This window comes from Aythya ferina (assembly GCF_964211825.1).
Source record: "Aythya ferina genome assembly, chromosome: 23".
NCBI lineage: Eukaryota > Metazoa > Chordata > Aves > Anseriformes > Anatidae > Aythya > Aythya ferina.
Genome location: NC_140321.1, coordinates 7,045,405 through 7,170,393, shown reverse-complemented (window position 1 = coordinate 7,170,393; position 124,989 = coordinate 7,045,405). Strand labels below are relative to the sequence as shown.

The window sequence follows — 124,989 nt, the reverse complement described above, 5'->3', positions numbered from 1 at the left end:
CTGTCACCCCGGGCAGCCCCCCACAGCCAGGGACAGGGGACCTGGGACCCCGGGAGGAAATTCCCTGCTTCAGCCCCCGTGCCTCAGTTTCCCCCTGCAGATGGTTGATGCATTTCGGCACTTTGCACATCTGAGGGGGAGGGCGGGGGGCTGAGCCCCCCCACAAATGGAGACCCCCAGCAGGAAACAACCCCGCCAAAACCAGCCCCAGCGAGGGGCCAAGTGCCCTGGGAGTCGAGCACAGGCTTGGGACCAGCCCCAGCATCGCCCCCAGCCCCAGCCTCCCCCCGCAGTGGCAGGATCAGACCTGCCCATCTCTGGGGTCTCCAGCCTCTGGTGGGTGCCCCCTGCCCCATGTCCCCTCTGGGACATCTCCACGGGCGTCACCGCAGCTGCACCCAGGACCAAACCCTGGTGGGGGCTTTCTTTGGTGACCTCCGTGAGCACAGGGCAGGGCTGCTGTCCCCATGTCCTGCTGTCCCCATGTCCTTACTGTCCCCATGTCCTGCTGTCCCCCCGTCCTGCTGTCCCCACGCTGCCACCCCGGCAGATGCTGCTCCGGGGGAGCGGAGCGGATTCACTTTTCCGGCAGGAATTTGCTGGCTGGGGACCGAGGGGAAACCTGGGGGTTATTTTCTCAGTAAATCTCATTGTTCCTGTTTTCATTATTAAAACGAGCGCAAATGCACCGGGCACCCGCGGGGGCTAAATTTGGTCGCAGGGAAAAACAAAAATACTCCCCCCACCCCGGAGGAATTTGCATCTCGCTGCTGCTCGAAGGCAGCGCGCTGCTGAGGAGCTCGCGGGGGCATGAAGGCAAAACCGCAGCGCGGCGAGGCCGGGACGGCCACCTGCGGGACCCCAGCGCCGGGCCTGGGGGGGCCGCGGCCACGCTGTGGGACACGCGGTGGTACCTGTGGGGCTGCCCCCCCACCCTGTGCCACCAGCTCGGGGGGCAGCCTGGCTGGGGAGGGGTCCGGCTCAGCACTGGGCAGGGCTCGGGGCAGACCCAGGCTGGAGCCAGGTGCCTTGGATACCCCCCCCCAGCACCAGAGCCCCCCCAGCACCAGTCCTCTCTGATGCCTGCCCTGGCCCTGGCTCCTGCTCTGGGGCTGGCACAGCCTTGTGCAGCCCAGAGCGGCCGTCCCATGGTTTGGGGCACCCCCCGTGTGCCCCCCCCCACCAGCAGGTGTCCCATGCGTCACGCCGGGCGGGGGAAACCGAGTCACGGGCAGTGACGTGTCCCCCCCCATGGGAACGGTGCGTGGCTGGGGGCCGGGGGCTGGCTGGGGGTCTCTGCCCTGCTGTAGCAAACCCTGGCCCCCGCTCACCTGCCCCCAGCCCCGGCCCCCCCTTCCTGCCCCAACCCCCAGCGCCGTGGCCGTGCGCGGCCCCGCAGCCACCTCTGTGCCCCAAACCCCATGGAGGGGGGGGGCTGGGGGGAGCAGCAGCACCGCAGGGCTTCCCCCGAGCGCCCTGGAAAGCAGCTCCCCATCTGGCGGGGGAATCCTGGCTGGGGCTGGGAGGATGCTCAGCACCCATGGGAGCTGGGGACAGATGCTGGGTGTCAAGTCAGTGGCTGCTCCGGAGGGGGGGCAGTGGGGGGGGGGACACAAGCAGTCGGCTCCTTAATCTCGGGGAAGGAAGCAGGCTCTGGTTACCGAGCTGCCCTCGGTGTAAAAGGAGAGGAACAGGAAGAAAAGTCATTAACATAGCTCGGTGCCATCCAAAACCCTCCTGGTGCTCGCCCGCGCCCTTAACCCCCCTGCGCAGCCCCCGCCGCGACACCCGGCCCCGGAGCCTCCCGCGGGCCGGATCCTGCGCACCAGCACCCAGCGCCCTGCCCCGAGACCCCTGGGAGCACAAACCCTGGTTCAGCTCCGGGCCCTCTTCCTCCTCCTCCTCTTCCTCCTCCTCCTCACCGCCCGCCCTGGCCATGGGACTCGTCCCCAGCCTGCTCAGGGCAGCTCCCCCCGCGTCCCCGTGTGGGTGCCAGCACCCCCTGGGCACGGGGCAGGATGAGCCCATGGGGCTGAGCGGGTGTGCAAGGGGCCGGGGTGTGCACGGGGCGCACGGGGCCGCTGTGAGCGCGGCGGTGCAGGCTCACCGCTGTCTGCGTGCTCCAGCTCTGCCCCCCCCGCAGTGCCGGGCTCCCGCCGGTGCCGCGGGGCTGGGGGAGTCCGTTTCAGCCCCCACCCGCCTCCCCCTGACCCCTCGCCCGATTCCTGTAGCACCCGATTTGCTTCAGCGGGAGCCAGATCTTCCCTGAAAAGCCGCGGTTCCCTCCGGAGCGCTCGGGGGCCGCAGCCCCTGTCTGGCCGGCTTAGCGTGACGGCGGCGCGGGGGGCTCGGGGCGCAGCCCCCGGCCCCTCGTCTTCGCCGGGGCGTGATGAGCGCTGACCGGGCGGGGCGGGGGGGCCACGTGCGGCGTCTGACAGCGCGGGGCTGCGGTGCAGCGGGGGGCCGGCGGGCGGGCGGCCACGCAGTCGCCTCCGTGGCACCGCGGGACCGGGCGGCGCAGAGCCACAGACGGGGACCCGGCCACGGGACAGGGGTGCAGGGGTCCTGCGGGCCCGGTGGCACAGCTGCCGTGGGGGCACGGGGGTCTGGGCCCCTCCGGGATGGGGATGTGGCTGCTGCAGCCCAGAAGGGAGAGCAGTGGGGAACCCTGCCCCGCTCCTGCAGGTCCCATCCTGCCCCACCGGCCCCATCCTGCCCCAATCATACCCCAATCCTGCCCCACCGGCCCCATCCTGCCCCATTAGTCCCATCCATCCTCACTGGTCCCACTCCATCCCAGAGGGTCCCAGCCTGCCCCCCAGGACCCAGCCCAGCTCCGGAGGGCCTGATCCTGCCGTGGGGGGCAGCAGCCGGAGGCAGGGTGTCGGCGGGGGGGGGCTCGCCGCGTGCCTAACGGAGGAGCTGGGGGTTAAAAATAAGCGTCGGGGCCGTGCCAAGCGGAAGTGGAGGTGTCAGCGCCGGCTGCTCGGGGATGGGGACCGCACTCGGGTGTCCCGGCCCCCGCAGGGACCCTCCCGCGCAGCACCTGGGACCACAGGAAAGGGCCGGGATGGCGGTGCCGACAGCTGGGCCTCGCGGCGGGGACGGTGCCGGGATATGGGGACAGGGGGACGGTGCCCAGCGCACTGCAGGCAGGGCACGGAGTGGCCGTGGTGCGGCGGAGACGGGCACGGGAATGGGGGCAAAGCCCGGGTGGGCCCCCCGTGCACCCGCTGTGCCATCCGGGGGGGCTCCGGGAGATGCGAAGTGACAAATGAGGCCCCCGTGCCTGCACTGATGTGACACGGGGCTGACACCGCGGCCCCACCAGGGGCCGGCGCGCGGGAAGAAAATCCAATCAAATGTTAAAAATAGGTCAGGGGGAAGGAGCCGGAGCCGTTTTAATTTCAGCAGCTAGTTAAAAGCATCTGCCCGCGGCTGCAGCCTGCTCAGCGCGAGCCCAGGCAGCGACACAGGCACCGAAAACAAGGGGGGGGGCTCAGGGGGCAGGGGCTGGCGGCACCGGGCAGGGGGCCCAGCCCCAAATCCCACCTGCCCGGACCCCAGCAAATCCAGAGCCCCGGGGCTTGGCCTCGGACAAGGGTGGGTGTCTGCCTGCACAGATGAGGTGGGATTTGCCCCCAGACGCTGCTCACCCAGCCCAGAACTGCCCCGTGGCGGCTGCGGGGCTTTTGGGGGGACGCTGAGGGTCCCCGCAGGGATTTCCGCAGCTCCAGCCGATTGCTGGCAGGGGCGGTCGGGGCCCAGCTGCCCGTGACGGTGGCCCCGGGGTGGCCTCTTGGTGACGGTGGCAGCGCCGCCCGTCCCGGAGGGTCACGGGGAGTTGACGCGGACACGGGTGGCGCTGCCCCCGGTGGCTTTGGGGCTGCTGGGCAGCGGACCCCCGGGGCAGGTCGTGGCCACCGCATCCCCTCGGTCACGGCTCGAGCTCCCTGCCACCGCCGGGGACGAGCCTGCCGTGGGGCTGCTGCCGTGGTGCCCACCTCCGTGATGTCCCCGCAGCGGGCAGGGGCTGGGGTCTCCCTTTCTCCCCCTCTACCTCACCCCAGTGCCCCCCTCACCCCCCCAAATATCCCACCCTGGTGTCAACTGGGGACAAGGGGTGCCCAGGCACGGGGGGTGTGTGTGTGTCTGTATGGGGGGGGGGGGCTATTTTCCAGCAGCCCCCCCCGTGCTCGATCCAGGTGACCCCGAATTTAACCCCACTTACAGCGCCGGCAGACGCTGCCCCCAACGCAGATCGGTTGTGACAGCCGAGAAGTCCCCCCCGGCGGGCGCTGCCGAGGCGCTGGCCGCGGCGGGGGGGCGCGAGGCCCTTGTCAGGGCGCGTTGGCTCCGTCACCTCCCCGCAGCAAGATCGCGGGCCCCGCACGCTGGGCCGGGCCGGCTGCCGGCCCCCGGGGGCCCGGTGGCACTTGTCGCTCCGCAGCATCCGCGGCGGCGCTGGGCACATGGCAGCCGGGGCCGCCCCCCCGCCGTCATCTGAGGTCGCTGCCCCCCTCGTGCTGGGGAGCAGGGAGGGGGGTCCCCGCTGTAGAGATGATGATGAGGAGCTGAACCCTCTGTGTGATGAGGAAGGTCGGGGGGGACGCGCCACCTCCCCCCCGGGTGGCAGGGTTGGCCCCGGTGCGCACGGAGGGAGCTCCCCGGGGCTGCGGACGCCGTCCCCGAGGCCGGGAGGGGAGGCACGTGCGAGGGGCTCCGGGTGTCCAGGAGGAACATCTGCGAGGGGCAGGCAGCTGCCGGCACACCTGGGGCAGGGACGAGCTGTGATGGGGCCCAGCTGGACCCAAGGGGAGCGTGGCCATGGCCCCGTGGGGCTGGGGGGCCGCACACCCTGCGGTGGTGCGGGTACTGGGCACCCCGGGATGGGGCTGAGCTGAGAACCCAAAATGCAGCAGCCCTGGGGAAGACGGGCTGTGCGCCGTGCCCAGGTCATCCTGCATCCCCTGGGTTCCTCTTGACGTGGGCAAAGCCCCCGCGCTGGCCAGGGTCCCGTCCCTGGCTGGGCAGCCCCCCCATTTCTTATAAACGCCTCTGGTGGTGCTCCCCCGTGACACAGCAGCTCTGGGGCTTGTGGTTAAACCCCAGGGCTCTGGCTTTGACTCACACCGGATCCGTGGCAGAGAGGGGCCTTTCGGCGCCCACGGCTGGAAAGAAACGCTCACCCGGGCAGGAGCGCCGGGCGCTTCCTCGCAGCGCCGTTTCCTATAAACCCGAGGAGGGGACCCGGGGCCGGGCACCCTGCAGGGCTCCCACCTCCTGCCCCATGGCCGGGGGGCCCGGCGGCTGCTGCAGCCCCTGCGGTGGGTCGGGGGGCACCTGGGGCCCTGCTCCCGGGGTTGCCCAAGCCCTCAGTCCACCCCGTGCGCGGGGCTGATCCCAGGAGCTGACGGAGCCCTTGGGTCATCGGTGACAAATGTGACACCGAGGCGGCCGGCTGGAGGAGAGAGGATGCCGTGAGGGCAAGGTGTCAGCTCACCCCGCACTACATCCGCGTGGCCCCTCCATGGCGCAGGCCCCGTTACTGCCGCCCCCCCCGCCTGGAAGCAGCCCCCGGCGCCCCCGTGCCACCGGGACCCCGCTGCCACCAGCCCCTGGCAGGCGGAGCAGAGAACCGTAGCAGCACGGGTGGCTTCATTTTTCCCCTTACCGATAGAAATGCTGAGAAAAAAAAAACTGAAAGCCTGCTGGAAAAAGAAACCTTTCAACCGGCCCAAAATAAGAGGGGGTTTTTGGTGGGAAAATAAAGAAAGTTGCTGCATAGGAAACACAGAGCTGAGACCCACTGTGGGCCGGGGGGGGGGAGTCGGTGTGGGGTGGGCACGGCACGGAGCCACGCGAGTCCCACCAGGGCTGGGGGGAGAAAACCGGGGCTGGGGGGGGGCGCTGCCTGCCCGTGGGTCCGAGCAGGGGGTCAGGAGCCAGGGAACGAGACCCCCACCCACAACCCAACATGGGGTCTGTGCCCTCACCCCCCTGTGGGACCTCCCCGGCCGAGGTGGGCAGGGTCCGGGGAGGGGTGCGGGTGGAAGCGCTGCAGCCCCGGAGGGTGAGGGAGAGCCCCAAGCCACAGCCAGCTGTGGTTTGCAGCACCCTGCTGTGAGCTGCCAGGGCGGCAGCAGCTCTGGGGGGGGCAGAGGAAATGGGGCTGCCCCCCCCGCACCCCCTGCCCTGCGCCTGGGGAAACTGAGGCAGGGGGTGGCCGGGGTGCGGGCGGCACAGCGGGGCCCGGCTGCCCCGTGCCAAGGGGGGGGCTGGGGTTAAGGACAGCTCCTGCCCCAAGGGGTGCGGGGGGGACACACGCTCACGTCCCATGTGTGGCACCGGCAGCTTGGCCCCGCGGGCGGAGGCACGGCACAGCCACCGAGCAGGGCAGCGCCGGTGCCACCACCGAGGTTTGTGGTGTCCCCAGAGCGGAGCAGGAGGAGCAGCAGCCGGGGCAGCATCGCCTGCAGCAGCTCTGGGGCCTGCTGCGGGCTGGGGGCACGGCACAGCCCTGGGGAAGGGGGCTGCAGAGGGGAGGGGGTCGGGAAGGGGTCCGGGGACCCCTGGCCCCCCCCCAGGCTCGCGCCCTGACTCATCGGCAGCCGCCCCCAGAGGAATCGGCCGCGGGATGAGTAACCGCAGGGCTCGCGCCGTTTGAAATTTATCACGTGATTTCAAAAAAAGAGAGAGAGGAGCTGGGGGCAGAGTGGGCGGGGGGGGCAGCCCCTGCACCCCGCCGAGCCCCCGCCCGGCGCTGTCCCAGCACAAACCAGTGGGAGACTGGGGACTGAGGCGGGCTGTGGCAGCCAGCCCTGGGCATCCTCAGCGCGGCCCCGGGCAGGATCAGTCCTAGGGGGTGTGTGGGTGGGGGGCAGCCCCCCCGCTTGGCTCCTTTGGGGACCCTTCCTTGGAGCCGTGCATCCCTCCGGGAGCCGCCGCGGCGGCCTCGCTGCCCGGGCTTCCCGTGCCCGCTGGGGGCCGGATCCGTCCCGTCCCCGCAGGTGCTGCTCTTCCTTCCCCCGCCAGATGCAGAGATCGGCCCCTGATAACGCGCGGCGCAGCTGCTGCCGCTGGGGCGCAGGCGTTGCGGAGCCCGTATCTGCTTCACACCATCGCCGCAGCCCCGAGCTGCCTGCCTGCCGGGGCCACCTCTCGCCCCGCTGATGCCGAGCTGTGGGGAGCAGGGATGGAGCCTCCCCCCCCCCCCCCCCCCGCCTCCTGCCAAATTTTGCCCTGCCGAGCTCTGGGAGCAGCCACAACTCAGCGCACTGCTGGGCCCTACGGGAGCGGGGCCGGTGGGCTGGGCTTTCCCGAGATCAGCCAGGCTTTAGGGTGTGGTGGCCCCAAGCTTGGGCACCCTGCGGGGCACAGAATTGGCTGAGAGCCCCCCCACCATGGTCCAATCCCCCCCCCCCAACAGCACACGGGGAGGCTGCAGGCCTCACTGGGGCAGATTTGGGAGGGACGGAGCCCCCCGGTGCGCAGGGCAGCCCCTTCCTCCGAGCCTCGCCTTTGGGTGCGCAGCCACTTGGCTGCAGCTGGACCCCACGGCCCCCTCCCCACGGCTGCTGCCCCCCGGGACCACGACCCCCACCCCGGGCAGGGTTTGCAGGCACCGTTTGGCTGCTATCCAAGCTGGGGGCAAGCAGCAGAGGTGCGAGCGTGCCCGTCGGGGACTCTTGGCGACCTTCCCCCGGTGTCATGCCCGAGGGTGCCCCCCCCCCGCGCCCCGCGGTGCGCCCCCGCCCCAGCCGCGTTGCGCTCAGCGGCACCTCGCCGGCTGCCGGCTTCCGCTGCGGTCTGGGCCCCACCGCGCCGGGGCCTCGCAGCTCGCCCCTGAGCTGCGGGCGTTTCTCTCGCCCCCTCCGCCTGCCCCACACCGCAGGGCCGGGGCTGAGCAGAGCTGCTCGGAACGGGGGGTCCTGGTGGGGCTGGGGGCCCCCATGCCCGTTTTACCCTCCCCAAGGACCCGCGGTGACGCTCGGCACCGTCACAGGGAGCGGCTCTGGAGCAGAGGGGGCTTGGGGATGGTGTTTTGTGCCACCAGCACCTCGCACCCACCCACCCCGGCCCCACCACGCACCCAGAGCCCCCCCATGCACCCACAGCCCCCCAGGCCTGGAGCAGGATTTCCCCACTGCACGGGGACCCCGATGGCGCTGGCCCGGCCACAGCACCGCTGTCAGCGCTGTCCCCGCGGGGCTGGGGCTCGGCCGTGCCATCACCCCCGGGGTTCACGGCGGTTTTGTTTTGGTTTTGATTGTCCTATTTCTTTGTGCCTGCCACAGCAGTAAACCCGAAACATCCCGCCGTGCTGGGAACGGGGCCATCTTAGTAGGTTACTCGCAACGGGCACCCCGAACCCGGTCACCCCACGGGCACCAAGGCAGCGCGCCCCAATGCAGGACACCCGCAGCCCGTCCCCCTTGTCCCCGGGGACCAGCAGAGCGGTGGCAGCTTTGGCTCCCAGCAGTGTTTTGGGCACTGGGGAAGGGTTTTATTGGACTCGGCGGCGTTGCACAGAGCGCGGGTCCCCCTGCATGGGGACCCCGAGGGAGCAGGGGCCGAACCCCGGCCGAGCCCTCGGGTGCTGCGCATGGAGGTGTGCGCCGTGGCACGGGGGGGGCATGCAGCGCGGAGCACGGGGGGACGGTGCCGCAGACCCCCCCTCCCGACATCGGGGGCCTCTCGGCGGCTTTGAGGTAGATTGAACGTGGGGGGTGCGGGTGGGGGCCGGGGGCTGCGGGGCCGGAGGGGGCGGCCACACGGCCCCGCAGGGCCCAGGGGTGCCGGCGGCCGCAGAGCTCAGTGCAGTGGTGCGGGATGTCCATGCTGTGCCATGGGCCGTGGGGTTTGATTCTCAGCAGCATCGTTGTGGGGAGAAGGGAGAAATGGGGGCGGGGGGGGGGGATGCTTTTAATGTAAAAGACTGGAAAGATGCTTGAACTGGTGGGAAGAGGTGGGGGACCGAGAACAAGCAGCCTCCCACCCCCAACCAATTCTGACCCAGTGAGCCCCAGAAGGGGCAGCCCCTTCCCTTCACCTGCTTTCTGGGGGCCAGATCCAGGACCCGGTCCCTCAAATCCTCCCTGAGATCAAGCAGAGAAACCCATGGGTGCAGGTGGGTCCCCACCAGCAGCCCCCGGACCCAGCCCACAGCATCCTGGTCGGAGCATCCGAATTCTCCGTGGACGCAGGGACGGGGCAAGGGGGAGTGGGGAAAACCCACCTACACGCGAGGCCAGGAGGGGCCTGGGGCTCCTGTGGGGTCAGTCCCTCCGCAGCTACAGAATCCTTGGAGGTATTTCGGAGCCGTGTCACTCCTCGTGTTCTCATGCAGCATCCAAAGTCCGGGGAGGGGGCAGCCCGCGGCCGGGGGGGGTGCGGCGCGGGCAGGGGAGCTCAGATCTTGCTGTTCTCCAGGTGCGAGTCAATGTGCTTTATCAAAGCATCGTCCGGGTAGCCGATGGGGAAGGCCAGCTGGCACAGCGGGCAGCTCCGGATTTCCGAGTCCACCGTCTCCATCAGCAGCTGTGGGCACAGGGGCAGCCCTGAGCCCACCTCTGCAGGGCCCGGGTCTGATCCTCGCCCCCAGCCCCCTCCCACCATCGCGCTCCTCCGCCGGGCACAGGCCGGGGAGCCGCGGGGGGAACCGAGGCACGCTGCGAGACTGCCAGGAGGGGGGGTCCCGGCCCCCGCCTTCCCCCACCCACCACCCCGCACCCTGGGGTGGGCAGGGGTCCCCCTTACGTTGATCGAGGGCCAGGACTGGGCGTGCTCGCTCCTGGCATAGGCGGCAGCTGCCCGGTGCGCGGCGGTGTCGGGGATGGGGAAGCCGGCGCAGAAGGAGGCGCAGCGAACGGCCCCCACCTCAGGGCTGGGGGGGCTGGGGACCGCCCAGTCCTCTTCGTCCGACGACTGCTTCTCGAAGCGCACGTGCTCCTCGAAGGGCTCGCGGGCACTCAGGGGGGCCCCCGTGCCCCCCAGGTACACCTCGCCATAGGGCCGGTGCTTGGGGAGCGTCGAGGCTTCGGGCTGCAGCCAGAGCGAGCGGCTCTGCTGGTACAGGGCCACGTTGCTCACCTCCGAGTAGCTGCGGCGGCCCTGGAAGCCGGCCTTGATGTGGCGGCTGGAGGGCTTGGCGTAGCCCAGCTCCATCCTCTCGCCGGGCAGCCGGTGGGGGGACGCCGAGGCCGGGGAGGGGCAGGGCGGCGGCGCCGGGGAGCGGCGCTGCTGGGCGGGCGAGGGGCTGGAGGTGGGCACGGGCGAGCGGCGCTGCTGGGCCGGCGACTGGCAGGGCCCCGGGGCGGGCGAACGGCGCTGCTGGGCGGGCGACTGGCACTGGGGGGCCGGGGAGCGCCGCTGCAGCGCCGGGGACTGGCACTGAGGGGCCGGGGGGCGGCCGGGCGCGGGCGAGGGGCACTGCGGGGCAGGCGAGCGGCGCTGCTGGGCCGGCGAGTGGCACTGGGACAGCGGGGAGTGGCGCTGGCCTGCAAAGCACAACGGGAGGGGGGAGACACAAAAAATGCCCCCATCAGCTCGGCGGCACCCGCGTGCACCCCGGATGGATGGGGGGGGGCCTGGAGAGCAGCAGTGGGAGGGATGCTCCCGGGATGGATGCCCCCGAAGGGCTGCCCAGGAGCGCCGCAGAGCCCGGAGGATGAGGGCAGGCAGTGTGCTCTCCATTTTTTGCAGTGCCCCCGGCCCCTCTTACCGCCGTTGAGGCTCTTCTCCTGCAGCAGCGCGCGGAGGATTTGGCTCTGCAGGGAGCTGAGGTTCCTCAGGCGGCACAGCTCCTCCGTCAGCTCCGTGTAGGCCAGCGCCAGGTTCACCCTGCGGCAGGGACAGCGCGTCACCGAGGGCAGAGCGGCCCCGGCCCCCAGCACCCTCCCTGCTCCAGGCACCGTGGGCGCACCCAAAACGACCCCAAACCGGGCTCCTCGACCCAAAAAGTAAAAGTTGGAGCCGTGCCTTGCCGCCCAGGTGCCAGGAGGAGCAGGAGCGCAGGCACAAGGCGCTGCAGGGAGGTGGGCGCTGAGCTCACCGACAGCTTTCAGAGGCCCTGACAAAGTCATCAATTCTCCCCCAACTTGGGTGTCACTTTTAAAAAACATATTCTCCGGGGTGATGTGAAGGGAGAACCCATCTCCGGAGGTTCCCGCGGGGCTGTCAGGCTCGGCGCGCCCGCCGCGGCGCAGGGCGAGTTGAGCTGAGCCGTTGTGACACCCCCGGGACCCGGGAGGCGCCGCTCGTAACAGCAGCCGACAGGTCTGCCCCGCGCTGCCTCCCCTGCGATCTTATCACGGGCAGGAGAAGAAAAGGAAAAGAAAAGGAAAAGAAAAGATGAAGTTTCCCCAGCTCGGTCCCGTGTCACGGCCCCAGAGGCCCCACAGCCCTGCGGGGTGGCTCTGGGGGGGGGGGGCACAGGGGACGTTTCCCCAAACCCTCGGTGCTCGTGACCCGACTTCGAGCCCGGGCAGCGGCAGCTCGAAGCGGGGGCCCGGCTCCGGCTCTGGTGCTGGCTTTGGGCTGACCGGAGCACCCCCTGCCCCCGGGGCCACCCCGCTCCTCTCGAAGTCACGCTGCAGCGCAGGGAGGAAGTGTGAAAGCCGCAGCACTGGGGTGGGGGAGAGCACGGTGCCGGGGGAGCGGAGCGACGAGCAGCCCCCAGCCCCGCACCGAGCCCAGAGCCCGGCCAAAGCACCAGGGCGGGGGGCAACCGGCAGCCCCCAAGGGCCCCTCCCGGAGCCAGGGCAGCCACCAGGTTTTTGGAGAGGATCGGTGCAGCTCCCCCACGCCCTGAAAAATTGCTGTTTCAGGATAAAATGCGAGTTTTGATACGCAACTGCAGATAAGACGTGAGAACAAAACAGCTGCCGAAAACCCAGCCGCCCACAGGCCCCGAAGTGCCGGGGAGCGACGCTGCTCTGGCAGGAGCGGCCGGATCCCGCAGGGCTCCCGCTGGCCCAGGGGTGCCCCCCACCCCCTCCCCGCTGTCCCTTGGTGTCCCTGGGGGGCTGCCACGGCCAGGAGAGGGCCGGGGGCAGCGGTGGCGGAGGGGCCGGGCAGGATGGGGCAGGGCTGGGAGCACAGCCGCGGTCCTCAGGTGGTGGCTGGTGAAATATGGGGGAGGCCAGGGCTTAAGGGCCCCCCCTTCCCACCCCGATAAAGGCACACAACTTGCAGGGGCACCCACAGCTCACTCCAACCAAACCCAGCACCTATTTGTAGGGAGCAGCCCCCCCCCCAGCTGCACAGCCCCGGTCACCTTCTGGAGGAAGCTGGGGGACCGGGGGGGGGTTTGGGGTCGCAGCTGCCCCATGGGGACAGGACCCCGCATCCTGCCCAGTGCTGTGGTGGGGACATTTCGGGGGGGGCAGCGCTGCCAACCACATCACATCGCTCCCACCCGGCTGCAAGGTGCCCCCCAGTGCCCCCAGCCCCAGCCGGGCGTGGGGGGCTCCTCCCTGCCACTGGGGTCAGCGCAGGCCCCCGCTCGCTGGGGAGCTGGTGGGTGCAGGAGCAGGACACGGCCCCCCCCAGCCAGGCAGGGGGTGCTGAGCACAGGGGGGGGGGCCCTGTCCTCCACATGGGGCCTGCGGTTGCCTGGGGAGGGGGGAAGGGGTGACCTCGAGCAAGTTACGCCTGGTAAACAAGAAGGAGCCCTTAAATAAAAGCACAAACCACAGCCTTATCTGCTATCTGCGCGTGGGCAGGGGGTGGGCAAGGGGGGAGCGTGCACCGGGGCTGCTGGGGGCACGGCTGGGCACCAACCTTGCCCCCCCGCCACTGGGACGGGGTCCAAGGAGCTGGGAGAGGGGCGCGGGGACATCCCGGCACTGCCACCGAAGAGGGACAGATCCTGCTCCCCTCCTGCTTGCTCTGCACCCTGCTGGCCTGTGGGACATTGGGGACGGAGAGCGAGGCTGGGGAGGCTCCTTGCAGCAGCTGCAGGAGGCGTGGAGGCCGGCAGGCGTGGCAGCAGCACCCATGGGTGCTCAGGGTCAGACCGGGACCGAGCAGCGGCTGCTGGTCCTACGGGGGGGGCTGGTGTCAGCCTGCAGCCACCGGGCACGTCCCCAAGGTGCCACCGTGCCCCTGTGCACCGAGGGGATCCTGCTCAGCCCACCCCACGCTGCACAGGGAGCCGGCCCCTGAGATTCATTAAAACCCACAAAAGCCCATCAAAATTAATGTGGCAGCGGGGAAGCCGGCAGCACAGGAGGGCAGCGGGGATGTGCCCCCCACAGCCCGCACCCACCGCACCCCTTGCTCCCAGCACCTCCACTGCTGGAGATCTCCCATGGGACAGATCCCACAGAGCATCCCCAGGTTTTGGGGCACTGCCCAGCATCTCCCTGCCCCCCCAGATCCAGCCCCACACTGGAGGTGTCCCCGACCCCATCTGCGCCCAGCCCCGGCCCCTGGGGCTGCGCCAGCCTCTCTGCACCCAGATGGGAAAGGTGCAGGTGGGAGCGGCCAGGAGCTGGGAAGGGACAAAAAAAGGACAAAAATCAAGGAAAAAATAAAAGCTCGGTGCTTCCCTCCACGCTGCTGAGGTCACTGAAGACACTTCGCCGTGGCTGCAGCAGGAATTGGCTCAAAGTCTCCTTTCCCCCCGAAAAAGGAGCAGGCACAGTAGCGGCGATCGCGTGGCCGCCTCCACAACAAAAGCAAGCGCTGCCATCGAAGGCAGTGAGTCAAACCCCAACCCCTCCTGCCCTTGCGGGCGCACTACAGAGGCAGGCTGACTAATTTGGCAAAAGAAAGAAAGAAAAGTCACCCAAAGATGAAAAGCAGAGATAACGTGCCCTTCACGCTGAAAAAAAAGTGGTGGAAAGGAGCAGGTTACAAAAAAGAGCCTTATTTACAAGAAAAGACAACGCCGTGGAGGAAAAACTTATTCTCCATCCCAGCCCTGAGAAAGGGCTGAAGGGCCCCAAAAAGTGGGGTTTGCTCTGCTGCTGTCCCCGGGCAGAGGGCACGGAGCCTGCGGGGCCTCAGTTTCCCCACCCCAACTGCAGAGGGGCTGGGGATCACCAACAAGGAGCTGGGAGCTTTGCTTTGGGGAGGGCTGGGTGCTGGGTGGCAAGGGGGGGAGGACACCTGCCTCTGCCTCTCCCGGCCGTGGTGGGGCTGAGCTTTGCCAAAACCAAAGCGAATTAAAGGGAGGAAGCCTGGGGGGTGAAGGGCAGCTGCCGGGACGCGAGGCGGGGAGCTGGGGCTGCAGCAGCCCTCGGTCGGCCCCAGCCTCGGGGGGAAATCAGCGCGGATCAGGACAGCCCCGCTGCCACCGAGGCGCTGATTTACTCCAGGGAGACAACAAACGGCGACGGCATCCGTCACGGTGAGAAAAAGGAGGGGAAAAAAGCCCGGCACCTTCCCGTCCCCGTGCCCCACGAGTCCCACGCGTCAGCTTTTATCTGTCCACAGCTCGGCGCGGCCGGCCCCAGCACCTCGCCGCCCGCCCGGAGGAGACGCAGCGCTGCACGATGTGGGGGGCAAGGGAATGGAGCCCCCACCGCGTCCCGAGCATGGGGACGGGCGCCCGGGGCTGGAACGAGGAGGAGAGCGGCACAAAGGGGCTGCCTCCTAACAGAGCGGGCCGGGGGTGGCTGCTGCCGGGGGGGAGTGTGGTGCTCGGGGGGACATCGCCGCACCGTGCCCCGCGTTGGCCTGGCCCAGCCCGACAGCTCCCCTGGGCCTGCTCCAAACCTGGGGGGTTCTTGGACCAACCCCCCCCTGAGGCTGGGGGTTCCCGGTCCCTCTCCTGGAGCCAGGCGGTGCCCCTGGGGCTCAGCGCGGCAGCAAGGGGGAGGCCAAGCAGAGACCCCAAGCAGAGACCCCCCCCCCCCATTGCTGCTGGCACTGTGGCAGCTCCGCTCCCAGCTGCACTGAATTAAAATAAATCGCCAAAAACTGCTGGTGGGGGTCGTGCAGAGCTGGTGGCTGTGGGAGCAGCCCGGGCACGCTGCTGGTGCTGCCAGATGCATGGCACGGCACGGAGCAGAATGGCATGGCACGGAACAGAGCAGTATGACATGGAGCAGCATGGCACGGCATGGCACCACACGGCACGGAGCAGCACGGCACGGCTCGGCTCGGATCGGTACCACCCTGCCCTGCACAGAGCAGCACGGCTCGGAGCAGCACCGGAGCATCACATCACAGCCCAGCCCAGCCCAGCCCAGCCCAGCCCAGCCCGGCTCGGCTCAGCCCGGCCCGGCGCGGTGCCTGCGCGGCAGCAGCGCCCTCTGGAGGCGGCCCCCACTCCTCCCGCTCCCCCCCTCCCGGGCGCGGCGCCCCCCGCCCGCCCCCCCTGCAACGAGGCAGAGGAGCGGTGGGGCAGGGGCAGCCCCCCCAGTCCTGCGCCCAGGGAGGGCGATGGCGCAGCGGGTGCCCCCCCAGCACCCCCCTGTCCGTGCGCCCCCCCCCCCGTGCCCCCCATCCTCCCGGGGTCCCCCCCCCTGGTGCCCCCACCCCCCACGCACCCCAGGCACTTACTGGTCGTCGCCCATCTTCTTCACCCAGGCCATGTCCCGCTCCGACTGCTCCTGGGGACGGGGCACGGCCGTGAGCCCCCGGCCACCACCCCACGGCCCCTTGGCTGCCCCCTGCCCGCGCCGTTACCTGCTGGCGGGTGTCCTGCAGGTGCTTCAGCTCGGCCTGCAGCCGCTCGCACTCGGCCTTGAGGTGCTCCTCGCGGTGCTGTGCGCGCTGAGCCTCCTGCCGCGCAGCCTCCAGCTCGGCCTCCAGCCGGCCCGCGGCCTCCATCCCGCGGCTCGGCCAGCCCGCGGGGCGATCCAGCACTGCGGGCAGGGCACGGCTCAGCGCCACGGCCGCGGGGGGGCTCTGCCGGAGGGTGCCCCCCGGGAGAGGGGAGCCATGGGGTGCGTGCGGGGGGCTCACCGTGGCTCAGCGCGGGGTTGGGGTGCAGGGAGAGGAATGGCACCTCCTGGCCCGGCAGCGGGGCGCCGAGGCCGGGGAAGGCGCCGCCGTCGCGCTGCCGCAGCTGCTGCTCCAGGCTCCGGATGCGGCTCAGGTGCGTCTCCACCAGCGCCCGCTGCCGGGGGGGGGAGAGGGGTGAACCCCACCGCCCCCCAATTAATCCTGCCCCCGCGCCTCCTGCACACCCGGAGCTTGGCACCCCAAACCATCAGCCCCCAGCCCCGCGTCACCACATCCCTGCCAAGTCCCGGCGGTGACACCGACGGCAGCACCGAGGCCACCACAACTCGCCAGGGGGAGAAGCGATTTGCCCAGCGTGGGGAAGGGGCCCCCAGTGACTCCCCCGTGCCAGCGCCCCCGCCAGCCGCAGGCGCCCACCATCTCGCCCAGCTCCGACTCCAGGTCTGCCTTCTCCACGCACAGCTTCTCGTAGGCCTGGATCATCTCGTCCAGCTGCTCCTCACGCTCCTTGCTCTTCTGCAGCTGCGGGGCAGGGGCGGGGGTCAGCACACGGCCTGGGGACCCCCCACGATCCCCGGTGCCCCCGGCCCCGCTCACCTCGTGCTGGAACTGGTTGAGCTGCTGCTGCAGCGACGCCTTCTCGCTCTTGAGCAGCGACGTCTCCTTGGCCTCGTAGACAGAGAAGATGTGCTCCTCCCCGAACTCGCCGATCAGTGGGTACTGAGGCCGTGGGGCAGAGCCATCAGGGGGGCCCCCCAGCCCCCTGCCACCCCCCCAGCCCGTGGCTCCAGGGCCCTCACCTTGACCTCGTACATCTTGAGGCGCCGCTTGAGCGTGGAGTTCTCCCTCTCCAGCCCGGTGAGGCGGTTCTTGATGTCGTCGTAGGCGGTGATGAGGGCGAAGTGGGAGGCCGAGCACATCTCCCCCGAGAGGTCGGTGTTGGGGCTGTCCAGCCAGTCCTCGTCTGGCCCCAGCGCCTCCTGCGTCAGGATGCTGATGTCGTCCTCGAACATGGAGTCCATGGCGCCGCGCGAGTCCTGCCTGGGGGGACGCGAGCACCCCGGGGTGAGGCGGGGACAGAAGCGGCCGCAGCGGCTCAGGAGCCCTTGGAGCTGCAGGGCCACCAGGGACACAGGGCACGTGTCACCTCTCCTGCCCACAGAAAGGGGGGAGCAGCAGGGGAGCAGCCCCCCAAGATGCTGGGGAGGAGCAGGGGAGCCGGCACCAAGGAGCCGGGACGGCACAGAGCATCCCGGCGGAGCAGCCCCAGGGGGACGCGGTGACTTTCCCAACGTCCCCCAGGGAGCGAGTGCCAGAAATAGCGGCCGGTGCCGCCGACTCCCACCCCGCAACGCACGCGAGCTGCTTTCCGCCCTCCCACGCGGCACGGAGCCCGCGCGGTGCCCTATATACCGGCGCTGCCGCTCACCCCCAGGAGCTACCTGGCTCAGCACAGCCCCAGCGAGGCCTCATCCTGCCCGGCCCACTCACAGCCCCGGCACGGCAGGGTTTGTCCCCAGAACGACGGTCACAAAGCCACCTGCGAGCAGGGTGCTGGGGCCAAAGAGGCTCCCGAAAGGCTCTGCTGCCCGATGCCCTCCTGCACTCACCGGGGGCCAGGCTGCTGGCAGCGCTGTCCCCGCCGAGCTGGTCGCTATTTCGAGGCACGCAATTAACGGGAGCCCTGCGTGCGGTGGAGCAGCCACCCAGCCCGTGGGGAGCGAGGAGATCACACCCTGAGCCAGCCAGGAGGCAGCGGGGGCAGCTCGCCCCATCCCACCCGCAGGCAGCGGCGCAGCCTCATCCGGGAGCCGCGGCCACACAAATAATTCATGGCAGCAGGCAGGGAAGGAGGCGAGCTCTGCGGGGGGGCAGGCGGGGACAGCCGGGCCCCCCCCCCAGCCATGGCCAGAGCCTGGGGCCAGCCTGGTGCTCTCGCTGCCCCAGCCCTGGGTGCAGAAGCCCCGGTGCTCCCCGTGACCCCAGATCCTCAGAAGGTCTGGGGGGGCGAGGCAGCCCCTCGCTGGGATGAGGAGCATGAAACGCAGACAAAACCCCCAGCACCACAGCCCCTCCTCTGTCCCCACTCGCTGTGCTCAGGGCTCTAAATCCACCCCATGGGGCAGTGACAGAGGGGATGGGGCACCCCAAGATCCCCCCCCTGCTTGGGCAGGGAGGGCACCATCATCATTCCTCTGTGGGGAAACAGAGGACCCCCCAAAAGATGCAAAAGCCAAGGCTGGACTCCCCAAGCCCCTGGGGGCTCCCTCAAAGCAAGACCCAAGAGTCCTGGGGCTGGAGGATGCCCTGGGGGGCACCACACAGGGCAGGGGGACGCTGGAACCAAGCTTCCCAGCGGGGTACCAAGCCCGGTGCCTGGCCCTGCTGCTCCCTGCGCCGTGCCTCGGTTTCCCCAGGTGCACCAGGGCCGGACCCCTCCTGACACCTGCCTGGCAGCGGGCCCCGGGCGCGGGGCGATGCGGTGCGGGCTGGGCAGGGCTGCGGTGCAGGAGCCTCAGGTGCGGGCAGCGAGCTGCGGCCGGCGGGCGCTCGGCGGGTCGGCCACGAGAGGCTCAGTGCGAGGCGGTGGCGATGGCATCGGGCTCCATGGAGGCAGGAGGTCCCCGAGGCTCCGGGCGGCTTCGCTCCCTCCTGGCTGCCGGCAGCCGGCCCCTCCTGGAGGCCTGGGGACGTCGTTAAAGAGAGCGAAACCGGGGCTGCAGCCCCCCCGGCACGGTCACGGGAGCGGGCAGGGACGGGGCCAGCTCCGGCACCCGGCTCCCCAGGGCTGGGGGGCTGCGGGGGGGGCTGGCGGCCGTGCAGGTACGAGGGGGCGAGCGGGCAGGGGGCGCACCCCGGGAGAAGCGGCGAGCCCGGGGGTCCCGGAGCGGTGCCGGGGAGCGCCCCGGGGGCGCGGCGGGCACGAGGCCCCGGTGCGGCGGCGCGCACGTGCGTGTGCACGAGGCTGGGGGGGGGCACCCCCGCGACCCCAGGGTCTGCGGCTCTTCGGCGCCCCCGGCACGGCCCCGAGCCCCCCCCACCCGAGTCCCCCCGGCCGGGGCTGCCCGGGGAGCCCGCACGGCACCGGGGGGGGTGGCGGGGGGCGGCAGGGGGAACCGGGGGGGGTCGGGGCCAGGGATGGAGCCGGGGACAAAGGCGCAGGAGGGGTCGGGGCTGGGAACGGGGCGGGGATGGGGACAAAGACGGGGCCCGGGGGGGGCGAGCGAGGATGGCGGCGGGGCCGGGGAAGGGGCCGGGAACGGGAGGGGGCCGGGCCGGAGGAGGGGGCGGCAGCGGGGGCCGGGAACGGGCCCGAGGAGGCCGGGAGCCGCCGGGCAGCAGCGGGGCCGCGGCGAGCCCGGCCCGGGCGGGGGGAGCCCGGTTCCGGTTCCCTCCCCCGCTGCCCGCCCCCGGCCCAGGCCCCGCACTCACCGGGAGGGGCGGCGAGCACCGGGAGGCGCTGCGGCGGCGGCGGCGGCGGCGGCGCCCGCCGGGATGCGGCTCCTTCCCCCCGGCCCCGGTCGCGGTGTCGGTGCCGGTGTCGGTCCCGGTCCCGGTCCCGACCGCCCCCGCCGCAGCCCCGGCCCCGGCCGCCGCCGTTTCTTCCGCTCCGGAGCCACCGAGAAACCACGTGGGCACCGGGCGGCCGCCAGCGCCCTCCCCCCGGGCCGCGCCGGTACCGCCCCGGGCCGCGCCGGTGCCGCCCGCCGGGACGCGGCTCCGCTCCGGGGCCGCCCCCGCCCGGCCCGGCCGCGGTCCCGGTGCCGGTCCCGGAGCAGGGCAGTGCCCCCCCGGGGGCGGTGCGCCCCGGCCCCCGCCCGCTGCAGCCCCCCGGCTGCCCCCCCGAGCGGCGCCACGGGGACCGGAGCCCCCCCGGTACCGGAGCCCTGGGGCAGTGCCCGGGGCTGCCCCCGGCCCCCGTTGGGGCAGAGGGGCGGGGGGCCGGGGGGGGCTCCTTTCATCTCCCAGCACGGCCCCGTGGCGGTGGGGCCGAGGGCTGAGCAGAGCCGCAGCCACATGCTGTGGGGGCTGGGAGAACATTTTATTCCCTGAATTGTTCCCTCGGAGCCGCTTCCATTATGGAATTGCGTTTTTTTCACTTTGCTGCACATGGGTTATTAATAGCTGCTCTGCTTTTGCCGCTGCCGCTGCCTCCGAGGGCTCCCCCAGCGAGCTCAGCCCCGCTCTGGGGGCAAACCCCGGCAGCCCCCGGCTGGGGGAGCGGGGCCCGGTGCCAGGCTGGAAGCTGGGAGCAGCCGGACAGACCGATGGCACCATGAGGACAGACCCACGGCACCACACGGACGGACCCACGGCACTGCCGCCAGCCCCCCAGGCGTGCAAATCCCTGCCAAGGCCCTCGGGTGCGAGATGGAGCCCAGGAGCCGCATCCCAGCTCGCGGTTTGGGTGGCTCCGCTCCTGTTCAGGCGCTGGTGACGGAGGCGAGACGGAGACGTCAGCACGGGAACCATCCCCGGCCCCTCCATCTGCCTCCACCGTGCGACGGCTCGTGCTGGGGCTGGGGGCAGAGGCGTCGGGGCAGGGCAGCGGCGAGGACAACGCCGTGCTTTGGGCTGAGCTCAGTAGCCCTGTCCCCACCGAGAGCAGACGGCGGCGAAGCCCCTGGCAGAGGCGCTCCCGGGGGACCCCATCCTGCCCCCCCTGCGCAGCCCCCCTCCCGGCGCTATGTATAGCGCGGCTGCATCAGCGCCTGGATGCGGCTCGGCGGTGATTCAGCGGACGTCACTCGGCACCCGGGAGCTTCGCTCCTGGAGCAGGAGAGGGGTGGTTGGCAGCGGGGCCAGACCCCCGCTGCCCCGCATCAGCAGGTCCCGTGGGGAATGCCGGGGCAGCCCCAGGGCTGGAGCCAAAGCTGGGCACGGCGCTGGGCCTTCCCGAGCCAAAATCGCAGCGTTAGGCCCCGGAGGTTTTTGGAGACGGATGCGCTGCCGCTGCCTCCCCCTGCTCATGCTGCCCCGCAGCCAGGACAGGCATCGGGCTGCTAATGGGCTGCTGCGAGCAGAGCAGAGCCATTTCCATCTGAATTTCTGCCAGGAAGGCAGCGCGTCACGTCTGGTGCATGGCCGAGAGAGGAGGAACAGGGCCGGGGGGTGCCCCAGGAGAGCCCCGGTGAGCCCAGGAGCGGTCACCCTGCAAGGGGCAGCGGGAGCCACGGGGCTGGGCTGTGCCGCAAACAGGGCCCAGAAAAAAAAGGAGCACCAGCTCAGGCTCTGCTCATGCTCACAGATTGCTGCAAAGCGCTTTGAAGTGCAAATTAAGGTTTTCCATCAGGTTTGAAGTTAATTTTGATGCAAAGAAAACAGCGAGGCCTCAACCATGCGTGTGTGCAAAGGCGGCAGGTGCCGTGGGGGCTGCGCAGCCCTCACAGGCGGCAGCACAGGGGGCACAGCCTGAGCCCCCCCAGCCCCACGGAGGGGCTGCGTGCCCAAGCCATCGCCGTGTGTTAGGGAAGAGCCTCGCACAGCGCCTGGGCCGCTGCCCCTGGGACGAGCAGTAATTTGCCCATCGCTTTTTGCTCGCTCACAAGGGTCTAGCGCAGGGCTCTGGAACTCAATTTACACCGGCAGCCACAGCCACGCTGGCAGAAGCGCTATTTTAAGCAGCGAGGTTAGGCCAGCGCAGATGCATCATTGTGCAGAGAACCTAATCACTCTGCCACACGGCCACTTAGAGTGGAAAACCTCAGATCGTTTTCCACTTGGCTTATCTGTGCCCGTTGCGGAGCAGCACTTGTCTGAAAGAAGAGCACCAGGCATTCGAGAGGCCGACGCTGAGCTCATCTCCCTGCCACGCAGGGCTCCAGTGCTTTGGGGGCATCGCCCAGTTCTGGCCCCTCTGCATCCCCAGGAGAGCCCGGGGCCGTGGCAGGGTGGGTGGAGGAGGGTCCCCAAGTCCCCTGCGCACCCTGAGTCCCCTCATCCCCATGCTCCCATCTTCGTGCTTGGTCCAAAGGCGACGTTTGTGTTGTCACCCCGTGGAAGCTGTGACCTGGGGGGCCAGGATCTGCCTGGGAGGGCTCTGAGCTGCCCCAGAGCTGTGGTTCCGAGCACAAACCTCGCTAAGACGCGGCCACAAACCTTTGTGTCAAGCCATCACAGCTCGCACCAAGAAGGGCAGCAGCAGCAGACATTCACCATCACAGCTCTGTGGTTTCCGTGCCGCCCTCGGGCTCAGGTGAGGCCCCGTGGCTGTGCAGGGGGGCGCAGGGGCTGGGGGAGAGCCGCACCGCACGGCCGGGGGGCACAGAACCCCCCCGGGCCCTGCAGAGCCCAACCTGGCTCCGGGCACCTGCAGCTCGGCTTCCTCCAGCGCCCCGGGTACCCGACAGGAGGGGATTCACCAAATTCCCACTGCTGCGTGTTGAGCTCCTGCTCCGCTTGCAGCCAGAGCCTTGGGAACAACAGGGCTAAAAAACGGCTAAAAAATGGCTAAAAAATGGTGAAACGGGGAACGGCTCAGCCCAAAGCGCGGTGGCACCAGGGAGCGAGCGCCAGCTGCTGAAGCCACCAGGCCCTGAGCCCGCCGGGTGCCAGGCAGCATCCCCGTGCTGAAACGGGGCCAGGGCCCCGCTGTCACCCCCGGGAGCAGAAAGCCGAGCGCCTTCACCTCGCTCCTCTCCCAGCCCCGAGCAGGATTCGGGCATCTCCTGCCCACGGCTGCTCCCCGGGGCCTGGTACCCGTGGGGCGGATGGGGCCGAGCACCGGGAGGAGGCCGAGCACTGTCCCCGGGAGGCATCGCCCAGGGCCCCGCTCGCCCCCCGTGTGCTCGGTGGCACAGATGGCAGCCGCCACGCTGCCGCCACGCCGCTGTCACCCCCGGCTCCCCGCAGGAAGCACGCGGCCGCCGCACACCCACGCCGTCTCAGAGCACCGCGGGGGCCGCGGCTGGCGGGGGGGGGGGGGGGAGCAGCAGCGGCTCTGTCAAACGAAGCAGCAAAAAAGTAACGAAAACCAAAATAAAGCGGCTTTTATTTAGAAGGTAAATAAATCGGGCCTACCGGTTTGCTAGCGGCTGGGTCCTCCGCAGGCATCAGGTCCTCGCTGGGGGAAGCCTTCGCTCAGTGTGCCCGAGGGAACGGCAGAGCTCCGGTAACGGGAGCCCGGCTGGGCACCCCTCGAGGGCATCGTCCTCGTGCCAAGGCACCGGGGCAGGGCAAGGAGCTGGACACGGCCCCAGGCACGTCCCCACGCGGTGCTGGGGCAGCCCCCGGAGAGGAGCCACCGTGGAGGGCTCTACCTGCACGGCCGCAGCGAAAGCAGCTCTGCAGGAGCCCGAAGGGAGCCCGAAGGGAGCCCAAGGGGTGCTCGCGCTCCCCCCGAGCCAGCAGCTGCTCCCCTGAAGCGAACAAAACCCCCAGAGCCCCAACAAAGAGGACAGACACGGGTTTGTTTCCACTACTGTCTCAGTGTACTTTATTCTCCTGCTGTCTACAGCTGAACAGCCACACAGGACAGAAACAGGTAGCACTGAGGAATGATCAGATTTCTTCCCTCCACGCCCCCTCCCCAACTTCAGGAATGGCTTTCTTTTTTTTTTTTTTTTTTTTTTAAAAGGAAATCCCACCCCACCTCAAGAAACAAAATAAAAAGAAAAGGCATTACTCGAGACGTGGCCCAGGCCTCTCGCTACCCGTGCTCAGGAGCTGGCTGGCGCTCCCGGTCAGCGGAGCTCCTCCTCGCCTCAGCACCTGGGAGGTTTTATTATTATTTTTTTTTTTGTACACTGGTTCAAAGTCGGCACTTCGACTGCAATCTGAACCCAGCACTGAAAGGCACATATCTGATACCCTGTACAAGAGCTATTGTGGATGCTGCAGTGCAGATGGGCAACAAAAGCGGACTCCACTGCAGCGGGTCCAAGGATCAGACTGGGAAAAGGAAGTTGGGGAATAAAGCAGATTGCCACCTGCTTCCTGGAGAAAAAAAAAAAAAAAAAAGAAAAAAAGAAACACAAAGCAAAAGGAAACAAAATACTGGCTAAGGTTTTCTACTCTCCCTCCCACAAGCAGCTTTTAAAAATGTCCACGTTAAACTGCAGGTTCAAATGCTGGTAGTATCAACAGCTGCATTAATAAAAATGAAATGAAAAATAGTCAGAAGCCCTGCACCTCCTCCGTTTTTCTTGGCTTATTGCTGACAATCTAGGATAAGCAAGGGACTATTCCTCAAAAGCAAAAGTCTCATTTAAGAAGAAACGAGATTCTGATCCTTCATGTGAAAGTAAGACATCGCATGATTAGGGAAGTAGTAAGCAGCCAATTCATTTGAGTTGCCCATCAGACTGTTACTACTCTATTAAAAAAATCGCTAATGGGTTCCCCTTTTACTGGAAAGACCAAGAATACAAAAAGGAAGTTTTGGGGAATGTTTGACACCATTTTATTAATCTTCAACTGCAGTGGAAAAATATAACCTTTTACAAGTGCCGTCTTGTGTAAGCTCAAGTCAGTATATATATATTTTATATAAATTTCTTTTTTCCTTTTTTTTGTTTTTGAAGTGCAGCAAGAGACCAATACCACATTAGATTTGATCAAATAAAGAGCACAAAAGGCCAAGCAGTTTCCAAATGGCATTTTATCAGATTTTGTTTGAACATTGAATTTATCCTCATTTTGCAATCCAAAATATTACCTGAAGTTTTATTTTGTTTTTCAACTCTTTGGCACAATTTTTGTGGGTGTTCGGGCTGCTACAGTACAAGTCAGGAGAGATCTTTCCCTTTGCGTTCTCACTGCCAATTCGGAGCACTTAACGCTTATATTTTTGTTTGTGAGCCTGAAATCTTGTTTGACAATTTACTTCTATACCCTCTAACGCAAGAGTTTGCTTTTTTTTTTTTTAAATTTTTTTTTTCTTTTTTTCCCCCATTTCTACATTCACAGTTGAACAATATTAAGGAAGGAAAGGCGCTTTGATGAAACGAGATCATGAAAAGCGTCACTCAGAACGGGAGCTCTGAACATTCGTCAGTGTTTCCCTAAAATAAAAAGCCCTAAAGAGCGACTTTCCTTTTTTTTTTTCCTCTTCTTTTTTTTTTTTTTTTTTTTTTTTTTACATCTCTTATGCTGCATCAGTAGACTGAACTTCGGTTAGTTTATGAAATGCAACAGCTAACCCTTTTTTGGGAAAAGATAAACTGCAATGACTTGAAGTTGAGAATGTGGATACCGCCTCATTCACACACACTCACTCTTAGACTGAAAAATCCTTCACCCCTCCTTTTATCCCGTGCACCGACAGCATCGCGTGGCCAAGGTTGCCGCGGGCGGCTGGAGGCCCGGGCCCCATCTCTCCCAGCAGCCGGAGCCGACCTCGGGCAGAGCGCGCCCCGGCTGAGCCCCGCTTCCTCTCGCAGCCCGGCCGCTCCAGGGACGCCAGCCCGGGTCTGTCGAAGAGGCTGCCCCGTTCCCCAGCAGGAGCCGGTCGTCCCCTCTTCCCCAAGGTGGCCGAGGCCAGGCTTCCGACGCGAGTCAGTGCTCAGCTGGCTAAGGGCGCCGCTGCTGTTGCTGTGGCGGGATTTTCAATGTGGTGTGTTCCAAGCCTCACTCACTCATCCTCTCATTCCCAAACATTCAGCATCCGTGCACACTCCTCACTTCCGGGTTTTTTCAAAAGATTGGAGATTTCCAGTGGGGGTCTCAGGTGTCATCCCAATGGTAACAGATCTGCAAGCAGAAAGGGCTGGTCAAAAAAGCCACGCGCACAATCCCACGGCCAGGCGATACGAGACGCTAGTAGCGAGCAGAAAAAGCTGACTCCACAGAAAGAAAAGAGGAGTAACGGGGATATTATCAACATTCTCAGGGTGAGAAAGCTGTAAGAGGCTTATTCTCCCAAAGGCAGACACTGTCCTGCCCCTCAACAATCTGCTCCTTTCACGAGGAGCTTCAGGAGGACTGTGGAGCAAGCAGACTTCAACTCTGCTGCACTCGGAGGAGTTCAGGACTGTCCCAGCCCAGCAAGGACAGAGCATTCCCAATGCAAGAGCCCTCAAGTCTGCACCTGGTCTTGTCAAAGTTGAGCAGTTCACTCTGTTTTCCTGTTTGCATTTGTTCTGATACACAAGACCACAGATGGGGCTTGTTTACAGAACAATAAATTAAAAACAACCTTCTGTATAGAACGAGGCTTTTGTGGAGCATCTCTTTCAGCCTCAGGAGTTCAGCCAATTTCATAATTATGCAACATGAAAAAGAGGTGGGTGTAATCCCTTACCAAGCTTGATTCTTCAGTTTTCTCAGTTCTTTAGTCGCCCAGGTAGCAAGGGTTTTTGTTTTGTTCGTCTTGGATCTTCTTCCTTCAGTTAGCAGTTCATGTATCATGGGTCTAGCTTCTACTAATTTCAGTACATCTTTTCCAAACGCTGTACACAAATCCCTGCAGAAGCAAGAGAGGCTTTGAGGCTGAGTGCCACAAACAGATGTGCCAGTACCGCTCTGATCAGTTCTTGCTAGCTAAAAGGAATCTGACTCACAGCTAATGTCCTTTTTAAAATGCTGCATATGGTCACTAATTTCAGCAGTAGGAGAGCTGAACAGTCTTCTGAAATTGTGACTAACTGGAGACATTCAATCTCCTGTCCAAAGACTGATCTCCCCACCGTTTCCAGCAGCTCTCCCCCTAAACTCACCAGAAAAGATTAAGACTCTCTGGCTTGAGTTCTTCCATATCCAAGCAACTGAGGTGTTTTTTTTTTGTTGTTGTTTTTTTTGCCAAGATCATCCTTGAAACATCCCAGATCTGCATGCTACAGAAACTTCAACAACTTTCTCTCGTACCTACTGTTTTTTACCCTGCCAGTTAAGCACCTCACCCGTGTTACCCACTTCACAAGTTCAGCTAAATTTTTAAAGCTCAACTGAAAAAAAAAAAATATCCCAAACTGACATCAAATGCTTCAGACAGCCAGGAAAATGCAGCTTCAAACACTACGGCTGCCGCACAGAGACTTCTACCTAATGAGCGGGCTGTAAGTTTTCAAACGGGATCGGGATGCTCACCCTATCAGTCCAGCAGCACACGCCACTACTCCGTCTGTATGATCCTCATCTCCAGCAATATGGTCAATGTAAGACAGAATAAATTCTACTCTGGGCTGCACCAGCATCACATCCGCTGAAAGAGAACAGCTTCGTTACAGGGTGAAACACAGCTCATGTAAGAGGCAGACTGCTAAACAAGGGCTTCCAGCATATTCCCAGACAGCCAAAATCTGACCCCAGAACCACTCTGATACATGAAGAAAAACGCATGCCAGAGGAAGAAACCCCACAACGGAGGGCTCTAAGCCCACTCCCTGCTCGTGGCAGCGAGCATTCCCTCCCACGCAGAAGTGAATTAACAAGAATGTGCCTGTGGATGTGACAGCTACCGTGAAACAGCTTATCCAAACAGCTCCTCCTATCTCCCTCCGTCATTTCAGCCACAGAAAGACCACACCAGGACACAGTACTCACGATGCACATTTTCTTGGTCTCCTTTCAATCCTTGGATGATGCCAGTGTAAGCTTCCAGGCAGCCCTCCCGCAACTCATTCAGGTAATCCACCATATCATAGTCAGACTGAAAAGGCAACAGGAGAGCGTGTATGAGCAGAGCCCTTGATGAAGTGTGCACAGCCCTTAATTCGTTTATGATTTTAATGAACTGCAGAGCACACTGTTGGCTTACCTTATCAACCTGTGCTTGGGAAGCCTGCTGGAGGGTATTCAGTACAACGTCCAGGTACTTTTTAAATTCTCCTCCAATAGCAAGGGCAATATCACCAAACACCGAGAGAATCTGTGGCTTCACAGACCTATGAACGTTTTCATTCTGGAAGAGATTTCAGCACCATTACATTCAGCTGCACTTTTCTAAGAGGGGAGGAGCTAATAAGTTAAGCCATTTACTTGAAACGTAAATCCTTGTCCTCAATAAATTTGGATTCAATTCAAACTCTAAGAGACATAGTTGTCAAACACGGGATCTTCAGAGCATGCCTAACACTTCTGCTTCTCCCACCTCCCACTTTTCCTCTCAATGTGCAAGCCAACTGTTACTAACCAGCTAATGAGAAGGTAAACACTCACCCCCAAGTTCTCCAAGAGCAGCTGCATAACCTCGTCACAAAAAGGCAGGATGTTGGATTGCAGGGCTCTGCATAAGTCACCAACCAGGCCCACTGCAGCCAGACAAACCTGCAAATAGAACAGCGAGTCAAACACCCACCCAGTGAGTCAGTCTTCCACACTCTATCCGTACAGCTTCAACTGATTCAAGTGCTAAGTAGCAGTGAGAGTCTGCAACCACTGAAGTCACTGACAGGAACGACCCTCGCACAAAGCAGGGGCTCAGCAGCTGCTGTTACCACTTACAGAAAGCCCTGAAGAGCTGAGCACACAACCAACGGGAGGCAGGAGGTCCAGGTGCCAGCAAAGGGACAGGTTCTTGCTCTGAACCAACACTAGCAAATGCAGAGCCTAAATATCTGCCCCATAGCAGGAACCATGGCTTGACCTTCTAATGGGAATTCACAGCCAGTAGCAACCTCACCCTCATCGAGGCCAGCTAATATGCAGCCACTGGGAAAACCCAGGTGTAAAGCCAATTAAGGCCTTCTGCTGAATTAAGTAGAAGTTTGAACATGCAGACAGTAATTACAGAAAAATCTGTGGGTCTCCAATTTTTGTTTCATCACCAAAAGCTGTGGTGTTTCACAGATGCACACGTGCTGAACTCAACACCTGAGAGCAGATGAGAAATGTACAGGTTGCAAGCACAGGGCGACCTGGTTTGACCCACCTGGTACTCTGCGTAGTTCTTCAGTCCGATGCCAAGGAACGGTTTGAAAGCATCCATGTACTTCAGGAACTCTCCACCTAAGACTGTGCATGGAAAATATTCTTGTTAGAAAAAAGTCCCAGCCCACTACGTATACGATAGAACTCACCAAAAACATGAACTCAGCATATTCTACCCCAAAGCAATACCTGTATTTTCCACAGAAGTACAGCAAATCAATTCTCCACTAGATGTTAGACAAGAATTGAGCACTGGTGAAATACATCCGTCTGCACTGAAGTGATTCAGAGAGCCCAGCTGCTCGCAGGCTTTTGAAGATAAACCACCCATCCCTACCCCGTGCTAGGGAACGATGCTGGGCGCTCCCTGACCAAGGGGGACGCAGCAGCACCCTTCAGGCAGGGCTCTGCATGGGGGGTTCAGCACAGCAGGAGCACCACTGGCTGGAAACAGAGTCTTGTCACACTGCCTCTCTGCCACGCAGCTGGAACATTTCCCTTTGGAAACGGCTGCTCAACCTCTCCTCATGGCTGTGCATTGCCCGGTGTGTTTGTGTTACAGCCATGGATGGGGTGGGTGTTCAGCAGCACTGCTCCTGGAGCTCCAGACACCAGCTTTGACCACGAACCACGAAGCTCCAACTGCCCGGACTGCCACAACCCCAATTTTATTTAGCTCCACAAATCCTGACCTGCTCTAACGCTGCTCTTCGCCGGTGTGATTTCTTTTAAATAAGAACAATGACTGTAAATCAGCCATTGACAAAACATCCCAAAACAGCAACGGGTCTCAGGCAGCAGGCAAGTATGAATCACTGAGATAACGTTCAGCCGGCGCTGCAGCAGCATGAAGCCAGCAGGTTCCCATTGTGCTCAGCACCGCACAGGGTAGCGCGAGCTCTTTTTCCTGGCAAAATTTGCATTGTAACTACGTTATTAACGGAAAACGAGCTATTCATTCAAGAAACACAGTCTAGCATAATCAGGCAGTCTCAGGGCTTCAGTGACAGATGTGGTGAGCTGTGTGGTCAAAACGGTACCTCAAGCAAGGCAGGAACCAATGCTGTTTTTTTTTTGCCAGATAGTCAAAAAGAGAAGGAAGCGCACGGGCTCTGCCCAGCCCTGCTCCCCCCAGCGCAGCACCGACCTTCCACCAGGGTGCTGACTGCCATCAGGGCGTCCTCCTGCACGCCCCCCGAGCCGGCCGTGCTCTGGAACATCCTCAGCAGCGATGCCATCACCACGTCCGAGATCTGCAGCGCGTCCTGGTGCTGAACCTTCCGGAGCACGTTCTGGGCAGGAAAGGGGAGAGAGGCTGTGACTGCTTCCACAGGGGCTGGGCTGAATTATGCCCTCACATCTCCTGTGCTGACCCTGGACACTCAGAACCACACCGGGCTGCTAAAAACAAGGCTGCTGTTTGAACTTCACTGCTGCAAGAATATGCTTCGTCAGTGTGAGCGCAGAGTCCCATTCGTTTCGGCTGCACTCCATTTCCCAGCTACAGAACTACCAGAATTTCCCTTTCCTGCTGCACAGGCTGTTCTCCAGGCTTTCCTTTTGTAAGCTGGCATTAAATGCGACCTGCCCAAATCTGGCCCCACAAAAAAAGCCCTTCTTCCATCGCAGCAACCTGACAGTCTCTTATTGCCAATTAGAGGCTGCACGGAAGCTTTGCTTCTGCACCAAAGAATTAAACTTCAGAGATAATGCCTGTTAAACTGAGATGTAAGCTCAACTACTGCTAACTGCAGTCAAACCTCTCCTATCTGGGATAAGCAGAGAATAAATTAACATAGGAACAATGCAAAATGCATTAGTTTACACGAAGACGTTTAGCACTGAGGCATCTGAAAAGCAAAACTGTTTTCTGAAGAGAGCAGAGGCAGCCCAGAATGCCAGGGGAGCAGCCTGGGAGCACGGCAGCATGGCACAGCGAGCAGGGTTGGCTCCCCGGGTAAATACCTGAGCTTCTCCTCTGCTCTGCTCCCCCTACACAGTCCCGATCATCCCTTCTGGTGTCAGACTACAGAACACAATTTTGACTTGTCCTTATTTACAATAAAATTGCACTTCCTATGAAAAGATTGATCCCTTAACCTGCACAGGAGGATAATTATTTGACGCCTGATTCCTTTAAACTGAGTCACTGCAAAGAGGTTGAGTTTGTTCAAATAATAGGTCTTGATTTTCTTGTTGCTTTTAAATATTACCAAATGTTTTCCCCCTGTTGGATGTTCATAATGGTTTCTCTCTGCTGCTGGAAATACCACGTAACGAAACGGCACGTTTTACTAAGTTACACTGAAAAAATCCTCCTGCTAATTTTTCCTGAATGGAATTAAGGATCTGCTGCAGCTACTGTAAATACTTAAAGCTCAGATTTTGTGATAATGAAGAAAGCTGTGTCTGCAAATTAAAACTAGCAGCTTAATCCACGTGTGCTACCTGTACCAGCTTCCAGAAGGGAACAGGGGTGTCCTGAAAGACCTCAGTGACTGAGGTCTCCCCATTAAATCCCACCATTAGGGCAGATTGTTTCCATCTACCTTTTATTTGAAAAATTACCCTAAAAATCAGAGAGAATCAAAGCATCAGCTAATGCTAGAGTCTTGAAAACAATGCCCAGGAGATTTTATAACCTCACTTAAGAGGATGGAAGCTAAAACCCGTGGCCAAGCGAGGCAGGTTTTCACCCGCAGGTGAGGAAAAGGCTCAGCCTCCTCAGCGAGCAGAAATGAAAGACAAACTCCAGAGAATGGGAAACAAAACAGAACAAAGGAATAAATCTGAGCAGAGAGAGATGCGGAACTCTGCTTTTATTTCAGATTACATGCTACTCAGCTACATCTCCAGGAGAAAATCCTTTCTTCTGTGAGCCGCGCAGAGCTGTGCTGATGCTGAATCCACGTCTATTATGCAGTTCTAAAGCAGCACCTTGTAACTTTTAATAAGCTGGGCATGACAGCACAGCACAGCTCTTCCCGCAGCGCAAACAGGACGGCTTCGATATCAAACAGCCCGTATCTCAGGTGGACGGTCTGATCAACGTCCAGGGCAGTTTTAGAAAGAGGTGGCTGTTCTCAGCTGACTTGGTAAGAACAGGCAAGGAACTGAAATGTGCTACTGCTCCACGTCACGTGGGCTGTTCATTACCAGATGTTTAATTTCAAGGACACTTAGTGCATTTTAATTAGTGCCGTTTTAAATAAGAACACCAGCCACAAGAGGCAGATGAACAAATTAAAGCTGTTATGGAGATTTTTTTCTGCCTGTGCCAACCAGAGCAGTTGTTCAGTCCATAGCTGACATAAGAGCCAATCTGAACATACATACAGCCCTTAACATGCCACATACAAGGTACTTTCTATTTAAAAAAAAATATTTTCAACTTTGAGTCGTACTCTGCTGCAAGGGGTGAAGCCTTCTGAACCCTGCACCACCTCCCACAGGTCTGAACTCCCCGTTCAGAGATCAACACCGCAGCTAATTCTGCATCCCTGGGGGCTCAGGGTCACCCCCGAACCACCTCTTCCCAAAACCGCAAAGCAGGAAACAGGAACTTACCTGGAGAGTAGCACAGAGAAGAGACTGAAGATCATTGAACTGGATTCTGTCTGAAGTGCTCTGGATATGAGACTGAAAAAGAACAAACCCCGCATATAGAACGCCTTCTCCACAGGCCATGAAAATCCAGCAGATTTTGACAGCACTACGAGTTGCAGAGAATCAATTTTAAATATTTGCTTCTTCAAAATTTAAGATGAGCGGTGTGTTTGTAAGCTTAATATATCTACTATCTATAAAAACCAAGGACACGTTATACCATGATATATACAGTCAGCAACAACGCTCATTTTTCTATTCCAGACGAAGCCACACAGCAGGGCTTTAAGTATCACGGTCACCTACCTCCATCTGCAGAACTTGCTGAAGTCGTTCCATAATGACCAAAGTTGTCTTTTGGACAGCAGGGTAACAGTCCTTGGCACTATTTTTCACTATTTCCATCAGAGCTTCATATGCAGAGCTCCTCAAGTTATTCTGGTGTCCATCAGGCCTGTAACAGAAGGAATGTATTTGCAGCTCCCAGTGCTCAGGCTTGCTTAGAAACAGACTTTTTTTTAGTAAATTGGTAACAGCTAAATTTTAGTGTTGTGACAAGCTGAAGCAAATCGCATTTCTGTATTCCAAGACTTGAAAGTAAATGAAATTTCTGAAGCCATTTTCGGACCATATTTTTCATTTGCTATTAATGACTTCCAATATCTTCAGTCACAGACAGCAAGTTCAGGAGCAGAAATGCTTCAAACCCACATCTTCCAGTGTGCTGTTACCCTGCCTGGGAAGAAATGGTCTCAAGAGGTGAGAGGCATACATTGCTACCTCTCCGACATCCCTCTGAGACATCAGCGAGGGTGTTAAGCTTGAAATAAAGACAGGGAGATCTATGCTAAGATGGAATTCAAGCCTTGAGCGAGACACTACGCTTCTGGTTGGAAGAGAACGAGACAGGAAGAGTTTAGACATTAGAATTGTTCAGACAGGGACACCATTTAAGAAGTTATCCTGCAGCAAAAGGCTTCAACTGAGGATTGAACTGATTCAAGAATTGAACTGCAGAGCTGTTGAGATTCTTTATACAACCTTGAAGGCAGAATACGACTTCATTACCCTTATTTTTGCCTCCGCAGAACTGAGAAAATATTTTGCCGTGTCTATTTATATTTCAGCTTTGTTGGGAGAAGGACAGTACAAACCTAACTAAGCCCTCAACTCTTCTGGGAGTACCTGGTGCTAACGTAAACTGATTTAGCATGGCAGCAATAACCACGGCACAGATCAGTCATGGTAAACTAGTTACATCTTGCTGTGATCCTGATTATTCAATGGCCTTCTAGCCAACCTTTAAGTCTTACAGATACTGTACAAAGATCTGCACAGTCTTACACTGTGGTCCAAAACTTCAAAGGAAAACATGGAAGAGGCACTCCTGGGGGAAAGCCCAGGCCTCCTAGAAGCAGGTATGGACTGAGAAATTATTCTCTATTAACAGTGTTCTTCCTCTGGAAGAGTGTTCTATATTTCACATGAAGTCAGAAAGCCCCATCTAATAAAACATCATTCAGATCTAAGCTGCAAGAGAAAGATGACCAACAGCCTAAAGTTTTGTTTTGCTTAAAAAACAAAACAAACAAAAAAAAAGCATCTTTGTAGAGCTTAAACCAGCTGGGTTAACGTTACCTATCTGTGGTCTCCAGAAGTTTCTGAACTATAAGCTCAAATGAAGAGGATAAGCAGTAGGTTGCTGGTTCTTCCTGATCATCAGCTACATCTGCAGCTTCATAGGCAGCTTCAGCAAGACTAGTGAAGGCCTGAAACACAGAACAACCATTTCTATTACGTGAGTTTACTCTTGCAAGTCCAGAAACACACACCCCAACAGGTCTTACGGTAACAAAACAATCAGGTGCAGGATTAACAGTTCCCTCCGTGAGCTGGTAACGATTTAGTGCTCTGAACTTTGTTGCAAGGGTGACAAAGGTTTCGAAGACTCAAACGTAAGCATCACCGTGCGAGGCAGTCGCGCTGCCACAGGCACCTGCAGGGTGCTGCTGGTCCCAACAACTGAAGAGGCAGACTGCCTGACCTACACAGGCTACTAACACTCTACCCACTACCTGGCATTATCATCACAAGTTAAAAATCGTGGTTTAGACAAGGCTGCAGGCTGCTCAAATTCCCAACTGCAGAACAACCGTACCAGCTCTGAGACAGGTGGATTAAAAAAGCTGAAAGCTTCCTCATTTTCACTTCAATCTGAAGACGCATACTAGTCATCATCTTCAAAAGACAAAAGCCACAGCTACATGGACTTTTGCCAGGATCAGCAGATCAGGGAGAAGCTTCCACGCTGACTAAAAGTCTTCAAGCCTCTGGAATACTGACAGAATGAATCTTGTCATTTCTAGAACTTGTTTTGACGTGCAAATACTCATCTCCAGCTCAACTCCTATTTAGCAGCTCTGTTAAAAGGCAGTAAGGGACACATCCTCCTTATAGTGAAAGATCAGATATGCTACGTGGTAATACACATTCATTAAGCTGAAGTTAGCAACCCAACCCGAGGGATTGCAGCTCTGTAAGGGAACAGAAAAACCGTGCTCCTCAAATTAGTTTTGAAGCTGCTTCAGGTAACGGGAAACAAGGTATCTTGAATCTCCCTCAAGACTAAGCAGGCAATCCAGCTGCCCCCAAGAAAAAAAAGTCCCAGCACGCCTTCTGTAAGCACCCCTCAGACCTGTTATCAAGAACAGCTTCCACAGCATTTTCAAACTTAAGGTAACTTTACACTTAGTTTTAAAGGAGAAAATTGCTAATATTAACTATATTTCTTAAACAGACTGGAGATAACTTACAGTTAATAGCTGTGCTCGCTGGATGACCAAGTCATGAATCATCTCTGAAGCCCATTTAAGTGTGTGAGCATATCTATGTATGTGTTTGTGAGCTGTGCTCCCCCCACTTTTTTTTTTTTTTTTTTTTTTTTTTGTTTTTTTAGAAACTTCTCACACACCGAACAGCGAAGGGACAGCCTTACCCAACACACATTGGAGGCCACTCGGGGCTCAGCGCTCAGGCCCTCAATCAGACACTGCAGCAGTGGAGCGAGGTAAATGTCATTGATGGCAGCTTCAGGAAGCATCTCACAGATCCTGCCCACAGTCCATGCTGTTGTGTCTCGAACCACAACGCTGGGGTCCTTCATTAGTTCTATTAAAGTTGGCATTGCCTAGAACACAGATGCAGCCAGGAGAAAGGTGTGATCATATGCAATACAGGGAAATACGAACTGGCCACTGTTTCTAATTTTAATGTATTACCTATGGTAAAGATTAAAAGCAGACCTCCTGCTGCTTCTCCTCAGATTAAGAGGAGCATGCAAAGCATGTGTCCTCCAAGTAAATCCAAGTTTTCTGTTCTATGAGCCTCCAAGAAACACAGATAATCTTACCTGTATAACTAGTGGTTTGAGCTGGTTAGGCTCTGGTCCTTCCAAAATACACCCAAAAGCCATCACAGCTGCATCTCTGTATCGCCAATCTGGATTTTTGATGTGTTCTTTAATAAATGGCAGCACGTGAGGAACAATGTCATCTTCGCAGCAGGTCGCCAGGAGCATGAGGCAGACTCCTGCTGCTTTACAGGGGTTCCAGTCATCGTCGTCATCATTTTCATCCTAGGAGGAAAAGAGCACCCTGTCAGCCTGGGAGAACACCTCTCACCACTCCGAGGCAGTGGCACCCCGTTGGCTTTACTGCGAGTAACACTGCCCTGCAGCCAGGTGTTCATTCAGGTCTGGGAATGCTGGAGAAGCAGCCTGAGTTCCTTGGTTCCTTGCACCATTGGTGCCTTTCCATCCCAGTGTAAGACTCCCAGCTCCTTACTGACAGGCCTACAGCACCCTCACACATCTTCCAAAGTGCTTCTCTCTCCTCTAGGTGGAGATTTTGTGGTTTACTTTTTTTTATTTCTTTTTTTTAATCCATGCCATTGCCTTGCAGAGTGGCCACTGTTCCTGGATACAGTCAGTTAAACAGCTTCTTCCCCCCAGCTGTTAGCTCAGCCTAGTTCCTTTGAAGCTGTGTACCTGTGACTCTATTATCTGTTTTATCTTTCCTGGTTTAACAATCACTTCAGAACCTCCTGCAATTTAACTCTCCGCACCCAAGCGGACAGCAATAGAAGAACAGGGAAACAATTCTCTGGTTTCACTAGGAGCACCAACCACTTTCCCAGTTCATCACAGTAAGTAAATGAACTCCATGCTGTATAGCTTAATTAACGGTTTTATTTTATAATTAGACCTGCTGTAGCAAGTGATTCCATTAATTTTTATTAGACTGTGCAACAGAGTCCGTCCAAACAAGTCCCCATGAAGTGCTTAATAGCTACTAAATAAACATAGACCTCACAACTGAGAATGTAAAGCTCAGGAATTCCAGAAATTGGATCTCAAATGTTGCTCAGACTCTGTATTGGCTTTAATTTCACAAGGAATGCAGGTAACTATAAAACCTCTTCAGAAATCATAAATACAAAGGTGTCTTAACAGGATTCAGCAAAAAAGGACAGTCCCTGCAGTGTCCAGGTCTCAGCCCTAAGGAACAAGGTGTCATTATATCAGATGCCTCGTCACAGACCAAGGGCTGCTGCTACAGGTGCTCAGGGCAAACACATGGTTATAAACTGCCCAAGGGGACCTAAAGCACCTTTTGGACCAAGCCTGTCAAGAAGCCAGTTACCCAAGTGAGTGATCACCACTTTCACGTGCAGCAGGCATTGTGCAACTCACCTGTTTTGTTAATGTCTGTGTTAGAATTGGGACCAAATACTGTAATGCTCCCTTAGCGTAAAATTTGCTAGTGTGCTCCGGAGGCCTTCCTTGCTCCGCCGCCTAGAAAAAAGGTTACAGAAAGGTTCTCAGTGGCTATTTAGGCATGAAGTCTGAGTTATGAACTACAGTAGATACAGATTCCCTTTTGCGTGCTTTCCTCTCCTTCCCAACACAAAGTTACCATAACACACAGGAACCTCAAGGACACCCTGCACCAAGCCCAGTTAAATATTCAATAAGCAAGTTCAATTTGCTGTTCCATACGTGCGTTGTGCCCCTCCTCACATAGTGCAAATATAAATATTTTCGGTTTGTAGTGACGTATAATTAACAAGTGACCCCAAGTAGGAAAAGCGAGAGGTCTTGCTGCATACAGACTAAACCTACACGCTTACTTTCCTTTTATCCTTGCTATTTTGGGCAGGCAACACAAAATATATATTTAGCTACTTTTAAAGATGGATATGATTCATCTAGAGCCCTTCAAAGTTTGTTATTGATCTGTGCAACTAATTTATGCAAACAGCATCTGCATGCAGAACAATACCCCAAATTCATCTTCAGCCCACCCATTGTAAGGGATAATGATTACTTTTATTGCATCCCATAATTTTAAACTTAACGCATGAATAATGCATCATATAGAACGTGATCAATCTTCCTGCACACCAGGATAGGACTAAGTTGTCCATGCCTCTAACAGACCCTAGAAATCCTACACATCAGCACAGCAGCTACCAGGCCTCACACACAGCAGGTAATTCAAGAAACACTCTCCCCTCAAGATGGAACATATCTCAGCAATTCAAGATGCTAACTTCATGAGGCATCAGCTCAAAGATGCTACTAATGGTGGCCCCTGTGCAACCTCAACAACAAGCTTCACGATTACCTTGAACAGCAGAACAAAGCAGTCGTAGCTGAGCCCTGGCTAAGGCTAAGGCAGCTGCCAGCACCCAAGCTAGCAGCTAACAGCTAAGCTGGGTAGCACAGCACTGCTGAGGTCTGCAGCACACCCGATACCCACAGAGCCAACAAGCCTTGTGGGCTTTGTGCAGCCCCAGGTCTCAGCTTGTGTATCAGACATGCATCACGCAGCATCAGAGTGGTGCATGGTGTCTCATCATAGACCCAGAGCTGTCCCACGAGGGGCTCAGGTTGGCTCTCCTGCAGTAGCAGAAGCTTTGAAGAACAGGAGGGCTTCCCATGTGGTTTAAAAACATTCCCATACAGATGCTCACAGGCATTTGCCTCTTTTCAGTGGTCATTTCCAAGCTCACCTCTGATGCCTCTATAGCGAGGTCCATCTCCTCGTCGCAGACGTTGGACCAGAACTCTATTCCCTGCAGAGCCACCTCATCTATGTCACTTTTCATTGCTTCGATAGTTATCTTTAGAAACACAAAAGAAAGGAAGAGAAAAAAATGTTTCAGAACGTTATTTCTCCTCAAATATGCACCCTGATTCTGAGCCAAGTGGTGAAAGATTCTAGATCAAATCAAGACCATAAGAAAACTTTTCCTCTCAGATTAAGAAGAAAAGGAGTACGAGCAGAGATCAGACAATGACATATAAGAAACCTGAGTACTCACAGCAAAAAGAGCCGGACCCATGTATGTCTCCATATACTGATAATAAAGGGACATTATCTTCACCAAATTCTGTAAGGCAGCCACTCGTACCTGCCAGATTACAAAACAGATCAAAGATGTGACATTTCCCTGAGTGCTCTGATTAACAAACATAGCTGTAGCCTACCACAGGCTAACAACCCAGACCTGGTACTGATTTAGTTTACTCCGTACCTAATAGAGGTCTTTCACCATAAGCAACTTAAATTCTCTTGGTGGTTTACTATTTTTAAGTATAAAATTCACTGTGTTTGAGAATTTACATGTGCACCAGTCTTTTAATAGACTCGTTTATTTTATGTAACACTTTTTAATTCTTTATTATGATGCCAGAGATTCTAGTCATCTTCCCAAGACAGGAACAGGGTCAGATCAGGGCACTTTTTGTCCACCCACCTTCGCGTTGTATCATTTTCACTCACCCTTGTGTCTGGACATTGCGTTGCTTCACAGACTACTTGCATAATAAAGTGCCTTTCAGACTGGAGAAGAAATAAAAAAACATTAGAACTGTATTACAAATGCACTGAAGTCATTGCAAGCCTTCCTATGGCGAATGTATTTTGGGTCAGAGCTAGTACAAGCACTCAAAGAACACTTCTAAACATCAAGGAAAGGTGCAGGTTACTATTCACTGCAGTATTTTGATTCAGTTCTTCCTCAAAGTGGAATCCCAATCCACTTTAAAAGATGCTTAGCAGGCTGTCCAAAATAGAAAGATAAGGCAGAACTGAAGATACTACATGTTCTGAGACAGCAAAACAAAACAAAAAAGCTTACTGTTTCATCGACTACTTCAGCAACTGCTTCAAGAAAACTCAAAACTGAGTCAGGACATACATTTCTTGGGGCAGTACCTGGATGGTTTTGCATTGTAGTAGGAAGGAACAGACTTAGAGGCCCAGGCTATTTACAGCCCTGAAGCCCAACAGGAACAGTCTGCACCTGCACCTCAAATCCTGAAGGACTCCAGTGGATCCCCATCAACACCTGCTGAATAGTTGCCTATGAAAGGTTTTCACTGAAAGACCTTCTAAGCTGCAGGTTCAATATTAATTTGATCTTCCCCATACTCTCCCTGGTAGGGACCTAGAGAACACACTTAATCCAAAAAAGGGAAATTAAAAAACAAACACCCAACAGACGCCCCTCTTTTGAAGGCTCTTACAGGCCTTCCTCCCCCAGCCATTTCCAGAGGCAAAGTTGGACCTGGATTGCTGCCACACCACTTGAAAGAAAATGCTGATCCAAGCTTGGCCGCTTACAGCAGCATTACAGAGTAGAGTTTGATTTGGAAGCAGAGCATCTAATAGGCTAAACTCTAAGGTCAGTCCAAATTTATCCTAAAAAAGTCAACGATGCTTCCTTTCCATTGATGAGCCTCTCTGAAGACTCCCATGGCATTCCTGCACTACAGGAACACCCCGATTTCAGGAAACGAATCCAAGTCTCAGCTGTCGTTGAGTTATGCATCAAAACTCAGCGTGGTGCATGATTTCTCATCACAGACCGTGGATTCAGTCCTCGCATTTTAGGCCAAGAATTGCTCCTATTGCCCCCCTTACCTCTTTGTCAAAATTTGCTTTGGTGAATTCCAAAGAGTTCAGGAGTGCATTAGTAGCTGCTAGCTTCACATTGTTGCTGGGCTCTTCCTTTCTCATTCCCTGGATGATAGCTGTCAGGATCTCATTGGATTTGTCCTGAAGTTGCTCTGGGTCCTGGAAGAAGTGTTGATAGAATTACTTGCCAGCTGAACAACTTTCTCTGTATTTAAAGTATCAAAGTTGGATCCCAAATTCTACAAGCAGAAATTAAGACATTAAGGCCAGAAGTCTTTTGTTCCCTGTGACCACCAGAATTAAATACAGGAGATTCGTGCACCTGCACATCCTTACAGCTTCTGATACAGAAAAGAGAAGCCTGAACTGAGGAGGGAGATTCCAGGTATTTAAGTCATAAACTCCACTCTTGCAAATTATGGGCCAACAAGCTCCAGGCTACGTGACTCCAATCAGCAAGTTCAGGATGCTGACTTTTTACAGTCCCGTTACATCCTGGACAGAGCTCTATGGCAACGCTTGTGATCGACGCTGTTATTGGTAAAGCTGTCGGTCTTCTCTAGACATAGGATGAAGACATACAGCATGGGCCAGCAGCAAGGAGAGCTGGCTGCTCAGCATCAAGGCTTCAATATTCGAGGTGTGAACACAGACCAAAGGCGGTTTTTTCTTCAGTGTAAATTGACTACAAGATTTGTGTTGTTGTATCAGAACTTACCCAGCTGTAGATTCCCAAACTAGGGGGACACTCACAGTGTCACAACGGGACTGACGCCAGCTAAGTGCAGAGATCTTGGCTACAAAACACCCAGTCAGCAAGCCGGGGTCTCCAAAAATCCTAAGGCTAATGAGAGGTACCACCCAACCAACCTGCACTGAGTCCAGCAGGATCTCCTAACAGATCCCACCGGACCTGCAGCCCTCCTGTGAGCTGGCAGATTTCCTGATCTCTTTCACTCAGCCTCCAAGAAGCAACTGACCTCCACCCACCCTACTCCTGTCTCCCAGCACTTCGCTGTTTTTTCATTGTTCTGTGTCCCATCGGCCAGCACAAGCTGCCTGTTCAGCACGCTGACAAGCACACACCTTTTCGGGTGGCTTTCAAAACCCCACTCCCACTGCTCCTTCCCTATTCCTTACCCTGCCTGTTTCTGTCCCTACCTATCCGTGGTCATCTCTTACTGCTCCTCGCCTTGCCCGAGGGCGCTTCCCTCACCCCCTTTTCCCTGTCCTCCAGGAGAGGGGCACCTGCTGCAGACACCACGCGCCCCAGAGCTCCCTGCCTGCTCCCAAGGCAGCTGTGATGCCCTCGCTGTGTCCTCCTGCCCGCGGGCAGCCTGCCTGGGGCAGAGGCACAGGAACATCTGGAACCAAACCTGCTCACAAGTAAACCAGTCCCCTGCAGCCCAACACAAACACCGAACAGAAGATCTCTCGTTCTGCCTCCCCACGCTGAAGTTCACCAAGCAATGTGCTGGATCTGCATTCTCACAGGCATTCAGAGGCACCAAAGCGCAGCAGCCCGTTTTGTGTTTCAGCGGGAGCTCTGGCAGCACGCGGGGGCTTCGCACGCAGCTCAGAGCAGACACCTGATGATCTGTCGTGACACCATGAACCACGCTCATAAAACCTTGAGGCCTTTAGCAGACAGCGCCCCAGAGAGCGAGGTGTTGTTGCCTGTGCTCCTTTGTTATCAAAAAAGGAGACTCCTGGTGCAAGATGGAGCTACCACCCAAAGGAACCAGGCGCTCCCCGCTCACCTGAAGCGCTTCACCCACCCAGCCACAGGCTGAAGTTTCCTGCCAGCACCCCTCCCCACCTCACCACCACTGCCACACAGACTCCAGCCTGCACCTTACGAAAGGTGACCTGGATTTCTGCTGGGAAAGCAGGTCAGCTCTTTCAGACACCGTTCTGCATGTTTACTGCCTGTCACCGTTCGCTGAGATCCTCGGGACACGAACAGCCGCGAGGAGGCTGAGCAGCTTACCAGGGAGAGGTGTAAGGAACAGAAACCTGGAGGAGATGAGCTGGGAGGGGTTAGGGCAGCTCGGCGCACTTCGACATACTCACAATATCCTGGCAGATGTATCCGATGGCCTCCAGCGTGGACTCTTTCATGTGCTCTGTGCTGTGCTGGTTCGTTACGTTAGCCACCAACTGGGGAATGAGCTCGGGCCACTGGCTCATGGGGATCTCGGCGCAGGCGATGCCGGCCACGCACTGCGAGGCGGAGCTGGGCCGGTACGTCTCCGTGCCCAGCGTCTGCAGGACCTGTGGGAAGGCATCAGCAAAAGCACTCGGGTCAGCACCCAGGGTGATGGGCGCCGCAGAATGGGCCCCTTCCTCAGAAAAGCAGCTCACTCGCCTCATTTCTCCCCCTGACCACAGCCAGACCCCGTTTGAGATGAGCTTGGCCAGGGCTGCCCCTGCAGGAAGCGTGCTGCAGCTGCGATCGCACACGCTGCCACCACATCCTCTGCTCCCCACGTGCTGCACAGTGACGTGCCGAGCGCCCCTCCCCGCCTGCACCACGGGGAGAAGTTCCCAAAGCTGAGCAAATTGGGCTTAAAAACCCTCCCGAAACACCGCTTATGCCAAGACCATCCAAACATGACTAAATAACTTTATTTCTTTTTGCTTGCAGTCAACCAGAAGAGGAACTTCCTCGTACACCTCAGGAACTGTCAGGGAAACCCAAGGAGGGAGGGGCACGGATTTGTGTCAGACTCCTGGCACAGCTCAGCCTCCCCCAAACCCGCCCAACAAACACCCCAGTCCTCCCTTTTACTTTTTTACTTTCTCTACAATTCCTCCCCATCCCCAACCCTGGAGCAAGGGGAAGGCTCCTGGCTGAGGGCACTGAAGACCACACAGCCTCACCACGGGACGAGGACCAGGACCTGCCAACTCCCTACCAGCTAATTAACACGCACTAACTGGTCACTCAGCTCCTCCACACAGCGGTGGAAGTAACGGCAATCCTCACGGCTGAGGAGAGGGCCAACCGAGGGGAACTGTTAAGGGGAAGCACCCAACGTGACAGCACGGTAACACAGAGGGCTCTGTGTTAGTTTGACATAAAGGCAGCAATGAAGAGGCTTTGGAAGCTTTAATATGTGGCAATACGACAGCTCCTGGCGACAGGATAAGCCACGATCCCTTCTCTAGCATCAGTGCAAGTAACAGGCCACGTAATCAGTGCCCCAACCTCACTCTGCGGGAGGCAGGCTCAGAGCTGTCTGTTAAGGCAAGAGCAATGAGATCAGTGCAGAGCCCACAGAGCGCTGCGCACACCCGGGCACAACGCTGCTCCTGCAGACCTCAGCCATGTGTGCAAGGACTGGGGTCCTCTGGCAGAGCCCCCACCTGGGCACAGGTTTAACACCACCGCTCCCCACGTGGAACCTGCCTGCGTCCCTCTGACATGTCAAATCTGCCAGGCCCTGTGCTCGCACCCGTGGAGCGCCTCTAAGGCGTTCACGAGGGACTGGAACCCAGCTGAGGAAGCTGCTCCAGTACAGGAACAGAAAACAAAACCAACCCAGCTGAAGCCACGGGGCGGGGAGCCGTGCCCACCAGCTCCAGCCATTACGCCTGGCTGTTCAGCCCCCCTCTGTAGAAGCATTTCCATGCCACAACCTGAAGAGCAGCAGCCCCACACCCGTTTGGTTTTCACCCCAGTGCTTCCACAGCCTACATGGGCTATAAGCAACGGAGCACCAAAGCTGAGTCAAGTTACTGGTCCTGGGAAAAGGAGCAGCCACCAAGCGGAAGACTGAGGTGGAAAGGGATGGAGGAGACACTCATCACTCCTCCCCCCCAAAGAGAAACCAACGGGCTAAGACCAGAAACCCAAACAGGAGAGCAGGGAGATGCGGGACTCACATAGTTCTTGACCTCTCTGCGGGCGTTGGCGTCGATGGCGAGCCATCGCTGCTGGTACTGGGCCTTGATGTCGGGGTCCTTGGAGGTGAGGGAGTTCTTGATCTGCAGCCCGGCCGCCACCCGCGCCACCTGGCTGTTGCCGGGGTTGGCCAGCACTCTGGACAGTTCCACCAGGAAGGTTGGCTGCAGACGAGGAGGAGGAAGAGGAGAGGGAAGAGGAGGGTGCTGAGACCCAGCCCGAGCCCCCAGCACCCCCCAGCCACGAGCCCCCCGCCCGGGGTTACGCGCCCAGCTGCTGAGCAGAACCGCTGGGAGGAGGCGAGGTCAGGCCCTGACTTTGCTGGGTGCCATTGGCTCACCCGAGGGGCCACGGCCTGCATAAAGCATTCCTTCAATAACAACCCAGGTCTCAGGCCGAGCTGGGTGCCCCTGGGTGGGCATCAAACACGTGGCGAGGAGCCGCTCGCTGCCTCGCTTCGGGGCAAGCACCCAACCTGAAGCCTCAGCAGCAAAACCTCCGCGTCCTGCTGGCTGCACGAAGCCTTTGCTGCTAAGAAACCTCCCAGGAAAGGCTGGAGACAGCCCTGTGGTTCTCAAACCTGCTCCGTGCCAGGCAGGGACGCGGCTTTCCTGAGAGCATGGGGCAGGGAGCAGCACGCAGCCCATCGCCAGCTCTGGGTAAGGGGGCGCGGGGCACACAGGAGGGTTTCAGGACACCAAAACCAGCTCCTTTTGAAATTTAGCTCAACTTCCAGGAGTTCAACAGAAAAATAAGTTAACTCCACTATCTTGGGCTTCGCTTTTTGGGTGTTCAGCTGCTCCTCCTCACCCAGCTGCTGGGCTGTGCAGCGTTCCCAAGGTTTGAAATGCAGAATTTGGGAAGAGAAACACGTGGGGCAGCCTCAGCCGGGGAGTGCGGGGCAGGGGAAATGCTCGGAAACGTCAGAGCCCCCCAGTGCCCCACACCACGGCACCGCCTGCCCATCAGAAATGCTCCCGTTTTGTATCAGGCTGTGGGATATTGGGTAAAATCGGGGAACTGCCCCGAGGCAGGGTGAGAGCGCTGCTGCCTTGGGGAAGGGGCCAGCCCCAAGGCCCTGGGAGCTGAAGGGCCCTCGGATTTCCCTCTCAGATCATTCTCGTGGAGCTTTGGGAACAAATCCTGCTAAAAAAGGAAATCTGACGGGCCTCAGACCCAAACCGGCCCCCACGCGGCCACGGAAACACCGGTGGGGAGCCTGGGGGGTGGGCGCGGAGCCCCCCGTGGCCGGGTGGGGACAGGGCCAGGAGGGGCGCCCGGTGCCCGCGGCCCCGGAGCCGGGGGCGCCCCCAGGAGGGCCGGGAACGGGGCCCGGAGCCGGTGCTGCTCTGAGAGGGGGGGGTTGGGGGGGGTCCGTGCGGGTCCTGCCCCAGCCCCGCCGCTCCCGGTGCCCCCGGGGAACGCCCGAGGCCTGCGGGGCCCAGCCCCGGGGCCCTCCCGGTGCCGCACGTGCGGTGCCCGCTCCCCCCCCCGGCCCCATTTCCCCCCGGTTCCCCCCCCCCCTCCCCCCGTTCCGCCGCCGTTCCCCGCACATGGCCCCGGCCGCTCCCCGCCGCGGCGCCGCCATTGGCCGCGGGGGGGGGGGGGGAAGAGGAGGGGGGTGGGGGGGGGGGGCGCCGCCATTGGCCGGGCGCGGAGCGGGAGCGGGAGGGGAGGGGGGGGCGGAGGGGGGGGGGGAGCGGGGCCGCCGCGATGGCGGCAAGGCCTGGCCGGGCCGGGCCGGGCCGGGCGGGGCGGCCCCGGGGGGGTGGTGAGGGGGGGGGGGGGGGGGCTCGGGGGGGTCTCGGCGCTCACCAGGTTCTCGATCGCCGCCTGCTCCAGGAACTTCTGCGCCGCCTCCAGCTCCGAGCGGTCTGCGGGGAGGGGGGGGGGTGGGGGGGGAAGAAGCGGCCGTCACGCGGCGGCCGCACCGGGCCCGGCACGGCCCTGCCCGGCCCTGCCCGCGGGCCCGAGCGGCGCCCACGGCCCGGCCCTGCCCGGCCCGGCCCATCCCGGCCCCACCGCGGCTCCGCTCCCGGTCCCGTTTCCCCCCCCCCCCACCCCCCCTTCAGGGCCTCTCCTCCACCGCCCCCGCCCCGCCCGGCCCCGGCCCCGGCCCCGCGCCGCCACCGCGCCCCGAGGCCCCCTCGGCCGCCGCCGCCGCCCTACCCGGCGACACGGTCTTCTCCAGGATGGTGATGAGCTCCATGGCGGCGGCGTGGCGGCTCCGGCACCGGCGGGACGGGGCGGGGCGGGGCGGGGAGCGGCGGGCAGGGGGAAAGGAAGGGGAGGAGGGGAGGGGGGGAAACCGGGCGGCGAGAGGGGCCCGCCCCGGGCGGCGGCCGGGGCTGGGGGAGGGGGAGGGGCCCGCGCTCGGGGCCTCGGGGGAAGGGGGGGCGGGGGGGCGGCGGCGGCGGCGGCTCCGGCTGCTGCGGGCGGCGGCGGCGGCGGAGGGAGACAAGGGCCGCGCGAGCGGGGCGGGCGCGCGCGCGCACACCGAGCGGGGCGGGCGGCGGAGGGATACCAGGGCCGCTGCCCGCCGCCCCGCGCCGCGCCGCTGATTGGCCGGCGGCCGCCGGCGGCGCGCGCCCGGATTGGTCCGTTCGGGCCGAGGGGGCCGGGCGGCGGCGGGCGGCGGGGAGGGAAGGAAAGGAAGGGAAAGGAGGGGGCGGGGCTTCCGGCGGCGCGCGCGCGCGCTGATTGGGCGGCGCCGCATGGAGGGCGCCCCGGCGGCGGCAGCGCGGGTGGGGGGGGGGAAGGGGGGGGGCGGCCACGTGGGGGCGGCGGCGCGGGAGGGGGAGGGGGGAGGGGGAGGGGGCAGGGACCGGGGGGGGGGAACCGGGACCGGAGCCGGGCGGGGCCGCCCCGGGGCCGCCGCTTCCCGGCAGGGCCGGAAGTGCCGGGCCGGGCAGCGCCACGTGCGGGGGAGCCCCCCCCCCCACCCCCCGAGCAGCTTTTGGGCTGAAATCCGGTGAAATCGGGGCTCTGGCAGCTGCTCCCCCCGGGAGGGGCCGGGGCGCAGCCCCCACAGCCGGGGTGAGGCCCCGGGGTGACCCCGCTCCTGCCCCCATCGCCAGCAGCGGCCCCGGCCTCGGGGGGGGGCTGGGGTCGGTCCCTGCCCCCCCCCCCAGGGGAAGGGGCCGGAGTTGCCCCGGGGGGGGCTGAGGTTGGGGATGGGGAAAAAAATCCTTAAAAAGGGCTGAAGGGCGCTGGGGGGGGGCTGCACGGGGGGGGCTGCGGTCCCCAGCCCTGGGGGGCGCAGGGTCGGTGGGGGGGGGGTCAGAGGCTGGGCTGGGGGTCCTGGTGTCTTCCAGCCCGGGTGATTTGGGTACACCCCGAGCCTGGAGCGCCACAGAAACCTCCCGGCAGGTTTCTCCTCCGGCACCCAACGTCCAACGAAGAAAAAGTCCAAAAAAAAACTCAGCACAAAGTCCAACGGGGCTGAACGCTGCCAGGCTCAGTGCGGGCCCCCAGCAGGAGGTGGACACGGAGGTGGCAGCGGGGGGGATGCTGCATGCAGCAGGCGCAGCCCCTCTGCAGGAGCAGCATCGAAGCATCCTCACACCTGGGATCCCCGGCACCGTGTGGTTCATGTGCTGGACACACGGGATGCGTTTTCCTGGCAGACCTTTCCAGGTGCTGGAATCCAGTTTGTGCAGCCGGCAGGGATCAGTGAGCTGCACGGGGCCGAGCAGAGGCACTCACCTGCTCGTCCTGCCTTAGGTAGAACGATTTCCAAGTGTGTTCAGATTTGAGCGAGCCTCATTTTCTTTCCCAGTTTGGGTCCCTGTAAAAGAAAGGTCAATGAGCCCACACCATCAGCCAGATGAGGAGGATGGATGTGGAGCAATGAGAACGAAACGCCAGAGAGCAGCGTGGGCAGGGCCGGCGGGCAGCAACCAGGACAAAACCCAGCTCCTGGCGGGCTGCAAACATCCACGCGTGGGCAGAGCCACGGACGTGGTGTCGGGTGTTGTGACAGGAGCGTGTCACGGCATCCACACGGGAATTAGTGAGAGCGTCCCAGAGCGGGGTGAGAACACGGCAATTCCTTTAAATACCTCTCCCTTCGGTAGGCAGAGCAGGGCCTTGGTAAAGGCGTTTCCATGTACGTGGGTGTCCCTGCGAGGTACCGGGACGAGGGGCGATGCCCTCGTGTGCACCCCGGCTGCAGCTCGGCCACTTCCATCGCTTTCCTCATCCTCCATCCTCCTGCTATTGTGCTGACCCTGTCCCAAGGATCAGTTTTCTTCACTGGAGGCAAACCTTTCCTTTTTCTCCTAAGACGTTCTTATATAATATTTCATCTAAGTGGCCCCATCCCAGATCCTTCCGTGAAAACTAAAATGACTTTCTCTGCTCACAGAGGAGACGAGGCCCAGGCAGCTGCCCGAGACCATTCAGTTTGCTCACTGACCACAAGCTCGTTATTTTTGTCACTTTCCTTCAACTGCTTGCATGTCATTTGCATTGTTTAAAGTCAAAACAAAACCACCTCAACTTGCAGGCACAGTACTTCTCCCCTCATACATCACCGGTCACGCCAGAATCCCAGCTTTGCATGTTATTTTGTCAATGTGCAGGAAGCAGAAGAGAAACCAGCTTACTCTTCTGAAATTGCATTGGCTCTGCAGTGCTGACAGCAGGAAAAACCATCGGTAAACTTAGCAGAAGTGACTCAGGACAAAAAGGATCCCGGGCTGGCTCCGTGGCCACGCTAGCCCTGGGGATCCCGGCACCGCGGTACCGCTCAGGAGCGCTGCGCCTGTCCGGGCTCCCAGCCTCTGCCCAAACCTGGCTGTGCACTCCCTCAGCTTTTCAGGCATTTAGTAGAAATTCGCTAATTTAGTTTTTCCGCCTTTTACCTTCCAAATTCCGTCCCAGCTAGTTCCTGAGTGCTTAGGTACAACCTTGGATTTAGGTCCCTGGAAAGCTGCGACGCTCCCAGGCTTCAAACAGAACACAAGGGCAGGACAGGAATTTCACATTGACATTTTTATTAACGCCAACTGTTTTAATTTTTTTTTTTTTTTTAAACAATAGCACAAAAATGTTTCAGGGAAGCAGTCTGACAGTTAGTCTGATGACCTTCTGAAATACAGTTAAGCCACACCAAATACGAATTCCTGTTAAAGAAAAAAAAAAAATGGAGCTCAACCTTTGTATTAGAGGGTGCTGTGCCTGGTTAGTAGACCACGCTGCTTTGTGAAGTAAATGATGGCACACAGCTTAGACTTCATCATCACGCCAGTCATCACTAATTTAAGGCTTCTGAATCAAATTACCATCAACATCACAGAAAGGAACGAAAAGCTAGTGTTGCTACGGCCATGAGGAGATTGAACAAGCTGGATCTTTTAGACAAGTAACGGTGTCTTGAAGAGAAGAGCCCTGCCCTAACAGCAGCCAGGAGAACCAGTCACACAGTACTTATCTCCTCATTTGCATGCATTTCGAGGGTGCAATTTAGTAAGGAAAAAAAAATATTGCATGAATCGTTCTCTTATTTAATGTGGCTATGAAAGATGTTTCCTTACAACTCCATTATCTCTAAGAAGGACATCAGCGAGTGAAACCGAGGAGAAAACCGAAGAGCGACAGAACATTTTTCTTTTTGCTGAGAGGTAACACAAAAGGGAGGGAAACCTACTCCTTGGATTGGGGGGGACTGCGGGAACATCTCCCCAGCACCTCGCACAGGACGACGCGCAGCCCCTCCGGCACGCCAGCCACCTGCCCTACGCGGGACCTGTTCCACACAACGCCCTCAGAGGCATTGCCCCGTTGCTGCCCCAGGCTCTCCACAAAATTCCACTGACCTAGAAACCGCTGGTTTCTTCTTTTCGGGGGGGGGAGGGCTGGGGGAGGGTGTAAAAAACAGAACATCTGTCAATAAGGGTGTCGGGAGGGGGAGGGCGTTAAATATTTTAACCACTGACAAGGCTTGAGGAAGTTTCACAGTTTTGTTATGCTCTATTTTATTACTATCATATTTACAGATTTCTTTTTTTCTTTTTTCTCTTTTCGTTGAATTGCTGATAATTTTAATAGAATTTAATTCTTGGAGTGTGAGCAGGAACCAGTTAACTACATTCATTGTCCAATCCCCATCCGTTTGAGAAAAAGACTCCAAATTCTTGGCATATGAATCAGCTGTTGGGTAGCTCCTCCCTCTCCCCGCGATGAGGCAGCAGGACTGCAGCAGTGGCATGCACGGATTCACACCATGGCTGGGGGGGCCTTGCGCTGCAGAAAATATTGGTGGATGTTCTCGGCGTCCCGCTTCAGCCAGGCTGCGTTCAGCAGAATATTTTCACAGCACTGCTGGACAGTGCGTTCTGCCGACGGAGCGGGGTGGCTCTCAAAGAAGGCCTGTACAAAAAGCACACAACCGTCCGTGAGGGTGGAAACAGCCAGAGACAAGGTTATATTGTTAAGTCCCCAAATTCCCTGGTTTGTACAGAAACAAACTGTGCTTCTCTGTGCTCAGATCTGCTCCCACCAACTTCATAGACTGAAAAATCTGCAGAGCGCTTGCTGAGTTTGCAAGACGGTAATCCCAGGTACAGACTGGGAGCAGCACAACGCTCCCATCTCTCTGCTAGAGGAAAGCCACGGCAGCATTTCTACAAAGCAGCCCAAACGCTGCCTCCTGCCTGTCCTGACCTCGCTGCCGGGGTCAGCGAGCGGCACTTGAATGATGAATTCTGTCCCTCACGGGGAGGCAACAAACGAGCAGCAAACCAAGTGTGTATTTCTGGACACTTGGAAGAAGACGCTAACTGAAGCCTCGGGCCATTTTGCAAAAGCATTTGTCTAGAGATCAGATTTCTCAGGACTGTAAGGAGGCCTCTGTCCAAACTGCATTATGACCTCCAGGCACCAGCAGCTCTCAGGGTTTTGCTGGATGTTCTCAGGTTTCTTCCTCCAGAACCAACAGCATCGATCACCTGCAAATAGCTCGGGCTGCAGAAAGTGCACCAGAGGCTTCTGTGACTCTGCACTGTGCAACTGGTTAAAGGGTGGAACAAGCTGGCACAGCAGGGAGTCATCCTTCATCTTCAGCATACCTTCCCTGTTTCTAGCAGATCCCCTTACACTAACGTATGCCCCAGGGTGACACGGAGACTCAGGCACAGTAAGCACTGCAGTGAAAAAACTAGGTATACCACGTCTCAGGAAGTTCTTTTGGAAACTAGTAGTGATTTAGTTAGGGAAAGTTGCTCTGGTAGATGTTTTGCTAAGTGTTTTTTAAGAAAAAAATGAATTACAGTGCAAGGTTTCTCCATAAAATCACTTGTGCTACTAAATCTTTTCTAAGGGGAGGGATCACTACATGATAAAAGACAAAGCTTCTGGCTCAGAATGTCTTCGAAATAAGAATTCTTCCTGAATTTTCCTAATGGCAAAGTGATAATCAAGGGCCACATTTTTAAGTTTTCTCTTCCAAGGAGGAGTCCCTGTAAAACTGCAGGCAAAGAACAAATAAAACCCACACATGTCCTCAAAATGCTTCCAAGACCAGTGCCCACACTCCCAAGTCTGAGGGGATGCTCAAGTCCATAAGCGACATCACATCACCTTGGGCCACCACCTTCACAACAGGCTTTCTGCAGACACGAGTCTGTCTTGTGTCAAAGCCTTGCCCTTCATACACAGCACAAATGACGACAAAACTTGGAACCACAATATGGAATTTAGCTAATTTTTAACATGTTAATTCCTTTAAGAGTTGACTGGGTGCTAGTGCAGTCAGCACAACATGTGCTGTATCAGTCTGGGGAGGAACGAAGTGGTGGTGTAAGCCTCAGCTTCCTACAGAGGCAGTAACAACTATGGAATTTACCACAGTTACCTTTAAAGGCTATCTTTCAAGGAGTCTTAGAATCCACGCCACAAACTCTGCTGCATTTTATAAAAATTTAAATCAGTAAGACTAATGAAATGTAAATCATTAAAAGCTGCATTTTAGTCTGCGAAAATACTGACTTAAGACATTTCAACAGAATAACTCAAGCAAAAGGAACACGATTCAGGGACTACCCAACAGTCAGTGTCGTCAGAGGCAGAGCTTCTGTTCAGTTGAAAACCAAAAACCACACAGAACTCGTGGCTCTTCCATTAGGTGCTTACAGCCCAGAGCACGCCACGTCTGTCACAGATGAAGTTAATGATCTATTTAAATGAAATTCTTACCTTAACTTCTGCGGCCATTTTATCATTTGCAAATCCATCCACTGTTAGCTGAAGGAAAAAAAAATAAGCAAGGGTAGGCAGTTAACATTTCAAATATACCTTAGTTTTGGTCTGCTATATGGACAGGACTTTTCTCACAACCACACATACCTTTATTAGTCGGGATATCAAGAATCCACCTTGGTATCGATTATAAAGTTCCTCCCAGTTGTCCCTTACAAATTTCCAAGCAGCTTTTCTCCCCTGCTTGCTGCCTCCAGCTACTCCACCGATAACAGATACTGTGTCCTGGGGACGTACCTCTTCCTGAAGGGGAGAATGTGGACAAATACTCAGTATTGTTCCAACAAATACAGCATGTTGGCTTTATGCATTTCTACATTGAATATCCAGGATATTGTGGTTGTTTTGGTTTTTGTTTTGTTTTTTCTCCAAAGACTTTAAGATACGAATCAGACTTAATTGCTGAAACTGTTCTTCCTTCCCTTCATTATATGAGTACAGTGCTCTGTCACCAAGTGCTCTGAATGCACATATTCTCATGACATAAGGAAACAAAAGGTTTTTCCAATAACTTACTGAAAGTGCAAAGGTGAGAACTTTTTGAATCAGTTCTGGTTGGGAGATGGCTCCAAGGACTCGTTCAATGCGGTTCTTCTCCTCCTGCATGTCTGCTTGCTTGTGAAGCTTCAAAACCAGAGTGAACAATGTTAGCACATGGTATTAAAAGGTTTCCTCTCACCTAGCACTACCGAAGTTGCTGTACACACTACAGCTTCTCGATTAGTCTTCAGGCATAGTACATGGACAAATTGAACATGTTCATGAATAATCCTGCAGCTATCCACATTACAGACCTCATTACACATCCATCAGCAGAAAGTACCAATAGTAATAAACTGATCTTCACCGCTGTTTATATAAGGTCAAGTAGAGCCGTGCCTCTGAGCAATGAAAAATAATCCTAAAATGAGATGCAACAATCCACTAGGTGGCAATTTCACGCTACACAAGGACCAAGGAAAACCACAATCAAGTCCTAGCGTTCACATCATCAGTAAAACATCCGACTGGGCCTGTCTGCAGATAAACCACGTCTTACAACGAACTTGTAGGGTAGAATTTTAGCTTTTCGTTGCATAAGCTGGCAGTGCTAACAAAAGGGTGTGCACTCACCTTTAGCATGGTATCTAAAGTAGTACTATCTCCATGCTTCAAAATTGTTACATATACCTAAGAGAGAGCATAAACAAGGGAAGTCCCTCATAAATCACACTTTTAGAAATGCAAAGCAGAGCTGACAGTAGAGATGAAAGGGCTCTACAACAACAATCTGTTTCTACGTATTTAGGCTAGATTTCAGACAGGCAAACAGATCTGGAAAATACCTGCACCGACACCTTTTGTTTTAACACGGAATTTTAAAGACTCCTTGGCCTCTTCCTCAGTTTCAGCATAATTTGGGTAATTTCAACTACAGCAAAACAACAGAACAAGGAATCTTTGCACCATGCAATAGCTAGCAAGTATTTCATATATACCCAATCCATGTCCACCACAGCTGGACTTTGTGCTCTGCGAGGCCAAGATGACACCTGTAGTGCTCTTCAAGGATCCCTGCACAATTTCCCACATTGCTTTTAAGACTGGAGGATGTAAGGTGCTCATAAACAAATGAAAATTAACAGAAGTCAGCTCAGGTTCAGCACTGCACTTGAACAGTCTCCCAATCCCCAAAATCAACACCACCTAGAGGCCAGAGTTGTTCTGCATCAGTAAATGTGTGTCAAACATTGGAATCAAAATTTGTGATAACCTACAGGACTCCTCAGATCAGCTGAGAGAATTTGTTTTCCTTCCACATGGTCCTTAAATCGGCGTCTGGCTTCTTCTAATGTTGCCTTGTGCCCAGCTTTTCCTAGTTTGCCCAAGACCAGACCTCTGAGAAGGGCATCAAGATGACCTAATGAGTAGCAGGATAAAACACAATTATTTGGAGACAATTCAGCAATTAAATTAATGAATGTAATTCTTTAATTCCATGTAGACTGATCAGGGCAGAGCTGTATAATAATCCTTCCATGTGCTTGGGGATACCTAAAGAAACCAGGACTTTTCCCGCTCTCATCGGTGCCAATGGAAGAATGCATTGATGTTCCTACAGCAAGAGGGTCAGGAGAAGAAAATTCTGGAGCAAATACAACAGGTTATGCCTGTAACCTGAGCTAGGCTGGTAGTAATAACCATTTTAGACTACAACAGGACTAACTACAACAGGTAAACATGCACGTATGTGGCTTCCCATTCCTATGGTCTCATAAGCAGAGAATTTTTACTCAATCAGCGACCAGGTAGGGAAAAGTTTCACTATTTTAGCTTGCACTTGAGAAAAGAGGATTGTTTTGGGGTTTGGCTGTTTAAGTATAAAATTACCCCCAAATGCCTACTTCAGACCTTCCCCTTCCTTCCTTCTCTGCCCTTCCCAGAGTCTCAATGGCTTAGTCACGCAGAAGCATTTCAAAACCACTAATGGATTTCACATTGTAAGTTTTCCTACCCTCTCCAGGTTTGGGGTCCCATCCCAGTCTCTCCCCTATCGGTGAAAATACATCTTTCACGAACACCTGGATTTCCTCATAGAAGTCTGTGTGGGACAAGAGAGTTGAGAGAATCTCCAGGTTACAGCTGAGATCGCTCCACACGGTGTAATTGGGCTCATTGACAAAAGCTTCCATGACTTTTAGAACCTCTACAGTGCTAATGATTCCAGCTCGGGCCTGGGAGAGGAAAAGACACAGGTTAGTTTTACTTCCAAACAGAATTGAGATGTTTAATAGCTCATTGCCTTAACATTTTTTTTTTCTGTGTGCACAGCCTGCACACCAACTCTCCTGTGAGGCTCTGCCAAGGTGAGCTGACACTGGTGAGAGCACCTCAGCTGTGTGCTCAGGGCACACCATGCTTCTCACACAGGTAAAAGCACTTCACAAGGGGACAGCTGTGTAATTATAAGCACATTTTGCAAACAGGAAGCAGACAGCAAGATTAAGTGACTTAACAAAACTGCAGCAGTGCTGGCAAGAGATAACAAACCTACAGAGTTATTCTCAGCCAGATACTACACCCACCAAAATCTTATTTTATCTAAAAACTGTGAAGATTTAGAGGCTTCGTTTTTGTTCTTCATTAAATTGAGAGTGTAAAACTGCAGAAATCATTTTTGCTTCTTGCTACTCGTGAAACAGTACAAGTAGTACTGCCTTCCCACCCCTGCCAGCAAAATTTAATACTGCTTCAGAGCATCACGGAAACACTTCTGTGCTCAGTACAGTTGATGATACCTACAGTTAGCATCTCCAAACAGATTGCTTAATCTGGAACTGGATCAGTAACTTCCAGCACAGAAAAATAGGTGAAAATCAATTTTTATTATCAAAGCTATCTTCACATGATAAAAATATAATTAAAATGGACACCAGAACAGGAGTCTAATGCAGTATTCCTGTGTTATTTACTCATTTTTCTGTCCCACTGGTCTTGCAATATTTGGGAAGTGACCAAGGCTACAGTTTCAAACCCTCTAAGCCATGGTGAATGACAAGCTTTGAAGCTAGAGAGGTAGGGTATCAAAACCACATTTTTAAAGCTTCCACATATATATATTTGCTAACAAGCAAGAATAAGAAAGTGCAATTTGAAATACATAGTACAGTAGTTAATTGTTCAGAGCTACTACCATCTGCTTTTGGGGTAATAACTTGCTTTTAAACAGTAGAAATCCCCAACAGCCACCTCCTCCAGCTTTAACAAGCCCTACTGGGTAAAACGCATGGTGCTGATAAAGCCTTGGATTAAGTCTTTGAGGGGGTAATTAAAATATCCTTATTTTTAGGAGTTAAAAGAAAGCAAGTTCTCAAAACAATTAATTTTATAAGACTATAAAATAATACATCCCTACATATAAAATGGGAGTTATAGACAGACTGCTTCCACAGGATTTAAGTCTTGTAATACAAGTTAGAACTTGTTGAGCTAATTAATAGTTAAATGTATGCGGTAATCCCAAAGGCGCTTTGCCTCCAGAAATGGAGGCTGACAAGCACTGCTTTCTGCAGCTACTATAGCCCTCATTATTAGACAGAATAGCAAAGGTTGCTTACCAGAGAGAACAGATCATTCTGCAGGCCAAGTCTGTCCACAGGGGGTAGGGAGAGGTCTTTGATCGCTGGTATTAAGTTCTCCAGCATGTCAGGGCTATACTGGGTACGGTAAAACCCTACTGTTCCAAGGTTTAACTGAAACGTACCAAAAGAGTGAAAAATTAAAAGTAAGGAACAAAAAAATAATTTATTTTTGTGTGTGCGTGTGTTTTGTTTTTGGTTTTGTACCGTGAGACGTTTCTCAAAGTACTGCAGCTCTGAGAAGTCAGTCATTTAAACCAAATTTTAAAATAAAGGCTGGGGGGGAGGGAGAGGGCGCACTAAAATTTGAAATAAGGAATGCTCTCTAAGAGAGACAGAAGATGAGAGGGAGCTGGCGTGAGGAAGCAGAGGCTAGGAGCAAGGAGAGAAGATAAACTTCTATGGGTAACTCCTAACTGAAGTAAGGGTAGTGATGTACTGGGAAGATGAAATGCAGGAGACTGCTGGTGCTAGAATCTTATATTTTGTAACCTCACTCTCAACTTGCTCAATTCAAGAAAATGATTCTCTATCTGTAAGAAAGGAGAACAAGTACCTCTGCCCTGCATAAAAGCACGTCATGGGCAGCAAGTTTGATGGATTACATGCTACTACCTGCTGCTATTTCAGTGTAGGCAGTCAAGTATTTTGGTTGGTTGAACAGCAGTACCAGACATAAACCAGAAACATTGCTGAGCTCATCAGGAAGTCGCCCCTCTTTTTGCTGGTGCTACAATTTTGGTCAGTCCAATTGCCAGTCCTCAGGACAGTGGCACTAACTAAAAGCATCAGGCTGACAACCCTTGCAGGCAGCAGTCCTACAAATCCACCTTGGACTGAGCCGAACCGTTGCCTTCTCAGGCAGCAGTATCAAATTTGGGTCTTGTTTGGATGGGTGGGTTTTGGGGCTGTTCATTACATGTCCCTCTGTCACCAGGGGGAAGCAGATAGATATGGTGACAGAAGGGAACACACAGGTCTGACAGCTGCAATATTCCTGTTAGTTAAACGGAAAGGTTTGATTTAGAATGAAAAAGAGACTAACCCTTACTGTTATTTCATGGAGTCACCTCTCGGAGTACAGCTCCAGCTTAGAAACAATTATTCTTCAACCTCATTAGTTCATATGGCAATAATCCCAGTCAGCTGCTGTCTTTCAGTTTTTAAATTCTGTTTCTGACTGGTGTCTGCAACAGATCTCAACAGTGAATTTTTTCACTTGCAGATTTGTACTCGCCTGGTAATAGCCCATTGAAAACCTTCACACTTAATGAAAGATAAACAGGACTATTTTTGCTCAGGACGGACTTGAACTAAACTGTGGTTGCCATAGGATACTGAAAAAGCCACCGCACTTCAAATCAAAAGTTGCCTCTACTTAATGGTGCTCTGTTTTTCTGGGCTTGCACTCCTAAAATGTTCCAGTTTACATCGTCTGGACTACCCTTGGAAGCAAAACTTCCAAGAGAGAAAGGACCACACTAAGCAAGCATTACAGAGAGCAGCCAATATCCAACAGCAACACAGAAAGGTCCCTCCACAAGAAATACAAGATTGCAAGGAAAAAAAGAGAAGAGGAAATTGAAATGCAGGGGCACATTACAGCGACAACCCAGCTTATTGCTAGGAATGTGTTCTCTGCCGTTGTGACAACTCACCTTCACCCACTGGTCTGGTTTAACATCTTTCAAAACCAAGGTCAGCTCTGGTTTGTCCATCAATATTTGCATTTTGGCACAGGTGGGGTCATCACTTGTACAAATACTTATGGGGACCATCCACATCGGAAAATCCTCCCCTAGAAGAGGAAACCAAAAAAAGGAAGGCCTAAGGAAAAAGGGTATGCAAACACTGAGAAAATCTGCCTGATGCTCAAACAAGTTTCAGCAGCAGTTTAAGCAAGTCTGCTTAAATTTAAATTAACAAAAACCTGAAGGAAAAGAGCAGTCCTAGACTCCAAAGCCAAAAATCTGAATCACCTTTGAAGCCAAACGCCTTAATTTCCATAAGCAGAGGAGGTAGGCAGAATTTGTGTCTTAGAATAGAGCTGACTTCCATATGAGGCATTTTTATTTATTCACGACTATAAAACCAGCAGCTTACAGAGCTCCTGAGATAGCAGCATTGGCCTTTCACTGGACATCAGTTTCAGGCATTCATCAAAAGCATCTGAACACTCTGCTCCTGCTCCTAGCACTCATCTTACCAGTATATGGTCCACTGGCACAGAATTTCTTCTGGACTAACTTCAACACTTTGTCCTCTTCTTGCTAAAAATAAAAGAAAGTACTAATAATAACGACAACAACAACAAATCAGATCTCAAAAGAGTTGCAGCTTATTTCAATATTCATGGAACGAAAGGAGGAAGGCATTACCAGCACATCTAATCTCAGCTTCTGTGTATCGCTCTTTATTTCTGTGTACTTTTAAACTTGGAGAAACTTTCATTCTCTTCCACAAATAGAAGCTAACCACAAGAATTCATTCCAGTTTATTAATCACTGTTATTGTTAAAACATACATACCCTAACCCTCAATTGATTTTTTTTTGGTCAGACTTTTGTCTGACCTCAGTTTTTAGCCACTAATCCTCAGTCTGCAATCTGGTAGAGTAAGCATAATCAAACTGGAGCGAGAAGCAAACTGTGCTGCAAGGGGACCTAAGTCAAATATTCCCTTCCTCCCCCCTTTTCACACACAAAGAGCAAACGGGCTATGTCAGCAAACTCCCAGCACGTGATCTAGAGCGCTTGCGGATAAACTCCATTATCACTTTCCACTGGGTTCCTCCAGTGAGCCGCTCTCCCCTCCCTTCAGAATCAGCTCTGTCACTAAACAGCAATTCACTGCGATGTCTCCTGGTCCAAGATCATTATTATTATTTTTTAAGTGACTGGATACTGCCGAATTCGAACTTAAACATATCTAAACACAGACTTTGATCTGGAGTACTGAAAAAACAGAGTTATTACATGGGGAATTGCTAGACAATTTACCTGTTCAGCTTCCACATAAATGAGCGGAAATCCCATTTGTTTGGTCCATGTATTCATCACAGCAGCAATAGGTTTACCACTAGCTTTTTCCAGGCTTTCCCAGAGGTCCTCTGCAGAAGAAAAAAGTCTGACTGAGGTCTCCCAGAGCCCTGCCGTGTCAGACACGACTACAGACACTACACGGGCACCGGAGGGTGGCAGGCTACGTTATGACTCCAGTTTGCCCTTCATGTTTTTGACTGCCTTTTTGTCAAATTGTAACTGATGATGGGCAAGAAAAAGGTAATAGCTTAAACCATTCACAGATGAGGAGAGGGAAGAAGAAAACGTCATTACAACTACAAAATGTCATCAATACACACTGAATATTCAAAGTGATAAACAGAAGCATCTTTCCACAGGTTTTTCACATACTATGCCAAAGAGCCAACTGAACAACATGGGCTGTTAAAGGCTGACAGAGCACGATGTTCCACCTCCGCATTTGTGACTGAGGCACAAAAAAGGTCTAAGTAAAGAAAGCACTGTGAGATGTTAGACCAGACTTTGAACTGTTCAATCACATACGCAATCGATACTGCAAAACAAAGCTTGCAAAAGGCTGAAGCTTACACAGCAAACCACGATACACTACTTCTAAATTAAATCTTCACTCAGATATATGCTTGGCAGTGGTAAATGCACGTCCTTCAGATTACCTCATCCACACACTCCTGAGATACAGAACCCCTACAGGATGCTGAATTCTGGCTGTGCAGGTGACACAGTGTATAAAGCTGGAAACAAGCCAATTACTTCCTTGCATTTCAGTTATCTCAAGTTGGAAAACCAGCTTTGTAAGAATCCATCAATTTAGCAATAAAAAATTTGTCTCCAGAAATCAGTTTTCTTAAGCATGTAATAATCATCAGTTACCTGTAGCTGCATTCTTCTGCAGGAACTTTGTTAAATATAAATTCATTCCTTTCCGAAAGTCCTGGGAACACACAATTGAATAGGTAATGGCACCAGAATGTCCTCTCTACCTCCCTCCGCACTGCATTTATATTCAAGAACCAGCCAAACAATCCTAGGATCAGTGTGCACATCTAACTCCCACCTAAACTATGCTACTAGAAAGAATACCTTAAAACATTTTTATTAGCCAACTTTTAGTACTGAAATAGTGGGGAAAATACAGAAATAGAACTCTTATTTCTCCTAGCTAAATTCAAATACAGCCCAGAAACCACACTGGCGAAAATCCTTCAAAATATAAAATACATACATTTAATAGTATAATTTTATTTTTTTTTTTTACTGTAAAAAGATTTGGCAAGCTACACTTAGTTTTTTGACAACAATCTTTTTACCTCATCACCAATGTAGTCATGTAGCATTCGGATTACAGACGCTCCCTTGCTGTAAGAAATAGCATCGAATATTTCATCCACTTCGGATGGATGGCCAACACTAACCTGTGGTAAACAGGATAATTAACAGTGAGAACAATTTTAACTGCCACAAGATTTTGATTTTGCTTGTTTTATTGCTTAAGGAGCTGACTTTTCTCTTTGAAGAAAGCACACGTATATCCATCCCCAATTTGTCTTAGTGGAATCTGCACCCACTTTGCCATCTCAAGTCAGTAGAGCAGGAACACTCCTGAAGAAGCCATCATCGAACCCTCAAACCTCACTTTCGAAATATTAGAAATACTAACAAAGGAAAAGCCACAAAGCGTAAATGCAACTTCAGATTTTCCTTTGCATTATGAATGACTGCACAGTTCTCTTTTCTCAATAGGAAAAAAAACTCACATCCAGCTGACAAGAAAAAAGGGAGATGACTAGAACAAAGAAAAAATCTTACTTCAATAGGATGGCTGTTGTCTAAGGCATCAAGCTCTTGAGCTCGCGTGTAATCAGCAGAAACAAATTGAGTCCAGATATCGTACTCTGGGAAGCAGTGATCTACACATAGGTACTCAATCCAGGAGGCAAATCCTTCATTCAGCCAGAGATGGGTCCACCATTCCTGGAAAGACGAGAAGGCAGAATAAAATAAAATTAACAACAGAATTCCAGGAACATCACTTAATCAATAAGAGACTTGCAGAAAAGGTAAGCTGTTAACAGCCTAGTGTAGCATAAATCAGAAAAGGTAATACACATAAACACAAATTCCTCCCTATAAAGAAGCCCGCAGCCCAAGCATAGTGGTTAGCGGAGTCTTCCCCTGCCTGAAGTCCTAGGAATTCTGCATGGAGAGCATGGAGGTACAAGTGAAACTCCCAGACTAGACTAGAGGTCAGAGCAGAGCCACTGAGGGAGTTGTCATGAATGACTACTACGAATGTTATCTAGGTTAGGAAGCTGAGTCAGTGATATGCAAGGCCACGGTTCCACAAAGCAGCAGAACTGTGGCCAACACGAGAGTGTTGTCTTCAAGCTGAATAAGATCAGCTGCAGAGAACTAATTTGTTGTTTGTTGCTAACAAACATGCTTACATACAGTAGAAAACCTGGAGTCTAGAAGTGTTCCAGACTATGGAAACCTGAAATCTACTGAATAGCTAAAAGTGGTTTCACCCAGCCAAGGATGGGCTTCATTTAAAATGTGCATGTTACATTGATGTTTATTTTTTTTCCCTTCATTTCTAATATCTAACTGAAGCAGGAGAGATAAGGAAACAAGCTACGGATAGCAAGGATGAAAACACCCTTTTCATAACCACACTTACCATCGTATAAACCTAAGTGTGGTGCTTAATTCAGAAGAGCGTGGCTGTGACGATATGGACCCTTCAGTAAATAAACCAAGCAGGACGCAGAATCAGCCCAGTAAGCTGTTCCACAAAGCACTACTGCTTCTGTGATGAACGAGACATTTACCCCAGGGAGAGTGAAATTTCAATAAGGAAAGCTGTTACTGGAACTCTAGGCAGATAAGCCCAGCTTTATTTTAAGAGCGAAGACTATCTGGTTTTCTTTTACATTTCTGACTGCATCCATTTCCAGGTCAAGGTTCTAATACAAAGGTTGGTGCCAAAGGATTACTGCAACCGCAGAACAGATTCCCAAGTGATGTTTGGACATCTAAATCTTTTCGCCCCCATTTTTGTCCCTCGTCTCACATGCAACCCAAGTGCTCAAGAACCTACTTCTTCCCCTGAAAGTCTTCTGATCTCATTTATATTTGCTACAGAGGAACTGGTACATTGTGCTGCCCAGTAAGACCTGGTACTGGCAAACTAAACCAGTGACGCTGAGGCTGGTGCAAGCATCTCAGGTTATAGAGGAGAAAGGGCTGACTTTCCAGAAACTTGGAAGTAACTCTGAAATCTGTTTTCACTTTTCACAGCTGCACCACAGAAGAGAACTTGCTCTGCACTGCTCTCACATGGAAGCTACCTGTGCTATCACAAACAAGAACACGGCTGACAAGATTTTAAGAGGCACAGCACTGTGAGAAGGTTTGAGAACCTCTGCTGAGCGTTAATATTTATATTGGTGGTTTTCTTCCACCCACTCACACTTCATTTAAGCAGCCTGAAAGCCAGAACAGTGCAGATTCGGGGCTCCAGAGGCGATGTTCTTTTTTTGCCAAACACTCTGGTTTCTAGCAATACAAGAAGCTTCCTAACCTGTGAAATATTTGGATTCAAACATCTATTTGTGGGGATTGGGGATAAGGAGTGTCAGATCTAATTAACAGAGTAAGCTGAAGCTTTGTTAACAGCAGAAACTCTGACAGATACAGCTTTCAGTTTTTAGCACTAAATGGAGCTTATTTACAGATTTCAGTCTTGCTGCTTCACATAATGCTTCTGTTCCCACTAAAATTACTTAAACATCAAACCATTCAGACAGCTGGCTTCCCATATACCTGAAATAATTCACGTAAGTTACTACTGAGCACCTTCTCAGCTAGTGGACTAGAGTGATTTGCAATGCTGAGCTGGCACTGATGTGCCTTGGTATGAAAGCCTGACGAGTGAATCATGCCTACCTGAAAGGAAAACTGGATTACTGCCTCTGAGTAATCTGACTAGCCAAAATCATTTGCATGGAACACCGGCACAACTCTAACTAGAACAGTACTCAAACAACTGAACAACGTTTCAAACAGAGAAAGTCTAAAAATAGTTTTAAAGAACACAGTGGTGAAGAAGAGAGTGATAATAAAGCACTAGTTATAAATTAAAAAAAAATAATAACATGACATGCCCAAGATGTTATTAAGGGACACTTTAAATAGCACATGATATGAAGCACGTTTCAAAGAAAACTAGAAGAACTTGTAACTGTTAGGTACCATAGTCACAAGGTTTCCAAACCACTGATGAGCAAGTTCATGTCCTACAACCAGAGCAACCCACTGGCGAGATGAAGAACAGGAATTTTTGGGGTCAATGAGCAATGCAGTCTCCCTGTATTTAAAAGAGAGAGATAACTGAACAGAGTGGCACACGCCTAGAGAAGAAAAACACAATCACAAGTAGGTTAAATTACCTAAGCAAGCTAAAAAGTGATCAGTACAACTGGAAAAAACAAGAGCTATTTCAGTTTAGACACTTTTTTTTTTTTTGTTAAATTCCACGGTTATTGGAATGCTTTGGAGCAATAGTTCCTCATGGCATGCAAGAAGACAAGTGCAAAAACCCAAGCAGGACCAAGAAAGTTTACCCTTTATTTATGCAAGAGCTCACCTACGTAATCTAGCAAGGGGGGATTTGGGGAGGAGAGGGCAAATCTCACCTTAACTGTAACTCCCTGTGCACTGCAAGCTGTACGCACAGCAAACCTCCTCTGCCTCCCCCAGCCCCAGGGGAACTCCAGCTCCTCCAAGTGCCCGGCCGGCCGTGCTGCACACGTGCACGGGATTCTCCACGTGCAGCTCACACACGCACGTGCCCCTAGGTCGGGCACACGGCCTTGCACTAGCACCCCCGTCGCGGTCAGGACACGGTGGGTCAGCCAGAAAAAGGATTCTGGACCGCTGAGACTCAGAGGGGAAAAACGGGCACCTCAAAACACAGGCGGTGCCTGCGGGTTAGGCCGACCTTCTGTCCCCAAAGGGATAAAGCAAGCGTGCCAAGCCGAGTACAAGGGGGGGAAAATTAACAGCAAAATTAAGAAAGGCTTCCAAAAATTCTGCTCATTCAAGACAAATATTTTTTTTTTTTCCCCACAGGGAGTAAAGTATCAGGTTTCATCCAAATTGCAACTAGAAGTTGATTTTAAACCGAGGTTCAAATTTCCATCACATTTTTTTTTGAGGTCAAATCAACAGTTTTGCAGAAGAAATTCAACTGATTTCAGATTTAAGTCCAAAGCTTACAAGTCCAATCTTGCACAAAATGAAGGAAATCAGTCTAGCAATGAGCACAGATAATGTAAGAGTATCGAGCAAAGGTACAAAAACTTGATCAGATGAACATAAAAAAACTGAAAAGGAAGGCAAGTTAGTATTTTTGATTTACATGGTTATAATGTGGTTGCTAAATTTACCAACTTGCCTACGACATAAAGCAAGAAACCCTTCCAGCTGTGTCAGTAAGTACATAACTTTTATGGGGGAAAAAAGCAGCCAAGAAAGTTCTCTTGTGGAACAGGCAGTGCTGCCAGACAGTTAAAAATCCTCACACCCTTGGACAGTAGTCACATAGCTCACTCTTGCCTTCCTAAGATTTGTATAATAATGCACGCTGCTGCAGAAGTCAAAATTACCCAAACTGAAGCAAGATCTGGAGGTATTTACTCAGTCTTATTTGGGATGATAGCAGCTCCCTAAAACTAATCCAGTTACTTCCAAGAATTAGTGAACAAAGAGGGGGAAAGACAGTATTTTAACAGCATACCTATAAGTAACAAGGCCCCAGTTCTCCATGGCACCTTTATAAAATAAATACAAAGGTTTATTGATATTGATACACACCTCTTCCTAAATGTTTATAATTCAAATAAAATACAGTTCATCAATAAAGTGAGTTACTTTACCAGCAGCAAAATCTGCAATAGCTATGAGATCAATTTTAGGAAGAGGGTAAGGAACATTGAAGTAGTCCTTATAAAAAGGCAGAGTTTTAGCAGCAACCTGTAAGAGATAAGAGGAGAAACTTAGTAAATATTACGTGAACTTGGAACAATTGGTGTAACTTGAAAATTTCTTTATGGCTGAAAGTAGCCTAAGAAAACAGCAGACACAAGCTTTCCTCCAGAAGCTCAATTCCCAGCTTCCAGAGCACGGTGGTTTGGAAACTCCCCTTCCCTTCTCCTCCCAGGCTGCAGCCTACCGTCAGCACTTCTCCTTGTCTGCGGATGGAAGCCTACACTATCAAATCAAAACAACTCCAGTAAAATGCATACTTTTGTCATTAAAGACACGAGTTTGTCCACAGGTAACATTTCGTTTACCATCGGGGCCAGTCTCCTGGAGCTATTGAAGCAAAAACACCCCCAGAAGCTTTGTGCACATTTACGTGGCCGAGCAGAGGACAGAGGCACGTGCAGCCTGTTGGAGGTCGCGACAGCAGTGAGGGAATCACCCGGGGCACATTTACCTCTAATGCAAACTTTCCTTGTTCTGCTTTGCCAACCGGAGTGTAAACACGCACTAAGACGCCATCCAGGGACCTGGTCTCTACGAAGTCGTATTCGCCCACCACAAATGCCACCAGGTACGTCGACATTATAGGGGTGCGAGCAAACTTCACCTCCACCAGGTTTTCATCGTCCGGGTACGGCTTGCGGTCAATGACGTTCTGCAACAAGAGAGAATCAGGTTAGGCTCATGGCACCGAGACTGCACCACGCAACACATCCAACTAACTATTGCGTCATTAAGAGCCACACATTTAACAGGGAAGATCTCTGATTATAAAATACAGATCATACCACAGGTCCCCCGCCTAGCTATGAAAAGCCCCATCATATACGGGGGCGTGCTTTTATTATACATCCATATATATAAGCACACACATACTATATTCTATTACTGGAAAGGCAGCTGAACATGCAAGTTATCAGCTGCTGTTCTCCAAGGAGGATATTACCCAGTTCCAAATAAGGCACAAGACTTTTACTAAAATACCAAACAAAAACCTGTAACCACGTGGTCAGTGGGCAAAGCTAGACTTTACAGGTAACTATGAAGGTTAGTGTTACTGGAACTTAAAAATTATATATATTTAAAAATCTACTTTATAACTCATTTGCCCTTCTCCAGAAACACTTTCCAGAAATATTTGTACCATATTTAAACTAGCAGCCTGAAAATGCCCACTTGTATTTGTGACAGAAGCACTTTTACTTGCACATTTTACCCTAGTTCTGCTCAGAAATTCTCTAGGGCAGAAAACATGCTTATTTATCTCAAGTTATAGCAGCTATATAAACATGCAAAGGCTTATTTTTTTTCCAGTCACTCTTAATCAAGCAGCACGTGGCCTGACATATGCTAAGACTTTAAAAAGAAACACATCGCTGTGGTTTGCATGGTGTTTCAATTTTGTGTTAGCATCTGAAATAACAGTATCTTTTTAAGAATTATCTCAATTTAGAGCTGCTTAGTAATAGCTAGCGAGATAGACTATATTCCTAATTCCCAAAATATATTATTACCTTTCCAACAGTCAGCTGCCTTTACTATAGCTTTATTTAAAATACAGTTTGCATTAAGAACTTACCATATTTGACAAAGCTACTCTGTCTTTAGGAACCACCAATGAAATATCAAATGTTGCCTTAATAGCAGGCTCATCCCAGCAAGGGAAGGCTCTGCGAGCATCAGTAGCCTGAAGGAAACAAGAACATTAACCAAATAAATCACGAGATACTGTTGCAGTAAGAACACACAAAAATTCAGCATATTTTACAGGCAAGAAGTTGGATGCTTGATGGCTAGTCACTGGCGCAGTGTCCTCACTGCTACCCCTTGACCCCTGCATTAGAGCACTTTGTTACTACTGTGATAGCTTATTTCCTTTTTTTCTTCTTCTTCCTTTTTTTTTTTTTTAATGCTCTCTGTGCTCTGATGGAATTCTACAGTCTGAGTAAAATTTAGCAGAGTCATGACAGGAGCAAAGCTCAGTCATGTGAAAGCAGAGAGGGCACCCAGGCGTTCACAGCCAGTGCACACAAGACCACCTATTTATATTCTACCACTATACTGCACCCAAAAAATGTTCCATTGGTATTAGGTAAGTACTCTGGAGTTTTTATGTAACCAGGCAGATGAAATTACAACACGGTATAAAATTCTATCATTATGACCAGGGTTTACATAACGTTTGAGGCATTATCTGGCTCACATTTATGGATGTCACTAAGATGCTGAGATTAAATCTGAGTGTTCCATTGAAAATTAATATATTTCACAAAGGCAGGTTATAGAGATGTGTTTGACCACTTCTAAATAAATAGATGCAATGTTTGAAAACATCTATTTTATATATACAGTGCATCACACATCAGCGTGATCCCTGGCTGGGGAAGTTGCCAGATCCGGAACGTACTGACCTTCAAGGCACAATGTAAAGGATACCTTTAGCTTTAACCATCCACACTCAGAGCAGGAAGCAAAAAACGATTTTTGAAGTTTGCCCAGAGGGTAGAGCTAACGCTAGGAAACGAGGCCTTTGCTGCTTTTAAGAACAAATCCTATATTAAGAATGACATTCTCTGAAAACAAAAATATAGCCCGTACCTCAAACTGAGTGACAGCAGCATAGCGTGTGTCTCCAGTAGGGGTAGTATATTTACTTCGGTAAAAACCTTTCATTTTATCATTCAGCTCCCCTACAAAGTCTATCTTTAGCGTTCCCGTCCCTGAAACAGAAACAGATGGGACATTGTTATTTGCACGTGCCAAACAGCACTTTTATTTGGTCTGGACCTGCAGGCCAGGCTGCTCAGCTGGCCCACTGCCCCTCTCAAGTAAGACATCCCTTAACTCATCTCCACCCATGACTTTTTTGCCAGCTTCCCTCAAACCTTTCACCCTCCTTACGTAAAAATAAGCTCCAGCAGAGCTAAGCATCATAAACAATGCAGGCAAAGCCAGCCCCATGGTGGTGTCTTGGCACTCAACGGGGTCAAATTCCTGTAAGGTTCCTGCAGTGCTCATTCTCATCCTCTAAATGCAACACAGCAAACCAGACACCTACCTTAAGCCATTTGAAAAGTCTGATCCTGCAACTCTTACCTCTGAGTAGAGTTTACAAAAAATATCGGATAGCTACTAAGTGGTAATAGCATCCTCTGAAATCTACTGCGGAGGCCAAAGTGGAGCACTGGCTGCCTTCAAGCCTCTAAGTCAATTAGTCTCGGGATTTATTCTGCCCTCGATGTCTCAGAGTAAAAGGGGAAACCTGATCTTGACCAGAAAGGCAGCATGCCAATATCACACAGAGTGAAACATTAACATTTTATCACCCCTGAATCTTTACATTTGTATTTGAAAAGATTTAAATAAAACTGCTTTATTCAAACTGAGGAGCTAAGTTGCAGTCCACAAACTCTGTAGAGCAAAAACCAGTACTTTCAAAAGATTTAGTGCATTCATGCCTAGGAACACTGCGGTAATTCAGATTAGCTCTTTCTCAGTAAGAAGAGAACAGATCACCAGTAGGTGACATAAATAGCTCGTGAGCCTAGCGCCCAGGAGCAGGTAAATAGAGTCACTTCAGGTGTTAGAAGCAAGCACCACCACTAACCATTAATGATTTTAATATCCAAGGAACCTTGCAGGAAAGATTTCCTATGTCAGGAGCTAACCTGCACTGCCCACTCCGGTGCTATCCATGCACTGAGTAGCCAGCTATAAGCAAAACTTCTGTTCTAGACAGACAGAAGTACAGCAATTTTTTATGCCACTTACTTGAAATACATTATTCCTAGTAGAAAAGGGAAGCCCAACTTTGAAACACTTTCAGAATGAACTTCAATCTACTTTTACGACTGACATTTCATTTAAGAGCGCCCCTCTTTCAGCCTCCTGCTGACTTTACAGTGGGCAGAGTCCCGAGGGAGCACCGTGCTCCCAGGCAGTGACTGAAGGGAGGGCAGAGCTACGGCTCCAGCTTCTCAGGGTGCAACTCCTTAAATATGTGGTCGAAGGCCAGAGCACCTAAATACCTCTTACCTTTCTGAAGGGTACTGGGAAAGGAGAGGGTAACCTTCTCATCCTCATTTTGATAGTTGAACCCTGTGGCGTGTACCTCTGAAACAGAGAAACAGACTTGGTTTGAAATGAGACCCAGTGGTGGTTTTGTGACTTCTGAGCATTAAAATGAACCCAATCAGCTGCACCCAACAACACGCTGCAGTTAGTGGCCAAATCAATGAAGATTTTGAATAATCTAGAATGATAATTTCAAGCAGCCAAAGAAATGCCACCCAGTGCTGGAGCTGCACCTCACGTTACCTTGCTTCAGACAACTAAATTTAGCACTTCAGAGCACGAAGCCACAGCCTCAAACCACCACCTCCGAGGCACATCCTGCCTTCCAAACACTGCCTCCTACCTGGCAGAGGGATGTCTGCTGCTGTGAGTGCTGAAATTTGTGCTGCCCGATTGCAGTAAGAGCAGTATCCTGCACGACACCAAGAAAGCTGGAAACAGCTACTACAGCCCTGCAGCAGGATTCTTGCTAATTATTCTGAACAGGATGCTCCTGATTTAAGTAATTTGTGGATCTCAGTTTGAAAAGCACACCAACAGCCACAGCAAGGTGTTTTCGTTTGGTTTTAACCACTAAGAGAAACTCAGTGTTGATTCTACTTAAAAATTGTCTTCAGAACCACGGACCTACCTTGGAGTTTGTATACCATTCAGCAAGGGCATCCAAAATCAACTGAAATATTAAGCAGTATGGCATTTACACAGCATTTGGATCTATTTGTAGATGCAAACATCTGAACTATGAGGCCAAGCTGGGTAGTTGGGGGAGGGAATCATTATACGGGAATCGAACTGTCCTGCAGCGCAGAGTTAGCAGAGCCAAGAGAGAATACCTCGTGCTGCTGCCACCTTCCTAACTCACCAAGTGCCATCACTGCATCCCAAGCGATGTACAACCAGGCTCCTTCAACCAGAAACCTAAAACAGCTGCAGAGGGGCCTTGCTGTGCTCTAAAACAGCAGAATATAAATGAAAGGTTCAAAGATACACCAACTATTCAGCGCTAATTTAATCCACAGCGAAAGAACCATAGAAAACCATCAGCAATACTTTCTGTAGTTGGAGAGAACTGCTTCTAACAAAGATGTAATTGCAGTAAAAGGCCGTCTGAATTCCTACCACTGGTGAATACAAAAGCTCCTGAAGAGAACAACACAATTTTGGCAGCCGGCTAACTCCGGAGAGTTTGGCACTGCAAGGTTGCAAGTTAATCACTAGCACATTAGTGCACAGTCTGGACCAAGTCGCATGAGAAAATAAAAAGCTGCTGGTGCTCGATGCTTTTGGAAAAAATGAATAAAGAGCAGACCCAGCAGCTCTCCCTAACTCAGGGCACTACGTATCAAATTTTACAACAGCATTTTAAACGAATTACAGTCCTACAAAGTACTTCCTGAAATCGCATGGTAACTAGACGGATACATCAATTAATGATCCCAATTTCTGCATTACATACCCATAAACGTGGATCCGAGCCAAAGGTTTTAACCAAAGTCAAACGTACAAGTATTACAAAGCAAAGACAAAGCCGAACGGAAATGATGGAATTATAAATATCAGAAATCCAGCTGCCTGTAAGAAATGTTGCCCTACACAGGCAGGTTTGTTGCCCCCCCCGTCACTGGTAATCGAAGGCATGTTGGCTTAATGAACCTGTACTCATCAGCTGAGCTGCTGTGACTGCGCCGCGTGCTCTCTTTGCCTACTCTACCTGCAAATTAAACACTTCAGCTTAAAGCATCTGCACGCTGACACGTCATATGCCATCCTTCTGCATTAGCGCTGAGCTATGCCGATGCCGTTCCTGAGAACGCTCTCAAGTGCTGTCACATCTTTTCGCAGGTCTCAAACTAGTGGTTGTAAAATCCTTCACAGGAGCCAGCAATATTCTCACCTATCTGATATTCACAAACTCTGCCAGCGCAGCCCAGACGTCTTTAAATAACCTACCATTAAAATTTCTGTGTCACATCAAGCTCCTCTCCAGAAGAAAGGATGAAAACAGGCTTTTCTACAGCAAAGAAAGGTGTCACAACTGGCTTAACAAACCCAGTCTGCTGCAGGCAGGGACAGCAGCCTCATGTTCCCCACCTGGCCCCAGCTGCATGCAACCACTGCAACTAGCAAGGTGATCTGTCTCCGGGCTGCCTTTTTTTTTTTCCTTTTTCCCTTCCTCCTTGTAGAGTTTTCAGTTTTCAGGCAGAGCAGACTCCTCACCCACGTGGCTGTTCTGCAGAAGGAAGGTGAATGCCAACAGAAGGACGAGCCTCGTCGCCCCTTCCTGCAGCAGCACGGTTTTGGAGCACCTCACACTGGGGTGGGACAGCAGTGAGCCCAGGCCACGGGGATGCATTGCTCAGATACACTTGGGCCACACTGCTTAGCTCGTGATAAGCACTAGTGATCTGTGGTTGTCATCTGAAAAAGTCAGGTGAGGCTCTGGTGTAAGCACACCGCTTTAAGCACTAGCATCCAGGCACGTCCCTGCAATCCTATGAAGGAAACAAAATAAAACAGGTTCTGGCCTTAAAACCTTCTAAAAGATGAAGTACAAATCGAAGTTCACACGATTATTTCTGCTAAAAAACAAGATTACAGTTGCTTGTAGTCTTCTATACAAAATTGCCAATTACTACTCCGTAAGCATCTCTGAATTTAAGGAACTGCTTCAGATCTCCCAGCATCTGAAGAATTATCCAAGCTGAGCAAAGACAACGCAATACGCTGCTCACGACTCCACCAAAATTCCACAGCTCCCTGATGGAGATTCATGGGGAGCTCGAACTGCATAACGTCCAGTAGGGATGAAACTCTGTCCCTTAAAATTTAACTTTAGAAGCAGCCTGCTCGGGTGTGCCCTTTTGCTTCTTCACCCAGCGAGCAAAGTCAGCCATTTGGACTAAGGCAGGACAGCACGCCTGCACCTAGCCGCTAGGACTGCACTGTAAACATTTGCCTACAAATGCTGAAAGCTAGCTTCTTGAAAAACAAAAATAATTGCTTGTTATGACTAGCGGGAGAAGCCAAACTTAACTTCAGCAGAAGAAAACTCCATCTCCTTGAGTGGCTTTGTTCCATTACAACATAACTGGCACAAACGGCAAACGCACATCCTTCAGTGACCATCAGTGCGCTCAGTTTTGTAACAAAACAGGGAGTTTTTCCATTCCAAAGTACTGCACGATCAATCTCTTGGTTTATTCTTCACTAACATTCAACCTTGGATCACGTAGCAAAAAATTTTCACTTTGACTTTAAATCTTCAGCAATTGTTCCTCAGCTTCCTGTCAAGTTTTGGGAAATAACCTGATTTCCTGGCAAATCTACATTAAAATTCCAAAGACCAAGCTCTACCCTCTGCTGTATTCGTCTCCAGAAGAATGGCTAGGAAGAGAAGGAAAGCACGGCCCACAGCTCCAGTTAGGAGCTGCACAAACCAGTGCACTCCAAACTACCAAGAATCATTAGCAGAATAAACCATTCTGCATGAAAATCAAGAGATCAGCTCCAGCAACGAAGGGCGGGTGTCTGGTGAACAAGGTCTCTCCTTCACACAGCTGCTTGTCAGAACATAACCACGTTGAAAGAAGCGAGCTGACCGATTGCCTTCTCTTCCCCCCTGAGGTGCAGAAGCAAACGGGGCAACAACTTCCCACCAGAGCTGTAAGGAGGAAGCCTCAGCAACGTTAACTCGCTTTCAAATATTCTATACAGGCAATATGAAACAGCACCTGAGTAACCAAATCCAACTGATCTGGCTGATTTCTGCTGCCTCACTGGACTACATTTCGTATTCTGTTTTTGAGACCAGTTATAAAATTACCATCCAAAAGCTGTGCACAATAGGAGCATTAGTAAGGCTGACTCGATCTGTATCAACAGGTGCCAGCAAACAGTCTGCCAACTTCATGCAATTTTACTTCCAAAGCCATTATACGAGTTGGCAGCTTTCCAAATTGAAAGATATGTTTTAACCCCATGAAGCCAGAGCGTAATTATGGAAAACCTGCAGCACTACACCCCAACCATCGATGTTCCAGCAGGTTGAGGTGCGTGCCTTTACCACTGCCAGGGTGCTGTGCTCGTATTCCTCCGTGCCCAGCGCCGTATTCAAGCCTATCTGAAAATCAGAACAAAGGAGCCGAGGCCACAGAAATTTATTTCCAGTTTACTCAGTTTAAGGGCAAAAAAAAAAAAAGTCTGCCTTAAGCTCTGCTATTAATACTTCACAGTTACAAGGAGAGCGTATCGCTGTTAAAGAACATAAAAACAGACCCTGCAGGAGAGGAAAATCAGCTCTGAAAACAGAAAGATAATAAAATAGAGAGGGTGTGTGTGTGTTAACTTCCCTTGACTTGAGCAGAAAGAGATTACTCCTAGGCACTTCTTCCCATTTATTTTCATTTTCTCAGGGATAAAATAAAAAATTAAAAGGTGATCTGGGCCTGCGGCAGAGTGGCAGCTGGACCAGACTGCAGACACGCTCAGCTGTTACCACCTCTCTCGTTATCTCCTCTTTATGCAGCGCAAGAAACAGCTCCAGGAGCGCCCACAGAGCCCTGCCAGCAGCTGGGAGCAGCAGGGGTACGGCTGGGGCACACTCGGGGCAGCCAGCACCCCGCTCCTGCGCTGCCCAAACCTCCTGGCGAGGCTCCTGCTGCCAGCTCTGCCCCCCAGCACAACGCCGCTCCCTTTGGACGGGGGTCCCCAGCTGCTGGAGCACAGCTCAGCTGCTCACAGCTGCACTTCGGGAGCCCCTCTGTTTCTGTGAGGCTACGTTAAAAGAAAGTTGGAGTGATTTAAATGCAAAGACTCACTGCAGATGTTTTGTTTGGCAGGTAAAAACCCATCAGCCACAGGACAGTGAGCACTGCAACAAGATCCAAACGGTCCCTACCGAATGCAGAGAGCTAAGCTGCTGCTTCTCTGGGCGTTGAGAGAAGCACAGCCCCTCTCCCCAGCTCCGGAATCACCGTGCTGGAGACGTTTCACCTACCCAGAGGAACACCTTCCTCCTACCTGTCACCACGGCCATGCCTTCAGCTCACAGCCATGGTTTAACGCTGCTTCGTGACACCTGACGGAAAGGAAACTGCAGAGCCTTTTGTTGTCAGAAGAATTTAACACACGGCTGTGCCCCACGGACCACAGAGCTGCGAGGCTCGAAGCAGCGGAGGCTCCACACCACAAGACGACTCCGCACACCGCCAGCGCGTCGCTCGCTTTCGAAGAGCTGATTTTCCAGATCTTAATCTTTTCATACTTTAATTGCTGAAACTTCTTTTGTGCCTGATAAATCTCCTCTACACGTAATTGCTGATGACATCAACTACCGAAAGTGTTACAAATAGGCGCTGCTGCTTTTGTTTTTCCAGAAACTTCCAGTCTTTCACCGAACTGTACCCAGGCAGTGTCTCCTACACACAAACACCTTTTCCATGCTGCCATACGCTAGGGAAATGCTGCTAAATGTCAATTAAGTGTTTTCTGTACTTTTTCAGACCCTCCACAATGAGTGTTTCCCACTGCAAGCCACTACTGATACATTTTTATCCAAGCCCTTGGTGCAGATTTTCTCAATGTTGCAATGTCCACAGGTACAGATCACATTTTTACACAGTATCTGCTATACAAATAAATAACATCAAAATAATCATTCTTTTGCCTGTGAGGCACAGGCGCGAGAGCACAACAGACTCCATGGAAGCGTGGAGTAACTTCTTGAAGCATAATGCAAATGGTAGGATGAGAAAAGGTCGAACGCTAGGCACCTCATTCTGTGCTTTAGAGGTAGGTTGGTAGTCCCAACTATTAAATATTTTTGCAGTTGAAGTTAACTGTTAGCAACAACATTTCACACCAAAAATGGAACGGAACAACATGTAAAAACACCAGCAAAAACAAAACAATCCTACCTTCGTCTCCCTCTGGCGCATAGGAAGCTGTAATAATGTCAATGTCAGCACAGTTCATCACAATTTGGTTGGTGGCATGCTTCACCTGTAAGAGAAATTGTATCAGCATCAGGAAGAAACGGTGCGCCCTCCTCCGCCGCGCTCCCTCGGGTAGGCAGGCCCAGCCTCTGTTTAGTCTCCAACCCCTACATCGCCAAGTGTAGGAAATAAAAGGTAGGGTTCAGACTGGCAAAAAAGAAGAGGATTTTCCACTGAGTGCTCTCATTCTTCCCGGAACATGCGCACTTGAATCCTGTTCCAGCCATCCAGACCTACTTATCAATACCGTAAATTATTTAAGGGAATGGACTGCCTGTTAAAAATTGGTATGTAAGCCTGACAATGGGGCCCTTGTACGTGCCTGGGAATCCAAGACCAACAAAAATAGATAGAGAGCTGTAGGCTGCCTTTTAGCGACGACCTTCGGGAGACCGTAGTGCAAGTGGAATGCTTTTGAACACACAGCTACATCTTCCAGAGACCAGAAGAAACAACCTACAGCACTGCGTTCCAGGCTGCTGACACTATAGGAACTTTTTAGGTTAAAAACATCTGCCAAGAAATTCGCCTTTACATTTTCCTGAAAGCCTTCCTTCTGCCAGCTCTTGGCTACACACTCTTTGCTTTATTTAACAAGTGGCCAGCTCCCAGCGTAGTAATAAACTGCCTCGGCGTGCCAGCTTTCTGTTTGGATGCGAGGGCTTGAATGCAGAGGCATTCAAATTAAAAATTAATTAATTACAAAGGGGCAAAATATTTGGGAACAAAACTAGGAATTAGTCAGAAACTTAGGGTTGAAGCCACCCGAAGCACCACGCTGGATGATGCCGGCAATCCTGCTGGGCCAGGGCACAATTACTGAACGTGCCACAAAGAACCTGCTCCCTGCCCAGCTGGGTCTTTCCTTAGAGCATAGGGACTCGTGTCCCTTTCTTTTTTTTGCTGTTATGACCTAAAAATGCTGCATTAACACCCGTGCTGTCGCCCTGGCTGCCCACATCCCACGCTGAGCCCGACGGCCTGCGAGGGACACAGGCCCCGGGTGCTCCCCGTCCTGCAGGGCCAGAGGACGCCTGCTCACCCTTCCAGCACCTCAGCATCAACACATTTGTTACCAGAGAAGCCAAAATAATAACCTGCGAAGTGTCACGGTCGAAATGAACACATCTCCCCCTGCCACAGAGGAGCCGTGTCCACGCGGGATGAGCCAACAGAGGCGGGTGCTCGGCCCCAAGCGGCTCTGCCCGGGCTCGCTGCAGGTTCCTTAGTCATTGTGTACACAAAAACAGATCCCAACCTGGCCAGCGACGAGAGGCTTAACAAACCCGATGGTGTAACCCTGCAGGAGTGCCCACATCAGAAGCACAGCCCGTCTGAACCCCAGTCTGTTCACCCACCTGCCAGCACCGGGTCCCCCACGGAAAGCTGAACTCCGTGAGGGCGGTCAGCAGGAGGGGAGGCTTCTTGGGGAGCTTCTCCATAACCTCAGTCCCCAACTCTGCTTCTAAAGCAAATGTTTACAGCCCATTCCTAACAGCAGTGTCTGCACGGCACGCACCAGGCACGGCACTGAGGATTTTGCTGAGCATGAGGAACCTTCCCAAGCCCCGCCGCCAGCACGCAGCCCCACTCATTTTCTCCACATTGCCTCTTTGGGGTCATAAAACCAAAACTTTACCTAAGGACCTCGGTGTGATCCTACAGCAAGGGTACAACGTACCCAGCAGGCAGGAACCAGCACACTGACAGCTGAAGGGGCTGGGGCTGGACACTTCCAGCAGAGCCTCTGAGCTGTCTGCTCCGTTTGGGTGCGTGCAAGCACAGGATTGCAACACCTCCCAGACCAAAGGTCGGTGCCCGGTGGCTTTCATCACAACACTGAGGTCTGGGGGTTTTCAAGGAGGTCTTCCAAAACACAGAAAATCAGGATGAGAAAATCTTTTTTTTACAAATGTACTTGTAGAGGACTTTATTCAATCTACAAATCCAAATCTCCCTGGATTAAGAATTCACGATGCATCAGTAGTCGTCCAAACTGCAGACAATACTGGATTTAACAATAGGCTTGATCTGTAACAAATGAACTCTTCTGAGGACAGAAGAATTTTCAGCATAGACTGTGCCTGCAAAATAAGAAGTTTACATTTAAGCAGAGACGAATTCAGAGGCTCCTTAGAAAGGCAATTACCTATTCTTAGACTTTCCTTACCTCCTACAAACACCGAGCCAGTTGTACAAAGGAGCACAACGTGCTAGAAAACATTTAAAGGGACTCAGTGAGTGAGTCAGTAGCTGGAAAAATGGTCACCCTCCAGCTCTGAAAGACGTAGGGCAAAATTCAACAGAGATATGAACAGTGACCACGTACTGTACGGCACACTTCTGAGCCTCTCATAATTCGATTGCAGGGAAAAGAAAGTTTTCACATTGGCACACAGGCACTAGCGTAAGAGCCTCCTCCCTCTGATCCACAAAAATGATGAAGCACAGACACACCTGTAAGAGCAAAACCAAAACAAAACCCTGAACCACCCAGCATACCTCTCCTATGACCATTTTATCTCGTGAGAACCTGCAGCCTGGTCTTAGGCACACCGCGTGCAGCAGGAAGATGAATGAACGCGTTTTACTGCGAGTGAACCTTGCAACCGCTCCTACATTTCTGGGAAAATTATTTTCTGGAAGGCAGATATTCTGTTCACGCAGCGTTTTTCATGAACGCCACCGTATTTAGGAGGGAAAGCAGCCCCTCGCTGCATGAGGTGTAAGCACTGATGAAAGTGCACAGACGGGAACCATTCCCTGCTTCACCTTGCTCCGCGACGTCAGAAACCCGCTCCTCAGCAAGAGGAGGCCAATCAAGGCAATTTGGTGTTCAAGAAGGAAAAGGTCATAAATGCCAACCTCCAAACGGCCACGATGGAAGCAGTTTTGCCATCAGGCTGCCACGCTTAAGAGCAGCAGATGAGCTAAGATCAGTACCTGGAATGCAGGCACCAGTCTCAAAACCCTGAGCGTGTCGCTTCCCACGAAGCTCCAGGCAGGTACCAGAGGCAGGGCTGCCTCGCAATAAAGCCAGCAGACCCCAAACTGTCGACCCCTGCTTCCCACCCCCTGCACATCCATCTTCATGCTCAGCACTTGCTTCTTGGAAGGAAAATCTCACCCAACGGGAGACCACAGCCTAAGTTCCTCCTGAAAGTTTCCCAACGCAAGATCATTCGAAACAGGAGACGAGCTACAAAGGCCAATTATTTGACCATTATTCATGCTACAAAAGATGAAATCACTCTCGCCTTAGTGCTACATAGCTCCTTTCCCTGCTCACCTCCACGTTACCCTTCCCACTGCGGACACACGAAGCTCGCTGGCAGGAGCCAGCAGCGCGGTCTCACCTAAGCTGTTACTCTCAAAGCACGAAACAATGAAGAGGTTTTCAGAACTCTGCCAAACGTGACTCAAAGATGCTGTACAGCTTTGTATTTTCACCAGTTATCAGATCAGGAAACGACCTGATGGAAAAAACAGTTTTAGGACACGAGAAACAGGATTTTGAACGGCCTCAGTCAACACCAGCCTCCCTGCGAGGGCGAGGAGCACCGAAAGGCACCTCCAGCCACAACCAGACGACCTCTGGGGTCCCTTCCAACCTTGGTCCTTCTGTGATTACTCTGCAGAGCCGCTCACAAGACGAGGGAGGTCATTAAAGTCTTGCTACTCTCAGCCTCAGAACTCTTCCCTTAACGTAACATCGTAACAAGCACGTGTGTTAGCAGCATTTTACTCTAAAAAGTCAAAATTACTTCAGTCCTGTCCTAGGATTTTTTTTTAAGAATTCCTAAATGCAACGAGAAAAAAAAAAAAAAAGTTGCATTAATTTGGATCTAGAGCAAATTACGGTAGCCGAGCAGTAAACCTATGGATGCCAAGGCCGAGTGGCTCTCTGGAGCACCTCGCTGCCTTCCGAGGAGCATCCAACAGCACTCACACAGCAGCCACCCAGCTCAGAAGTGCAGAACTCGCACAGGCAACTAAATCCCTTTCCAACTACAACTAATGCAATCATCTTAGCCTTGTGAATTACAGAACTGAAAGGGCCCTTTCTGTGGGAGAGAGGAGCAAAGACATTCCTGCTTTTGAAGCTGGTGGCACACGGGTACAGAGCCCAGAGCTCCTGGCAGGAAGGCGCAGGCTCCAGCACCCAGCAGGACACCTCCAGCGCTCGGGTCACTCCAATTCAGACCTGATTTAATGCCCTGCAAATGTGAGCTGCTATGCTGGGTAACACGGCCGCGTATTTATACTGAACAACCCCCCCACACACACCTCAGGGGATGCTGACCACAAATACTACACCTATCAATGGTTAATTTTGTCAAGGTTTAGAGACACGAGTGTCACAATCAATCTTTAACCGGCGTGCAGCGGGATCAGAAGGCTGCACATCCTTAGCCTAGCAGATACTGCATAATCAACCTATAAAAAGCAACAGATACAGGTTAAACATTGCTAAATATAACAGAGTATCTCTAAGACACATTAAAGGGACTGGGAAGATACTCGAAAGAGCCATCCACCTTAGGTTGTAAATTCTTTCCTGCAGCAAGCAGGTTGCTCTGCAACCAGGGAACACCTCCCTGCCGTTTGTAAGGAGTGAATCACCACCACCCTCTCCAGAGATGGGAGTTTATGTAGTGGTTAGTACCAGGAAGTCGGAAGGCAGCCGTGAACCTTCCTCAAGCTCTGCACCGCTACGCCCAGTGCCGGACAGGTGATTGTTCAGGGCCGTGACAGCACCCAGAGCTTTTCAGGAGCTTAAAACAAACTTTGGGAGCCAGATGTTTGCTCCTGATGCGAGTTATTCATATTTGCCTTTGCAGCACGATGCTGCAGACCAGAAGGGCAGCACATCCCCTCTTTGTTCCAGCCCTCCCTTACGCCGTCCCGGAGTCAGGAGCAGAATAGCGAAGCGCTGACCCAGGCAGTGAGTAATACGAGTGCGCTGCACTGATAACTACACCCCGAGAATCAGGGCTGCAATAATTAAATCTCAAGCTCACAGATGAATAAAGTAGATTCACCGTTTCCACTCATACAACACCAAACCTTAATTGTGCTCATTCAGAAGCACCCACGTGAGCCCAGCAGAGCAGTTTGGGACCCCAGCAGACAACCAAACCAACAGAGCGCCCACAGGATCACACGGGCAGCCCTAGTCCAGCTCCAGATCCACAACCAGCACGCGGCGTCTGATCTCCCACAACCACATCATGCTCGGTTCTGGCTGTGATAAATGAGCGATTTCACAGGGAACCTGCAAGGACTTTGGGTTTTTAAACTGTGATAAGTGGCAACGATAATTTAGCAGTTTATGTAATTGCTACATAATTCTGCTGACTTCCAAAACGTTTGTGTGACCACAAGTTACACTGTTTTCAAATCTCAGGTAACCAGGCGGTATTTAGGCTACCAAACACTTAACGAGCTCAGCTACAAAAGGCTAAGGAATTAAACTGTACCGAGAGACAGATTACTGTATTGTTCCTTTATCAAGGCATGACAAACACCAGACAGAGGGCCAATCCCCTAACCTGAAAACTTGAAGTACCACAATAAGCTACAAGCACGCAGTATTTCTTCTTAAGCCTTTGAAACCAACCTGGCCACTGCTGACAATGAAGCAACAGCTTTATCTTTTGAATCATGAAGGGCTCTACCCTCTGAAGCTTATATGAAGGCAACGCATAGGAAGTGCAACGTTTATTACTGTGGCAAAAAGACCAAGTGTTTTAAGTTATTCATACATGCAAAAGCCTGCGTAAGTGTACTGCCCCAAAGCCAAGACTAGGCTATTTAGCATTTTTTTAGGGCTTGGTGCTCAAGTTGAAAGACTTACCAAAATTCTACACAGAAAGCTGCCAAATCCTGCTTAAGGGCTGCGAATGAAAAACACAAACTCACTGATCAAGTGTTTACTTGTAATATCTTGACTAAGTATTGCAGCCTCCACTAATTCCAGTTTGCTATTAAATATGCAAAACAGCAAACACTTTTGAAGTGCATAATGAAGTTTCCTTAATTTTGTCATTAATTATGATTGATTCCAGTGTCGAAGTTGCAGTACTCACCCTGCAAGTCAGAAAGCATCCCTCCTTTAAGCATCTGAGGCTGCTTATCATTTGCCTAGCCATTATCATACTGGAATGGGACATCTATCATACTGGAGGGGCTAATAATTATACTTAATTATATATAGAAAAAGATACCTGGACCTTCAAGAGTAGGCCACACATCTAATACTTAAATTCCTTACCCAAAACTTTGACAATTCAAAGGTCGTGTCTTACTGTTAAATTACTTTACCTCGATGAGTACACAATGCATGCCAAAGCTCTCAAGCGTGCTGAAAACAGAACCCCTCTCTGATGAACTCCACTCCACCTTATTAGAAGGTACTGGTAGCAACGGCCAGCAAGTCCCTAATTGAACCAATTCGATCAAAAAGCACAGAACTAATTTATTTTCTAGACTCAATCCCAAGCCAGTAACAACCAACCGGCACGCGCTAGCACGTTAGGGCTAAGCAAGCCGTTCCCTCGTACAAAAAGCGCCGTGCCCAGCGAGCACGGTGGCTGAGCCGGTTGTTCTTCTCCCCGTGAAGGCACGGAGGGCAGCCTCTCGTTGTCTGCAACGTGCCTTTACCACGCTTTGGACACTGGTGGCTGGACCAAACCTCCGGGTTTGCTCGAGGCACGCCAGCTCCACATCCACCTCCTGCGCTTGGTGTACGTGCAGCTGGGGAGGCAGCCTCGCGGTTCTTCGATCTGCGGGGTTGGGTCACTCAGAAATTTGAGAATAAAGACGTAGATTTTAGGCACGTGTTAAAACATCACCTTATTTCTCCTACTCCTGCCGCGGGCACATCACGCTCACCGGGTTCCTCACAACCTTGAACCCCGGGGAGCAACGCTCTTCCTCGTGCCCTGCGCGGGTCGGAAAGTCCATGGCTCTGCTTGTCAGGTGGCGCCCGCCGCTCTGGAAGCTATTGAGCAATCCCCACCGGGCGCAGCCTTAAAACATCCCAACGGGGACAAACCCCCGGCGCCCCCCGCCACCTCCCCGAGCCCCCCGCCTGCCCCCGGCCCCCACGGCCGCCCATGGGCGCTGCTCCCCGCTCCGAGGCCGGCTTAAAAAGCCGCCATCCCCTCCCCTCCCCTCCCCTCCCCCCCAGCGTTATTTTTAACCGGGCCGATCGCAGCGATCCCGTTTCCAGCGCGGCCCCGCAACCGGAGCGGGGCTGCGAGGTCGGGACCGGGCGGCCGGGATTACCGGGGATGGGGCCGGGAATCGATACCGGGCCGCACCGGGGGGGGGGGGGGGCTGCCCCCACGGGGAGCCCCCAGCCCCCAGGACCGGAGCCGTGGGGCCCCGGGAGCCGCAGCCCCGCAGCGTCACGAGGCCGGGCCGGGCCCTGCCGGGCGCCCCCGGTGCTGCCCCGCCGCGGGCCGCGGCCTCGCCCCGCTCCCAGCCCCGGCAGCGCCTCGGGCCCTCCCCCGGTAGCCGGAGAGAGGGTGGAGGGGGCTCCGGTAGCGCCCGTGGAGCCCCCGCGGCTCCGTGGGGCGGCTCGGGGAGGACGCGGAGGGGGCCGGGGGCAGCCCCCGGGCCCCGCCGCGCTGCGGCCTAACGCGGCCCCGGGCACCGGGCGGGCACCGGGCAGCGCCCGCGGGGCTGCAGCAGGGCCGGGAGGGGCGGCACCGGGCGCCCCCCCCCCTCCCCCTTTTCCACCACCGCCGCCGCCCCCCCCCCCCGTACCGGGCCCCTCCCGGGGGCGGCGGCGGGGCGGGGCCGCCGGGCTGCGGGCAGGGGGCGCCCGGTGGGGCCTGGGGGGGGGTGTAGGGGAGGGGGGGGGGGCCGGTACCGGAGGCCGCCCTGCACCTGCCCGGCCGCGGCACCGCACCGGGGGCTGCCCCGGAGGACGGAGGGGGGGGGGGGGACACCGGGGGACACCGGGGGTCGTCCGGGCCCGGCCGGGCCTCACCTGCACGGCGGCCTCCAGCTTGCCCTCGAAGGTGAAGTCGATGAGGTCGGGCTTGAGGCACAGCCCGTAGTTGAGGGGGCAGACGTCGGCGGGGAGCCGCTCGAAGGGCCGCTTCTCCGGCATGGCGGGGCGGGCGGCGGGGATGCGCCCCCCCGCGGCGGGGCGGCGGGCGGGGGAGGGGGACGAGGAGGAGGAGGAGGAGAGGAGAGGAGGAAGAAGAGGAGGAGGAGGAGGAGGAGGGGAGGGGGAGGACGGGCGAGCAGCGGCAGCCGCGGGGGTTCCGAGCGGCGACGCGGCGGCCCCGCACCGACACGGGCGGGAGGGAGGGCGGGAGGGAGGGGCGGGGGCGCGCGCGCGCGCTCCCGGCACGAGGCGGCCCCGGGAGGGGAGGGGAGAGGGGGGAGGAGGAGGAGGGGGAGGGACGGGGGCCGCGCGTGCGCGTGAGCGCGCGGCGGCGCCACGCGGCCGCGCACGTAGCGCGGAGCGAGCGCGTTGCGTAAGCGGTGGGGGCGGAGGGGCCGTCCCGGGGGGGTCCCGGGCCCGGCTCTGGGCTCCGCACGGGCTCGGTTCCTGCCGTCCCCGCCCGTCCCCGCTGCCGGTGGTCGCCTCCCGGGGCAGGCCCTCAGCAGCAGGGCCCCCGTGGAGAGGTGGGGGCCGGCCCCGGCTGCTGCAGGCCCCCGGTTACGGAACCGTGGGAGCGGCTGGAGAAGGGCCCCGGGGCCTGCAGCGAAGCCCGGGGGGGGAGAGGGGACGGGAACGGCGAGGAGCAGCGCTGCCCCCGGGCCTGCCCTGCCTGCCCGGGCAGCTGCAGGGCACGGGGCTGCTCCCGGTCCTCACCTCCTCCTCCTCCTCCCTGGGCCTGAGCTGCAGCAGGGGGAGAAGCAGAGCTGGGTGCTGCAGGGATCCCAGAAAAAATAAAGGGGGCTCAAGGTGCTCACAGAACCCTTCCTGGCCAAACTCACGCTCGCTCATTCCCATTTCATGCTCCCAAGCCTAAAAAGCCTCAGGCTGTGGAGCAGAGGGGAGCTGCTGCCCACCCCGGGGGACCGCGGCCCCTCGGGGCCCGGCCGCGCTGCTGGGGTCTGTGGAAGATGCTATATCAGGAATCTGCCTTAAAAAGCTGCGTACACAGCACAGCGAGCGGTATTTATGGGGCAATAAATGTCCCAAGTGGGTGATGGTGGAGGGCGGCTGGGTTTCGTGACAACCGCCAGCAGGAAGTTTAAAAATTCTTAATAAAGGCTTTATATGGGAAAAAAAGAAGGGCGAAAAATCGAATTCCTCGGGAGGAGCGGTGCTGCCCTGGAGGCCCAGCCCTGCCCTCGCACCCAGCCCTGTTTGGGCTCCGGGTGGGAGCTGCGGCTCGGGGTTCAGCTCTGCTGGGAACCCGGCTCGGGGCGCTGACCTACTTCGGCCCCGCGCCGCGGCTCTGCCGGGGCCACAACCTCACAACCTCCCTCGCGTTAGGAAGGAAGCACAGCTTGCTGGGGCAGGAAAGCATTTGGCTGTTAATTGCTTTCTGCCGCTGGATATCACAGTTGCTCCTTTTCTTCTCCTTCCCCCCCCCCCTCCAAAAAAAAAAAAAAAAAAAAAAAAAGATTTATTTTCGCTAAAAGTGACATCTCGCTGTTTAAAATATAAGCTAGCGCCAAGCAGAGAGAGGGTGGGGATTTGCTGAGACCTGGAGGAGTCTGCGGCACGAACTGGGGCATGGAGAAAGTACAGACGGATCTTAGCACATAATTATAAAAACCAAGCAGCTGATGAGCGTGGGTTCATCTGGGGCTTCTCGGGGCCGCATTGTGCTACAGTGCCCCGAGGAGAGGGAAGGAGACAGCGGGAAGCAGCTGGAGCCGTGCGGGGCTTTGGGAAGCTCTGCAGGCCTCTGGGTGCCACCACCCTCCCCGGCTCCTCCGATGCCTTTGGGCGTTGCCACCGTCCGCGGGGACACACGGACACGGGCAGAGCGGTGGGACAGACGGCACCCCAGCCGGCAGGAGAGACCTGGCGGGGCAGGACGGCTTCTCCCCCTGCTCCTCTCCCCAGGGCCAGCAGCGGGATGAAGGCAGGAGGGCGATGGGGGGGTTGTCTGGGGGCTCTGCCCCCCACCCCGTGCCGCTCGGTGCCGCTGCTCATGTGCCGGGCGAGCCTCGCCGCACCCCCGGGGCTCCCTGCCGCGGCGGCTGGCCTGCGCTGCTGCATTGTTCGGTGACAGATGCTGCTGTCAGCAAGAATCACGAAGGAAAGAAAGGAGGAGAGGAAGAGGGAGAGGAGGAGGAGAGCCTCCGAGGAGACGCCCCGGGGAAGCTGCCGCCTCTGCCGTGTCCCGAACAAACCGGGCTCAGGGAGGCCCGGGGACGAGCGGACACGGTGGCTGCCAGGGGCTGCGATGAGCCCGGATCCTGCGGCCACAAATTGCTGGCAGTGCACTGGCTTAATTAGGGAAACAAGGGAGAGAGGGAAAAAGAAAAAAAAAAAAAGAAGAAAAGAATAAAAGAAAGATCCTGGAGAGCCTTTTCTTTTCTTCTCTTTTCGCATGGGTTTTTGGTGTCCCTGCGAGTGCGGGAGCAGCCGCAGGGCACGGGGCTAATCCTGCCTCGCAGGTCCAGCCGCGGCTTAGGGCAGGAATCCGAGGTATTTGGGGGCAGGGGACGGTGCTGGGAGCTGCGGGCGGCTCCGGGGCTGCCCCCAGCAAGAGGCCGTGGCAGGAGGAGCTGGCAGCGGTGGCGGTGGGCTGCGTGCTGGCCTGCCCGTTGCCCCCCCTGCACCCCACAGCCCCGGGGCGCGTTGCACAAGCACCTCTGTGGGGCAGGGACGGCGCCAACGGGGCCAAAGCCCTGCCTGGAGGACGCCGAGGCCTCGTCCCGGTGCTCGGGGCCTGCCAAAGCCCAGCAAAGGCCCCAACGGGGCAAAATGGGGGAGTTCTGCAAATGGGGGGGGCAGCACAGGGCCACCACCCTCGCTGGAGCCGATCCTTGTCCCTGGTTGCTGTAAGAGCCCCCCAGTGGCACCCCCCCCCCCCCCCCGCACCCCATCCCGGCCCCTACTGGGGGGGTCAGGCCCTGATAGCGGCGTGGGCTGGGGTCAAGGGTCCCGGGCACAGCAGGGCCCTCACTACACATTAACCAGCCGGCCGGCGGGGGGGGCTCCCTCCCGGCCAAAATCAACAGTCCCCGGGCTGGGAGCACGGCTGGGGGGGGGGCGGACGGGGTTGAGCCCCCCCAGCACCATCCCTTGCATCCCTCGGGGGGGTTGCGTGGGGGCCCTGCGGGGGCACAAATGGAGCCCTCACAGCTCCCCCTCTACCCTTGCCCCCCCCCCCCAGCAGGCAGCCCCCCACCTCCAGGCAGACACAGACGGAGGGGCCGGGGGGGGGGGTACAGACAGAACCGGGGGGGTGCACACAGGGACATCAAGGACATCGCATGGGGGGGCTGCACGGTGCTATGGGGGCACGCTGCGCCCCCCCCCCCCGTGCTGCAGGGGGGCTCCTGCACGTTTGCAGCCGTGCACGGTGCACGGGGGGGGGTAATGGGGGGGGGGGGGCTGCTCCCCGTGCACGGAGGGGTAATGGGGGGGCGGGGGCTGCTCCCCGTGCACGCCGCAGGGCGCTGCAATGGGGGTGGGCGCCGCGCCCCCCCCCCCCATGCTGCGGGGGGGGGGCTCCCGCCCCGTGCACGCGCACCCCGCTGCGTCACGCCCCCTCCCCCCGCCCCCCCCTCACCCCCCCTCACCCCCGGGGGGGAGCGCCTCGCGCCGGGGGCGGAGCCTCCCCCGCCCCCCCCCCCGCCGCCCCGCCCCCCCCCCGCAGCCGATGGAATTTTCCACTCGCCGCCGCGCGGGCTCCCGACGGCCCCGCCCCCTCCGCGCGCCACCGCCGGGCCCCGCCCCCTCCCCATTCAAGCCCCGCCCCCCTTCCCGTCGGGCAGCGCGGCGCCAAGATGGCGGCCGCCATGAGGGCGGCGGGCCTGGGGCTGCTGGGCCGAAGGGTGCGGGGCGCCGAGGGCGGCGGGGAGGGGAAGGGAAAGGCCGTGGGGGAAGGGCCGGGGGCTGGGGGGAGGCTCCCGGTCCGGGCACGGTCCCGGGCGGCGTTGGGCGCGGTGCCGGCGGCTCCGGAGGCGCGAGGGGCCGTCCGTTAACGCTTGGCCTCCCGTTTCTTCCCGCTAGGCCTCGGCTCTGCGCCCCCCCGGGGCCGCCCCGCCGTGCCTCGCCGTGCCCGTGCGGACCAAGCGGCGGCTGTTCGTGCCCGACTGGGCCCGGGAGCTGTCCCCGGCCGAGAGGGAGGGCCGGCTGCGCGCCGCCGCCAGGGCGCTGCCCGAGGACCGCCTGGAGCGCGCCTTCTTCCTGGCCTGCACAGGTACCGCGGCGCTCCCCCCCCCCCCCCCCGGGGCCGGTTCCCGAGGGGCGATCCCGTAGAGGGACGGAGCCCCCCCTGCAGCAGGCTCCGTCGCCTGCTCTGCCCCGTGTGGGTGGAGGCAGCGGCCCCACTGCTCTCGGCTGTGTGTGGGGCTGTCGGCCCCTTTGCACCCGGGACCAGCATTGCCGTGGGAGGCCGTGCTCCCTGTGGCTGGGTGCCTGGTCCTCGTATCCTGGGGCTGCGTGGAAGAGGAGGAGAGCAGGTGGTCTAACACGGCTTGCTCACAGTGAGAGGTGCCCCTGTCATTTGTGGCCATGCTCTTATTTCATCCTAAAGGTGTTTTCAGGGAGGAATCCTTCTCCAGCAGCCTCTGTTACCTTCATCATGCAGCATTTGGCAGTTTTTGAGCCTCCTGACCTCTCTTCTCTCTCGTGCAGCTGATATTATAGACCCTTATGTCCCCCCTGAGGGTGATGCCCGCATGTCTTCCCTATCCAAAGATGGGCTGAGGCAAAGGGTGGAGAAGCTGAAGCAGACCGCTGCCTCCCAGCTAGCGTATGTACCTTCCTTTTAATTAGCCCGTGGTGTTGAAGCCTTGCCCAGTTCTGTCTCGCAGTGGTGAGGTGGTGTGTTTGTCTATAACACTGCTGCTCTTGTACCACTTAACCAACCCTCCTTGGTGTGAGAGGGAATGCAAGGCATCTGTCCTGGCACGAAGGGGTGCAATGTGTGCTCACATTCCCTGGGTTCTTTGGGTTTGCAGCAGTACGTCTCTCTTATGAGCACCTAGAGATTGTGTCAGTGGGGAGGGAGTCTCTGGTTCCCAGTTGCTCCCTGGGAAAAGCAGCTCTTGAACTGGATAAGATTCTCACCTGAAACACTGAAGTGTTTTTTAATTGCTGCAGAGCTTTTTTTTTTTTTTCTTTCTCTTCAGTCTGCGGAAGGTAAAGGATCATGTTCCGGATTTCAGCACGAAAACCTTTCCAGAGAAGGCGCAGGAGATATTCATTGAAGCTCACAATTGCCTGGCAAAGTAAGACCTGGTCTCTGACCGATGTGGTTATGCAGGACCGGCTTCTTTTTCCTTATATGCTCTGGTTTTCTTCCTTATCTTTCTAATCCTTGTGCCTCCTCTGCAACGAGTACTTCCTTCTGCTGCCCTCATCTCTCTGAAGAGGAGGTGGCATTGGAGGTTTGGGAATCAGTGCTATTAGCAGCTGAGCTGGTGGTTGCTGCTGTTCCGCATCATGCCATGGGGAATGGTTTGGGTGTTGAAATGATGCTCCCCTGGCTTGCTCCCCTTTCTAGAACGAAGTTTAAAAAGTTCAAAAAAGTTAAGAAGTGCATCGTTTATGGTTGCAATTCCAAACATCAATAGAACACTTAGGCCATAACTAGCCTCCAAGGGATGCTGCCATGTCTTTCCCCGAAGTCTTGTCAGCCAGCTAGCATTCAGGTTCTGATTCTGTGTTAAGATCACAGCTGAGAATCTTGTTTTTCTGCTTTGCGGGTGGGTTATAAATCTTCTGGAGAAGCAGGAATTTGTGAGTAAGCCTCTTTACAATAAGTGTGTTTGAGTAACTGGGTGTGTTTCACTTGCAGTTTTAACAAGCAGAAACTTCACTCCCTGGTGACAGAGCGCTGCTACCCGGTAAGTTTATCTGGGCGTTAGTGTGTCCTTGGTCGGGTTTAGAGAGCCTTAAAGAGTGTGGAAGGGTTGAGAAATTGTCTCTTTTCTTTTTTCCCCACCCGAATACAATAAAGACAGTGGGGAGACAAAACACAAGTTTAAGTAACAGCTAACGAACGAGTGCCTCGTTACATGCAGGAGTTCGCTTGTTCAATTCACATCCCAATGAAGTTGGTGCCGACTTATTTGTCCTTTTCAGGACATGGTCCGTGGCAACAGGTACAAGACCATCCGCTGGAGTTTTGTGGAGTCTCTGGAGCCTCCGAGAGTGGTCCACATTCGGTGCAACAGCATTGTGAACCCCAGTAACCTGTACGGCCAGGTGACGGTGCGGATGCACACGCGGCAGGTACGTCCCCCTGTCCCCTTGTGTCCCCCAGCAGACTCCAGCCCGGGGCCAGCCCAGCGTGTTTCCTGGCTCTGTTACAGACCCTGGCTGTCTATGACCGGTTTGGGCGGCTGATGTACGGCGGGGAGCAGGTGCCCAAGGATGTTCTGGAGTACGTCGTATTTGAGAGGTATTTGGTCAACCCCTACGGCACATGGAGGATGCACGGCAAGATTGTTCCGGAGTGGGCTCCACCGAAGGACCCCATCATTAAGGTAATGCCACCAAGGGCAGACACCAGCATGGCCTTTGGCTGTGACACATGAATTCCTAGCTAATTTTGGACAAAAACAGAGCTGAGCTTCCTGTACTGGGCTGGTGGTGCATTTATTTGCAAGCAGTACCATTTATTACTGTGGGATTATCAGCCTCTAGCATCTCTCACGGTGGCTAGTGAATGTTACAACTGCTAGGCACTGGGTTTAGTCCCAGGAGGTATCTGCAATTTGTGTGCTTCTGTCCTAGATAAGACCAGTAGGTTTTCTGCTGCTTCTGGAGGTTTTATGACAGATTGCAGCTGCATTTTGATGCACACAATTGTTGAATATTGCATGGAATTTCCTATGATTAAAGGAAATACCTGAGAGCCATCAGCACTGCAAAAGACAAATCTGTAACTTGAGACAGGCGTGGGGTCTGCTCTGAACTACACAGGGAGTTGGGTTTTAAGCCATCTGATTGCTCCTGTACCTAGCCTAGTTTTCAGGGGTAACAGAGGACTTCACTGAAGTCTGTAGGGTGTTTGAGATCTCTGTCTGGAAAATACAGAGGTAAAATACATATTCTAGGATAACCTGGGAGATGTAGTAGCAGACCAATGGTATTTGACAGGTACGTGATAATTCAGGGCTTCATTGCTCCCTGTACTGCACCTGGCAAACTGAGGCAGGTGCTCTGCCCTCCTGTGTGACAAAACAGGTCCTGGAGAGGCAGGAGGTGAGAAGTGCAGTGTGGTACAATGCGGGTAATACCATTCCCTGCTCTGTCCTCCCTCCCGCTGCTGCCATCTGGTCATCTTCCTGTGCACTGCCACCACCTCCTGGTCACCCTTTCTCACGCTCTCGTTACAACAGTTCTGAGCTGCTCCATGTTGTGCTGATTTCTGTCCTTGCTGTTGCAGACAGTGATGATTCCTGGCCCAGCCTTGGATTCTTCACAAGAGGTTAAAGAACATAAAGAAGAAACTTCAGAGCAAGTACAGAGGCAGCAGTAAGAACAACCCTGAAGGAACAAAACGGAGAATGTCTGTGGAGGGAGCCGGCTGGGTGTAGCTGTGCTTTTCAACAAAGCAGCTTCAGAAACGGACTCTGGTCACTAAGAAATTGCCTTGAAAGGAGCGAAAGAGAAGTGGGAGAGGATTCAGATGAGCTCTAAGAGCTTTATTCTGTCCAGATAGACTGTGCTGTGTCTTAACCTTCTCTGTGTAGTAGGTATTGGTGCAGCAAGCACACTTTAAATCAGGTTCTCCTGAGTGGGTCCTGCTGAATGGGTGCTTGTTAATGGCCAAGCTGTAGCACAGCACTGATAATTTAATAAATTTTTTTGATTCCTGAGGTCAGTGTTTGTGTCAATTAATGTCAAAAGGCAGCATTTCTCATAGCTGATGGGTTTCAGTGCGTTTGTTCCAGGTGCCCTCAAGTTTAGCAATGTTGTTAATGAGCGGCTGGCACCATCCTGTGGACACGATGACATTCACATCGGGCCCTCTGGTTTAGCAGGCTGTGTGAGTCCAGAAAACGTACCCAGGGGTTACCTTTTTCCACAGCTGCAAGTAAGGCAGTGCGCTGCTGATCTGTTCTTGCTTTGCTCAGGTAGCTTCTGTTTGCACCTAGTCACAGAGCAGCAAATCCACTGGTCATCAGGTAACAGCGTTTCCTTTTCCAGCCTCGTACTGCTTTTTAATTCAGCCATTTTCAAGAGCTTGTGAGAGTTGAGAGCATTTTTTTCTTCCTTGAGAGAGATTTTACAGAGCACGCGGTAAGATTTATGGCTCCTTATGCTTGCAGAGTTGTTCAGTGTTGCTTGTGAATGATGTTCCTTTGAAAGGGCAGAATCCCATCTCTGTGCTCAGTTAGGAGAGGAGCCAGCGATGGAATCCCTTTCATCTTTTTGGAAGTCAGAGGGGTGTCACAATCTGTCTGCCTTTCCCGCAAGAACCTACTATATCGAGCCTTCTGCCTACGCTTCATTCATGAGCTGGAGAGGGATTCAGTGCTCCAGCATATGTGAGCTGGGGTAGGAACAAAAATAAATGAGCGAGCTGCCTGGTCTGTGTCTGCTGTGACTAAGGCAGCGTAGAAGCGGGTGCGGCTGTGACTGCTCAGCCGCTTCCTACGGCCACGGTTCTTCAGCTCAGGCTCTGAATGAGAGGAGTGTTCTCCGACAGTGGCTGTTTTTTTTGGGAGAACAGCATTTAATTCCAGTGTAGCTCCCCCTCTCCTTTGCCAACCTCTCTGACTACACCACTGCTGTTTCTGGGTGTCCTTTTCAGCCTCGCTGCTTTCTGTTGTAGCTCTTCCTTAGATGTATTCTGTACATTGCCCACAGCCCATAAATCAGCCGAGTGTGCACGCCGAGGGTAACTTTATTTTCTGTATGTACACTTACTTACACCACTGCATGACTTTGACGTTCGGCACTGAGGATCACAGCACACAACAGCGACGCCACTTTAAGGAGAGAGGAGGCAAACAAAGGGACGGCAGGACAAGCCCCGAGCCCCAGCCTTGCGGGGAGATCAGAGAGAACAGAAGTGTTTGCTTCTGTGCCTCTGGTTTTGATTTGCTTCCACTCAAATGGAGCAGAGGAACAAACCTGGGGAGACTGCTGTGCTGTGCTGCCCGGGGGGAGCGGGACCAGCACAGCCTGCAGCGTGCACCCCAGCTCTTCTTCTGGTGATGGGATCAGCCCTGCCTCATGCCCTGGAGGTCGTTGTGCCCCCATGGCCTCAGCACCTTCCCCGTCTTACAGGACCTGGTTTCCATCTCTGCCCCCAAAAGGGGTGTGAATACAGCAAGAAATTGAAACGGGGCATCCCAGCTTCCTACAGGTGGGCAGTAAAAGTGACGGCTGGGGAGTGCCAGCGGAAAGGGTGATGGAAAATCCCCCCTGCGATGGGAAGGTGAGCTCTGGGCATTGCACACGTGTGTACAAGAGAAGTAGCCAGCAATAACGAAGTGCTTTGCAGAGTCAGTGGCGTAATTAGTTAAGACAAACGCTTCTGGGGAGTTGTTCTCCTCCCCAGGGGCACCGTGGCTGCCCTGGGCTCACCATGGAGTGAGCTGATCCAGCGGGCAGGGGCTGCCAGCTCCCCCCACTCTGAATTCCCGTGGTGCTCGGGAGCCCAGACCCTCGCTGAAGGCAGCCCTGGGCTGTCCCCAGCCCTGGGTTTTGGGTCCCCGTGTGGGCAGGCGGTGGGCATCAGCTCAGGGCTTTCCCTGCACAACCGCTGCCAGCTGGGGCAGGCGAGCTACTCGTGGTCCCACGGGCAGACATCGGGGCTGCTTTGCCTCGTGCCCCCCTCTCTGAGGCTCTCCCCAGCCCTTTGGGGGCTCGGGCTGGGGTCTGTGCTGTCCCCCTCCCACGGGCACACCGTGGGCGCTTTCTGGCTTTCGGTGCTGGGGGCTGGGGCAGCCTCCTCTGCCTCCCAGGGACAAACCTCGGCCACGCTGGCACTGGGGCTGGGGCTGCTGCTGGCCACGTGTGCTTGCCGAGGGAGCCCTGCAGCTGCCCGCAGGGGCTGGGAGCCCGGCAGGACGCGGCGCAGGGGCTTGTGCTCGGCCTGGTCCCCAGAGCAGCCCCCGGCCTTTGGTAGGGCTGGTGGAGATGTGGCCACCGGTTTTGGGTCCCCGTTCCCAGCGGGGGCTGCTCCATCAGCTCCCAGTTTGGGCGCGTGGATCTGCAGGGCCTCAGGTTCTGCTGCTTCCCAGGGGCAGATGTCAGATCTCCGGCTCTCCGAGCTGTCCCACTTCTTGGACGCCTCTCTCCCCGTCCCAGCTTTTTGGGGGGGCTCCTCCGTGCCCAGGCTCTCCCAGGGGCACACGGCCTCTCGCTCGCTGCTCCCCTTCTCCACCGCCTTGGAAAATCCCCGGTGTTGGGGCTGGGGGCTCGCCTCCCCCGGGGCTGCCCCCATCCTCTCAGACGAGGCTCCTTTCCCCGGCAGAGCTGCAGCCACCTCCCAGGGGCAGATTTCAGCTTTATCCCCGGCTCCCAGCTCCTGAGCCTCCCAGGGACAGATCTCCGTGCTCAGGGCTCTCCCTTGGGGCAGCGCTGGGCTCCCCAAACCCGGGCTGTCCCAGGGACAGACCTCGGCCACGCTGCTCCCGGTGCTCCCCGGTTTGGTGGGAGCAGCTTTCGGCAGCTCTGTGCTCTTCGTGCCCCCCGTGCTCTCCCAGGGGCAGATGGCCTCACGGTCCCAGCTTTCTGGGCTGTCTCCGGTCTCCTTCAAGCCACCTCGATCCATGGAAGTGTTCCTGCTCCCTCCAAACCGACCGCCTCCGCCCTGCCTCAGTTTCCCTTTATCCGAGGGGACAGCGGCCACCTCCCAGGGGCAGATCTCGGCTTTACCCCCAGCCCCCAGCCCCTGAGCCTCCCAAGGGCAGACCTCAGCCTTCAGGCTCTCGGTGCTCTGAGCCTCCCCCGCTGCGGGCAGGGCTGGGCCCCCCGTGCAGGGTTTTGGGGGGTCCCAGGGGCTCGTGGCATCGCTGTTGCCCCCCTGCAGGGACCTCGCTGGGCTGGCCAGCGCTGCCTGGCGCCTGATGCGCTTCTCCCCCCGCGGGCCTGCCCTCGGGGCCTGCTCTGCCCTTGGCTGCTCCCCGAGGGGGGCTGCAGCCGCCTCCCAGGGGCAGATTTCGGCCTTGCTGCCAACCTCCAGCCCCTCGGCCTCCCAGGGGCAGATTTCTGCCTTCGGGCTCTCCGTGCTCTGGGATTTCTTTGGCTCAGCTCTCGACCCCTCCAGGCTCTTCCCAAAGAGCTTCGCGGAGATCTGGGTGTCCCTGCGAGCCGCCCGACCCCTCTCCTCTGCCAGCTTTGCTTTGCTGCCCTCGGGTTCCCCTGATTTGGGTTTGGCGGCTGCCGGGGGAGCCCCACGCGGGTCCTGGCTCCCCTTTCCCTTCCCCGGCGGAGCTGCGGACACTTCCCAAGGGCAAATTTCTGCTTTAGCCAGCGGCTCCTCCTCGGCTTCCCACGGACAGACGTCGGCCTTCTTGCTGCCAGCGTTTCCACCCTGGGTCGGTGATTTGGGCAGAGCCGGGCTTTCTGCCGTGAGCCCCTCGCCAGGCTCCTCTGCGCCTTCCCAGGGGCACACGGACACGCGCCGGCTGCTCCCTTGGTCCGCAACATTCGGCCCCTGGCTCCTGCCCCCTGGGGCTGCCGTCTGCGGGGGAACCCCCGGGGAAATTTCCTTTTCCTCCTCGATTTTCTCTGCGGCAGATAACGATAACGCCGTGCTCCTCTCCCAGGGGCAAACTTCTGCTCGGTGGCTGCTGCCTCCCCCGGCTTCCCAGGGGCACACCGCGGCCCTCGCGCTGTCCGGGCTCTCGGAGGTGAATTTTGGCAGGTCCGAGCTGTCGGGAGCTGCCCGAGGGGGGGGCAGCTCGGTGCCGGCGCTGCCCCAGGGCCGGCTGGCCGCTGGCTGCCTGCCCGCCCCGTCCTGTGCCCTCAGCAGACCCAGGGACCGGGCCCGGATGCTGCTGCCCCCCCTGGGCAGCCTCCCCCCGTCCTGCTGCACCTTCCCCTTCTCCGGCTGGGGCTCCCCCACCTCCCAGGGGCAAATTTCTGCCCTGGGGGCCGGCCCCCCCTCCGCACTCTCCCACGGACAGACCTCGGCCATCCTGCCCCCCGTCCCTGGGGCCGCTGCCGGCAGCTCTGGGGGCTTTTCCCCCAGCTCTGACCCGGGCCCCACGCTGCCAGGACCCCCATGGGGGGGTCCAGCCTCGCCCCCACTCCCCTCCCAAGGGCAGATCTCTGTCCTCAGGCCACCACCCGCCCAGGCCACCTCCGTGCTCCTGCTCCTCGCGGGGAGCCCCTCGGTGCCGCGTCCCTCCCTGGCACTGCAGGGGCCAGGCTGGCTGCCCCCCTTCCCCAAAACCTTCTTGGGGCTTCCCCCCCCAGCAGCCGTCACCTCCTGTAGAGCCAAAGCCCCCGGGGGGGCACCCAGGGCTTCCCAGGGACACACCTCAGCCCTTGGCCCCGCAGCAGCCACGCTGTGCCCGGGGACCCGGGGGCTGCCCGTGCCCAGTTCCAGCAGTGGTGGCAGTGGTGGTGCTGGTGGTACTGGTGGTGGTGCTGGTGCTGGGGTTTGCTGGGGGTGCTCGGAGGTATCCCCACGGCTGGTGCTGAGCGAGACCTCGTGCGTCCCCGAGGGCGTCTCCAGGACCCCACTGGTGTCTGTGCTCCCCGGGGCAGCGCTGGGCTCCTCTCCCCCACCGCCTCCATCCGCGGCCGTGCTGTCCTCCCGTCCCTCTGCCTTTCCCCCGCTGCCCCCCCAGGTTGTGCTTTCCGACGTGGAGCCGGCGTTGTTGTTGTGCTGCCAGGGCACCGCGTCCCCCTCCTGCAGGCTGGGCTTGGGGCTTCCATTTGTGGGGCCTTGGCTGCTCCCCCCCAGAGAAAAAGTCGGTGTCCCTGCCAGCTTGGGCCTCTCCCTCCTGCTGCCCCCGTCTCCATCTCGCCCCTTTTTCCTGAGGCTGCCCTCGCTCTCCTTCTTTCCCTTCAGGCTGTTCTTCCACCTGGAGCGGTTCAGAGCTTTGATGGCCAGTCCCAGGCTCTTGAAGGTTTTCTGGGAAGGTGGCTTGAGGCTCGAGGGGGCCACTGGGGTGTCCCCGGGGGGCCCTGAGGCTGAAGGCTCGGTGGCTTTTTGCTTCCTGCTCAAAATCTCCTCCTGGATCAGCTCCCAGGGGCAAACCTCCGCGGGGATGGAGCGGGTGGACTGCAGCCGGCCCTGCCCCGCCGGGGGTGGTGCTCGCCCCGGTGTCCCCACGGGTGGCTCTGGTGGCTCCGCCGTCTCCCTGCTGTCCCCAGCGTGGTGCACCAGGCTCTGGTACCGCACGGGGGGCGGCGGCGGGGTCTTCCTCACCGCCACCCGCACCCGCCCCGAGAGGTGGGAGCCGTCGACGCTGATGCTCTTGGTGGGCGCGTAGGTGATGTGCTTCTGCGCCTTGCCATCCCCTGGGGGGGACGCATCACGCAAGGGACCCCCGTCAGCACAGCCGGAGCCAGCTGGCAGGGGGGCATCATCCATCCCGGCGGCTTCATCAGCTTGCTCAGGGGGTGCCTGCTCCGTGGGGCGCCCTGCGGCCGGGCGCTGCGTGGCGCGGTGCTCAGCGCCCCGCTCAGCATCCCGCCCGTCCCGTGCCGCCCGGCTGGCCACCAGCAGGGCCTCGTCCCGCGCGCTGGCCACGACGCTGAGCGACTTCAGCAGGAGGGCGGCGCGGGGCTGGGGGGGCTGCTGGTGCCCCGACAGGTCGTGGGCGCTGGCTGACTTGCACATGAGCGGGGCGGCGTCCAGGGACTCGCTGTCCGATTGCCCCGAGCCTGCTATGGTTACCGCCGGGGTCCCCGGTGCGGTGTCCCCGCTGGGGCTGGGGTTGGGGGAGCCGCCCCGGGGGTCCCACGCCGGGGTCTCGGAGCTGCGGGATTTACGCAGGGTGGCGGCGTGGTGTCGGGACCCCCCGTCCCGTGCCCGCAGGCTGGCGCTGCCGGTGCTGGGGAGCCGCTTGGCCGAGGCACGGCGGCTGCCGGGGGTCCGGAGCCGCTCCTCACGGCTGCCCCGCGGGGCCACGGCCTCGGGCAGCTCGGCGAGGCGGCGCACGAGGGAGCGGCCCAGGCTGCGGCGGGACCCCCGCTTCTTGGGCAGGTGGGGGTTGTTGGCTGCCATCCTGCGTGTCTTCAGCACCTCCAGCTGCGCGTAGAGCTTCTTCAGCTCCTCCTGCGCGCCGCGGGATGGGGACACGGCAGAGAGAAGGGAGAGAGGAGAGCACGTACAACGGGACCGAACGGGGCCACCCTGCAATTCTCCACCTTTGGTCCCCGGAGCCACGGGGCCGGGCTGTGCCCACGTCCCCCTGCTGCTGCTCTGCCCGCTGCCCGTCCCCCCGAGGAGGTGGCTGCAGGGGACAGGGTGGGCTCTCCCCCCCCCAAGGCCCGTGGCCGTTCGCCCCGTGCCCCCTCCTGGCCGCTGCATCCCCTTCTCCACCCTCTGCTTTGCATCAGGAGAAAGACTGCAAAAGGCAACTCTTACTCTGCGTGGGGCTGCATAGCTAGCGTCAAAAGAAGGTCCTGAGTGTGCCACCCACCCGAATGTCATCGGGGTCGAGACTGCGCTCGCTCCAGGCGGAGGCGATGCTGCTGTTGAGGCAGGAGCCCGAGCGCCGCATGTCCAGCTCGTCCTCGTAAACCTCGGCCGCGATCTCCTCCCGCAGCGGCGAGCCGGCGTGCAGGAACTGGGGGCGAGGGGCGAGCTCGCCGAGGGGCCCCGAAATCCTGGGGAGCCCCCGCCCCGTGTCCCAGACCTCCAGACAAGGGAGGAGGTGGTGCAGGGCATGGGGCAGGGCCAGGCGTTACCTTTGGGATGAAAATCAGCGCCAGGGTCATGGTGACGGTGCTGTGGGTGTGAGCGAAGAAGAGCAGCAGGGTCCAGTCGGGGTGCAGCGAGGGGACCACGACGAACCTGGAAGGGGCAGGGGGGCAGCGTGGGGGCACCCCTGGGGGATCCCAGGGGGCAGCTGCTGGCTGCGGGGCATTGCTGCCGGTGCTCTGCGTCACCGGGGCCAGGAATCCGTTTCCAGCCCCGTTTCCAGCCCCGTGCCCTACCTGGCCACGTGGAAGGCGGCCGAGATCATGAGCTCGTTGTGCAGCGCGATGCCCATGTAGCGGGGCTCGTGGAAGGCGGAGGGCACGGCGCGCGTGGCGTAGCACAGGGAGCTGCCCCACAGCAGGAACAGCATCTCGGCTGCGGGACAGAGCAGGGGCTGAGCGCCCGGCCCCGGCACCCTGCTACGGGGATTCCCGGTGGGTTCTGCTCCCCTCTGGGCCCTCCCTGCCCTGGGTCCCATCCAGCCCAGCACATCCACCCGGGTGCGTGCTGCAGATGGAGCTGGGAGAGGTGCTCAGCATCCTTGGCACAGCCTGGCACTGGCAGCAGGACGTGCTGCTGCTGCTGGGCACTGCGCTGGGCACCAGGGCACGAGCTGGGGGTGCTTGGAGGGAGGGAGGCAGCTCGGACCCCCCAGCCCTGCTGTGGGCTCGATTGGATGGATGAGGAAATTAAAACCCTGCCTGCTGTCTTAATGGGACGGGGTCCTGGGGTTACGGGGAGCAGGGAGGGGAGAGGTGCGGGCAGGGACATGGCCACATGGGGGGTGCCGGGGGGGCTCTGCTGGCGCTCACCGACCACCATCATGTAGTCCCAGCGGTCGTGGCCGCAGATGTAGAAGTGGAGCCCGCGGGCGGTCTGGGTGCGGACGACCAGCGGGATGTTCTTGTCGACGTTCTCCAGCATCCCCACGGTCCAGGCCGCCAGGAACCACAGCACCAGGAGCAGGATCAGCCCCAGCATCTTCAGCACCCGCCCGCTCGACATGTAGGGCACGCGCTGCGCCGTGCGGGCCAGGAACACCCTCAGCACCCTGCGAGGTGCAGGGGGGGGTCAGATCCAGGCTGGGGGTCCCCGGCAGGGTCCCGGCAGCCCCCCCGGCCCCGCTACCTGTACAGCTTCAGGGCGATGGTGCCGTAGACGGTGGCAAAGCCCAGCATGCGCACCCAGCGCAGCACGATGCAGCGGAAAATGCTGGGCTTGAAGTAGAGGATGAAGACCTGGGGGGTGGGAGGAAGGGAGGGAGGGGGTCGGTGGTGGTGTTTGGTGCCTGTTCACCGTGGCGTGGGGGGGGAAATGGCAGGGAGGTGGGAAGCAGCGACCGGGGGTGCCTGGCCTCCCGCCTCCCCCTCGCTCCCCGGCAGCCACCGCAGACGTTTTGGGAGGGAGAGGGGATTTGGGTTGGGATTAATTCTGGTGGCCAGCAGGAGAAAAGGGATTTGGTTTCCTGAGCAGGTTTATACCGCAGCCCCCAGAGCCTGCGCCAGCACAATTAACAATTAGGTGGAGCCGTGCCCGTGCCCTGCCCGGTGCCAGCTCTGCCGGATGGGTGGGACGGCAGCTCGGGGCTCAGTGCCACGTTTTGGAGTGGGATGGGGGCTGGCGGGGGGGGCAGCCCCATTTCGGGGCTCCTGGCTGTGTATTTGGGGTCTGCAGCTTAACGTGGAGCTGTGGGGCCGCCTGCCCCGGCACGCTCTGAGCATGGAGGGGGGTGTTCAGCGCGGGGCCGGGTACTCACAGGGAAGTAGAGCAGGAGGGACCCGAAGAGGATGGTCTCCAGCAGGACGACTCCTGACGCCCGGATCCTCTGCGGGGACAGGGCCAACATTGGGGCACAGCCGGGAGCCCAAGGGTGCCGGGAGGGATAGAGCCTAGGGCAGGGACTCCCACCCCGGGACCCCCTCCCTTGAGAGCCCCCCGGCAGGAGGCAGCCGGGCGGGGGGACACGGGGCGAGGGGAGCGGCAGCGGGGGGACCGGGCGCAGCCCAGGCGGCGCTTGCCTTGCTCCTTCGGAAGTGGTAGGAGACCAGCATGCTGAGGAACACGGCCAGCATGCAGGAGGCCTGGCAGGACAGGATGGCCGCCCGCAGCGCCCGGTCCTCCTGGATCAGGCAGGGGGTGTCGTCCACGCAGCTGGTGCATCCCTCGCGGCAGGGCCGGCACGCCAGCCGGGGCCCCCCATCCGCCGGCACCGGGCTCCCCGCCACGTCTGGGGATGGAGCCGGGGGTAGGTGAGGCCCCCCCAAAACCTCCCAGTTGGGTATCCCAAAGCCCCCGCAGCCCCGGCACCTGCAGGGGCTGCAGGGTGAGAGGGGGGCCCCCAGCTGGGTGCTGCACCCACCTGCCCGGGTGCCGACGGCCACTCCGCCGGCCCCGTAAAAGCCCGGCTTGCACCGACACATGTACTGCCCGAGGACGAAGCCGCGGCTCTCCTGGGGGACGCACTGGGGGAGACAGGCAGAGGTGCACGGAAGGCATCGCCCCACACCCATGCGCTTCGCTGGGCTCCCCCCAGCCCCGTGCGCCCCCTGGCACCGGGGGCTCCAGCGCACCCCAGGATCCCCGACCCCGCGCTGTCCTCCCCCATGCCTGGGCCTGGAAACCAGTGGTTAAACATTTAGGGATTAAAAGCCAGAGCCTGGCCCCCAAATCCCTCCCTAAAACCTAAATGGACACCTAATGCAGCACAGCGTGCTAATCCGGCCGCGCGGCTGGGCCGTGACGGCAGCGGCCGCGGCAGCCCCGCTAATCCCCCGCTGCACGGCACCGGGCCCGGACCCTGCCCGCGCCGCCAGGCCGGCCGGGAGCTTTTCTGGGTATTGTTGTGTGCTGGAAAGACACCTGGCACGGATCAGGTCACGTCCCTCCCGAGGGAATTACTTGCAGGGAGGAAAAGTGCCTGAAATAGAAGCTGGTGAGGTGCCGCCTGCGCGGGGACAGCTTTGGGACGGCGTTTCCCATGACGGGGGCGGCGAGTTGTCACCCCACAACCCCGGCAGTGCCAGAGCCCAGCTCCGTGGCACGAATGCTGCCCCAAACTGGGGCCCTGCAGGGTTTGATGTGACCCAGGGGGCATTGCTGGGGCACCTCTTGGTGGGCACAGCCGCAGGAGTGCTGAGGGCCACCCGCGGGGATGCTGCACCCATTGGATCCTAGCCCCTGGAGTGCCGTCCCCGCGGCCCCCGGGTGGGCAGCAGCCGGGTCACCCCGCTGGCTCTGCTGGAAGATTTGCACAATAAACCCCGGGCACCGTGCGAGAGCAGCTGAGAGGAGCAGATGGAGCGGCCGGCGGGGGATAAAGCTCATCCCGCAGGGAGGGACGGGCGGCGGGGACGGGGATGGGGATGGGGACGGTTTGGAGACGAGCAGCCCCAGCCCCAATGGATGAGGGAACGGAGTCCCACAGTGCCCCAGATGCTGGGACGGGTGCTGGGTGCTGGGACCAGCAGGGTGCAGGGTGCAGGTACAGGGTGCTGGGTACCTGGGTGCTGTTGAGGTCGCAGCGGTGCGTGCCCGCGAACCAGCCCGGCCCGCTGGCGCACTGGTCGATGCCCACGTCCCGCAGCTCGATGTCCACCCGCACGACGCCCCTGTGCAGGGGGACGGGGTCAGCCCCAGGACATTGGGGAGCTGGGGGGACGCAGCTGCAGGGGGCTGGGAGATGGGGACACAGACCCGGGGGACACACTCGTGGTGCTGGACGTCCCCCCTTGGAGCTGGGTCTGGGGGATTCAGGGCTGGGGCACGGACAGCCGCGGGGGCCGGGGAGCAGCGCGGTGCAGGGACGTGCAAATACACACGGACACTTGTGTGCACACACGCACGAACACACAAATGCACGTGCACACGCCTGCACTCACATCCCCCCCGATGTGCACACATGCAGGCAGACACGCTCGCACCCTGGGGCTGCTGGAACACACCACAGGGAGGAGAGCTGCCCTGCACCCTGCACCCTGCACCCCACACCCTGCTGCACACAAGTGGTGCCCCACGCCTGGGGGCGATGCCTCCTGCACCCATCACCTCCACGGGGCGCCCCCCAACCCCCTGCACCTCCTCAGGCCCCCTGCACCCCGTCACCGCCGGCACCACTCACTTGAACTCGGGGCTGAGGTCCGGCTTGAGCCCGTAGAAGGCGGAGGAGAGCGTGACGGCCCAGGCGGGCAGGAATTTACCGTCCCGGCACTCGAGGAACGGCGGCGACCACCGCACGTGGCCCGGCTCCCCCACGTAGCTGTCGCCCCGCTGCCACTTGGGGGTCTCCATGCTGCGCAGGTCGTTGCTGAGCACCCTCTTGCGGAGCTGGGGGCTGCGCTGGGCGCGCAGGGCGTTGAACCACTCGTTGTCCCAGCTGCGGTTGCCCAGGCTGGGGGCGGCGGCGGAGACGTCCCGCAGCTGGATCTCGCCCTCGCCCGCCGTGGCTTGCAGCATCAGCCGGGGCTTGGCGGCCAGCGGGTGGGCGTCGAGGGCCAGCACCGCCCGGCGCACCCAAGGGTGCCCCTCGGCCAGGCTGCGGACCAGCGCCTGGTACCACTCCACGTCCTCGGCCACGCTGGCCTCGCGGATGTCGTTGCTCTGGAAGAGCATGTTGAGGAAGTTGGCGGCCTGGGCCAGCGCCTCGGGGGCAGCACGCAGGGCGGCCCGCAGAGCCGGGGGGGGGCCGGAGCCGGGGGCCCCCGCCGCGACGTCCCGGCTGCAGTTGGCACGGGCCAGGCGCTGCGCATCGCCCGAGCGCAGGAAGGCCAGCGCCGCCGCCGAGCCCTCGGCGTCCCCCGACGGCCCCGGCTCCGACGTGGGCACCCCTGGGGGTGGCGAGGCCGGGGGCTGCTGTGCCCCCCCCAGGAGCAGCACGGCGTGCAGCCAGCAGAGCAGCGGCCACCGCTGCGTCCCCATGGCCGGGCTCAGCGCAGCCCCCCGGCACCCCACGGCCGGCCCGGGGGGGGCATGGTGGGCACGGCGCCCGAGCCGGCCGGGAGCCCGCTGGGCTGCGCTGAGCCGCTCTCCGCCGCCTGTTTTCCTCCCTCCACAGACGTCACCGGCTCCAAACCGCGCTCAGCCGCTGGCGCTGCCCGCACGGAGCCCCCCCGCCCGCCCCCGCCTGCCTCCGGTCCCGGCCCCGCTGCGGGGAGCCCCCGGCCGGCCCCGGGACCCCGCTCCCCGGCCCCTCGGGCTGCCCGTGATGCAAGAGCATCCCGACGGGCAGCCATGGCAACCGTGCTGCGAGCATCCGCATCCACATCCCGCAGCCGCATCCTGCACCCCGCGGCTCCCGGGGGTCCCAGGGGTCGGTGCTGCATCGCCCCAGGCCCCGGGGAGGGGGCCGGGGTTGGGCTCCCACCGGCAGGAAACCCAAAGTCCCTGTTGTGGGGCAGGGAGGGAAATGGGGGCACGCGGGGGTCCCAGTGGGGCAGGGGTGCTGTGCAGCCAGAGCTGCCCCTTGCTCCCCACTTCCCAATTTTGGGGTGTCCTGGGTGCCACGCAGCACTGCCTGCCTGCAGGGGGGAAACTGAGGCACGGGAGGCTGGTGCAAAGCAAGGGGGGGGGGCTGCTCCCTGGCCTCCAGGCAGGCGCACGGGAGCTGCTCCCGGTTCTGCTCGTCTCGGGGGGGGGCTGGGGCTGCCCCGGGTGCCTGCGGGAGCCGTGCAGGAGCCACACAGCGGCTGTGCAAAGGAGGTGCAGCAGCCGTGCAAGTGCCATGCAAGAGCCGTGCATGGGCTGTGCAAAAGCTGTGCAGGAGCTGTGTGAGTGCTGTGTAGGAGCCGTGCATGAGCCGTGCATGAGCTGTGTATGAGCCATGGAGCAGGCATGCAGGAGCCATACAGCAGCTGTGCAAAAGCCGTGCAGCAGCCGTGCAACTGCCGTGCAGGAGCCGTGCAAGAGCTGTGCAAAAGCTGTGCAGGAGCCATGCAGGAGCCGTGCAGAGCTGCACAGAGCTGCACAGAGCCATGCAGAGCCATGCATTGCCGTGCATTGCCGTGCATTGCCGTGCACCCGGTGCATCCCGGTGCATCCCGGTGCATCCCGGTGCATCCCGGTGCCCCCCTCCCGTTCCGTCCCGCTCCCGCCTCCCCCCCATCTCCCGCCGCGCCTGCACGTGCCGGGGGCGCGAGGGGGCGTGGCCTCACCGCGACGGGCGTGGCTTCGGAGGGCAGGGAGGCGTGGCCTCGTGCGGCGGAGGGGAGGGGGCGTGGCCGGCGGCGGAAGTGCGGGGGCGGGGCGGCGGCGGCCGTCGCCGCGGCGGAGGGAGGGGCGGCGGCGGCGGCAGCGGGGGGGGGCTCCCGCTGCGGGCCGGGCCATGCGGCGGCCGTAGCGATGCAGCGCGCCGAGCTGCGGGACGGGGAGGCGGCGGCGGCGGCCGCGGCCTCGTACCGGGTGCTCAGCCGCCTGCTGGGCTATGGGGCCGCACCGGAGGCGGGCGCGGTGGCGGCGGGCGGCGGCGGCAGCGCCGTCGTTACCGGCGGGGCGGGCGCGGGGCCGACGGGCCCCGGCGGGGGGCGGCTGCCGCTGCCCATTCCCCTCCCCGCCGCGGCGGCGCTGCCGGGCGGCGGGGCGCTGCGGGGACCCCGTCCGCCGCCGCAGCTGATGGTGTTCCGCAACGCGGCCGAGGGGCGGCCCGGCGAACCGGAGGACGGCGGCCCCGCGGCGGGCGGCGGCGGCGGCGGCGGAGAGGGCCCGGCGGCGGGCGGCACCGAGCTGCTGTGCCCGCGGCACCGCTGCGCCCTGGAGCCCAAAGCGGCGGCGGCGGCGGCCGCGGGGCGCTGGGGGCCGCCGGGGGGGCTGGAGCTGCAGCTGGCGGCGCTGGGGCTGCGGCCGCCGGGGCTGGGCCCCAAGGGTCCCGGGGGGTGCCCGTGCCTCGGGCCGCCGCCGCCCGCCGGCCCCGCCGCCGAGGAGACGAGCGATGCGCTGCTGGTGCTCGAGGCGCTGGAGCCCGACGAGGCCGGCAGCGGCTCCGAGGAGGAGGCGGGGAGCCCCGACGGGCAGGAGGCGCCGCGCGGAGCCGCCCGCGCCAACGGGAGGAGCGGGACCGGACCCGGTGCCAGCCTCGGTCCCGGTGCCGGTGCCGGTCCCGGCCCCGCGCCGCCGCCGCCCGGGGCAGGCTGCAGGAAGGGCTCGCTGCGGGTCCGCCTCCGCCGCCTCTTCCGCACCAAGAGCTGCAGCGGAGGCTCGGCCGCCGGGGACGCCGCCGCCGCCGCTGCCACCGGGAGCCGCCGAGCCGGGGACCTGCCCGCCTCGGCCGGGAGCCTGACCGATGTGTGCGGGGCCCGCGGCCGCGAGCAGGAGGCGGGCAGGTACGGGACGGGACGGGATGGGTTGGGATGGGACGGGATGGGACGGGGGGGACACCGGGAAGCGGCCTCCCTCGGTCTGCCACCGGGGGGAGCGATGGGGAGGTCGGGGGGGGTCTCCCGGGGGGCGCGGGGTGCTTTGGGCTGGGGGAGCAGCACTGGGCAGACTGGTGAGGGGGGTGCTGGTGTGGGGGGCCCGGCCTGGGGGCCTCCACCCCCGGTAAATGCACCCTGAGAGCAGCCTCTGGGGATGCTGAGCCACGACCCGGGGGCTCCCGGTGCCAGCCCCTGTTCCCTGCTGGGTTCCTGAGGGTCACGAGCCCGGCATTTGGGCTCCGGCCTTGGTGCTGTGCAGGGTGGGACCCGAGGAGGTGCTGGGGGGCCTGATCCTGACACCCCTGCGTGGGGCTGGCCGCACTGTGGGGTTTTATATCAGCCTCTTGCTCGACTTTCCTGCAGCTTCTCCTCCAGCTGCACGGCTCAGAGGCTGCAGCGTTGATCCAGCGTGGGGTTTGAAAGCTGCCCTTTGCCGGTGGCTCCCGTTCCCCCGAGAGGCTGGCACGGGAGGGCACGGCTTCATGCGGCGGAGCCACTGGGCTCGTGGGCTCCGGCAGCAGCTGGCCCTGCACAGGGCACTGAGCCGCTGCCTGGCACCGCCAGCACCGTCTGCAGCAGCATCTCCATCCCGTGGCTGCTTTTAGCAGCTGCCCCCAGTGTCTCGAGGTGCTGAGGGCACGTGGCTCGGTCCCGCTGTGCCTGGGGTCAGTGTCGGTCCTGGATCACGTTGGTCTGAGTTGTTGACGCTGCTGTGTGAGCCTGGCTGTGGTGTGCTCCCAGTTCCAGCCTGGTGGCACGAAGGGGAGCGTTTCTGCAGAGGCCGTGAGCTGCTCGATGCCAACAGGAGAGGGCGAGGTGCCCTGGTGCTGTGCCAGCCCCGGCTGTGCTGCAGAGCCTGCTGCACCTCCGAGGGCCTCAAACTCCTCGCAGGAGGCAGGGAGAACCCTGCTGGGGCCTGGCTGCCTGCTTCTGGCCGGCCTGGAAGCAGCATTAAAAAACTGGATGGCCCTGGAGTGCTGTGGGGCTCCCAGGGCAGCATCCCTCCGGGATGGGCACGAAGCCCCCTGCCAGGCCGGGCCCCGAGCTCTGGTCTGTGCTCACCGGGTGCTTTGGCCATGAAATTGCTGAAATTTCCCCCATTGCAGCAGGGGAGGTGGCTTCCGAGGTGGGACAGCCCCAACTGCAGCAGCCCCTGGCCCGCAGCTGCTCGGAGCATCCGAGTGTGACCTCCTGCCTCGTGGCAGGGTGCTGTAGTTGTGTACACGACTTTGTTTCCCACGACCAACCCAACGTGCCTCCACCAGCAGCGTGCCAGCTTGCCTGTAGTGACAGTGTTTTGCTAAGGCGCTTGTGGTTTTGTCACTCCTCACTCTTCTTGGTGACAAGAGCGAGGAGTCCGCAGGACTTCCCCGCGCCGGGCTCGGGCGGTGGCAGGCTGCTGGTTGCGTCTCCTCTCAGAGCAAGGAGAGAAGCGTGGCGCTGCCTGGGCTTTCCCTTTTGCCGGGGAGTTTCATGGTCACTGCTGGGGGAAGTGCTGACTTCTCACGCTCCAGCGTCGTGGAACTGCTGTGCTAATTAGGATTTTAACAGAGGTTAGTTCAAGGTGCCTGATGCAGCTGTTGTGGTTCGGGGACTTCTCCGCTGCCTCCAGCTCTGGGAGCCCCCTTGTGCTGAAGAGCCCCGGGTTATGTGAGCGATGCTTTGTGTTCTGTGGGGTGCTGGTGGGCCCTGGAGGTGGTGCTCGGTGTTGGCCGTCCCCTGCCCGTTAACGGGAACGAGGTCAGCCAGGAGCCGTCCGTGCCGCTGAGCGCCTGCTCCTGGCGTGCGGCTCCCCCCGGGTGCTGCTGGCGAACGGTGCTCTTGGCCTGCAGTGGGTTTATTCTTGCCGTGCCTGGACATCACGGAGCCAGCTCCCGGTGCGTGGAGCTGCATCCCGTAACACCTCGAGGCAGCACCAAGCAGCTCTGCCTCCCTCCTGCACACACGACTCAAAGCAAACCAGCCCCGGCTGGGCTCTGAGGTGCGAGAGGCTTGGAAATGAAACGTGGAACGTGAGGAACTCCCAGGGTGTACGGAGTTCAAGGCTGCATCCGTGAAAATGCTCTTCTTGAGGCAATTTGTACCGCAGAGGTAATTGGGGGGGTAGGGGACAGGGCAGGGTTGCAGGGGTTCAGGGGTCAGGGCGGGCAGCCCCGAGCTGCAGAAGGTGGAGTATCAATGGCCTGACTTTGTTCTTTTAACATATCTCCATATAATCTGCCTCAAATAGTGTGTAGCCAGCTGGTGGGCGAGACCTGGGACGTGCTAAAAGGCTGCCTGCAGCCACTCCATGTCAGCGTGATCCCCACCACAGCCTGGGCTCGTGGGGGCCCGGTGGGTGACCCCGAAATCCCCGTCTGCTGCAGCTCGAGGCGCTCCCGGCCCCGTGGACCTGTGCAGTGTCCGTGGAGCGTTCAGCCCACACGGATTGCTTCTTGCTCTCACCCTGCTGCAGACGGGAGCTTGCTAGAAACAAGAGATCGCAGAAATTTGTTGCTGGTCGGAAGATGTTGGCCTGAAACGTGGCTTTTTTGGTAATGGCGGGGTGTTGGCACTGCTCCTTCCCCTCTGCTTTAGGACGTGGGAGCAGAGCAGCTGCTGTATTACAGGGTTAGCTGCTGCTGGCCCGCAGCGTGGCTTTGTGTCTGGCTGGTGAGTGGTGAATTGCTCTCCTTTGAGGGCAAAAAACCAGCCCTCGAGTAGGTGCGAGAGGCTTGGCATGGAAACGCGTCCAGGCGCTTCAGTGGGGTTTTGTTATCGAGGTGCTGAGTTCTCTCAGCTCTTCTCGTGGCAGTCCTGCAGCGTTGGTTGTTTGCTCACAGCTGAGTGACCTGGAGATGTTGCTGGAGCTCAGCCATGGGGAGAAGCACTCGGGGTGCCCTGTGAAGGGCTGGGGCGCACCCACCCATGGAGCAATCCTTCCGAGCACTGCGAGCCCTTGCTCAGGGCTGGTTTTCCCCAAAGCTGTGCCCAGCCTGCTCGGGAGGCCGTGATGAGAGCGGAGCTGGGACGATGTTGAAGGGGATGGGGATGGTCTCGGAGTGGTCACTGAGCAGGGTTTTTGGGTCGAAATAGCGGAGGTTGGACAGCTCCTGTCTCGCTTTTGGTGGTGAGGCCGTGTTCCCCTGCTCGCCCGAGCTGTGAGGCCGTGCATTCCCTCTGCCTAGGTCTGTACAAAGCCCTTTGGTGCTGCAAGGGCTGGTCCCCTGCGTGGGGACAGCACAGGGGTAGCTCCATCCTCGCTATAAAATCTCTGTTTTGGGAAGGAAGCTCCGGAGGAATTGCGGCTGTTCTCGGATGCCCGTCGGCCTTCTCAGCCGTTCCCATCCCCTTTGATGCTCCAGGCTCAGCTTCCCGGCTCTCCGCCGCCTCCCGGCAGGTTTTGGGGAGGTGGCATCCTGCAGACACCACGCGAGGGCATTCGGTGTGCCGGCCGTGGGCACAGCCCGGGATTGCGCAGGGCCCCGACCTGTTTGTCTGAGAGGTTTGGCAATGCCGGGTCCAGAGGCACGGCGAGGTGCCTGTTGTGAAACAGCCGCTTGGCTCCGCTTACGATACTTGCTCGGGGTTTTTCTTTCCAAAGGCTTTATTAATTACCTAGTTAAGAGATTTGCTTAGTGGCAGGATGGAGACCTAGCTTTACTGGTTGTCTGTCCTACTTAAGCCAGCGCGCTGCTCCAGGAGCCGAGCGAGCAGGCAGCGTTGGGCTGCCTCGAACCCCTGTAAATCCTGGGGAAGGCTCTCCCAGTCTGGGGGATCAAACGGTGTTTTTTTTTGGGATGCACCGAGCCTCCCCATCCCTATTCACGATGTGTTTTTTTTTTTTTCTTATTTCCCACAGGAAACACAGACTGACAAGAACTCAAAGTGCCTTTTCCCCGGTTGTTTTCAGCCCCCTCTTCACAGGTAAGGATTCGAGGCGTGTACGGTTGGGTCTGCCTGCCCCTCTCCTCCCCTCCTAAGCCGTGACCCTGGGGGCAGCCCCTGCGTCCTGCATGGCCTCGAACCCGACCCAGGAGGAGCTGCAGAGGTCGGGGATGTTTCACATCAGCACTTTGCAGTTTCTCCCTTGGAGACGTGGGTCTGAGCTGTGCCGGAGGCGAGGCTCCTTCCTCCACGGGGGCGTTTTACAGCGGTGGTTTGGGAGCTCCCTGCGGGGCAGGGGCTGTGCCCGTGCTCCCCTCCTGTGGTCCGAGGGGAGCCGGCAGCTGCGGGGCTGAAACCGCCCGGTGGGGCAGCAGCTCCCCGCGCAGCTGCCGTTCTCTGCCCGCTTCCTGCTGGTCTCTGGCCTTCCTCTTTCTGCTGGGGGAAGCTGGCTGCTTTATAAATGGCACGAGGGGGAAGTCCTGCTCTGCTGGCGGCTGATACCGAGAGCCTTCTGCTCACGGTCATGTGCCTGGGGCTTTCTCAGTGAGAGCTCCCCAGCTGCGGGGCTCGGGTCCTCCGTGGGTGCCTTAAAACCCACGGAGAGCAGGGCTGGGGGCATGAAGGAGGTGCTGCAGAGCTCGGGAACAAAGTGAACACGTGTCGAGGGGCTTGTTGCAGGGCTCAGGGCTTGCAGGTTCTCGTGGCTCCTTCAGCCCTGCAGGGATGGAGTCGTCCAGGGGCGATGGGGCTGTGCCGGTGCCCGTTCTCTTCCCCATTCTCATACCACCTCAGCCAGTGTCCTGGTAGCAGGATAGCATGGGGAGGCTGCTCCCTGCGAGATGTGACTGGTTCTGTGTGTGCCACACGTGTTTATTCAGCAAATCGAGGCTGGTGGAAGCAGAAGCTGCTCCCAGCACCGTCAGCTGTCGCTAGGGGAAGCTGCGGGCAGGGATCTGCGGCTCTTGTGCCTCCTGCTGACGGCGCTCCGTGGCCGTGCGAGCTGAGCGCCTCGGCTGCAAAAGAAAATTTAACAGAGGGGAGAGTGTGGAGTGGGCAAGTTCCTGCTCTAAATCTGGGAGGCTGCCTTAATTGCTAGCTTATCCTATTAAATGTTCTTAAAATGGCTCGTGTCAGTTTTTTGCAAGCCGGTGGAGTGGTGGCGGTGTCCTCCAGGAGCTGTTCCTTTGCAGAGGGCCGTGCCAGCATCCCCAGAGCGAATGTGTCTGCTCTGTCATCGCTTTCTTTTGTTGGTGACTTCGGCCTTACCCAGCTGAGGTCTGCGTGTTGAGGATTTCTGAGGCTGGGGCTGCAAAAAGACTCAAAGGCCAGGCCCAGCTTGCTTGGGTTTCCTGGTGACTTGCTTCCAGGTCAGCACGAGGGCTGAGCCAGGGCTCGCAGAGGTCCTTGGGGAAGCCGTCCCTGCCTTCAGTGACCTTTTCTCAGGTGTGCTGGGCTGCAGGGGCACGTGGCTGCCATCGCTGCTGCTCTGGGAAGGGTTTGGAAGCTGGGCTGCTGCAGCCCCCCTTGGTCTCGTCACACTCTGTTTGTGCGAGGCGAGGCGCCCAGCCTACGTGGCCGCTTTATTGGTAGGGCGTGGAAATGAAAGGGTGGCTGCATGCGTGCGTGTGCACCCACACCCATCGCTCCCCCAGGGAGAAGGTGCCGTGGATAATAACCAGGCCTAAATACCCCTCGTAACGCTGCTCATTAGCAGATAGGCCTTCCACAGGCAGGGGGAAGCTGAGTCAGTGCTGTCCTGTGCGACAAATACCTGGAGGTGCTGACCGAGAGGCCGGGGAAGGGTTTCCATCTGGAGCAGATTTGGGGCTCTGTCCCCAGGAGTCGAAGTCTGACAGTCCCTGGGACCGTGGCTCAGGTGTGTGTGGTGCTCTGGTGTTGGTTCGAGACAGCTGGGTTCGATTTTGGTGTTTTGGAAAGTTCCTCGGCAGTGCTGACCCTGCTCAGTCCTCTCCTCAGGGGTTAGCTGGTTTCCTTCTGTTTCTGTGTTTGATGCTGATGGTTTAACCTTGATTTCATGGCTTCGTTTTTCTCCCATGGATTTAGATTAATTTTAGGCTTTGTTGGTTTACGCTGGACATCTCGGTTTGTGTCATCCTTTTCCCAGAAGTGAATTAATTCCAACTGGAATTAACAGGAGCGTTATCTCAGAGCTGCGTGCCAGCAGGGTAGGGCTGTCGATCCATTTCCCAAGAATTACACCAAGTGCCAGCCCTGTACGTCGGTGACGAGCGCTGCAAGAGCTCGGTGCTTCCCCATCGCCTGCTGCACCTGGATCTGTGTCTGTCTCTCCCTTACTCCTTGTGGGCAGGGTCCCAGCCCCTTCCCCTCTCCCCCCACGTGCCCAGGAGGTGCAGCACTAACAGTCTTGCTCTAACCTGCAGGTGAAACGGTGTCACTAGTGGATGTGGACATCTCCCAGCGAGGACTGACCTCCCCTCACCCTCCAACTCCGCCGCCTCCTCCACGACGAAGCCTCAGCCTGCTAGGTACGGCCCCGTGCCTCTCGAGAGCCCGTCCGTGTGTCTGTCCAGGAGCATGGGAGCTGTCTGTCTGCCTGTGCTGCTCCCCGTGCCCCAGCAGGATTTCTTGCTGCTGCTGCTGGTGCCGGTGTTTCTTGGAGATGGGGCAGGAGGGGAGGGTTGTGGCGGAGCCGTGCGAGGTGGGACGTGAGGTGCTGATGTCGCAGTGTCTCCTGCCCACGAAAACATCCCTCCCTCCCTCCCTTCCTTCCTTTCCTTCCTCCCTCCCATCGCCTGCCCAGGCTGGTTCCCTCCCCTGCCTCTGTGGAAGGGAGGCTTTGGGGAGGACGGTACCAGGAGCTGCTCTGTGGAGGAGGCTCCTCAGAGCTTAGCACCAGTCAGCCTCGGTGAGGTGAGCAGCACCCGAATGCACATCCCGCGTGCTAGGGCAGCGTTGTGCCTGCAGAGCCACCTGTAAACGCCTGTCCTGTGCTGCACGCTGCGTGCCTGGAGGGAGCTGGGCTGGGGAAATAACTCCTTCTCTCCAGGTGTGTGTGCACAAACCTCTGAGCATGCTGAGGATGGGTTGCTTTGGCACCACGGCAGTGCCCTGCTCTCAGGAGCTGGCGGAGCACTGAGAACAGCTCCATCTTCTGCTCCAGGCCGCGCTCGGTGCTGGTTTGCTCAGCAGTGCAGGGCTCGCTCGCTTTCTGTTTTCTGAATGTCTCTTGCCTCTGTTCTCTCCTAGATGATATCAGTGGGACGCTGCCTACATCTGTCCTAGTGGGTCCGATGGGGTCTTCCCTGCAGTCTTTCCCTCTGCCTCCGCCTCCTCCACCCCATGCCCCAGGTCAGCTTAGCTTTAGCAGCAAGGCTTTGGTTCTCCAGGGATTTGGACTTTGCAGCTCTCCTTGGTAAACTTTAAGGCTGCACTTCAGACTCTAACAGCAGCGGTGCTGCCTCCTCTGCCTGCTCAGGGACACGCAGTGCTACCGATGGTGTGCCATTGTGTCCAGGCTCTGCTTTCCTGGCCTTGGTCCTTTGTTTTCTGTGTGCTGTGGCTCTTTTGTTGCCCCCTGGTTGTTTTCCTGAAGCTTGTAATTGCGCCAGCTTTATTCTCAGTTCAGCATCTCCCATTTTCTCTGCTTCTTCTTGGGCTCAGCAGAAGCACAGCCCCTGGCTGTGGACGGGTCCCTGTGCTTTGGTGCCAGCAGTGTCAGGCAGCAGCTGTAGGAGCAGGGCTTAGCTCAGGAGCCCAGGCTCTAAACAGCACGTGAGGATGTTCCTTACGCAACTCCCCTTTGGTTTTCAGTTTCCTGCCCTTCAGGACCCACGGGGCTTTAATTGCCCCCTTGTTATGAGCTGAGGTGTTGGGATGGGTTAATTCCTTCCAGCTGGTGCCACCTGGCACTTCCCCCAGCTTCCCTCCAAGCTGGCTGAAGGAAATAGGTGAGGGCTCCGAGTGAGTCACCTTGGAAGAGCCAGGTGGTGACTGCTGCCGTGTCCTTCACGAGGACGCTGTCCTCCTGTCCATCAGTCCTGCCTCCTCAGCTCCTGCCCTGCCCTCTGGAGCCGGGCGTGCCGGGGGACGGGGCGGCTCGGTTTTGGGGTCAGCTCCCGAGGGGTGACCGTGTCCCGGGCCGTTTCTCCCTCTGCAGACGCCTTCCCCCGGATCGTGCCCCTCCGGCCCATGGAGACGGCGCCCAGCCAGCCCGCCCCGCACCTCCAGTGCCCCCTGTACCGGCCGGACTCGAGCAGCTTCGCAGCCAGCTTGCGGGAGCTGGAGAAGGTAACGTCCTGGTGGGGGGTGCTGGCAGCACGGCACCTCGGGAGGGGGAGGCTGCGGGTCTAGGCTGTGGTTTTGGGGGCTGGCCAGGAACAGAAGTTTAAGGCAGGGCCAGAAAACACCACCTGCCTTTTTCCCAGTGAGGTCTTTGAGTCTAGGGCAGCATCAGTCATGTGTGGAAGAGCTGTCACGGCCACATCTGTTCTTGCACTACTTCTGGGTGCTGGATGTGATGTCGCTCCTGGATGAGAAAGCACCGAGTCCTAACCACCCATTTTCCTGCTGAACGGAACCAGAAACTTAAATTTTGGCATTAAAAGTGAACTAACGATAGCAAATAGTGCAGTTTTCAGGTGGTGATGCAGTCCTCCTTGCTCGTAGTCTGCTGATGTTCCGTGTCTCGCTTCCGCAGTGCGGGTGGTACTGGGGGCCCATGAACTGGGAGGATGCGGAGATGAAGCTGAAAGGGAAGCCGGATGGGTCCTTCCTGGTCCGAGACAGCTCTGATCCCCGTTACATCCTGAGCCTCAGCTTTCGGTCGCAGGGCATCACCCACCACACCCGGATGGAGCACTACAGAGGTAAGGGCCCCGGGGAGCGCTGGGGGGGGCCGTGGCTGTGGGCAGCCTGGTCTCAAGGTCCCAAATCTCTGCTCAAAGCATTGATGCAGCAGAAAAGAGGGAGCAGCAGCAACGTGTCCTCACGCTGTGTCCTGCATTTAACCCTGCTGTCTGTGCCTTGGGCACAAGTTTCCTTAAAGCGATGAAAAATTGGGGAGTAGAGGAGTTCCCCACACCTCTTTTCCAAAGTGAGCTTGAAGGGAATGGTGATGGGGAGATCTGAGATCCCCCATCAGGAAGATGTGATGTAGCAGGGCCCATCCTTCCCAGCTGTCCGATTCCCCAAACTGAGCTGGTTTCCCTGTGAGATGAGAGGCAATCTGACCCCACAGCTTGGCACCTTGCTTTGTTCTGCGGGGGGACGCTCGGCAGCGGTGCCAGCTGCCCTCTGAGCAAGGCGAAAGTTTCAGCTCTGCTGCTGTGGGCGTTTGTTCTGAGAACCTTGTGGTGTTTGCGCCCTTTCTTCCTGCCATGTGCTGTCGTGCATGGGGTCTGTCTCACCTCGCCCACATGCTTTTTCTGCTCATCTTCAGATGTGGTTTTCCGTATCGAACCCCAGTGCAGGCAGCTGCCCTCGGGCCGAGCAAAAAAGCCTGAGAAGGCTCAGTGCAGGGGGGGGAAGGCATCGTCAGGGCTCTGGACCTGCCCTGTACCCAGTGGGCAGGCCGTAATAACAGCTGCCTGCAGAGCACTGTCATTAGGTGTGCTGCCAAATGATGGGTTCTGCGGCTTCCCAGGCATCTGCTGGAGCAAACAGGGGTTTGTGACCTTTCGGGGCAAAGCTCCCCCGTTCCCCCTTTTTGCCCTCGCTCTGGGGATGTCACTGTGTCATCCCCCTCCGTGAGCACTGCTAGAGCTGATCGACCCAGCAGAGGTTCTGGTCTTGAGCCCCTCTGGTGGGAAGGTGCCCCGGCGTTAATTGTAGCCTGTCTGGAGCTGGTTGCCCTGACCATTGCGTAAGGAGGGCTGACTTTCATCACCCTGTCCTTGGGGAACCTGTAAGCAGCACTTCCAGCCGGGGGAGATGTGAGGTCGGCTGCACAGAGGATGCTTGCTCATAACTGAGCTTCGGATCGAACTGCTGCTGGTCCAGTTTCTTGCTTTGGGGCTGGGGTGCTTGTTCTCAGAGCTCCCTTAGCCAGGTGTCCTTCCCTCCTTTCCCTCAAACTGCATTTCTTGCTGCACGTGGTGAAGGCTGGTGCTGCCACCGTCCCCGGAGCAGCGTTTCCAGCCGTGGCACTGCATCAAGAACTTCATTCCTGGGTCCAGTGCTTCTGTCTGTGTCCATGACTCTGTGCTCGCCCTGGGCTGGCTGCCTCGTGCTGAATGTGCTGCAGCAGCGTGCAGAGCTCTGATAAACCATGAAGATGACAAATGGTGGGGCTGAGGGAATGGTAAAGAGATAAATGCTTGACCTTCAGGTTTCAGATACTTGAGAGGAAGAAAACATAATTCTTTTTTTTTTTTTTTTTTTTTTTTTTTTTTTTTTTTTGAGAGCTGAGTAGGCAGGCGGGGAGGCTGGTGTTTGTGCAATAACCCCCCAGTGATTGTCCTTTGCATCTACTTGCCACTTGTAAGGGCTGATTCAGATCAGAGATTGCTGCTGCCTGAATGTTTAGCAGGTGCTGACCTGGATCAGCAGTGCCTCCTGCGTCAGGTGGCGGTGCCAGCCGGGCTGCAGCTCTTAGGGGCTGTCACCTGCCCTTTAAAACACCAGTCCCACCAGTAAGTACCTCTTCCTGCCACCGGTGCTCCTGTAACGTGAAACCCTTCTGTTCTCTTGGAAGGGACCTTCAGCCTGTGGTGCCATCCCAAGTTCGAAGACCGCTGCCAGTCTGTGGTGGAGTTCATAAAGAGAGCGATCATGCACTCCAAAAACGGGAAGTTTCTTTACTTCCTGCGATCCAGGGTCCCAGGTGAGTGTCCTGCTGGGTCTGGGGATGACTCTTGCTCTGTGGTTAGCTGCTGGCATGTGCTAGAGACAGCTTGGTTCAGCTTTTGTCTACTCCATCCCTCAGCTGCTTGGCTATTACAAAAAAAAGCTGCTCCCTCTGCCAGCTACTTGGCTACTAAAGCCCAGCTGCCTTCCCTCCCCCAGTCTTGGGGCTGCTTTGCTGAGAACCCTCCCCGTGCTTTGCAGCTTCCCAGTTCTCCCTTTGCTGAGACCCACCTGGGGCTGCCGAGAGGAGAGGCATTAACTGGGGTGTGTGGGAGCACTTCCAAGAGGAGCTAAATGGGAGCCTCAAGTGATGGATGCTGTAGGTTCAGAGTCCCCGGGGGGACCGTGGTGCCAGGGCACATCCACAGGCAGGTGCTCGCAAGCACGGGGGAGTGTTGGGAAGCTTTGTTGGAGCACGTTTGATTGCGTGATGCTGGGATTGCAGAGTGCTTGTTCTGCCATCCAGCAAAGCCTGGGCCTGAATGGGCTCACATCTGCCTCCTGTGAGAGCCAGGCTGGCAACTGGGTCAGCGTCTTTATCAATTTTTTTTTTCTGGTTTTGACTCAGCTGTCATTGCGTGTCAGAAAGCTAGCTGAAAATCCAGCGTGAAAGAAAGGGGAGAGTCTGCCAAGTGAACAAATACGCCCCTTGCTTGGGAGGGAGCAGGAGCTGGAGGGAGGGTGGGAGGTGATGCTTGAGCAGAGCAGCAGAGCAGGAAGGGGAACGCGGCTGCGGTGAAGCAGAGGGGCAGGACCGAGAAGATGGCCAAGGCTCTGCTGGGGGCATGGTGCAGGGAGGCTCTGGGCAGGTGGGGATGGACAGGATGGGATGTTCCTGGCTTCAGAATGGCTCTGGCTCGCCCTCGGGATCGGAGCAGAGCCGGAGTCGTGGCCCAGACCTGTTCAGTGTTGCCCCCTGCTGCAGAGATGGCCGATAGCTGGAAACCCGATCTGTAACGTGGCCGTGCTTTCGGGGAGAAGGCTGCGAAGCTACTGCCGTGCATCCTGCCTCCAAGGGATTCTTTCAACTTAAAAATACAAAACCACTTCACCTTCCCAATCCGAAGCCCTGTTTCCCTTGAGAACAGAGCTTTGTGGACTCGCCAGCTCTACAGGCAAATGCCTTCGTAGAAAGGATTTGCTCTAGAAAATATCTTTCAAAGAGGAAAGGGAGCCCCCTGAGCAGCACTGTGCACCTGATGGGGGGGTCCCTTGCCACCGGGGGGTCCCTCACCGCCTGGTGCCAGCCCCACTCCTGCTCCTGCACCCCTCCGTCCGCGTGCGGCCGCGGTCCTGGGTGCTGCTCGGGGCTGCTTTGCCTCGATGCCTGCTCTTTAGTGGGAGAATATTTAGGATCCGCAGCTCCCCGGCGTGCTCGTTCGTGCTGTGCTCCTGCTGAAGTGCTAACAGCCTCCCGGAGGAGGGGGATGTTTCCAGCGAGCGCCTGGCTCCTGGCGCTGGGGCACGCGGCCAGCACAGCGTGCAGAGCTCGTGCTGCGGCCCTGTAGCTGCTGGCTGCGCTCCCGGAGGCTGATTCCTTTTTGGTAGAATAAGGAGGGGGGGGGGGGGGAACCCGGCCTTCAATTGATTCCTGTTCTTTGCTTTCTCAAAAGCTGGCTCACAGCTTCCTGAGCTGCCTGGAGCAGTTCTGAGCCCATCTTAGTGTGAAGAGCTTTCCCTTTTCTCCTTTCACTCCGTTGCCCTCAGAGACAGGCCAGCAGGAGGGGGTTAGAGTGTAACTAGCTCTGAATCCTTCTGTAAAGACAGATAAAAACCTTACCCTGTGAATGAGCCCGGCTCCCGTAGATCCTTTCTGGTGCTCCTGCTGACCCCTCGGTTCTGCGGGCTTGATTGTTGCTCTTAACTCGGGGGGAGGAGGCTGTGGGGCGGGGGGCAGCTGGATGCAGCCCCTTTTCAGCCATGCCGGGCTGCTCCCTGCGTGGGGAGCTGGCTCTGCCGGGGCTGCTCCCACCTCTGCCTTTGTGCCCAGCCTCGTGACCCCAAGAATGAGCAACTCCTGCGCAGCTTGAGCTGTCCAAATCCCCGGCCTTTTAGTGCCTCGATACAGCTCCCCAAAGGGCTGTGCAGAGCAAAGCGTACGTGCCGGTCACGCTGCCTGCCTTTCCCTTTGGTTTTCTTCTCACCACTGGTCCTGGGGCAGAGGAGGTTAGGAGTTGGCAGTGTCCTGGATCTGCTGTACCCCCAGTGGCTGCAGGAGCCCTGTGAGGAGAGCTGGAGGGAGCTGCAGCAGCCTGGTGAGGGAGGCAGGAGATATCTCGTGGTATCACCCGTGTTTGGCCAGGGCTGAGCTGCCTGGGTGCAGCCTCACAAAGAGCTGCGGCTCCCCGGGACCAGCGCTTCCTTTGGGGACCGGTTACGGTTTGTATCTGGCACAACACTCTTCTCCAATATCGCTTTCTGCCCAAAGGTCTCCCCCCGACACCTGTCCAGCTCCTGTACCCAGTCTCCAGGTTCAGCAACGTCAAATCCCTTCAGCACCTTTGCCGCTTTCGGATCCGGCAGCTGGTCCGGATCGACCACATCCCCGAGCTGCCGCTGCCCAAGTAAGTCCCGAGGATTTTGGGGAGAAGTTGCTTTGGCTTCATCTGCCGCTCGCCATGGCAGGCAGGAGACCTCTGTGTCGGCAGCAGGGGCTCTGGGAGGGAGCAGTTGGTGCTTTTGGCCTCGGGTCAGCAGGATGAATGTCCTGTGGGGTGCAGCTGAGTGAGGTGTTACGGCCACTGCCAGGAGCACGGGCTCCAGTTCCTGCTGGGGGAGAGGCTCTGCTCCCCCCTTTGCAGAGCCTGGCGTGGCCGTGGCTCGGGGCTGAAGCTCCTGCCCTGCCTTCCCCAGGCCCCTGATCTCCTACATCCGCAAGTTTTACTACTACGACCCCCAGGAGGAGGTGTACCTGTCGCTGAAGGAAGCCCAGCTCATCTCCAAACAGAAGCAGGAGGCCGAATCCTCCACGTAGCGAGGCCGGTGCGCCCCTCGTGTTGCTGTCACTGATGGTACGTGCGTGCTGCTGGTCCCGCGGGGTGCAGCCTCAATCAGGCCGTTCCCTCTGACTGCGAAGGAAAGGCAAAATCCTCCCTGAGGAGGCTGTCTGCTCCCACCAGCCGCCTTCTTTTCCTTCTGGGGAGACGAGCAAGGCTTCTGCTGCTTGCTTGTGCCTGTTTTGTGCCTTCACAGGCCTGCGAAGCCAAACCCCAGGGGTCTGGGGCAGATTCGGCCACATCGGGCAGGCTGCTTGATGCCTTTCCTCTCTCTCTCCCCCGCCAGGAATTTGGTTGTTGCCATCCAGTAGCCCAAGTCAGGCAGTGGTGGGGACGAGGCCCGTGAAGGTGAAGCCTGCTTCTGCGGTGTGACTTCTGCTCTCAAGCTCTTTCGTCGAGAGAAGAGGGTTCGAGACTCCCAAGAAGCACAGCAGAAGGGGACCGAGGGTCTCGGCTCCTGGCTGAGGGCGAGGGGGCCTCGGAGGCAGCTGAGCCCAGCTCGCGGACTCCTGGCAGAACAAAGAATGTCGCGGCACTCTGTACGAGCTTTGGAAAGTTTTATTTTTGATGTCTTCATTTTATTTTATTATTTTTTTTTAATTTCGGTTTATTTTCAGCATGAGAAATACTGTCTTATGATCAGCTGAATTTTATTACCCTCCCTTGGAAACTTCGAGGTGAGGAGAGAGAAGGGGACTCTCTGGGACGATCGCCTGCTCTGGGCACCGTGGTGGGACTGCTCTGCGGAGGGGAGGCAGCCGGAGAGCTGCTGGGGACAGCCCGAGCCAGAACCTCAGCAGTTCCCCAGAGCAGCCTCAGGGGAGCACGGGGCACGGCTCCCCTGCTCCCTGGGATCTGGAGAAGAGGGCCAGGCCTCGTCCCGGGCAGCTGGGCTTTGCAGGATGGCCTTAAAGCTGGGCCCGAGGAAGGAAAAGCCCACGAGCCGTTCGGATGTCCCGGAGCCTTCTGCCACACGGCGTGGTCGCTGCTGCAGCGGGGAGCGAGGGCTGCCCCTCGGGGGAGGCTGCGTTCCCCTCGGCAAACACTGGAAGATTTCACTGAACTGCTGCGAGGACTGGAAGGAAGGTGGCAGGGCTGTCACTGGGACCTCGGCAGCAGCCTGTGGACCAAAGGTACTTGCCGGAGCGATCCCGGGACGTGCACTTTGAGCCTCTCTGCTGGCTGTCTCTAGAAGCTGTGAATGAAGTGGCTTTCTACTGAGGTGTGGAGGATCCCCATCGGTGGCTGCTGGGGCATGGAGTGACTTGAGTCTGGGGTGACTCGGAGCAAGGAACAGCTGAGGGTTCTGGAGCTCGCTGCTTCCCCTTCCTGGGATGTCCGTGGAGCCACAGCAGCTCAGGACCAGGACACCGGGAGGGACGGCAGCTCTTGCTGAGCTGCTGGGCTTAGCTCTGGCTGCAGCACCCGTGTCCCTCTCGGTCCTGCTCTGCTGTTTCATCCATCGCAGCAGCTGCAAAGAGTTTGCATTTCATAGTGAAGTTTAAAGCTTGCCCGAAGCGATGCTGAGGATTCTCAAAGGATCTTTTCTCCTGCGTTGAAACAAGCCCATGTTCTGGGGTGAAAGAAACGCCCCGTCCCACAACCGGCCTGAAAACGCGATGCTGTGTGTGGCCTGGGTCTGCAGATGGGGTCAGTGCCCCGTGAGCTGGATGCGGTTGTTCGGGAGCTGCTGGGACTTTGTTCTCGCCCCGCGGAATGATCTATGTCCTTGAATTAGACACAGTCCTGTGGATCCTAAAGCAGCCTTGAAAAATCCTGATTGTCTGCCTATGCCAAGTGCTGCTGCGAAGGGTGCTAACTAATCCTGCTCTCCCTTTCTTAACCACCACCTCTGGCCTCGCTTTCAGTCTTGGATAAAAAAAAAAAAAAAAGGTTTTTACAAGATTTGGCTTCCAGATGAAACCAATAATCTTCAAAATCTGTAGAAATACCTCACTGGACACTACCCACTGCTGATTGCGTTGTCGTCTGGTATCAGGATGGGGTGGCTGCCCCACAAGGTGCTGGCGTTCGTCCCCCTGCAGCCCTTGCTGCGTCCCCCCCCTTGTAGCCCCTCGGCTCCTTCCAAGCCATCAGCCTGCAGAAGGGGCAGCTGCTCCGACCAACGCACAGCACCAATGGGGGGAGGCAGCCGTGGCCTTGTGCAAGGGAAACCTGAACATCAGAGCCCCGAATATCAGCTCACCCGGCCCTGCTCGCAGGCTGAGGGTTTGGATCTTCCAACTTATCCGAATGCTGGAACAGAAAATCTTCCCCACAGCCACAGCTGGGCTGACGCCTCAAGTGTCTTACACCGTGCCCACGAAGCAGGAGTGCGCCCCATGCAAAGGACTCCTGCAAAGCTTCCACCCCCCAAAGGAGACCCCGGAGATGAGGACACGATGGCACGGGGCCGGTGATGTTCTCCTGGCTGTGACCTGGGGGAGCTGTGAATGTCCCCTTGCTGCAGCCCGGCACAGGCTGGCGTCTCCCAGGCGTGGTGGTGGCAGCATTTTTGTTCCATCTCTGGTCTGATATGGGGGGAGATGGCATTGCTGGTGCAATAACAGCTGGGTTTGGGAAGGGGAATGGCAATACTGGGGGAGAAGCAGCACTGGGCTGGGGCATGGGGCTGGCTGTGCCCTCAATGGGGACAAAAACGCACAAAACCGCTCTGCAGTGGCAGCAGGGTGGGAGAGCCCCCGTGTCCATCAGGAGCTCTGTGACACCCCTGTCCCTAAAACACCCTGGGTGTGGGGCAGCTGCTGGTCCCACAGCACAGCCTGGGGCAGCTGCTGGGTGCTGCCTGGGTCTGACCGGCTGCCCCGCTGTGCTGCTCTGCTTGTCCTCGTGCCAGGGCGCTGCTTGCCTGGCAGTTCTCAGCTCAGCATCGATCTCCTTTCACAGCCAAAGGAAGGGGAAGAGGTCAGCGTGGTTTGTCTGGGCAGCCTCGTGCCCCCCGTGCTGCTGGGGTGGGAGCAGAAGGCGGCCGAGTGCCCAGAAACCTCCTCCTGCCCCCCCCGGACACGCGGCACCTTACATATTTACATATCCATCCCAATTTAAACCCCAGAGATTTTCTCATGGAAATGTTTTCTGTGTGAGCACGTGCAGGGAGGCAGTGAGCTGGGGGCAGTGCGAGGCCGTGCCCCCCCCCAGGAGGCTCGGTGATGCTCAGGGCTGCAGCCTCAGCCAGGAGCCTTTTGGGGGGGAGCCCTTTGGGGCAGGAGGCCCCCCCAAGGAGGCACCTTGCAGCCTTCGGCCTCATTCTGTGCAGTTACCATCCCACACCTGCGTGGATTTACACGGAGCCCAAGGCTGAGCCTGCCCCTTGGGGGGCCGGGTGCCCACCCCCAGCCTTTACCTGGGAAATAAATCCCTGGTGGAAGCTGGGGGGGGGGGTTCCAGGTGGAAATGGAGCCGGGGGCAGGAGCAAAGGGCAGCGAGCAGCAGGGCCGGGGGGCTCCGACCGGGCACCGCCTCCAGTAGAAATGCAGCTTTGCTTAATTTTCTTTGATTTTTATTTTATTTTGTGTGTGTGTGCTTAATTTATTAAAATAGTTGCTGTATAATTTATTTTCATAAACTATATTAAAAAAAAAGTTACTAAATGGTTAAAAAAAAAAAAAGAACAGACTTGCAGGCCAATCTTTCAGAAGAAGAAATGTTTTTTGATATAACACGCCGAATGCACTTTGGGTGCGTTTGGTTATTTTTGGGGGTGGGGGGGGGAAGCCTGGCTGTACTGGGGGCTGTCTGTAAATATTGTGTTCATAGGCATGTTGGGCATCCCGTGGGGAAGCTGGGGTGAAGCTCCCAGGTTTTGTAAGCGGGCAGTGGGGGGAGCGCTGCCCTCGGTGTTTGTAACTCCTTTTTAGCGTCGTTTTGACCCCTGGTTTTTTGTTTTTTTTTTGGTTTGGGGGGGGCGGGAAGGGAGAGAGCGGGGGCTTGAAATAAAACGATTGGAAATTGTTCGGTGCTGTGTGCTGCCTCGAGCCCGACTTGGGGGTCCCGGGGGGGGGGGAATTGGGGCTGTCTGGGGGTTGGGGGGGGCCACCTGCAGGATGGGGACCCCGTGCCCACCCCCCCCCAGCCTGGTGTCGGGGTGCTTTGAACGCCCCCGCGCTGCCGATCAAAGGCTCGGAGACACAGAATGGGGCTGGGGGGGGCGGGGGGAGCCCCCCCGAGGCTGGGGCTGCTGGGGGAGGGGGAAATCCCGGGGGGGGGAGGGAGTCTAATGGGGACAACGGGCGGCGGGGGGGGGGGGGCTGGCAGCGGGGACCCCCCCACCCCGCTCCGCCCGAGCCGGGGGTGCTGCAGGGGGGTGAGATGCGGGGGGGGGGGGGGGGGCTCTGGGGTCGCCCTCCGGGGCTGCAGACGGGGAAGCCCCGGGCCGGGGGGGTCGCGGCGGGGCCCCCACAAGGCGCCTTTGTGCGGCGGCCCCCGGCTGGCAGCGCCCCAACATGGCTCCTTGGCAGCCGCCGGCGGCCCCCGCACAAAGCCGCGTTCTTCTGCACGCCCCCCCCCGGGCTCGGCGGGGCCGGGGGTCCTGGGGGGCCCGGGGGAGGTCTGGGGGGGGGGCCGGAGGGGGGATCCGAGCCCGGCTGAGCACCCCCCGGGGCCGCCTCCCGGAGGGCAGGGGGGGCCCGGGAGGGAAACTGAGGCCGGGGGGGCTGGGCTGGGGGCGGGGGTCCCTGGCGGGGCTCCGGGGCTGCCCCGGGGCCGCGAACCCCCCGCCCGCGGGGGCGCAGCCGGGCCGGGGGGGGGGCAGAGCTGCCAGCATCCCCCCACCCCACCCCGAGCATCCCTCCCCCAGGGCACCCATGGGCGTCCTGAGGGAGCTGGGGGGGGGATGGAGGGGTTTGAGGGGGGGTGAATTGGGTGGGGGGCGGCTGGAGGGATGGATGGAGGGCTGGGGGGGGGGGGCGTGATGGGGAGGGGCAGGGAGGATGCGGGCGGCGTGATGGAGGCGAGGATGAGCGCACGGCGGGGGCTGGGGAGGGGGGGGAGATGCGGGGGGGGGGTCGGGCGGCGGCGGGGCCCCGGGTGGGGCCGGGCGCGGCCCCCTCCCGCCGCCGCTCTGAGCTGACGCCGCTCCCGGGATGCGCCGGGCGGCGCCGGGCGTGGGCGGCGGCGGCG

General features: G+C 57.2%; 6 protein-coding genes across 12 annotated transcripts; 2 read left to right on the top strand and 4 right to left on the bottom strand.

Annotated features, from left to right (window-relative positions):
* Positions 1-8,467: 8,467 nt before the first annotated feature.
* On the bottom strand, positions 8,468-19,554 carry TBKBP1 (TBK1 binding protein 1). 5 transcript variants are annotated; one of them, XM_084496037.1, is made up of 11 exons: positions 19,351-19,554; positions 18,365-18,602; positions 16,719-16,955; positions 16,516-16,587; positions 16,336-16,440; positions 15,919-16,072; positions 15,640-15,818; positions 15,514-15,563; positions 10,724-10,842; positions 9,760-10,499; positions 8,468-9,540 (listed from the first exon to the last, which is right to left on the bottom strand). In XM_084496037.1, exons 3-11 carry the CDS (start codon positions 16,938-16,940, stop codon positions 9,412-9,414), a joined length of 1,770 nt encoding a protein of 589 aa, XP_084352163.1. In that variant the 5' UTR covers positions 16,941-16,955; positions 18,365-18,602; positions 19,351-19,554; the 3' UTR covers positions 8,468-9,411. The 5 variants fall into 5 exon arrangements, with proteins under 5 accessions (XP_084352163.1, XP_084352159.1, XP_084352160.1 ...); XM_084496033.1 differs by having other exon boundaries at positions 16,516-16,638; positions 19,351-19,551; XM_084496034.1 differs by having other exon boundaries at positions 16,516-16,638; positions 18,365-18,594; positions 19,351-19,551.
* Positions 19,555-24,295: 4,741 nt separating this feature from the next.
* KPNB1 (karyopherin subunit beta 1) lies at positions 24,296-46,602 on the bottom strand (the record flags this gene model as incomplete). Of its 2 annotated transcripts, XM_084496552.1 has the most annotated exons (22): positions 46,390-46,543; positions 46,036-46,094; positions 44,202-44,384; positions 42,387-42,587; positions 40,320-40,472; positions 39,177-39,236; positions 38,716-38,805; positions 38,404-38,514; positions 37,082-37,183; positions 35,741-35,965; positions 35,327-35,518; positions 33,970-34,100; positions 32,638-32,785; positions 32,293-32,364; positions 29,873-30,017; positions 28,727-28,809; positions 28,015-28,122; positions 27,614-27,757; positions 27,400-27,505; positions 26,944-27,058; positions 26,159-26,320; positions 24,296-25,608 (listed from the first exon to the last, which is right to left on the bottom strand). In XM_084496552.1, coding segments are annotated over exons 1-22 (2,631 nt in total). In that variant the 5' UTR covers positions 46,430-46,543. The 2 variants fall into 2 exon arrangements, with proteins under 2 accessions (XP_084352678.1, XP_084352679.1); XM_084496553.1 differs by lacking the exon at positions 24,296-25,608 and having other exon boundaries at positions 26,155-26,320; positions 46,390-46,602.
* Positions 46,603-50,169: 3,567 nt separating this feature from the next.
* NPEPPS (aminopeptidase puromycin sensitive) lies at positions 50,170-83,954 on the bottom strand. The gene is made up of 23 exons (XM_084496551.1): positions 83,753-83,954; positions 75,676-75,760; positions 69,722-69,799; positions 68,285-68,406; positions 67,266-67,373; positions 66,141-66,341; positions 65,578-65,674; positions 65,439-65,472; positions 63,893-64,007; positions 61,448-61,612; positions 60,949-61,053; positions 60,512-60,572; positions 59,597-59,706; positions 58,804-58,867; positions 58,256-58,395; positions 56,577-56,711; positions 54,974-55,193; positions 54,237-54,379; positions 53,593-53,649; positions 52,996-53,103; positions 52,567-52,722; positions 52,417-52,464; positions 50,170-50,592 (listed from the first exon to the last, which is right to left on the bottom strand). Exons 1-23 carry the CDS (start codon positions 83,873-83,875, stop codon positions 50,440-50,442), a joined length of 2,628 nt encoding a protein of 875 aa, XP_084352677.1. The 5' UTR covers positions 83,876-83,954; the 3' UTR covers positions 50,170-50,439.
* Positions 83,955-87,669: 3,715 nt separating this feature from the next.
* On the top strand, positions 87,670-91,740 carry MRPL45 (mitochondrial ribosomal protein L45). Its single transcript, XM_084496550.1, has 8 exons — positions 87,670-87,741; positions 87,920-88,109; positions 88,547-88,664; positions 89,044-89,142; positions 89,712-89,760; positions 89,999-90,148; positions 90,229-90,402; positions 91,308-91,740. Exons 1-8 carry the CDS (start codon positions 87,694-87,696, stop codon positions 91,398-91,400), a joined length of 921 nt encoding a protein of 306 aa, XP_084352676.1. The 5' UTR covers positions 87,670-87,693; the 3' UTR covers positions 91,401-91,740.
* Positions 91,741-92,753: 1,013 nt separating this feature from the next.
* Positions 92,754-103,367, bottom strand: GPR179 (G protein-coupled receptor 179; the record flags this gene model as incomplete). Its single annotated transcript, XM_084496112.1, has 11 exons — positions 92,754-98,111; positions 98,479-98,625; positions 98,747-98,852; positions 98,996-99,134; positions 99,572-99,810; positions 99,888-99,997; positions 100,516-100,584; positions 100,778-100,986; positions 101,119-101,221; positions 102,259-102,367; positions 102,877-103,367. The coding sequence occupies 11 exons, from the start codon at positions 103,365-103,367 to the stop codon at positions 93,657-93,659; spliced, it is 6,177 nt and encodes a 2,058-aa protein (XP_084352238.1). The 3' UTR covers positions 92,754-93,656.
* A 1,693-nt stretch (positions 103,368-105,060) lies between these two features.
* Positions 105,061-123,824, top strand: SOCS7 (suppressor of cytokine signaling 7). 2 transcript variants are annotated; one of them, XM_084496548.1, is made up of 10 exons: positions 105,061-106,069; positions 110,004-110,068; positions 112,432-112,536; positions 113,258-113,359; positions 114,168-114,298; positions 114,708-114,876; positions 116,703-116,831; positions 119,283-119,418; positions 119,708-119,865; positions 120,137-123,824. In XM_084496548.1, the coding sequence occupies exons 1-9, from the start codon at positions 105,093-105,095 to the stop codon at positions 119,826-119,828; spliced, it is 1,935 nt and encodes a 644-aa protein (XP_084352674.1). In that variant the 5' UTR covers positions 105,061-105,092; the 3' UTR covers positions 119,829-119,865; positions 120,137-123,824. The 2 variants fall into 2 exon arrangements, with proteins under 2 accessions (XP_084352674.1, XP_084352675.1); XM_084496549.1 differs by lacking the exon at positions 113,258-113,359.
* Positions 123,825-124,989: the final 1,165 nt, after the last annotated feature.

Excerpts from the sequence above, each read along its gene's own strand:
- NPEPPS (XM_084496551.1), bottom strand. The coding sequence starts at position 83,875 with ATGCCGGAGAAGCGGCCCTTCGAGCGGCTCCCCGCCGACGTCTGCCCC. Across the intron at positions 69,800-75,675 it reads TGCGCCAGAGGGAGACGAAG|AGGTACACGCCACAGGGTTC; the intron begins GTAGGATTGTTT and ends TCTCTGTTTCAG. Across the intron at positions 65,473-65,577 it reads TATTGCAGATTTTGCTGCTG|GTGCCATGGAGAACTGGGGC; the intron begins GTAAAGTAACTC and ends TATTTTATAAAG.
- MRPL45 (XM_084496550.1), top strand. The coding sequence starts at position 87,694 with ATGGCGGCCGCCATGAGGGCGGCGGGCCTGGGGCTGCTGGGCCGAAGG. Across the intron at positions 87,742-87,919 it reads TGGGGCTGCTGGGCCGAAGG|GCCTCGGCTCTGCGCCCCCC; the intron begins GTGCGGGGCGCC and ends TCTTCCCGCTAG. Across the intron at positions 88,665-89,043 it reads ACCGCTGCCTCCCAGCTAGC|TCTGCGGAAGGTAAAGGATC; the intron begins GTATGTACCTTC and ends CTTTCTCTTCAG.
- TBKBP1 (XM_084496033.1), bottom strand. The coding sequence starts at position 16,940 with ATGGACTCCATGTTCGAGGACGACATCAGCATCCTGACGCAGGAGGCG. Across the intron at positions 16,639-16,718 it reads TCAAGATGTACGAGGTCAAG|TACCCACTGATCGGCGAGTT; the intron begins GTGAGGGCCCTG and ends CCACGGCCTCAG. Across the intron at positions 10,843-15,513 it reads AAGAAGATGGGCGACGACCA|GGTGAACCTGGCGCTGGCCT; the intron begins GTAAGTGCCTGG and ends TCCCTGCCGCAG.
- SOCS7 (XM_084496548.1), top strand. The coding sequence starts at position 105,093 with ATGCAGCGCGCCGAGCTGCGGGACGGGGAGGCGGCGGCGGCGGCCGCG. Across the intron at positions 110,069-112,431 it reads TTTCAGCCCCCTCTTCACAG|GTGAAACGGTGTCACTAGTG; the intron begins GTAAGGATTCGA and ends TCTAACCTGCAG. Across the intron at positions 113,360-114,167 it reads TCCTCCACCCCATGCCCCAG|ACGCCTTCCCCCGGATCGTG; the intron begins GTCAGCTTAGCT and ends CTCCCTCTGCAG.